The sequence below is a fragment of the Lagopus leucura genome, unplaced genomic scaffold (genome assembly GCF_019238085.1).
Source record: "Lagopus leucura isolate 7727_CA_CO unplaced genomic scaffold, USGS_WTPT01 Super-Scaffold_100018, whole genome shotgun sequence".
Classification (NCBI taxonomy): domain Eukaryota; kingdom Metazoa; phylum Chordata; class Aves; order Galliformes; family Phasianidae; genus Lagopus; species Lagopus leucura.
In genome coordinates, this window is record NW_024962272.1 from 14,237,828 (window position 1) to 14,382,006 (window position 144,179).

Here is a 144,179-nt window from a genome sequence, read left to right on the forward strand (position 1 = left end):
GAGCTCTGCAGAAGTGATGATAACATATATTCTTTTTGCTCAGTTGCAAAAATTTCCTGCTTTCCTCTACAGTATGTTAGAGCCCAGGAGATCAGATCCAATTACCAGAATTTTATATAGCTGTTTGTGAGCAGTCCTTCCTTAATTGCTGTTATTCCTACTGATGCAAACCTATTTATGATGTTCTGAATGAGGAAGAAGATATAGTGAGCACAGTCTAATAATCTAAGTTTTGTTCTGTGGCCAGTAGTATGGTGAGGAGACGTGCCTTGCATAAATGGATCCAGACGAAAGCTGTGAGTGAGGCACAAAGTCTTCAGGCCCTGGGCTAAGGCAGGACCTGTTTTGTTTCAGGAGGTACACCTAGGCCTCTCTAGAGACAGAGGGAGGTGGCAGACAGCTCTGAAGCATAGGCAGGGGCTTTCTTGGTTTTGAGGCCTTGTGCTAAGGACAAGATGAAGTTGAGAACAGATGGTGTATACAACAAAGTTATCAACATGCTTTCTAAAAACAGAGGAAGTGATCCATGAATACTGGAACAGAACATCCTCACAGAAATCACTGACTGTCCCTTTGCTGGCCATGGAGCCCTGAAGGCCATGCTGATAGCATTCATTGGATTGCTGTAGCTGACAAGGCAGTGCAGGGATGTTGGATCTGCACCTGCACAGATTGAATGTGTGTGCACCTGGGGTGGACAGGCATTGGGGCCTCCAGGAGCTGCTGGTATTAGTCATGGGCATCAGAGGTGATAAAGGCACTTGTAGCTCCCAGACAGCTCTGGCCCTGACCAATATTTCAGCTGTGGTTAATGGGACTATTTGCAGTAGTCTGTCAACTGTTCATGGGCTGATTTGGCCCTGTTGCATGACAAGTGGGGCGGAGGGACCTGCAGATCTGTGCCCTGGGAAGGGATAATGAAAAAGGATAGAGAGATAGGCCTAAAACAAAACAGCGGCAATGATCTGAGGAAAAACAAATTAATTTAAGAAATAAGATATTGGAATGCAAGATAACACACTGTAATACAATATAATACAATATAATTAGAATTGAAGCTAATAAATTAAAGAGAGTCCAGAAGCCAAAGGCCTTACTCTAATGCTGTGATGAGATGGCACCCACAACAGAGACAAGCAAGACGATTGAACGGGATGTCAGGTGACTTACCAAGCACTCCAAGTCAATCCTATGCCTGCTGCTGGGGAACACCCCATGTATCCTCTCTGTTTCCTCCCACTCTTCAACATCCTCAAAGCACAAAACACTGTTAGAAAGCAGTAAATAGTCTTTCACCCTCTCAAGCTACTCTGCATGGTGCACGCCTGCATTTCAGCCTCCTGACTCTGGGATGGGTAGCAGAAGAAACCCCCTGAGATTCCAGGTGGAGACAAGACAGTTACGAGACAGTTAAGTCTTCTACTCCCTCCAGACTGCCACAAGTCCTTGGGCTAGATAAGTTCCATTCAAGGATGCTGAGGGAGCTGGTGGAGGTGACTGCCAAGCTGTTTTCCACCATCTATCAGTGATTCTGGTCAACTGGAGAGGTCCCAGATGACTGGAGGCTTGCCAGTTTGACTCCCATTGCCAAGAAGGGTCATGAGGAGGATCTAGGGACCTACAGGCCTGTCAGTGTGACCCTGGTGCCAGGGAAGGTTGTGGAACAGATTGAATGTGTGTGCATGTGTGGGACAACCAGGGGACCAGGCCCAGCCAGCATGGCTTCATGAAAGGCAGGTCCTGCTCGACCAACATGTTCTCTTTCTATGACTGGGTAATCTGTCACCTGGTGGATGAGATAAAGGCTGTTGCTGATGACCTAGACTTCAGTAAAGTCTTTAATGCTGTCTTCTACAGCGTTCTCCTAGGAAAGCTGGCAGCTCACGGCTTGAACAGGTACACTCTTTTCTGGGTGGAGGGCTGGGCCCAGAGAGTGATGGTGAATGGAGTTATGTCCAGCTGGTTGCTGGTCGTGAGTGGTACTCCCGAGGGGTCGATATTGGTGTCCATCCTGTTTAATATCTTTATTGATGACCTGGATGAGGGTATTGAATGTACCATCAGTAGGTTTTCAGATGACACCAAGTTGAGTGGACATGTTCATCTGCCTGTGGATAGGAAGGCTCTACAGAGGGGGCTGGGCAAGTTGGATCAGTGTTGAGGACAATTGTATGAGGTTCAACAAGATCCAGTGCTGGATCCTGCACTTTGTCACAACAACCTCATGCAATGCTACAGGCTTGGGGCAGGGTGGCTGGAAAGCTGTGTAGAAGAAAAGGATTTGGGAGTGTCAGCTGATAGCTGGTTCAACAGCCAGCAGTGTGTCCAGGTAGTCAGTGGCTAGTGGCATCCTGGCTTGTTTCAGAAATAGTGCTGCCAGTAGGAGCAGGGAGGTGATCGTCCCTCTGTGCTCAGCTCTGGTAAGGCCACATCTTTATGCTGTGTTTTGGGCCACTCACAACATGACATTGAGGAGCTGGAGCTTGTCCAGAGAATAGCAAAACAGTGAAGGATTTGAAGCACAAGTCTTATGGGGAACAGCTGAGGGAACTGGGATTGCTGAGTCTAGAGAATAGGAGGCTCAGGTGAGACCTTATTACTGCCTACAAATACCTGAATGGTGGCTATGCTGCAGAGTTGGCCTCTTCTCCTGGTTAACAGTGATAGGACAAGAAGGAATGGCCTCAATTTTCTCCAAGGGAGGTTCAGATTGGATGTTAGAAAATGTTTTTTCTCTGAAAGAGCAGTAAGGTATCGGAAAAGACTAGCCAGGGAGGTGGTGGAGTCATTGTCCCTGGAGGTGTTCAAGAAACGTGTATGTATGGCACATAAATGTGTACACAAGGCACATGGTTTAGTGGGGAAATATTAATGACAGGAGGTAGGTTGGATTAGACCATCTCAAACATTTTTTCCCACCTTAATCATTCTAAGATTCATCCCTCGCACCGACTGGTCAGTGGGCAATTATTGGCTCTGCAGGGCGCTGCATTCTAATTGGCTGCAGCAGCAAAACAGGGCTGGACAAGGTTGCGCAGGGATTGGCTGATCATTGTCTAGGATTGGCCGTGGGCGGGGTCGGCAGTGCTGGTAGGAGATGGCTGCGGACAGCCGGCGGTTTGGGGTGTGATTGGCTGGAAAGGCTTGAAAGAGGGGCGTGCGGTGATGTGTGGCGCTGAGCCTGTGCGGTGCCTGTTCCCCGCCGCCTTCTGCTAAGACCCGCCGGCGGCCCGGCCCGGCCCGGCTCGGCCCGGCCCTGGGGCAGCAGGCAGGGTCCGTGGCCGTAGCAATGGCTATGATGAAGGGGGCGATGGGCTGCCCGGTGGCTAACATCATGGAGGAGACCTTCAGCTGCACTGTCGCCAACCGCTTCTACCAGCTGCTGGACGACGAGTCGGACCCTTTGGACAACCTCTGCGAGGCCGAGCGCCGCCAGCAGCAACGCAAGAACCTCAACAAAGTGGTGGCCCGGCGGGGCAGCCCCGGTGGCAGAGGGGGTACCGCCAAGAGGGAGCCCCAGAAGCAGCGCAAGCAGCTCGGGACGCCCGCGCCGCCGCCGCAGCTCGGTACGGGGCGCCGCGCCGCGGGGGAGTGGTGGCGTCTCAGCGGCGTGGGTGCGGGTTCGGGCGGCGCTGCCTCAGGTGGTGGCGGTGGGAGTGATGCGATCCAGGCCGAGTGCTGCGGGCAGCGGGAGTGTGGCGAGATCCGAGGGAGCTTCCGCGGAGCGAGAGGCGGTCGGACTGCTCCGATGTGAGTCCGGGCCTCTGTGCTGCAGACAGTAAGTGCCGAAACAGGAACTTAAGAAACGCGAGGGAGGAGCGGGAGGCAGCTGCCTGCCTCCGTTCATCTGCTCTAACACTGCTGTGGATGTCCCATCCCTGGAGGCATTCAAGGCCAGGCTGATGATGAGTGGCAGCCCTACCCACTGTGGTGAGTTGGAGCTGGGTGGGCTCTGAAATCCCTTCCAATCCAAGCCATTCTGTAAGTTTTAATACATATTTGGGGAAATACATATTAATTGCAACGGAACTATTATTGTTCCATCAAGTTGTTGTCAGTGCTACCACCTCTATTCCTGAAGTTTAATTTTATGCTACTCCAGCAGCAATCACTAGACTTTGTGGGGCCAAATACGTGCTAGTTGATATGCATCTTTGTAGAAGACAATTGTATAGGTTGTTGCTTTAGGCAGTTGTTTTGGACTGTTTTTTTGAGATACTTCTGAGATAGAAACATGACTGTGAAAAATCTCTGCCTGGAAGATGGACATTCATTTTAGCACCAGGTCTCCTTCATTTTCAGGGTTATTTGCTGTGGTTACCAGCAGAAAGCGGAGGAATCTGTTAGTGAACAGCAGGGCGAAGCTTTGATGAAAAAGTTGTTGCACAAGTGCTATTAGGTGTCCACCAGGACAGTGAAGTATGTGAAAGCCATCTTCACTTCCTACTTCTCCATTGATGTCTTGAGCATACAGGTTCTGAATGTAATCCTCTGTATTACCCCATGACCTGATTGACTGAATATTTTCTGCTACCTTGATAGTAAGGAAACCTTCTTTCTGCAGGTAAAGGCATCAGATACATGCCTTGTTTTACTTTACTGATAATTTAAGCAGGGAAAAATACTGCTGGCTTTGGTAGTAGACTTTAGGAAAGTGAATAAGCACCTACCTGAGGAATTATTTCTTATTAGGGAAATAAAAAGTACTTTCTCCTTTAAAAGTGGTTATCCTGAATTTTGAATGCTTATGTGTTTGTGTCTTGGGTTCCTTGAGAAATAAGATTGTGTGGTGGAGAGAGGTGAGACCTGGGCCTGCCTGTGTACCTCTGCTATATTCGTCTTCTTGCTTGAATTACATGAAGTTAATTTGTTGTGCATAATTCAGTTTGAAAACTTCTGGATACCAAAAAAGTTACAGGGGGACTGTTAACTTAATGGGTGAGAATGATTAACTACTGGAAAGGTTTATCTTAGCAGCTGAATTTGGCACAAATCTTCTAGTGATGGCTGCATTTCTAGGATATGCTCCTGTTAAATATGTAATAACAAATTACTAAATTCTGATATTAGTGATTAATCTTATTTTTTCCTCTAAAGTGTAATATCTTTAGTAATTATCAGATCTAGGGCCTGACTCTCTAATTTCATTTCACTGTTTCATAATTAAATACTACAAAGGACCATGTTTGTGTCTGATCAGCTGGATCAGGTTCTGGTATTATGATTCATTGTACCTTGCACAGGTTTATCTAATTACTTGATTGTGTTGCTTGTTTGGGTTTCAAAAAGTGTTCAGCTTCACAGTTTTTTATTATTGTATTTCTTGAATACAGTAAGTCTGAAAAAGTAGTCTTTACTGTTAAGCCTGCATCTTTTGTGTGACTTCAATTTGTAACCTGTAGAAAGAATTACAGTCATCTGAGAGACTGTTACAGGTGTTGTTTTGAGGTTAGAGTGTCTTCTGTTTGAGGACAACACAACAAGAGGAACTTTGGATGGGAGCTAGACACAACTGCAAAGGCAGTTTGTTTGGCTGAATTGTTTTAAAATCCTTCTGTTGATACACAGTGGCAGGGAGCTGAAAAGGTGTGTTCTTAAAAAAGTACAGTATGTGCTTTCCCAACTCAGATTTCTGTGAAACATGTTTATTAAAAACACTTTTTTAGAGAGTTGCCTTGCCTAAATGCTGTTTTATAAGCAACACTAATACTGATAGTAATGCACTGTGATGGCAAAGTGAAAATACACTTCAGTATGTTGGCTGTTCTATTTAACCAACAACTCATAAAAAACAAGCTTTTCCTTAGTGATGTCTGGGTATAGTGTCTGGTACTGTTTAGAGGTGTCTTTCTCAAGTAATAGCTCAGCTGTCTTTTCTTGGGGGAGGGGGGGGGGGGGAAGCTGGTTTTGAAACAGTTCATTCAGTTCATTACATTTTCAATTTGAATATATTGATTTAGAAGGTAAAGTGATAGGCAACTGAGCTGGTAGACTGGACAGGTGCAATAGCCTCCCATGGAGCTAGAAATGAAGTGAGTAATAGTGGATGTCTTCAGCTTAATGTAAATCTAGCTGTAGGAAACAAGAGAATCACCTTAAAGAGAGGCTAGATTTGACCTAGAAAAGATCAGTATTCAGGTTTTTCATTGCAAAGTTTGTGAGATTTCAAGTAAAAGATCCTCAAAACCCTACTGTGATTTTGCAGGAAAGTTGCGTACCAATACGTACATGCTCTAGCCAGTATATAAAATTGGAGTGTACTAACAGAAGTTGTTGATAAGCATTCAAAGCATAGCTCAGTTCATTGTAAGCGAAAGACATTGTGGCAACCCTACACAAGAGTACTTATGTGTTACTCTTTCCTGTCTGTCAACCGCAATTCCAATAAGGTTTGTTGGCCTTTGGAATCTTACATGGAAGTTTGAATTGGGACATATATGTAGCAGTAAATTTAAATAGGATAGCTTATGCTATCACAGCTGTCAGATTCTAATTTGGTTTGCTGTTGTAAGCTGAACTGAAAAATTGTGCCAGTAATCGATTCAAGGATTACACCATTTATTAGAAGTGTGGTTGCTGCAGCCATTTAGTTTTAATCCACTGCTGTGTGTCTGTCAAACCAGTTGAAGTATTTTTATATGATTTGTATCACAAGTAATCTTCTGCAGTATGTGTGGCCATTTATTAGAATCAAAGTGAATAAACTATGCTGAAGCAACAATCTATCTGCTTTATCTGCAGCGGTCAGTGCTAGTACTTTTAAGAGGTACTGGGAGTATAACAGAACCACTAGTCTCTTTTAAATGGCTGTTACCTCTTTGATGTTTCAAGGAGTTCTCTGAGTGTGTGTATGTGGAATAGATGTTAATGCTAAATATGTAGGGAAATTGGTCTTCGTGTTCTTGCAAAGTTATTCTAAATGCTTTTAATAGCTAATGAAAGGCTCAGAAATAAAAATGCACTCTTATGTTGCAATTGCTCATTCAGATCCAATCAAAATAAGTGGTCAAAAATTAAAAGTATTTTTGTTCCCCAAAACTAGGATTTCAGCTTAGAACCAATGCTTGCATAATTGGTGGTATAATTGGGATATACGTATAGCAGACAGTGTATACCATTCTGTATTCTTTACAATTTCAAGCTTTTCAAATTAGTATAATTTAATAAAAAGTTCTCAAACTAATTTCAGAAATTGCCATTTATCCAGATATTTCATCTTAGTTTTGGGAATGAAAAAACACCTTCTTCTGTAAGAATTGAGCTAAGCCAAACCTTGAGGAGGGAGAATGTATCATTTCAAGTGGTCTGTAGCTTAAAGAAAACCAGTTAAACTTCCTTCTGTGTACAGATATGATTATCCTTATTGCATAGCAAGAGGCTTCATCTATCACAATTTTATCTTATTCTCTGAGTGGATTGTTCTTTAGTTTACTTTTATAGATTATGTTGCAGACTTCATGCTTGCTAGCCAAGCTTTAAATCAGATCTTTATATGTGGACATTTTCTGTAGAACTAGGAATTCATTTGTATATTAATATTGTGTAATGGAATAGGTTTTTGTATATTCTTGCAGCTGAGGCACATTAACCAGGACTATAATTTGTACATTAACCTGTTGAGTTCAGTAACTTCCTCAGCAGCGCAGGTGCTTGTAGAAAAAAGAACACAGTTTCACTGGTCTGAGGCTTATGTTTCTGTAGTTCCTTGATTGTCTTAAATAGAGGACAATTTGGGGAAAACAGGGATGGATGAACTTAATGAATTCTGTTGTTATACAGGATGCATTTGGGTTAAATGGATAACCTCAACTTGTCATTTACAATACACAGTACCTTTGCAATCAGTTTTTTCAACCTCAACAGTGTCCAAAAAAAATCCCAGAAAGCTTTTGTCTTGGAATATATTGACATTTTAGGATTAGGTGTAGCCTCTGTATTTGCTGCTTGGGTATCTTTTGTTTAAACTTGATGTCTGGCAGTGTTAAATAGTTATCTTCTCTTTAGAGCTGCAATAGGTGATCCTTATTTTATTGTATGCCGTATTTGTGAGCTTAAAGGTTAAAGCCTGAGCTTACAGGCTCAGGCTTGAAAATTTAGCTCATCTATCAAGAAATGTGTTGATCAACAGCTGATAAATCTGAAATGATCTTTTCGTCATTTATTCTGCAACAGTCTTGGAATTAATGTCTTCCAAAGAAGCTTCTCTGTCTTGTTCTGTAGGACACCAGCAAGATCTTTGACATAAGAACATAAGAAACGATTTTTGTTCTTCATTTTTGTAACTTCATGTGAGAGGGAAAAAAAATGCAATTTCTCTAGCTTGTTGTGGTTTTGTTTTTTGTTGTTTTTTTTTTCGTTTTTTAGATGACCGAACTGTGTCAACAAGAGAGCTAGACTAACTAATCTGGAAGGGAAAGTATATATATTTAAAGACAGTGTCTGGTAAGACTAACTGTTGGGGCATTTAATAGTTGGGGTGGATTTGAGACTGGAGGGTTAAAGCTGAAGTCTGTAAGGTGTAGTTAGCTCACTTAAGTCAACAGTAACTATGATTCAGTTATTGTTAAACTCTTAGTAATGTGTGTATGTGTGTATGTGTGTATGTGTATGTAGGTCAGAAGCAAGCACCTAAACAAGAAGAGTGTGGAGGAAAAGACAATAGCAGAGCAGAGAAACAAGACAAAACTGAATGGAGGCCGTCATTCATGGAATACTCATCTTATGAAACAGAAAGTCAAGCAGAACTCACAGCTAAGAGGTATGTATCATGTAGAAGATCATAAGGTGCCTCATAAAAAGGAAAAGTGTATATAGGACGGGAAAGAGAGAGAAAGAGTTAAACTTCTTAAGCAGATATCACAGCCAAAAGTGACTTAAAGTGTTGTTAGTTTGTAGATTTGGTGCAGTACAAATTAGTTATGTCTGGCAGAGCTGCAATTTTGGCTTCCTTGCAGGTTGATATGGAACTGTTTTGTGAAGGCAAAACTAAGAATTGTTAAGATCTGAAAACTTAGCCCTTAGTCTGTAATGTAAATACATTTGGTTACCAAATTTTTTGGGACATCTGGTGCAGATTGAAAGTAGAATAAATTTTACAGTCCAAACTGAAACTATACCTTACTGTACTGCTTGCTACTTAGAGAGTGAACACGCAGATTTTGTTTTTGTTCTAAGTACTAGAATAATTCCACAAACTTTTAACAGTGAAGAGTATAGCTCTTCTTACTGTCTGTGAATGTAGTTGATATTTTAAAACTTATTTGCAGTTGCATATGAATCTGAATTTGAGAGTGGAGTTATTACTCAAATCACTGAAGACATGACAGCTTTATATTGTTTTATTAAACTTCTCTAATATTTCTGTTCATCAGTGGCTAAAGTTGCTATTCCTATTGTGTATAATAATTCTTACTTTAATGCTAAAACTAATACAATTGTACTGTATTATGTAAAGATGTGGATTTAAAAAATTTTACAGTAGCTCCTCTATACTGATATCACAGTTACACAAAGTAAACATAGGATTTTTTTCTCCTTGTACTCCGACTACAAGTCTTTTTAGACCTATTGAGAAATTAGACTATGAAAGGCCAAGATGTTGTGGAAGAGGAAGAGGTGAAATGCAAGGTAGAGGAAGAGGTGGTGGAATAAACAGAAGTTTGATGGCTTTGACCACAGAGGAAAATGGGAATTTGAAAGACAAAGTGGCAGTGATGAAATGTAAGTGTTGAGTGTGCTTATTCTCAGTGAACAATAGAGGTGACATTATGGTAGAATTTCTTGCATATTCTATGCCTTTCTCTGTAGACAAACTGGCTGCCAAAAAGACAGTTTTAATTTGGGACTCTGCTGGGGAAAAAAAAAGCTCTTAAAGAATGTTCTTTCCTCTTTCTAGCAGAATGAGAACAGATAACATAGAAAGTGGAAATGGAGCTTGCAACTGGGGAGCAGTTAAATATATGGTGTACAATATATAATTGTGTCCACCATCATCGTCTGGTTCTCACTGTAGGCAGTATTCTGTTCATCAAAGTCTGGATGTTTTTAGGCTAAAGTTGTGCTTTCTATTCATTGTTGTGATTAATGCTGTTCTATAGCTTATTGAACTTATCTCTATTGTTTATACTGAACAGCTGAACTTGTAGCAAAAGTGTGGTGAAAGTTCTTGAATAAAAGCCAGCCAAAATTCAGCTGAGTGGGGACAAAGTTGTCTTTTAACTGAAATAAGTTACGAATTTTTCTAATATTCAAGTAAGTGGGATTCTTGTATTTGATGTTGCTACAAAATACTAACTACCAGTGAAGCTTTGTCATTGGGCCTAAGATTTTATGTTGCAAAGCTGTAGTACAGTTTTGTGTGGTCCAGCGGTGCTTAGCTGGCTGCACCACTGAAGAATATTTCAGAGCATGCCAGGATCAGTGACAGAGTGTGACTTTCTATTTAGTGGTCAAAAAGATGAAAAAAGTTAGGAACTTCAGTTGTCTACTTCATTCATTGATATGTATTTGGATTACCAAAAACTTTGTTGGGAAAGTCTGCTTTTGTCTATTTGCAGTTGGTTAAGTATTCCAGCTTTTCAAAACAAGTGATCATCTGTGTAAATATGGTTTTATCTAATTGTGCAAAACTAGCTTGTCTAATATACTGAAGATGGAGTGAACTGTGCAAGGCTCAAGAAAGTGAAGTTCAGTTTTATTTTTGCCTTCAGTCTTCCCTGATAACTGCTTGCCTCCTTGAAGCTATGCTAAAGTATCTGGAAGGCAGGAAGGTGATCTGGGAGAACCAGTATGGCAAATCCTACTTGACCAACATAGTGGCCTTCTCTGATTGTGTCACTGCAGTGTTCATTGGACAAAGAACTGGCTGCAGGATTGAGTCCAAAGAGTGGTGGTCAGTGGCTCAGTGTCTGGATGGAGACTGGTAATGAGTGATGACCTCCCGGGGTCGGTGCTGGGACCAATGCTCTTTAGTATCTTCATCAGTGATATTGATAGTGGGGTTGAGTGCACCCTCAGCAAGTTTGCTGATGACACCAAGCTGTGGGGGGCTGTTGACTCACCAGAGGGATGGGATACCACCAAAAAGGACCTAAACAAGTTTGAGCTGTGAGCCCAGGAGAACATCATGAAGTTCAGTAAATCCAAATTCAAGATCCTGCACCTGGGTTGAAGCAACCCCCATTACCAATACAAGTCAAGGGATGAAATGATTGAGTGCAGTCCTGCTGAAATAGACCTGGGGGTACTGGTGGATGGGAAGCTGGACATGATCCAGCAGTGTGCCCTTGCAGCCCAGAAAGCAGAGCTGATAGTGGCCTTTCAGTATTTAAAGGGCAACTACAGGGAAGGAGACAGACTCTAGAAGGTCTGTGGAAACAGAACAGGGGAAATGGTTTCAAGCACAGAGAAGGCAGGTATAGGTTAGAGATAAGGAAAAAATCTTTTACAGTGAGGGTGGTTAGGTACTGGAACAGATTACCCATTGATGTGGTTGTTGCCCCGTTCCTGGAAACTCTAATGGCGAAGCTGGATAAGGCCCTGGGCAACCTTATCTAGCTGTGTTGTTGCTGTCCATTGCAGGGGAGTTGGACTACATGTCCCTTCCAACTCTGAGGATTCTGAGATCCTGCTTATTTCCCCTAGCTGTTTTTTTTTTTTTTTTTGTTCAGTAGTATTACTACTTAAGGTACAAGTGCAGATATCAAAGCTTTCTTGTGATGTGTCATGTATGGTGGAAGTGTGATTAAATTGGGATTGTCTAAACAATTCTAGAAGTGTATCTGTACCTTAATTGTTAATGATTCATTGAAGCTACAAGGTTTTTGTTGTTGTTATTTTTTTTTATGTTTTTAATACGCATACTTACCAGTGGAATGAAAATAAGTATGCTACTGGTTTTATTTGGCCAGTGAAGTGTTACAGAAAATGTAAACTTCTAAGATGAAATATGAACTCTACTGTTTCAATAGTGGAAAATAAAAACCGCAAGCATCAGAGATACACTGTTGTCAAGTACTGGTATTCATAATTGGGTTATTGTCTTCATGCATCTTTGAATAAAAGTACATGAAAATTGTTTTTTCCAGTTCTTTTCATTTTGTTAGTCCATGCAGTCACTTAGATGAACTTTTTTCTTATGATTCTGGGGTTTCGTTTCTTTTGTTTTTTTTTTCCCCTTTCCAACAAATTTTGCCAAATACATCATGTTTAGACCTGCAGGGTTTTTCCTAATATGACTTACAAAGAGTGTATGTTTTCTGTTTACTGTTCTAGTGAGGTGAAACTGCTCCAATGGAAGCAACTGCAAAAACAGCTAAGTCTCCAGAGATGTCTGAAGGAGAATCTCTAAACAAGTATAGCTGACTAAAATAATTATTTCTAAATGCAAAGGAAACAGTTTACTGTTACCGACATTCTTGACTTGTACTGGGAAACATACTTGAAATTTCAACTGTGAAGTTTTGCTACTGCAGATATTTTAAAAAAGAAACTTTCTCTATACTTTTGTCTAAAAAAGGAGTTCTTAAGTATTAGAAAAGCTTAATTATGCAGCTGCAGTTTTGAATGACCCACTGATGCTTACATTCCTAATGCGTGATGATGATTTAATGAGGGGCTGTGCATTGCATTACACTTTTGACTTGGGAAATGAATAAAAATTACTCTGCTTTATTGAAGTAGTAGAGTACTTCAGAAGTAATTTTTTTTTTTTTTTTAAAAAAAGGTATTCATGATACCTGTGCAGTCACACAAACACAATTGAAGAACACTTAAGATAAAATTCTCTAAGTTAGTTATTCATCAGTCACTAATAATGTACAGAGGACCTTTATAGAACCTGAAAAACTTGCAGGAAATGGTCTTGCAGTGAGCCCTAAAAGTAGACTTTGCCTTTTGCTTTCTGACTTTAAGACTTATGAGTCTTCATGGAAAATTTGTTTTAGATGAAATAAGTGCTTTAGCTTAAAGTAACTGGACAATCTTGTCCAAGAAAGAGAATTCAAAGAATGAGCAAATAGCACGTTGTGAATATCTCTTAAACTGTGGGAAGTGACAGAATATCAGTGCCCTCTTCTATTGTTATGAAGCCTTTTTTGTCCAACAGTGCAACTTGTTTTTAATTAAGTTGGTTCATTTTTTAACTTGAGTAGGCTGCAAATACTATTTTATATATTCAGTTTATATAAACCTGTTAGAAGCTGAGTTGGCACAACTTTTTTTTTTAATTTAAAACTCGAATATACAGATAAGCCTTTTTATATATGACAAAATCTAAGAAGCTGAGTGATGACAGGATTTCTAGAAAGGTTTTTTGAAGTGGTCTTAAGTCAGATGGCTAATGTAGATAAGTACAATGCAATTTTGACAGATTTATTTAGTTAAATAGGAGAGCAGCTCTTAAGCACTTTTTGTCAGTTACTGGCGCCTTTAGTTTTTTCAGGCTTGTACCAGTTTATCCATCATTGTAGCAGTAAACAAGCCCAGCAATTTAAGCTCTTTGTAGTTATGTCCTGACATTAGTTCCATGTAGAACATAAGACTTCAAGTTTATGTCTTGGCAAAGGCATCTGACAGAATCTGCCATTTGTTTTTTTACAGAAATCTCAGAAGCCAGTAGGGAGTCAAAAAGATTGAGTGCTTTTACTGCTTATCTTATTTTTAAACATTTAATTTGGAAAAATGCTGAATTCAGTAAAATGCAGAAAAGCAAGTAAAGTGCAAGAACAAAACTGCTTAACATAATCTTTTCAATGTAGTAAATATTATTCTGGAAACTCACAAATCTGTATGCAAAATGCATGTTATATATCATAGAATCATAGAATTTCTCAGGTTGGAAAAAACCTTAAAGATCATCAAACCCAACCACAACCTAACCATATTACCATAACTCTAACAACGTTGCTCTAAATCATATCCCTGAGCACCACATCCAAAAGGATTTTAAACACATCTGGGGATGGCAACTCAACCACCTCCTTAGAGAACCTATTCCAGTGCCTAACAACCCTTTCTGTAAAAAATTTTGTCCTGATATCCAACCTAAATCTATACCTCATTGCGAGTATCTTTGAAAGTAATGTCATTTTGGTGACTTCACATCTTTTAAGATAAGGTGTAAATAGTACATATGTAATTAGGGAAGGTTGTATTACTTAAGAAGGGATTTCTTAATGTGGAAAATATGTTATTTTTCAAATATTTAAAAGCAAAAGCTGTTGGGATATGGTTTTCTGGTGTGACGTGATTCAAAATTTACCTAAAGGATTTATCTGCTTAGGTTGCCTCTGCTTTACAGAGTTGCTGTCAACTGGCAGGTAGCATACACCAGTAGAAGATTTTAACCAGATTATATTCTGCTCTTCCTAGAGCCTCAGCCCTATTGGAGTAGGAGTGTGTGTCCGAGTTACTGCTAGGGTTTTTCTCATTTTGACTTATAAATACAGGAGTCACAGAATCACAGAATTGTAGTGGTTGGAAGGGACTTCTAGAGATTGAGTCCAGCCCCCCTGCCAAAGCAGGCTTCGCAGACCAGGCTGCACAAACAGGTCTTCTCTGGAGACTCCACAACCTCCCTGGGCAGCCTGTTCCAGTGCTCTGTCACTCTCACCATAAAGAAGTTCTTTTGCATATTGGTGTGGAACTTTCTGTGCTCCAGTTTATGGCCATTTCCCCTTATCTTGTCCCCACAGAGCACTGAAAAGAGGCTGGCCATGTCTCCCACACTTAAGATACTTACAGAGGGAGAGGATCACCTTCTTGTATTGAGACAGATTAAAAAACAAAAACAAAAACAAAAACAAAACAAAACAAAAAAAAAAAAAAAAAAAAAAAAACCCCAAACTTGATTTTGTTTCTTCTCTCATTCTCTTCCCTGGTGTGATTTACCAGTGATTTACCATTTTAGAAAGTAGTTACAGTCCTGGCAATTGTGAAAAATTTGTTCAAGTGGAGATACTGCATAGCTTTGTGGTTTGGTACTGGCTAACTTCACTGCATCTCTGGGAAGACTTCTACGAGCTTGTATAATCTAAAAGGTCTTTGCCTTTAGCTCTGTGTCTGTGTTGCTATTCTTAATTCCATTTGCAAAGTATTGCAGGACAAGAATGTATTTAATACTTGCATAATGTAAATTATTTCTTGCTATGTCTTCGTATTTCCTTTAAGTCTGAACAACATCAATATACGGTGCATATAGTATCACAAATTACATACTGGTAATTTCTTTTTGCTGCAGCTAACGTGTATAAAATATAAATACTATTGCTATATAAGCTGTCCTCACAGATACTTTCTGTTGAACTTGTCTTCACAGTCTGAACAATTGAACAAATGTGTGTTAGTTGGTAATTCAGATAAATGGATTTTTATTTTTGCTCAGTGCAGCACATAGTCATCTAACCAATTCCTGTGAAAGGTATTTGTGCAGTTAGTATTTATTCTGTGATGTTTTTTTCCATTTCTTCACACAAAACCCATCTCCCTTTTTGTTGGATACGTGTATCCATCTGATCTTTTAAGGAAAAATTCCAAATTTGTCCTCAAGTATACAGTCTTATTTAGTTCTCTTGTTTCTTAATTGTGACATAAAGCCAGTCCAAATCTTTATAAGTATTTTATGTAATGCTTTTCTTCTCTAGTTAACTTGTATAATGCAAATTGGTCTTATGTTATCTTTTGATGGTCTTTCTAATGCTTTGGAATTAACTGTTGTTTTTCTTTTATCTCCCAAGTATCTTGCCCTGCTCATCATGGCCACACAACAATCTATTCATTTTTAGCATTATGTAAGTTTCTTCCTCAGCCCATCTTTAAAGACTTTCCTGTAGATCATGTATTTTAGACTTCATATGTCTTACTGTTCTCTTCTGGACTCTTTAGACATTCCCACATGGAAGACACTCACTTCAGAGTTTGGTCCATCCTAGTAGCAGTACGTCTTTTCCAAACAAGGATTCAAGCGTGTTGTTCTAATATTTTGCTGGTAGGAAGTCAACAGGTGCTGTTGATTGGAGGTTGTTTGTCTGAGTTATCTGCAGTAATCTTGCACAGGTTAGGTAGGAGAGAGTTCATATTTCTGAGCTTTTTTCTTGCCAGTGTTTCTGTGTTTGGGGAGCTGACACTTTTGAAGCATTTTTGCTTCTTTGGAATTCCTAGTGTTTTGTTGAGGATTTTGTTTTTTTCTTTTGTTTGCTTTCGTATCACTTACTCTCTTTATTAAATGTCTCTTTAGGATCTTTAGGAAATGGGGTAAATGCATTACTTCTCACAGTGCAAACAGTATCACAGAGTTGACCTTAAAGCTCTGCTTGAATGCATGTGTTTCTTTTTCAGATTGAAAGACTGATAACTAATACTTAACTACTTGTTGCAGCTGTTTTTCTTCTATCTGCAGTTCTCATTGAGGACTGACACAGTGGAAAAAGGGAGAGAAGGACGAAATACTTCCTAGTGTTCAGAAACACAGTTCACTGATTCTGTTTTGACATACTGACTTAGGAATGACTTAATAGGCAACATTATTATAAGCTTTCTTTCTCTTTTTTTCTTTGTCTCTGGGTGTCTGCATGTTGTCAGAACACTCACAACAAATGTATATGCTTGCAGCATGCTTGTACAACATCAGAGATGAAATGTGCTGTTCGCTGTCACTTAATTATGCTTCTGTCCGTGATAAAGTGTAGAGGAGTGATTTTTTTACATGATCCTATAGTGATGAAATGAGGGAAAATGGATTTAAACTGAAAGAGAGGAGGTTTAGGTTAGATGTTAGGAAAATTAATTCTATTCAGAGGGCAGTGAGGCGCTGGAACAGGCTGCCTGGAGAAGCTGTGGATGCTCTGTCTCTGAGTTCAGGGCTAGACTGAATGGGGCCCTTTGAAGCCTGATCTGGTGGTGGCAGCCATGCCCATTGCAGGGAGTTTCGATCTCAGTGATCTCCAAGGTCTCTTCCAATCCAAGCCATTTTAAGAAAGTGAATTTCCAAATTGCACCTAAACAACTGCATTTTTATATTAAAAAAAATTTGCTCTTGGTAATCAGCATTTGATAGAAAAAATATGAAACCTGGGATCCAATGAAAGGAAGGAAAGCTGTATTTCTCCTATGAGAAGGGACCTAATGAAAAGGTTTCCTGGAATAATCAGTGTTAGGAAAATGCTTAACGAACATCAACTTCTGTTGCTATGTGTAATAGCTTTGGGTGGGAGAAGGATGGATCAGATTTTAAGGATCTGGGAATCAACAGATACACTGTAGTTTATAGTGTTTATTGTAGTTTACAGTGTCCTGTAGTTTATAGTGTTTGGTTATTTTAACAATTATGATTGAAGGAGTTGTACTTCCTGCATTTGTCTCTGTTTAGGAGGGAATAGTTTTCTGCTGATAACTTAAATGGTACATTCTGTGAGTGTACTGTAAGCAGCAGGTGGTTCTGTTTAAAACAGTTATAGCATTTTCCTGGTGCTGGCATAAAGAATAGTCAAACGATATGTTGAGAAGGTCTTAGTCTTAGACATTGTCTTCTGTTTTCACAGATCAAAAATAAGCAAAGCTGATTGATCTGCTTGCATTTTCCTTTAGCATATCAGCATTATTGTGCTTTGTGACAAATTGAAACTGTACTAGGTTTAATCTGTCTGTTTTAGGCAGGTGGTAGACACTGCCCCTGTGTAACCTGACAAATCAAAGAAGCAGTGTGTGAATATTAGACCTCACAACTGTGGCTGTATTTGCTAAAAGTAGATTCACTGTTGAAACAGAGTTGAGAATATCCTAGACCAAAAGGCAGAGTGATTTGTTGTAGAATCTGCAATGCTTCAACTTACAGTAAGACTGGATAAATACCAGAACTTAGTCCAATAGTTGGGAGGAAATTCTTGCTTGTAAGACTAATTTCATGCAGGCCATAGGTGTATTTTACAAGTTAGGTTAATGTAAAAGTCATACACCAAGTTACTACGGCTTGTAAGTAAAATTGAGGACTGTAATTTGGTGAGAAACATTCCATGTGTTCTGTTTACTATACTTACTTTAGAGATTAATGTTCTCTTTCATCCTGGCATGTTATAAGCTAATGGGTTTTACTTTACAACTACAAACCCTTAGAGTTGCTGAAGGAAAGCCAATGGAAGAAGTAGTTCAAGAAATGACGTTAGATGAGTGGAAAAATCTTCAGCAACAGAATCGACCGAAGCATGAATTCAACATCCGGAGGCCAGAATCCACTGTTCCTTCCAAAGCAGTGGTGATTCACAAGTCAAAATATAGCAATGATGTAAGCATTACCTGTGGAATTCTGTAAACTTTGCTTTATGCTGAGGAAACTCTCCTTGTTTTCCACTAGTTTTAGTATAATCTGAACCCAAAATAGTATCTGAACTTTGTTACTGTAATCATGTATGTGCCTTAAAGTTTGCCTGACACTTATTGTCTGTTCATTTTTCTCTCAGGTCAAAATAGGGGTATATTTTATATGCAGGCATGTAATATATTAAGTTGTTCTGTTTTAAAATGTATATTCTTAGCAATATAAAACTTGTTACCTTATTGCTGCCACACATGTAGATCTCCAGTAGTGCCACAAGAGAAACTTGTCTTATAAAGACTTCTTATCCTACCTTGGAACTGTATTTAGCTAAACTATCAGTACATGTTTGCACGGATATGGCATCTATTTTGGCATCTGTTAGTCTGGATGCTAAGTGTCAATTTTCTCATCTGTTCTGGACCCCATTGTGCACTTGGATTACATACTTTTTTCCAGTGTTATGGTCCTATTTCTTAAAAGAACTCTGGAGACCTTCTTCTATAGTGATATACTTTCTCCCCACTTTTCCCATTTTTTTTTCCATGGTGTCTGTTGGGCTACGTTTCAGGAAGTACTTCTGTTAATATGATTGGGAAGTGCTGAGGAGAAGCATGAGAATTTGCTTATATTCCTGCTAGCTTAGATTGTAGATTTTGAGGGTCGCAAAAGTATATGTATGTCCTTGTAACCTAGCATGATGAAACTGTGATCCTTGATTAAGGTCTGTGTGCATGTATACAATACACATTGTATTCTTTGTCTACTCATAACACTGAAACATGCAGCTTTTTTTTGTGAGTCATAATCACTGTAGGTCACTGAGTTCTTCTCGGTACAGACAAATACAGAAGCTGCTTGCATTTTTAGCATGGCTTTTGGTGCTCATGGATACCATTGCCCTTTCCTTTGGGATGAGAGGATGCACTGGGGAGAATAACTTTCACAAGTTATGAGAGAGTATGAGAAATGCATGCTGTTCTTATTGCTCCTAAACTTTCTTGGCTGGCAATACCAAGTGACCTTGTCAAAATGAATGTAAAAGAGATACAGAAACTGCATAACAAAGACAAAAGTGTTTTAAAATGAGAGATTCTTTACAGTATGGGATGAGTTTACAGATATGTTAACTTCAATGCATGTTAAAATTGTGGTGGGAAGCAATCTTAAATACACTAGGAACTAGGAATATTGAGAGTTAAAAGAGAATCTCATAGTTACAAATATATTAAATATATATATATTGGCTAGTAACCAAATGCTGTGGTTTCTGTCCTTTTAACCATTAGCTGAAGGTAATTGTAGGAGTAAGTAGGTTAGGCCTGATTCTCTGGTTCCTTAGGGAAGCCTTATAGATTATATTGCTGCATACTTCAATATTGTGGAGCTATACAGTATGGCAGACCTTGCTTCAAGGACTCTCTGAGCAAACAAAACTATCCCAGGTATCTGGGAGGCTGCAACTGTCTCACTTCTGTTCAAATGCTGTGCAAGTTGAGGCCTGTCTCCTATTCCAGATGTCATCTTAATTTTTTTTTGCTGCTTATTTTGTAATATGTGTGTATGTAAATGTGTCAGGGAGGGTAGAAGGCTGTATATGGAAATTACGAGCCTTAATCACATGTTTTTTCTAGATACAAAAGGGAGAGCTTGAAGATGATTATCAGATTTTTCGAAGGGCAGTGAATGATATAACATCTCAGCTTGATATCAACTTTGGGAGTCTTTCTCGCCCTGGCCGTGGATCAAGAGGAGCACGAGGTTGTGGCCGTGGCAGACAAGTTGAGGAGACACGATCTCAACCAGAAGTAATGGTAAAGTTTTCTGTAGGTTTTGTTTGCTTGGCAACATTTTTTGGTGGTAATTGTCCTTTCCCTCTTCCTCCTCTATTCTGGAGGGGTTTCTAGAGTAAGAGACTTGTTTCTGTTACCCACCTCACAGTATGTTGGCCTGGTTATTTTCAGTTCCTGACCCATACTAAGTTGCTTAAAGTGAAATATTGATTCTGGCTGAGGAGCTCTAACACATATATTTCTGATGGCTGGATTACCAGCTGCTGTGATGTTAACTAGAGGAAAGGGTGCAGTGAACATTTCTTTCCTCATTGAATGTTTGATATAAATTAGGAAGTTATTAACATGATGAAGACTTACTATATAGCAAGAAATTTCAGTTCTGTATAGAATCATAGAGTCCTCAGAGAGTTGAATGAAGCTCTGAAGGCCATGTAGTCCAACTCCCTTGCAATGAACAGGGACAACACATCTAGATCAGGTTGCCCAGGGCCTTATCCGGCTTTGTCTTTAGATTCTCCAGGCACAGGGCATCAACCATATCAATGCGCAACTTGTTCCAGTGCTTCACCATCCTCATGTAGATTTTATTCCTTATCTCTAACCTAAATCTACCTTCCCTGAGGGTAAAAGAGAAAAGAGATAGAGCTGTAACTTTATAGAAAAGTTTCATCAAGGTTAGGTTCTTTGTGGCTTAAATAGCGTGTAAACGGCTCAGACAATAATTTCAAAGATAAAGTTTTCATGCTTCCATTTATTTTTTGCCAGCACTAACTATTCATTTAAACACCTACTCTGTCAGAGGAGCTGATACTGACATTGTAGACTCTGTTTTTAAAACTGCCAGACCTTTAGTCTCTCTGTACCAGTGGGCATTCCAGTAGGTGAATGGGACATGTGCAAATAAACTCTAATTACAACAGCAGCTTTAATTCAGCCCAAATTTAATTACTTTCTAAAGTGTTGATCTAAAGAACTTCCACTGGCTTTTTAGGAAGAAAAAAAGAAAAATCTGCTTACCTAAAAAAAAAAATTATGCCTTTATTCTTCGTAATCACCAAAGTTGCAGTTAGTTGTACCTAAAGCAGTAAAACGGTTACATTAGGGAACTTACAAAGTGGTATGGAAAAGATTTTGTGTTTGCTTCATCTGAATGAAAAGGGCTTTTTGTATCACAAACTACAGACTATTCAGTAGCCTTAGAAAGTTTAAAAAAAAAAAAAAAAAAAAAAAAACAAACAATAATGTTTCTTCTAAAAAAAGTTGTGGATGAGATTGTTGCACTTTCCCTGTCCCACCTTAATACTACAAAATATGGTCCTACTCAGTATTATAAATATGTTCATGTTGTATCAATTATAGTAGTCATAATTTCTCAGATAAAATTAGTATTTCTGTGATAGAGATGGTTATGAAGCATTTACTTTAAATAAAACAATGGATTTTTTCAGGGTAAATACATACTTATATGTAGCTTTCAGATGCTTTAAAATCTATTCACTTCTGTAAAGCTTCCTTTCTCACTCCATAGGTGCAAATTGTTGCTCCAAATCCAGATGATCCTGAAGATTTTCCTGCTTTAACATGAAAGAAATATCATGAATGGTGTTATCAACGGAGCTTTGGTGCAGCTCCAAAGAAACCAGTTCTGTACTGGTGCGGAGGAAAAAAAAAGTCCAAGTCTACTGGAAAAGCTGTTCTGGTTGATGGGTTTTTGTTTTTTTTTCATGTGTGAAATGTTTGAACACATTAATGGAAGCGAGTTCTGGAGACAACAGTGGTCTGGAATTCTGTTATAGGGCCTAGTGCCTGCCTCCATTTGTGAAAGCTGTATGAAGGATTGCAGTACTCAAGTATAAGGCTTTGAATGAACATCAAGAGTACAGTGCTTAAAAATGTAGAGACTATGTCAAGTTCCTCCTGGCAGCTTAGTGAAACTGTATGACATGGTTTGCCATCAGGAGTCTGTTTCATTTTGAGATATGAAAGCTACTTTCTGTTTCCTTTGGTTGAAGTGTATTTTACACATTTACAAGTTGCAGTTCTTGAGAGTTTGGCAAATAAAACACAGTGCTTACTGGTTTGAGTTTGAGGTATTATTTTTATGAGTCAGAGACTGAAGCCTCTGCTGTTTAGCAACAAAGAGCTGATCTTACGTGCCTGAAAAATATCCCTGAACAGAAATGATTTTAAGACAGCAGCTTGGTTGCTTTTAACAGGTGACTTTAACAAGTGTTTGTTCAGTGAGAAAATGCTATTTGCAGCTATTGTCAGTGAAATAAAATAATTTTGAAGTAAAGACAGAACTAAGTCATTAAAGAAGAAATTTGTTTACTGCACGAGAAACTACAAACTAAAATAGTAAATATCTCAAGTTGGAAGGAGTCCACAGTGATCATTGAGTTCAGCTCCTGCCTCTACCCAGGACCACTCAGAATTCAAGCCCTGTGTCTGAGAGCAGTGTCCAAGCACCTTTTGAAATCCATCAACTTGGGCCCATGATGTTGGGGAACCTGTTCCAGTGCCTGATCACCCTCTCATGAAGAACCTTTTCCTAATACCCACTCTAACCCTTCACTGACATTGCTATGTTTCTTGCCTTAACAAATAGTTTGTGTGGCATTGAGGATGAGATGGCCTTGTCCTTTCCTTGCAGTCCTCCTGTTTCTGAACCTGAGCCAAATATCCTCAACTGCTACTTGAAACTTACTCCTTAACTCTGGCTATTCTTCTAGAATATTTTTTAGTAGTTCTGCCAAAAATGGCTATTTGATGTTTGTGAAACATAAATTATTCTTGATGAGAGACTTTGTGTCTCTCATTATACCTTTTCTACTCTTGTATCTTGACATAGATGGCTTCTCTTTCCATATTGTTAAAATCTTTGACAGTTGTTCCCTATTGTTCTGGAACATTGTATTGCAGCACTCCATGCCATGTTGAACTGCAGCATAAGGACACTTGGATGATGCTACTCCAATAAGTATTAAACTTAGAATTTCATTCAAGTTTTCCTTCAAATTTCTAGATTTCATACAAATATGAAGATGATATTCCACTGTGACCCACACACACAATCCTCCTTTTAATGTTAAATTTTTTATAATTGTGGAACTTCCTTTTGGAGGGCTCTGACTGCATCTGTGTTTTTGCTTGCAATTATTTCAATCATTACAGAAATATTTACTAATGTTTTTTATCCAATTTACTGACTCCTACCCCCAGGACAAACCATCTGGCAAACAGTGAAATGCAGTGCTACTTTTAGTTGGGGAATTATTTCTTTTGCTTCTTTTCAGGAAGGTTGTATTTGTTCCTCACTTTGCAGATTAATAGTTACTGTAGGGACCATAGTTGCTGGAGTGCAAATTTGGCAGTAGTACTTTTCTATGTCCACATATCCAATACTAGCTTCTTTTTGGGGGACCATCCAACTACTGTACTTCCTTCCTATAGCTGAGACATGCCTTGAATAATTTCCTACAAAAAAAAAAAAAAAAAAAAAAAAAAGGATAGTTTAAGCAATCTAGTTTATTTTGAATGTTTGGGAATTGCACCTTTGTATGCACATGTATTATTTTTCATTTAGTACTGGGGTATTTATTTCCCACTTGAGAATTTCTGATTTTTCATCTGTATCAAATGTTTTTTACCATTAAGTGTATCCAAAAGACATGAGAAGGAATAGGGGTGCTAGTTAAAGGCACTGTTTTCTCTGAGTGTTCTGGAAAGTGAGGAGTAACCATGCAACTGCTCTTAATGGCTCTTTTAGACATTAAGGCAATGTGATGTGTTTATTTTCTTCCCAAGACCAAAGCAGTCTCATATCAATAATTGACGTTGTGAAATTTGACAAAATCACAACTTCCTCCGCTTACCCAATTGACCCCTGGGGGATACCACTCATAGCCAGTCTGAATCTAGACAGATATAATCAATTGGATTCTTACAACATGCTTAAGCCATTCCTTTTTTAGTTTTGCATAGCTGTCACAGGAACATGTGTATATATAGGCACATTCATACAAGGAGTAATGTATTCACACGCACAAATGCAATGTTGATAATAATGTAATGTTGACCAACCACTGAACATGCTCCAAGGTTATCTGCAGAAAGTGTCCATTCATATATGTCACTGAGTGAACAGGCATAGAATTAGAGATCTTCTCTTTCAGTAACCAGCTGGGCAAGCATGGAACAATTTGTGGGGTGGGATCTTCAGTCTTTGGACTCAAGAAAGTAACAACTGCCACTCTTCAACTCTGCTACTCAGAATTACATAAAACCTTCAGGTGTTACCTGTCCACAAACACCTTTTTGAGGATATGATGCAACAAATGTTTCAGATGGCTGAATGTACAGAGCTGCTTTAGGTACTGCATCACTTTTAATGGCAGCATTCTGATTAACACCAGTTTAATAACTTCAATAAGGTTTTTGCTTGCCTGAGTAGCCAGTGTAAAAAAAAAGTTCTGCGTTCAGCTGTCTGTTTTATCTGTAGCTGACTGTGAGCCACTGTCAGCTCTAAACAAAGGTTTCTCTGTCTAGATTTGTACACTAGTAAGTACTTGACTATGAGATAACGAGTTAACACAATGAAATGTCAGGACAGCTTTTCTGTAGGTAAAGGAAGCAGACACAAGGTCTTGGATTACTCTCTTCTGACGAGAAAAAGTAAGTTGACACGCTACTCATATAATCCAGGAATTCTGGACTTGGTGGGAGCTTGTTGGTTGTATTTTTTGGTGGGTTTTTTTTTTTTTTTTTTTTTTTTTTATAGATCAAATCCTGTTTTCTGATGTTTTTCCTGACTCTAACAAAGGTTGTGTTCCTTGGGAAAAGATAACTTTCTGGTGGGCGTTTTCTATGAAGCTTTCAGTGAAATGAAGGAGTTCTTTAAGTATGGAAGCAACATTAAACATTTTATTTCAGAAACAAAGTAGAGTGGCAGAAATGGACAAAAAAAGCACCTAGAAGCATGACACCAGAAGTATTGCATGTTGTAAAGACACAGTCCTAGAAGCATGATGTTTTGGGAAGAACAAGGAATTGTGTTGACAGAACTCAAATGTGGGAGGAAAGCCAGGTGGGCCTAGTAGGAAACCTGATGAAGAAGGGGCGATAAGGAAGCTGAGCCCTTCCACTATGAAGAATACTGTGGATACAACCACTGTCTTTAATGGCAATCTTCCCGCTATTAGCAGCAGTCATTTTGGGTTTTCCTGCATTAACAGTATCTTCTGCCAAAGAGACATTTATGTCTGCTCCCTCTGTCCTGTTGGCATAAGAACGAGCTTTTTATTGTGTTGATGGCATAACTTGTGTGCAGCAGATGAGGGAGTTGGAGGAGCTGGGAATCAGGGATGGCTGTGAGACGGAAGTGGTGTGCGCCTGCTGGCATGCAGCCACTGCATGTACCTGCAGCTGGGTGACCAACAGCAACTGCTGCTTAGGCTGTCTGGGCAGTGCGGTCTTCGCCAGACTTGTAACAGCCTTGTATATTGGGAAGGACTATGAAGAGGGGAGGCAGTTACTTAAGGGATTGAATTTCTGAATTTCCTTCGCCCCATCCCTCATGCAAAAATAAATAAAAAACAAAGACCAAGCACCTTCCTCTTAACTATTTAGTTTTAAAACTCGCAGTGTTTCTGTTTTCAGTAAGCTCAGCCTTGAATATTTCTGAAGACAGCACATCAGTTTTGCTGCAGTGTTCTCTGCTCCTACATGGGCTGTGTAGAACCCATAAAGGAGGCTGGAAAGTGCCAAATTAAAGTAAGCTTCAGAAATACTGTACACAGGTTATTCTTGCGGTGCATAACGTTGCCAAAACCTTGGCCTGGTCACTGTTCAGCTGTTCTCTGTATTGTGCTTTGGTCCTTTGCCTTTCCCTGTCCAGTGCCTGTGCTGTGCTTGCATGTCTACATAGGGATTAGTGGTGTTTTGCTGTGGTGATCACATGCAAACACAGACGTATTCCAGGCAGAGCCTTTTGTTCACTCTTCAGCAGGCAACTAGCAAAGGAAGAAGTGGTTTAAACATTTACACAAGCACAGAAAGGGTAACCTTACAATTGATGAACACAAAGATTTTCCAAGCAAATACGAACATCCCTTTCTGGAGCAAGTGAGAGTTTACTCATCTGTCAAATAGGTTCTGCCCAAGGTGCACATGCTTTGCTTTTTCTTAAATATGTAAGGTAAGAATAAATATTGGAATAATTACGTACTTATCCTTCTCCTTCCCCTCCCATTTCCCCTGCCCCTTCTCCTTCTCCTTCTTCTCCTTCTCCTCCTTCTCCTTCTCCTCCCTTCCCTTTTCATGGACCCTCATAACTTAGGTAAAAGTAAATGATTCTAAAAATTTTTGTTTTGAGAAATCTTCACTTTCCATTTCCACTACCACCATTTACATGTGGTAAATGGTATTTCAAATTCTACCAATTTCAAAAAAAAATGAGTGCAACACTACCATACATACAGACAAATTAAGTTAGAAGCCAGTTTTTTACTGGCTAAGAGTGTCCCAACTATTTGAGTACAATTACTGTTATATTCTGAAGTCAGTCCCCTCAAACGCAGAGCCAAAAATTATATTTAAAATGCAATATTTTGAGATTTGTGCTTTTTAATTAAAAAACTTCCCTTTTTAGGCAAGTGAGATTCTTTCATTATTTCTATGAGCACAAAGTGGTCAGACCCATACAAATGTGGTCTTGTTCTGAGTTCCTTCAGAATGTTGGAAACAAAAGTGAACACACAAACTTCTGATTATTATTTTTAATTTTACGTAATTCATGTTTACAATTCTCACTATTCAATATTTTGTATAAAACCAAATACAATATGCACTACTTTCAAATGAGACACAAATGCATATTGAGCCATTTGATATTACAAGATAATATGAAGCTTTATCTTAAAAATACCTCCAGCAAAATAAATTCCCATTCTATCAATCCAAGTTAAAAAAATATGATTAGAAATATACAAGTTAAAAATAATCAAGATGAATAGTGCTCATTAGTCGAAGACTTCTAGATCTTGATAGTCTGTACACAAGTTTACACAAGACACAGTCTGCAAACTACTAATATAAAAACTGCAGTGCAACAAATCAGTGAATGTAACTTTTTCTTCGCCGCATTTTAATGCATGAGTACCTACTTTTTTTAAATTTTTTAGATTTTTTTTTAAAGCAGCACTTTTTCTATTGTCCTGGGGCAAAAGGACATGGTCTGATTTAGCTTCTATTACTATACTGATGCTGTAATGGAAGCTAGCAATTAGACCTAAGATAGACAACTATTGAATATGTTGCAGAGATCACAGAAGAATCCATCTTGCATGTTGAAAGAGTAGAAAGAATTTTTAAGTTTAACCAAAACTGCTAATTGGTAATAGCAGAAATAAGTTCCTTCAGCTGCTCTGTTGCACTGCTGTCATACATGTGCTCCTTTTTGGCACACAGTACTGCACATTTCAAAACAGACTTGGAAACCACAAACTCCCCCACCCATGGCTACTACTTCATAATTGTACTTAAGACAGCTTTGGTATGGCATAGTAAACACAGAAGACAAAATACTAAAAACTTGGACAGACAAAGCAATATAATTAAATGAGACACAATGAGCTAACAGATTAATTCACCATATAAGATTGCTTGGAGAATTTTCATGTTTATTTCTGATACTCTGACACTTCGGTGTTTCTCAGCATGATACTCATTTTTGGATGGGGTAGCCTCAAACATATTCACGACAAACAGTTTTGGTTTAACTTCAGTTGCCATGTGGTGTACAATTCATGCAAATTTGCTTCTGATTAACTTCTGAGTACTAACTGCTTTGCTGATTACTTTAAAAAATGGAAATTCCAACTCAGAATTTTGAAGGGCTGTGTAATATGCTGATAAATTTTAGATCAAGAAGTTCAGCTAAGAGAACAGTAAGGCCAAAACATTATCAATAGATCTTACTTGTTTTAACTCTCATCCTTACATCTCATTAGTTTCATCCTTTCCCTCCTGCCTTTTAAGATTTGCACGTAAGTTCACTCATAAAATTTTCAAGATGGAAATTTTCTTCAAAAATAAAGAGATTAGTTTTTGCACAACACACCATCTATTGCCATTTTGGTGAAGGAGGTCAAAAAAGTAAAAAAAAAAAAAAAAGGTAATGAAATTTTTATCACTATTGGGGTGAGTTCTGTCCCATTTTTTGGGTGGTTTTCATTTAGAAGAGAGTGAAAGAGATTGTGAAAATTAATTGGAAAACAAAACAAAAAAAAACAGGGTATAAGCCTCAGTGCTCCTTATCTTGCACCATACAAACCTATTTTGTGCTCATATTTGCAAATCTGAAGTATACATACATACATATACATATATATAAATTTACACTCACAGATGTCACCATACATTTTACATTCTGCATACTCTCCAACTCACAATGCTCTTCTTTAGCCAACAAAATGCATTCAAACCCATGTGTGGTTATTCATAGTGGCACTGAGAAACCACTGGTGTAACAGAACACTTTCTTTCATTTGAAAAGAATCCTTTCTTCATAGAAAGAAAATCCTCCCCCTTGCAAATATAATCTGGATCTTTTAAAAACTTAAGTTATTCTGTTGCTAAAATTCCCAGCCAAAAATGACCTGGAGGTACTGGTGGGTGGCAAGCTGAACATGAGACAACACTGTGCTCTTGAAGCCCAGAAGGCCAACCATACCCAACTGCATTGAAAGAGGCATGGCTGGCAGGGTGAAGGAGGCAATCTGGCCACTCTACTCTCTTCTGGAGAGACCTCACCTCATCCAGATGCAAAGTCCTCAGTATGGAAGAGACACAGACTTGTTGGAGCACATCCAGAAGAGAGCCACAAAAATGATCCAAAGGTCTGAACACCTTCCTTTCAGTGTCTAAACGGAAGCTACAACAAAGAAGGGGACTGACTTTTCAGCAGGCTCTGTGGTGACAGGACAAGAGGAAATGGTTTCAAACTTAAAGAAGGTAGATTTAGGTTGGATATAAGGAAAAAGTCTTTTTGTACAGTAAGGATGGTGAGGCACTGAACAGGTTGCAACAAAATGTGGTGCATGCCCCATCCCTGGAGACACTCAAGACTAGGCTGGACTAGGCTCTGAGCAACCACATTTAGCTGTGCATGTCCCTTTTCACTGCTGGGGAATTGGACTACATTGCCCTTAAAGGTCCCTTCCAACTCTAAGGATTCTATGATTCTATGATTCCAGATCTCCTTTTCTACTCCTCTCTTTTGTAAGAGTTACAAAACGAAGAGAGAACCGTATTCCATCTAAGTCTATGTGGCAGCAGTTCTCATTTGAGGGAAATGCAGCTATAAACTTCCAGGAAGTAAGGATGCCTCACTTCAAAGCAAGCTTTTCAGACATATTTCATAATGTGAATGCAGAAGGGAAAAAACACTGTGTTTGAAAATCTTGCAGTGGATGAAAATTTCAATCTCAGATTGCTAAAAAAATTTCATTGCTTTTAACTGAGAAGTAAGTAAGAGTTTTTTAATCATTGTAATTAGATGTTCCCAACTGTATCTGCTCCAGAGTTCCATTATCAATTTCAGTTGCACAGGAAGTGTATATTTCTTTTCTTTTTTCTTTTTTTTTAATGTGCTGCACTCATTAAGTACATTCAAGCAAAAAGCCAGTAACATTCGTAACTTATTAAATCTACCAATACGTCCTGCCAAAAACGTCTTATCTTTCAGATATGGTAATCTAAAGATTCATCTAAAAGATGTGATGATATGAAAAGAAAGAGTAATGACATTTCACTGCTTTAAATGTTTTTCCTCCTTCTTACAATCATACTGGATTTAAAGCAATTACAAATAGATAAAAGAGCCAGTGGTTGGGAACAACTGAAAATCTATCGCTATTAAAAACAAGATAATTGCTTTCAGTTGGCTTTTTTTTTTTTTTTTTTTTTTTTTTTTCCCCAAAATTAAAATTAAAAAAGAATCACAGTCTTTGAAAATAAAGCACTCTCTGGTGGACAATAGTTACTTTGTTCTCAACACCAGGACTTCATAAAAAAAAATTCATATAAAATAAGAAAGAATAGCCAGTTAACACAAGAGAGTACCAATCCTATAAGTAAAAAACCTCCGTGGTAGAGTTTCAGTCTCAAGTGGAGACCTAAGTCCGGTCTGAATGAACAACACAGATTTACATATTAAAAACTCCCACCATTTTCTCACTTCTGGTGGTCAGCAGCTGTAATTGCCATCACATTTTATGCACATGCATCATATATGGTAGGGAGCCCTCTTTACAATAGAGAGCTCAAGTATTTACACCTGAGTCTGAATTTACACTATTTTGTTGGTTTTGCTTGAGGAAGTATTAGTAATTAAGAAACTGTATGCCAAGCATGTTGCCAGTTTTATTTTACAAGTATGAATGAGTTTCTTCTGCTTAAGTGGAACCAAAGACATCTTCCTAGAACTGCAATCAAGTGTCTTCAAGTTGTATCCCCTTCATGCCTGGATATCCCCTTTCAACACTGCTTGCCAATTTGAAATTTTAACGCAATACTGTTCTAGTTCTTGTGGTGGACTGGCTGCTGAAATAAAACATATTTGAGGAAAAAAATTGAAATGTGTACCCAAAAAATTATTTGAAGCTAATATTGTTGGCAAGATAAAACAATTAAACTATATTTCAAAAAAGAGACATTGTAAAAGTCACAGCATTTAAAAACACAGCAATATCAGTTGTAAAGAAAGCACAGACCAGTGTGTTCGCAGAGAATATGAAGAAAGGCTCAGTTTCATACAAAAAAGCAACATAATTTCAATAAGTACAATTGCTGTAAAGTATTCATTTTTCTTCTCTCCCTCTGATGTATCAGACTGAAGGAAAAGTAGAAAGAGTAGCAGAGAAACATTAATATTTTTCAAGCTAGACCTAGATTACATAGATAAGCTCTGAAATGCTGCAGGCAATTTTCAATGTATGAGCAAGGGTACAGACGGCTCCTTTTACAATTTCCAATGAAGTAAAAGCACATGAGATTGTAAAAGCATAATCCTCTCTTGTTAAAAGAAGTAAAATAATCTATACCACATTTTCATGCATTTTCTCCTGTCCTCTCAAGTTTTTTTTTTCCGTAATAACTTGACCTCCATATTCTCTTCAGCAGCTCTAGCTACCAAAATTCTTTGATCATTCAAGATTTCACTTCTAACCAATTACTTGTTATGTACATAATTCTAAATCTCTAAGATGATAAAACAGAGAAAACTGCTTCATTTGGGCCTTACTACGTTTCATTTGGTCTGGGAATTTCTGAAGTATCAATTTGTTGGCCAAAATGCACAGGGTTCTTATCCTGCAGAGAACACAGGTTTGCTATGCATTTCTGCTAGTCCAGCTATCTGTCTAAGAAGAATGCTATTCCAGTCCTTCACGTACTTTGGGATCAAGTCTAGGCAATGATTATTTACGTTAAGAGTTAAGATTTTGAGAATCCTCTTCCATCTCACCTTTCAGCTGATATAGCACACTGTTCTACTAAAAGCGATTTGATAGCAAGAAAGTGAGGAGGGAAATAGGAGAGGAAAATGACCCATCTGTCCTAAAGATAATCTGCTATATGCATCCTGTTAAGATACAAACACAAACAGGCTTCATTCCCAGTAACTCAAAAATTTACATGGGATATTATCCTCAATGGAGAAAAAAGATTAGAATAAGGACACCCACAGAAAAAAAACTGTGGAGAATGCTTTAGTCATGCAGCGTCTTGCAGTTACACAACAACGTTATTTCAGTCACAACAGATAATGTGTTATGCCCACCAGTACTGTCTTTTGTAGATGGCAGCTGACATCTTGAGACATTCCACAACGGAAATATAATGAACATTGTGAGCAATATACTGAAATTCTCTAAGACCACTATGCAAAACCAGAACAAAATATTTTAACTGCAAATGACTACTTTGGCTGAAGTACCATTCTAGGGACATTTTATATGATAGTGTCCAAAAGTTTGAAGGATGAAATGGTAAATTCAGATCTGCTGATTATGCTGCGTAATGATGGGTCAAAAAAAAGTGATTAATCTGGAGTAAAAACTGACTAAAATGGCCTGGAGCATCAACAAAAAAGTTTTGTATAAAAACTGCAAGATTTTTCCACTGGAATACAACAAGTCAAGAGAAGAATAAAGGTCCACACTAATATCAGACATTCAGAGAAAGCAACAGATTCTTGACAAAGGTAGATGTTGGTTAGGACACAATCTCAGTTTTTTAACAGTAATTATTTCCCTATACATTGCATTCAATTTATCTGGAAAAGGTCAATCTATTTATGTACTGTGAGGTAATACAAACTTCACAGACTTCAACTGGGTTGTGGCAATACTTATCAGTACAAGCTGGGGTAATTAAGGATAGAGCACAGTCCTGCTGAAAAGGACTTGGCGATACTGGTGGATGGTACACATTGCTGGACACAAGCCAGCAATGTACTCCTGCAGCCCAGAAAGCCAAACATATCCTGGGCTACATCAAAAGAAACGTGGCCAGTAGGTTGAAGGGAGTGATCCTGCCCCTCTACTTTGCACTCGTGAGGCCTCACTTGGAGTACTGTGTCCAGATGTGGAGTCCTCAGCGCAGAACAGACATGGTGTCGTTGCAGAGCATCCAGAGGAGGGCTCACAAAAGCTATCCAAGGGATAGAACACCTCCCCTATGAGGACAGGTGGAAAGACCTGGGGCTGTTTGACATGGAGTGTTGGAGGCAGGTGCAGAGGAGGGCCACAGACATGATCAGAGGGCTGGAACAACTCCCCTGTGTGGACAGGCTGGGAAAGTTAGGGTTCTTCAGCCTGGAGAAGAAAAGTCTCTGAGGAGACCTTATAGCAGCCTTCCAGTACCTGGAGGGGGCCTACAGGAAAGCTGGGGGGGGGGGGAGGGGAGCTTTTTGTAAAGGCAGGTAGCAAGAGGAAAAGGGGAAATGGCCTTAAACTGGAAGAGGGTAGGTTTAGACTAGATATTAGGAAGAAATTCTTTACTGTGAAGGGTGGTGAGGCACTGGAACAGGTTGCCCATAGAGGCTGTGGATGCCCCCTCCCTCGAAGCATTCAAGACATGGCAGGACAGGACTTTGAAAAACCTGGTCTAGAGGGAGATATACCTGCCTATAGCAGTTGGGGTTAGAACTAGATGATCTTAAAGGTCCCTTTCAACCCAAATCACTTTTTTATTCTATTACTCTGTGATTCAACCTGGAGAAGAAGAGAAGGCGCCAGGGGGGCTTGACAGCAGCTTTACAATATCTAAAGCAGGACTAGAAGAAAGAAGGGACTTTTTAGCAGTGCCTGCTCTGACAGGACAAGGGGAAATGGCTGTAAAGTAAAGGAGAGAAAATTTAGATTGGATGTAAGGAATAAGTTTTTGACAATAAGGGTGGTGAGGCACTGGAACAGGCTGCCCAGAGAGGTTTTGCATGCTCCATCCTTAGAGATATTCAAGGCTAGGCTGAAACAGGCTCTGAGCAACAGGCTCTGAGTGGCCTAGCTGCAGATGTTCCTGAAAAAGCATGAAAAAAGAAAGCAAGGCTTAAAAAAATTGAGTAAGGTTTTGCCAAACACTCTAATAAAAGGACACCTACAGGATTAATAGCAAGGTACTAAGTGGAAATCTGGAATATAAACAGTCTTACTGAAATAGTCTTTAGAGGGATGAGTACCCAATTAATTCTCTAAGATGAAAAGATAATTAAGAACTCCAGAACTGTGAGAACAAATATTTAGGGCCACTGTGACTATGCAAATGTTAGAAGAAACAGTATATAGAATGAAATATTTGGGGTAGAAGTTTTAGAAAAGACATTAAAACAGGAAATGCTTTATCAAATGTGAGGTAATTTGAAACCTGATCCTTGGCCCTCTGAGTCATAAATCTGTCAACACATACATAGCATTTATTTCAACATAACTGAAATCTTCCTTGCTCTGGGGATGTTGTTTCCTCCTATGGATAGGTAGTCTGATCCCTCACAACACAACCATCTACTTAAAGGTGTGTTTTCCAGGAACTGAATATACGTGTTCAATCAAGTATACTACTATGAAGAGCTGCAAGTAGATTAAAACTTATGAAGAATAAAAACAGCTGTGGGAATCCCATCAGTCTATCTGGAACAAAACTGACATGGTGAAAACAATGTAGAATGGAGTTTCTCAGTAAAACTCCGAGAAAGACTTAAGATTTTTAGGAAAACAGATATTTCAGGAAAAATGAAGTATTTTTCTACATGTTATATGAATCAAAATACAATTCATAAAATTCATATAGCTGCTGATGAAAATTCTGACTAGCACATTCTTGCAGATTGCTATTACTTAGACTACTTCCTTAGCCCAATACAGTGGATTTTTCATAATGTCTGTCACCTTCAAAAGTGGGTGAGGTTGTGAAAACAAAAACTATGTAGGGAAGAAGAACTGCACAAAAACCTGGAATTTTCAGCAAAACTTATTAAGCAAGCCACATAAACTAGAGTCTGAGCTGTGGGTTTTTTTTGTTGTTGTTGCTGTTATTTGCCACCTTTTTTGCTTCCTAAGAAAAAAATATATCTTCAGCACCTGGTAGATCCATTCAAAAGTTGTTCCTTGTAAGCCCGAGGCAGATTCTGTTCATCTGTAGCTACTGAATATTACTTGAAAATTCTATCAAGTTATATTCTAAAGCTCATCTTTGATAACGTCTTGGAGAGCTACTGCAGAGAGGTATGAACACATGTGTGTGCAGTAGAAACATATTAATACTGGGGCCATATTCTTCTGCATCAAAAAACACTTTCACCCTCGTATACATTCATCCAAATTTAAAATTTCCTTAAGTTCTGTGGAACAAGTTCAGACCAGATAATCAGTGATGCTCCACTATGAAATCTCACACCACATATGCATTTTATACACTTCACCTACCCACTGCTGGATTTGCCCACAACTGCATTTCAGTTGTCCACAAGTTTACTTTGCATGCTAAATCTAACTCTGAATGCTGTGAACAACTTTTCCTCTCTTATTCCAGATTAGATTTGATAATTACAAGATTTTTTTGGATACTAGAATCACTTAACTCCAGTAGTTCTTACTCACTTTAGGAATAAGAATATAAAATTCTGAAACTCGAAGGACTCAGCAGTATAATCTGATTCATGTAAGATGTAAAGTTCTAGATATTCTCAGTATATAACATGAGACAAAAAACTGCTTCTTGCTTCTCATTTCTCATTTTCAGGAGGAGGAATTAAATTGTGGCAAAAGCCTCTAACAGCAGCGGATACACCAGCTCAAAAGTATTTGTCTACAGAACAGTTACTGGATCTTTAAAGAGGGTAGCTCTCACCTTTTTATACTTTTGTTTCTTGCTGCAGATCTGGTAGTTCTTTTAGTAATGTTTGTACTGTCAGAAATGCTAGGTTCAGAGGTTTTATTTTTCTGAACACTGGACTGCAGAATTACTCTGAAAAGAGTAGGAAAAAAAAAAAAAAAAGAGATTATATAACCTGAAAGTTTCTAGGAAAACACTGAAAAGAGGATATTACAATTTCAGCAAATCTAACAAGTAGTAGTGGGCCTTTCAATTTGAAAAGCAAACTGTTCCACCTAAAAATCAGCCAGCTCTTTATAATGTTCTTGTTATAATTATGGTTATGCAGGTCTGTTTTATTAGGAATGCAGGTACATTTTTGTGTAATTTTTTAAAAAATTATTTGCTAATTTTTTAACCAAGAAGAGAATAAATAATAATTTGGAGTTTTCTTTGAGATTTTTAGAGAACAACAAAAAAAACCTATTACATGTTGCTGTAACAACACAAAAAATGTAGAGCAAAACTGACATATGCAACAAAACCAAATATTATTTTCCAGTTTGACATAGAAGAAACTGGAAAACAAAACAAAACAAAAAAACAAACAAAAAGAACAAGTCATTCGATTTGTGAAGAAGTGACTCTCAGTGTTCTGCAGCAACCATGAAATATTCCCTTTAAATACAATTGCCTGGGTAAAAATACTGAATATGCCAGCATTCTGCTATTACAGGTAATAAGCACACCATTCTCAAATGCTGGTTGTGTTCAGCAGCTTCTCCTGAAGACTGAAACATTCTGGCATTTTCTTAACAGGAAGAAAAAACATAGAGTCACTTATAGTGTCAACACCCACAACAGAGTAACAGTAAAATGCAAATCATTATTTTTAGCTTTCATGCAGCTTGCTTATACGGAAATAACATTTTCAGTTTTCCTTAATACAGGCAGTAAAATTATGATCCTATGGAAAAAAAAAAGACAACTCATATATATCAGCGGTCTACAGATATATATTTAGTGCAACATTTAATTGGTCTATTTTCTAGTCTTCCCATTTGTGCAAGTTTCTAACTATAAAAATATGCATCACTGTAGAGATTAGCATAACTTCAGGATACATCCTTTTTTTCCTCTGGAGCTTATTAGCATTTCAGTTCTCAGTGGCTTCAGTGAGTTCATCTCTATTAGTAGACTGCATTAGATTCTCAAAGTTTCATTATATTAAATAAACTGCTGCATGGTTGTTTAATATTCCGAAAAAAACCCTGCTAAGAATCCTATACATAAACATAAAACATAGATTCTGGAGCAAAAGTGGACAGGCATTCATAGGAGAATATATATATGAGTATTTTTGTACTCACACAACATACTCACCTGTCAAAGGCAATTACTGAAAATATGAATAGAAAAAAAAAACCCTGCAAATTTACTGTTTTATATGGGGCTTGATACTAGAACTGGAATAAACAAACGTACTTGAAAGGACATAATTTCAACTAAAATCAATTCTGTAGTGTATTTCTCCATTTTACAGCAGTAAAAATTACCAACCAACTTGTTGTATCCAAAGTTACTGCTTCTATATTGTTTGGCAAATGATTAAATTAACACAATGTCCATGTATTTTAAATTTTTGTATGAACAAAACTCAAACTTGCAAAATCAAGAACCTTGATTTGCAGAAGTCCAAACCTGCAGTACTGCAGCAGCAAGGACTATTAAAATGCAATGCAAATTCCACTGTAAACACTACACATTTCAAGTCAGAGGAAGCAGTTATACGAGAAGCTGAAAATAAAACACAAGTACCTTCAAAATTATACCGCGCTGCAACAGACAACACAAGTTCTTCTACCAAAAATCTGTCTTTCTTGCATGTTTAAGGTGACAAGGTTCAAAACATTGAATTTCACTTTATAATTTCCATTGCTATGTTAAGGCAACTCTAGTAAGTTCTAATATTAAAAGTTACCATTCTCTTTTCAGTGTAGTTGTTGTACAACATGAACCAATTTGAACAATGCACTTTGAACTAAAATTTACAAATGATGCCAACAATGAAAAGAAGTCAGCATTACATCCTTCACCTGTGCCACCAGTGATTTCCAGGACTGAATTAACAGGTAAAAAACCTGCGTAGCCTCTTGACTCTTCATCACTTCAAGTACGACTCAATCATGGCACACGCTGGTTAATAACTTCTTATGCAGACAGACATACGTAAAAAACGTGTTTTCTCTTTAAATCTATGCATGCACCTCTTTGTATAGAATGCATGTAACACGTATTTAAAAGAAAGCAAAAGTTGTTGGAACATTATCTAATTATTACCTCTTTCATACAGTGTCCTTTTTTTTCCAGACACCAAAACCTCAGAAAAGAAGCCATTGCATATGACTTAAACCTATATACTCATCTCAATATGAACTAAAATGCTGTGAAGCAATAACGTAGTAATATTTCATGAGCACTTAAATGCTATTTTTTTTGACATATCATAAGTAAGTCCTTACATTCCGTGTAATTTTATGTGTTTGCAAGAAAGAAAAACTGGGACTATGAATTACAAAAATATGCACTATGTATGACTCAACTTAAAGACCAAGCCAACTATGGCATCCTCCTCATGAAACTACTATATTTAACAAAGGGTGGGGAGAGGAGTGATCCTATGGGATCAGCTGAGAGCCAGCTTTAAGCACAAAAGTTATGTCACTTACACATCCAAGTGATATAAAACATCACACAGCTAGCCCAAGAGAGTAAAGCCCAGTTGGAATCCCTATTAACAAAGCATTTGCTAAATGATCGGACAAACAGGTTAGAATTGGACTAAAACTTTAGTCTTCGAAGGCTTAGAGCATCTCAAGGAAAACGGACAAATTCCCATTTGTACCACTGTCTGATACGGCATTACTAAGCACTCACAGCTGTCTTGAGAGCCAGCTTTCAGCTTAGGAGCTGCATTACCTTTAATGTACAGAATTTTGATTTAATAGGTGATTAGACTGGCAGCCTCACTTGAGAACTGGTCTCATAGATATGTCTCATAAAGAACATGAAATGATTCTCAGGGCACCTATTTACTGCTTGGTAACTATTTGTGAATAATAGCATGTCATAATGTACAGCTGAGCAACTAACTTACAGAAATACCAGAAGAAAATGCATCTGATGTACAAAATATTCTTCATCTCAATGAAATACAATTTTAAAAAAAGAAAAATCACGAAGATATGCTACAAGATGCTTTAATAGCCATGCTATTAAAAGATGTATGCTATGAATTTTTCATTCCCATTAGCATCACTTGCTACTTTTGAGCCTAATACATCCTCCAGCATGACGCTAGTTGGCACACCACTTCTCGTTAAACTAATATACTGGCCTTCAAACAAATCAAAACCTGCTTTAGTGTAATAGTGTTGGGTCAGTAGCACCAACTTCTAAATATTTCATAATTTATTATTTAAATTGAAGGAGGGGACCACATCATAACAACATGCATAAAAGCCCAACCCCCAAACCCAGGCCAATCACCAGAAAACTTGAGAGAAATCAGTGCTCACAAAAAGCTTTTATAAAATATAATCCTAAGTATCCTATAATCCTAAGGTATCCTAAGGAGGGAGAAAGTGAAGAGAGGCTACACAGGAGCATATCTTCTCTGACCTCCTGATGGGAGTTTTACCAAGGTTATCTACTTTATGAGGTCCTGACTGTGTCTGGGATAAGAGTTAATTTTGTTCACAGTAGCTAGTAATGTGCTGTGTTATGGATATAGGAGGAAAATAATGCTGATAACACACTGATACTTTAGTTGTTGCTGAGCAGTGTTGCACAGAGCAAAGAACACTTCACCTCCTCACACTCTTCTGACAGCAGGGAGATGGAAGAGTATAAGGAGCTGGGAGGGCAGCTGACCCAAACAGGCAAAAGAAGTTTCCCATAACCTATCATATCACGCTCAACTGTAAAACTGGTTCAAAGGAGTAACTGGGACACATGGTGTGGCACTGTTTGCCTTTCCCACTAACAGCTATGTGCAATGAGCTCTGCTGTTCTGGAAGTGGCTGAATGCCTTGTCTGCTGATGGGACACAGTCTATGAATATGTTGCGTCTTGCCTTCACACAAAGCTTTTGCTTTATCTACAAAATTGTCCTTATTTCAACCCACAAGTTCTTGCACTTTTTTTTTACCTTTTCCATTCTCTTATCCTAGTGCTGCTAGGGGTGAGTGAGTCGGCAGCTGGGTAGTGTTGAGCTGGTTGCTGGGTTAAACCACTACACAGTCAAATAAAACACTGCTTTCTCACCACCTTCTTTTCAGGAAGGCTGGCATAAGATATATAACACTCCTGTAAGTCATAGATAATTAGCTCTTCAGTCTATAGGTAAACAGTCAACAGAACTGCCAGACTAGCTAAGAGTGATGACTGAATCATCTGGCTGATAATTTGGTCTCTTAAACCCAAGAGACACTAGCTGCAAAATGGAAAGAACATTTAATAAAAATTTAAGTCTTTTCAATTCTGAGACATAAAACAACACCCTATGATTGTCAATTCTGAGTATGAGGCAGTGGCACCTCAATTGTTAGCATAATAACACCTTTACTAACATCAAACAGTCTGTTCTCTTACCCCTCAGCTAAGGAGTTTTTACATAGAACATGGAAATGTTACAAGAAAGACAGTTTAGTGAAACTGATCTTACAGTAAAAGAAAACAAAGAATGGATTGCTTCTTTTCTTTAAAATGGTGTTCAAAATTTAGTCTTTCAGTTTGCCTTTAGAAATCTGAGTTTCTGTAAAACTGTAAAATGCTGAGACGAGAACTAATGCTACACTGAGAGCAAAATTTTCAAAACAAGTCTCATTTCAGTGTGTTCTCTGGCAAAGTTAGGTACCAATGGGAAGAAAAAAAAAGAAGATAATTTGATCTTAGGGTTCTTTTATTATTTATCTATCTATTTATTTATTTATTTCTGCAGAAGACTAGATTAAAATGACCTCAGCTAAGGCTAGCGGAATAACAAAATAGTTGACCATTCCCCCAGTTTTTGTTTTCAGACCGACTCCTTTACTTCAGCAAAATTATTTTTGTGCTTTTTATAAGTGTGGCTGCAAGGCTCCTGATCTTTCACTATAAGCACTGAATTTTCAAGCATTCACATGAAGTAAACATAGTGGAGGTAGTAGTAGTGGTAGAGCAGCCTCATGGAGACAGAGAAGCAAACAGAAAGAAGCTGTTACGGGTTTCCTGAAAGTTCTGTGTGCTGCTGAAATTTTATTTGGCCAAAAGATGAAAGTTGCCATTGATGACGATATTGCACCAAGTAAAAAATGGCTCCAACCAGTCTGACAAAAGTGGAGAAAAGAGTAAAAATTGTACACAAGTAATGAATGTATTTTTAATGATTTAACTTCTGAATTTAAGTAACAGAAAGAAAGTATTAAAATATTCCTATAACGCTCTATAAAAATACCTAAGAACAAAAGATGAAAACAGCTTGTTTAAGTAAACAAATGAGCTTTGACCTAATACTGCAATCTGTCTCATCTTCTGTTGTAAGGTCAAAAAAAAGTAAAATTTTACTGTCTCTTACTGCATAATGCTATAATGATTAAAAAAAAAACAAAAACAAAAACCTACTGCCACTTCTAATTCTAATTCCTGGTATTTAACATGAATAATACTACCATCATTTAGGAAATTAAGCACCTTTGCAAGTTTATAAATTTTGAAGTAAAACTGGAGCTAACATCTTCACTTGCAATATGCAAAGGAGAGGATTACATTATAAACCAGTTTTGTTTTTTTTTTCCTTTTTACAAATATAGTTTTACTTATTTGCAGGAGCACGCAAAGAAAGGCTTCAAAATTATAAATTACCCTAAATATAAAAGCTCTGCACCTTCTGTATTGCAAGCCAGCCATAAAAATCACTCAGTTATTTCAAATAATATATACAAAAATACAACAAGCGAGAGCAGTGAAATTTACTCTTGCAACAAAGTCAGTAAGGAACATGATATGAAAACATGCATTTATGAGACACACCAGACAGAAAGCATGAGTTATTAAAGAGAAATGGAATGGGACACTTACACAGTGGCTCTCTCTCAGGGGGTCCTGATGGTTACTATTTTCTTAAACCATCTAGACAGAATAGCAGGCTGGGAAGAAGGGAGCCACATACAATCCACCAGATGACAATGCTACACAGTGTAGACACCAGCATAGCTAGGAGCCATCTAAAAAAGGGGTTGGAGGGGGAGGAAAAGATGAACAAAAATTCGAAAGCAAAAGCTATTGCTGCATTTTAGCTTGTTTCTTTATAAAGCATACTGCTCCATAATCTTAGTCAAGCATTTTCTTACTTTCCATATGAACCCATGTAACTGTAACTTGTCAAATGTATCTATGTGTTACAGGAAGCAGAACAAAATTTCTTGAAATCCTCACTGAAGTAATCTCTTCCAAAGAAAATTGTTGTCAATATTTCAAAAATAAATGCACTCTAGACCATTTGTAGCCATCTCTTATGCAGTTTGAACAGCCTGTACCAATAGATCTTACTTCACAACCATATGTTTTGATACAAAAATACTCGCCCTGAGCCAGATCACTTTCTAGCAACTATTTATGTGAACACTCAAAACAGCAAGGCTGCATTACTTCCTGCATTCAAAACTGCCAAAGCTAATTGATATTCTCTTTGCCAAAGGTATACCACATTGCTTATTGGAACATACACAAAGCATCCATTCACAAAATCACATAACGGTCATACAATCATCTTCAAAATGCTATTACAGAAACCCCTTGTGACTCAAAGTAATGCTCCTAGCCTTCAAAAGACTGTAATCCTCTTGACTTCTGGTGCTCTTATTTTGCTTGTGTTTTTTGTTGTAGTAGTTCTTTTGTTTTCTCTCTGAAATAAAACTACATAGAGGATTTAGAAATTTCTTTTTGTTTGCTCATACAAAATCAATTTCTCAACAGAATTAACTACTTTTTAAGATTCTGAACTAAAACACAAAAAGGCTAAGAGCTGTTTAGGTATGACAACTAATCCTGGTAAGGCAGCTAAACATTCCTACTGGTATTTTGGTTTAATAACAGTAACACTGTCATCACGTTATCTCAGTATAAGCTGTACTCAGTCTCAGTACAAACCATAAAATCATTTCCTGCAAGAAACAGTAGAAAGGAAATTCCAATTCCTTGTTAGTAAACCACCTCCCTGTGCCAATATTCAAAACTATCAAAACATAAATTACCCAGTCAACATTCATTCTAAAGAACATGCTGTAACTGAGACTTTTCACAAACTTTATTATATACTTAAAGTACTACATGTGAAAAAAAATACTAGGAAGTACAAATGAAGGCAACACATGCCTCAGAAAATAATGTGCAAGGTAGCTATTTTTTACTTTACTATTCGAGTACGCTGAGGTGGGTTGTTTTTTTTTTTTTTTTTTTTTTTTTTTTTTTTGTTTTGTTTTGTTTTTTGTTTTTTTGTATTGTCTGATTTTTCTACTTTTTAAAAAAATTTCAGTTGGTACAGGCTTTGCTCTTCATATATTGTTGATTACATGATTGTCTGTGTAAATGATGACTGTGAACAACAGAGATTCTTTTAATTAAAACAAAAGTCAAATTCTTACACAGCAATGTGTGAGGCTATCCAAAGATAGTCTTGTAACTTTAGCATCTTCTTACTATGTACTTCTCACTTTCCTAAAAGTTTGATGGACCATAATTAGCTATGAATTATGCCTTATGATTCCTTCAGAAATATAGCATAAAAAAAGCCAAGTTGCCTTTGGTCTATAATTCCAGTAGTGTAATATTTGCAAAAATCTACCGCCCTTTCTTTCCTAGCAAACAAATGAGATATTGGATATATCTTTCACATCTTGCATTCCCTTGCAGTTTATGTATGGGGAGACAAAATTTTTTCCTTCTACAACAGATGCAAACAGCAGTTGCCTACAAACTTTATTTTACAGGTGATGTTTCATGCTTGTTTTAAATAAGGAGACTAACATACCAAGTTCCAAAATAGAACAGGCCTCCTTAGAATTTATTTATTGAAATAATACTACTACCTGCCTTCCTGAATGTCAGCCATTATCCCAAAGTCCAAAGGATTTAGGGTATGTCCTCCAAGGAGAAGGAAATAAAACAAAGCTAAAGATTTTTCTTTCAACTATTCTTAAGCAGCTGGCCCTACTGAAAACTATGAACATACCATATTTCAAGCAATCAAACACCACCAATCAGTCATATTCTTCCACTGCTATGCTACCACAGAAAGGAAGAAGAAATTACTAGCATATGGCATTCATAAATACTACAGGAATTTCCAGAGCACAGAGCACTGGAATCAAAGATTAACACAAAGAGAAAGAAAGTGAATAATGCAGGTCTTCAACCAAGTTCTCCTGCTTCCTTAATGCCTCCAGCAGAACTTTGAGGAAAAAGGTGAATCTCATGCTTGTTTTAAATGAGCAAAATCAGTCCTGCCAACAAATTTATAAGCGCTAAGGTAAAAATGCATGAAGAACAGAATAAAAGCATTTCTGGTATTTATGCATTCATAAACTGACTTACTTTTGTGGAGATGCAGTTGTAGATTTTGCCTGCCTTTTACTTTTCAAAGCACGAAGCTTATCACCTTGCGTTATACTGTCTGTTTCATCTTCATCACTGTACTGGATAAGAGGGAAAAAGCCAAAGTTTAAAAGTACACACTTAGAAAGAATTAACTATACTTTAAATCTTAAATTTAGAATTATCCCCAAAAGAAAGGCTGCCAGCATAAAACTGAAAGAAATTCACTTAAATAAATAAATTTCCTGTGATGTCACGTGATTTGCATGCATCAAAATGTTCAAACATTGGAAACACATCTCAAACCACTGTTCAGGTACAAGACAATACTCACTTGCCATTTCCAGCAATTATCCACCTCTTAAAGAAAGCAGACAGCTTCAAAAAGTTGTACAGAAGCTGTAATTTTTCAAAGCTAAATATAGTGAAAAACTTTTCATTCCTCCCCTCAAAACACAGAAAGTAATACAATAATTTAACTGGCAATCCAAAAAACACTTACAGAATTTTTGTCTGCAAATTTTAAGCTCTAATATTGTTTGTTCTAATATTTATCTAACTGCAAGGATCAACTACGATGATAATTCTCCTACCTCACCGATGTACTGCACTTCGTTTTTAAAATCATAATTCCTGTCCATAGCATTTTTATCCCCAAACCTCTTGATAGGAAAAAGGAAAATAGAAAAAGGAATTTAATATCACAGCTTTTTTGTACCCACATGTTTGTTTAGAATCTAAGAAATCCTCAACAGCATTTGCAATTTTCACAAAAGCAAGATATTCAGATGGTTACCAGCTCAGTGTCGTTTTGGATTGTCCTCCTGTTTCTAATACCATTAATTGAAATATGACCTACTCCTGACACGATTCTTGTTACACCCATTTTACAGTTCCGTCTCAACTTTTGATGGAAAAGATCTCCTTCTCTCCAAAGTTCTGGCTGTTTCCTATCACAGTACAGAAAAATAACCCAAAAACCAACAAATTAACAACACAAAATTTAAGGATAGAATAAAAAGAGAACATAAAGTTACGAATCTATTTTCAAAATTAGTAAGTCAATCTACTTACTTCATTAGGAAATGCTGTTGTGGTCCGATCACTGAACCTGGTCTGTTTATCCTAATCCAGGCAATCGTTTCAGCAGCTGTCATTCGATAATGCTTCATAATATAACAGGCAATAAGTGTGCCAGTTCGTCCAAGACCAGCTGTGTAAGATAAAAAGATGGTTTTTTTTATATGCTTGTTTTCATCTGAAAGCTGCTGCAGCTACAGACACTGTGACTCAGACAAAAAGTTAAGTGTCTGTTTTATTAGATAAAATTGTTGCTGGTAAAACTCTCTAAGTGCAACCTACCTTTTCAATTTTTTTCCCACATATATATAGTTAATAACAGATTGCTTAAGTGTTTTTAATATCTGCAACTATATATTTACATGCACACATACAAAAGCATATAGGATGTATACACAAACAGGCATCACAAGTTTTTAATGCAGCTATACAAGAGCTGCCTTTTCAGACAATTCACAAAGCACTTTAAGTACAAACTGATCACAAATTGCAGTAACATCAGTTGCTCTCTTTTTTTTTATTCCCAAGGAAAAGCTAAATTTTGCAATAAGGAAGTTTGTATACTTGCCACTATGAGGACTACTCTAGAAAACTTTCCTAAAGGCCCTAGAAATGGAACCATTTACCTTGATTAATGTGAAAAGGAAAAGAAGATAGCCAGCTTTGTGGCCTGCTTGATCACTTTCTATAAATGTCAAATCACATTATTTCATTTAATAATCTACTGAACATCTGTGTAAAAACCTTCAGTATAGTCCAACAGACAAGACAACCACACAGCACTTTCTGTGCTTTGTCCAGCTATAAGAACAGGCTAGAGCATTCCACTGTTTCTCAAGAGTTATAGGAGGCTGAGGACTGTAAGGTAGTCTTGACATCATCAGCATGATAAATATCAGAGACATCTTATTTTGAAGGAACACAAAGCATTTGTACCACTTTAAATATAATCAATTAAATGATATGCCTGGATTTCACATCCTGGTAGAGAATGTAAGCGTACAGTCAAGAAGCTGTTCTGGTCATGTCTACAGTATAATCCTATTAAACATATAGCAAGTGAAAATCCAGAGAAAAAAAAAAATGAAGCCTCTGAAGGTCCCAAGCAAATGTTTAAGAAAATACCTTTCTCCTCCAATCATTATCTGGTGTGAAAGGGAAAACAGTTGCTCTGGAACTGCAGAAATCTTTATGCCTCAGCAAGCTACATTCAAGCTATGCTGGGCATGTTCTCAACAGCCATTCCTTTTGAGTTACATTGCCAAGTAACAGGCATTCAGAGATACCCAGCACAGCTAGTACAGAGGGTTTCCGAGGGATGAAAACAGTTATGGTTCTGTAGGAACACTCCAATACTTCATGATTACTTTTCTAAAAAGCTCTACTGATATTTTTAAAAATTTATAACTTGGGTGTATTTATTCACGTTTTCAGAAATACCTATAAACCTTGCCAGTATTGTGAATTCCAAATCAAAAGAACCTTCTGAAAGTGCTAACGCTTTCTAGTAGAAAGAGATGCTAATAATGGCAAGTTTGCATCCAGCAATCTCATTCTTGAAATATTTGGAAAGACTACTATGGAACTTAAAAAACTAGAAGACAAAGAGCAAAACAAAAGCACATAAAGAATGTGCGCAGGAAAGCTGTTGCTTAGCAAAGTTGTCAGTAACTAGATGTAAAGGAATTACAGAATTGTAATGGGGCTGTAAAAGGGACCTTAGGGTGAGAAATATCCTAGGAACTATAACTTGAAATATAAATTGTTTATAACTGTACCTTTGCAATGAACGGCTATAACACCTTCAGCATTTTCACAAATACTTAGAAATGCTTTAACGATGGTATCATTAGGTATGCTTCCATCAGCAAAGAAGAGGTCAAAATGCTCAAATCCAGCATCCGTAAAACGTCTGGCATCATACATTTTTTTGTTGAGGCGTATTATAGTGGTGACCTTATGTTTCCTGAAATATGGGAAATAAGCTTCTGGAGCAAGATGGGGATAGCCTATTTGAAAAAAAAGAAAGTGGGGGAGAGGAAGAAGAATGAGACTCAAACTGTAAAATAAATGAAGACTGAAAACCAACAGAAGAAAACACTTTCAAAATAAAACTTATGACAAACATAAAGAAATAGTGTAACTGAAAATGGAATTTTAAAATAATCACCTAGATCAGATGCAATTAAACCAAGCATTACAATTTTACTACCAGGGTTCTTATAAAAGAAACAGAGCCAAGGAAAAAACACACTATTTGAGGAACAATTTTTAAAGCTTTTTCTTACTGGTAGCAACCAACTAAGTAAGCAGTGGGCTTGTGTCCCCCACCTCCTTTTTTAAGCATACCATTTTCAATTTTACTTCTTGAATGAGGTCCACTGAAGGCAATGAATTTGTTTGGTATTATCCAGTTAAAATCTCCATTTTCTGCTCTCTGTCAAGAGAAAATGCTTGGTTTATCATTATCCCTGTATTTTCAGGCTTTTCCTTATTGTTTCAAAATACATGCTAGATAGAAGTGATGTAAAATTTTTGTCAAAGAAAGTGTTAGTGACCTGCTTTTTGCTTCATCAGGAGGCTGTCACTTGTTTTTAATCTCACTCATCTTGCTTGTATTTTCCCTTTTCTAAATTACAGTTTTAGAACAATGCCGTTGGTAAGCTTCAGATGAAGAGCAATTTTCAATTCTGACATTTTTATAGGTTTCTAAACTATGATCTTCCTCTTTTTCATTATTTAAATCATGATTTTTTAGATTCTAAGAATACCTAATTTTCTCTTTACTGATAACTAGCAGTGTTGCATTTCTGAGACTTTATATATTCAGACACTGTAGTCCTTTAACTTCATATTAATTTCCTACACCTCAAACTTGTTGGAGGCTTTAAGTTTCCCAGTCCTGTCTTCTTCTTTAGTTTAAAGAATGGTATTATAATTTTGCTTTGTGTTAACAAATGCACACTTCAATTGGCTTTCAGAAATCAGTTAAGACTTGGACCTGTCTGCCCTCAAGCTGCCCACTGTAACTGCTCAGAAATATGCTACACTTTTTAAAGATTGCCAAGGAACAAATTCCTGCTCCCTCATCACCTTCCAAGACTTTAATAAAAACATGGGGAAAAAAGTATTTCAGTGCTGTTTTCTGCTTTTCTCCACTATGTTTGAGGCTGACTACGCTTAAATCTGACTCTGAATACTCTCTCTGATCACTCACCTATATTTAGTAATCACAGTTGAAAGAGGTAAAAAAGAAATGGAACATAATACTACAGACAAATAGCACATATTATAAACAATCATAATGGCATTAACAGCAAACTAATCAGAAGATTGATACACGTACCTCATAATGCTCATATTCATTTACATCAAATTCATCAAAATCCAGAAAACCATACTGCAAAGCCTAAAATCCAGAATACAACTTTTAACAAAAATAGCATATTTTCAGTGAGGACAGTTAATTTCTCTTTCAGGTTACTGAATGCCTCTTACTACTTGCTCTATCCTTTCAGAGGAATTTCTTAATTCATTTGAAAAAATACACAACAGTTGAGTCTTGGTACAAAACAGGAAAAACCGATTTGTAAATTATAATAGAAGTGAGGTTACATGAGGAAGTCTTTCTGTTTTCACCAAATTCATATTTTATAAGTGTACTGTCTTTTTATTACTGCTAGTAGTAAGATATGCCAAAGAGAAAAATAACCGGCAAACATTACCTATTTAAACTACGGGTATATTCTGAAATCTGTATTCAAAGATAAATATTTTTGTGTAAGGATCCTATTCTATTAAGATTCTTATATCTTCACTAATTAAGAACTGGCTGCAGATATACTAAGCCTACAGTTCTAAAGAGAAATCAGTGTGATCCTCGATGCTCCTTATTATCTACAGCCATTATATTTAATACAGTATAAAAAATGTAAACTTTCTGGTAACTGGCAGTTTATCACTTATTAAGTCAGAAAGAGCAAATGCAGACAATCTCATAACATCACATATTTTGAATATCAAATTCAAATCTCTTCTCATATTGCATAGCCCATTGTGGTTTTCCTTGCTGTTTACCAGTATTGAAAAGAATAGCAATTCACTGCTCTTGGCAAAGGAGCAGCCAATGTTGGAACACAGAAAAACACCTGAAAAATCTCAAAACTACAAGAAGTTGGCTTATGCAATAGAAAGAACAGTATTTGGCAGAGACACTCACAATGAAAAAAAAAACAGTAATGGAATGGAGAGCCACAGAATATTCATATATGCCTCTTCAATTTTCATATAGATGAAAAAGAATGCATTCAAGTTCTCCTTGCTCTAAAATGACACATTAGTCACCACTGTACTGCTGTAAGACAGTAGGTTGTAATAATTTGTGATTAAAAAAAAATCAGCTTGTAACATTGTTGCATTTATAATACTGAAGCAAAACTTCAAGTTACAATTACATACTGAAAATGCCTAAAAAGCACCAAAAAGCAATTCAAAAGCAAAATTCAAAGGCAAAAATGGGTCATCTGATAAAACTGTTAAGCAGCTCTTAGGGATCAGAGATACAAACGACTGTCCTGAAAAGATTAATTAAACAGAAGTCAACATTTCCCCTTTAGAAACTTTTCTAGTTGACTAAGCATGGCATAAGTTCACTTCTAGGGATGTTCCACCCAGTTTTGTTACAATGCATAATACATAATAAGCTGGTAACAATCAGAAAATTTGCTGTAATTGTAGCTGTAACAGACTAATTAGCTACTAGCTTTCAAAGGCTTCTTTTTCTGCTGGGCAGTAATTAGCTGATGTTTCACACTAAAAAAAATACTGTTTAACTTACCTTGTTTATTGCATGAAAACAATCCAGCAAAGTTAGATGAAAACTGCAAGTACCAAATGAAGCATCCCTGTAGTACAAGACGATCAAAACAGTTAAGTTTTCCCATTTAAATCTCTATTTCTCTATATTTCTCTAAAGCAACATTAAAAGATAAATAGAATTTCTAGTATTGCAAAATATTGTTGAACAATTACTTAATTTCCACCCTTGTATCTCATAATAACAACACAGAAAATACTCTAGTTATACCTTTTGTTAAATGTAACATGCTCAATGTACATGTCAACAAAGAACAGAAATACATGAAAAATAACAGAAACTCCCTATGGCAAAAACTGATGCATAAAGAATAATCACACTGTAACATACAATCTTAAAACATTTCTATCTGAAGTTCACTTCCAAAAACATCAAACTGTAATACACTGCAATTTTCTTCTTCAAATTCCATTTAAAGAAAAAAGACACTTCACAAATGCATTTTTTAATATATGTGAACAGTATCTTCTTGGAAAAACTGTCAAGATACACATTTGTATGGATATGCTAAAAGATTTATAAGACGCACAGAATAGTTAATGCTTAAACTTGAGAAATTGGTTCTCATCAAAACTCTTTCATCTACTTTTTTCCTAAATCTTCTTGATGCAAAAATAGCATGTTCTCGGTATATAACCATTACTAGACTCCATAAGCACAGTCAAATAAGCATTCTTCAGGAATACTTCAGTCAGGTAAAAAATAAACAATCAATATCAGATGATATTTTATCTTGTCAGAACAGCTACTTTTGAAAACCTGCAGCTCTTATCAGAATACAGGGAATCATTACGGCTACATTAAAGTAAAAAACAGACCATCTTCAAACTCAAACTAAAAGGAGGAAGAAGTTCTGAAGAACCTGAACATCTGCCTCTACACATTATTTCTATTCTTTTCTTCCTAATGAGTGTGAAGGTGAAAAAAAAAATCTGCAGGTGACAGTGATAACAGAACACAGTTCAAGTAAGTGGAAAGCATTCTCTGCATGCTGTTAACAAGTTTTCCTGTTGGTAATGATCAGAAGTATCAACTACCTTTCTGTTATTCTTCTGAAAGGCAAAGCTTTTTGCAGAGATGAAGATGAGAGAGCAATCTGAATTCAATAGCAAGTTCTGCTGAATTCAAGAAAATAGAAAAATTCCCAGATAGTTCAGCATATTGTATGTATTATACTGGAGACTAAACACGTTTTCAGAAGTCAGCTATCAGTAATTCTTGTTATATAAAATATATTTGCATTTTTTTTCAGTAGAGCTGTCAAAATGATCATCTGAGGATTTGGGCATGGTGTGTGATCTGAGTGAACAACTGCTATCTTAGCTATCCACATACATCTTTAGAATTTTTAGAAACACAGAGGTCTTTAAATAGGCCTTTTTATTTCTGGGAATATCCAAAAAGGAATTAAAAAGAGAAATGGAATGATGGAAGTATGAAAGTAAAGACAGGTACTACTACACACTTTTACTATGAAGAAGTAAAGGAAATTCAAATCATCAAAAGCCCAGCTCTTGGACAGGAGCTAGAAAACACAAACAAGCAAGGACTGAATTAATCATCAGCAACCAGATAGCAAACTTGCATTCTAAAAAGTTTTTTGGCCATTCTTTTCTGCATACTGAGGCAGCCAATGGAATGTTAGTTTGATCCAACTTTTAGGAACACTTCTTTGAAGAATTTATGAAGTTTTTTCTACACATGGTGGATCAACCTTATTTGGTAAATTAAGCTGTACAGCATACACCACAAAGAAAAAGCTAGGATTATATTCCCTCAGGGTCAAGCAATGACAAACCAGTGGTTTTATATATTTCCTCATTGGTAAAAATAAATACTTCAAAGTTATGCTAAATCACAAGAGGCTAGGTAGCATTCTTTAGGCACAAAACAGTATTTTTAGTTTACTTCATACATTTGCTAAGTGAAATAAAAATGAGTGTGAGAAGTATTGTAAGTCTTGTGTGATTACTGGAAGATATTTTGACTTTTAACTGTCAACTACTAGCATAAGAGCAATGTCAAGTAGAAAGCAATGTAGATCAAAAAGCTCAACAAAGAGTATATAGTATACAGTGTGGCTTCTTCACCTTTCGCATACACTTCAGAACCAGATGCCAAGCCCCCTGTTAAGTTTGCACTTAAAATCAAGCTGTGCCCTTTTAAACTATAGCAACAACAACAACAGAACAACAAAGCGAAACAGAAAAAAAAGTAGTATTGCTAAATGCTATATTCTTCTTCAAAATATCAAGCTACAGAAAGTTATAACACTACTATTTACCTGAAAGGAAGATATGAAACACTGCCAGCCAAAACAAGCTTGTATGCATCTTCTGGTGATTCTTTCAGATATATTATCTGTTTTTATGGAAAAAGAGGGAAAAACTATCTTAAGATTCACAGAAATAACTTAAAGTTACTTCTTTACTGCAGAAGACATAAGTATCACAGAGTTCAAAAACACTGTGAAAGACTGTTGTGAAGAGCAAAAGAATACAAATGTGCAACAATAAAATCAAGCAAAACAATAAAAAATATTCGTAAACCATGAACATATATTCTTAAGCAAAATGTATAGATTTGTCAAATTTCATTTATTTTAGACTAATGTGAAGATACTGGCAAACATATGAATTGTCTGTTCTACAAAAGAGTACATGTGCTCAGAAGATAAGATTAAAATAATAACTTGTAAATGTTTTGATTTTCCTATAGCAGTACATTTGCATTATTCTAAATCCTGGACTTCCTCCTTCATACTGGTGAAGCAGTGTTCAGTAATTAAATCCAGATGTCATAAAGGAAAAGTAATAATCCATAGTTCCAGAAGCAAAGTCCTAAGAATAAAATGAATACACTTGAAACACTGCAAATCAAACTTTTAGCTGTCAAAACCTCTCAAAAAAAAGATAAAAATCATGAATACCACCTAATGACATGAATATCGATGGCCTTCCCCCATGAAATACCTGATCACTCTTGTATATCCTCTAACAGTAAGGCCTACTTAGGAAATATTGCATAACTCTTTCATTATGCAAATCATGTCTTCCAGTAATCAAGAAATATCCCCTACGTGGCCAGGACAAAAGAACTGTTAATAACAAAGCAGTCATTATCAGGTTCAATAATTTCATGTTAATACTTCTTATTTAGAACTGCATTAACTAAGCATTAAAACACTTCAGGAAGTTACTGTTTCATTAAAGTTCCATAAATTTATTTACACCTCCTATATAAGTAAGCTTTTTTGTTACAGTTTATCTTTTATGTAGAAATCATCATGAGTACTAATTAAATACGTTATCTATGACTGGGATACAGGACTTGAAAATATTCCAAATAAGCTTGCAGATGACATTGAAGTGGAAGGAGCTGCTGAATCCCTCAAGGGTAGAGGGGCACCTTGCAGAGAGATTTTGCTAAATCTGAGGGCTGGACAATCACCAGCTGTAAGAAGTTTAAGAAGAGCAGGCGCTGGCTTCTGCAGCTGGGATAAGGAAATCTTAGATGTATGTTCAGACTGGAATGAGAAGTTGGAGAGCAGTCCCACATGAAAGGACCTGAAGGCTACGCCTGACGGCAAGTTGTACATGAGGCAGCAATGTGCCCTGGCAGCCTAAAGGTCCAAATGTACCTGGGGTGCACCAGGCCCAGTACTGCCAGCTGGCAAGGGGAGGGGCTGTCTGCTCTGTGCTGCACAGCCTCATCTCCAGCACTGGTGCCACAAAACAAGAAGCACACAAAAGTATTAGTGAATGTTCAGAGGAGGGCTATGAAGATGGCAAAGGGTTTCAGGGCAAGTGGTACAAGGAACCAGCTGAGGTCTCTGGGTGCGTTCAGCCCAGAGCTGGGCAGGCTGAGGGGAGGCCTGATGGCAGCTGCAGCCCCTCACAGGGAGCGCAGAGGCAGCATTGAGTTCTGTTCTCTGTGACAGAGACAGGGCCCGAGGGAACATGGAGCTGTGTGAGGGGAGGGCAGCTGGGAGTTAGGAACAGTTCTGCATCTGCATGGAACAGGCTGCCCAGGACAGTGGGCACAGCCCCTGGCTGCTAGAGTTCAAGGAGCGTTTGGACATCGGCCCCATATGTAGGGCTTAGATTTTGGGTACTGCTGGGATGAGCCATGGGCTGGACTCAGTAGTCCTCATGGGTTCTTTCCAATTCAGGAAGGATATCCTATGACGTTATTATTTGAATTACTCACAAAAACGTACATTATTTTCACTCTCATTTGGCTTTTTTTTTTTTTTTTTTTTTTTTTTAAAGTTGGCATCGCCATACAGATTTCATTCTTTTTGCTGCTGCAAAATCAGTTTGAACAAATGGTCTAATTTGTGTTGGTAATATCTTCTCCACACACACACACACGCACATACACAAGCATTCCTGAGAGTTGGAATGGGAGGTAGAAGCGATATTGAAAAAAAAAAAAAAAAAAAAAAAAAAAAAAAAAAAAACCAAACAAACTTGAAACATATCTTCAACAGACAGCTAAAATACAAATGGCAACAGGTGACCTTTCTTGTTTCTCCTCTGATTAGATAATGCTAAGTATTTTCTGGGCATTCTTCCTATGCAATTAGCAAAACCAAAGGAAAGAAAACAAAAAAAACAAACAAAAAAAACCCACACAAGTGTTTTGTTTAAATAATCTACTGTAGTAACGAAAACTGCATTTTTTCTGTGTTTTCACTGAAGTGGTGTAAGTGAAATTTATATTTCAACTTGCAAGCATATACCTAGAATTAAAAAAAGACTTAAAAATTTAGATAGGTAGGTAGATCACTTAAGACTTAAAACTCCTCAGTTGCTTTCTATTCTGCAGGCATACGTTATACATAATTCACTGCCTGAAATAGATACAATGATCATGTTAAAAAGAATTCCAAGTTGTATGTTTTGATACAGTCATATTTAATGTCTTGGAGCAAAATGAAAACAGAGTTCCAGCTTCTATATGAACAAAGCACCGCTGGCTTATCAGAGAAAAAGTGCTGCCCCAGAAAAACTAATAAACCAGAGACATAACATGGCACTAACAGAAAGAACTGTAATTAAACAGCAGTTTGTACCCAGAAATGCATCACTCTGCAAAAAGCAGTGATTCAGTGCTGCCAGGCTGGATAATAGAGAGCAATACTTGTACAATAGGCAAACAGAAAGGCAGCTAACTTTAGCTAATCCTTTAAGCACCTGTAGCTCACAAAGGAAAAGGATTCCTCTCACATTTCAGTCAAGCTTTTACCGTCTTCTTGAATAATACAGGCTTCAGCACAAAAGCATGTTTGCAAATGTAACAGCAGCAAAAGGAAGTTTTTATTGCCCTAATGGATATGTTACAATAAATTAAGCCTAGATAACACCACATGATATTGAAACAGGTTAGTTCTTAATTCTGAAATGACATTACTAATGAAGAAACACATCCAAATGGATATTCCTTGACATAATTACATGAACATTCACCACAGACAAGCACATTTAAGAAAGCCAATGTGATTTTCTAATGAAAAATTCTGAGTACTAGAATATCTACCATCACTCAGTACATATAGAAAAAAAAAAAAAAACCACACACACTGCAAGGAGATGGGTTTTTTTAGTGTGCATATGAAACAATATATAGTACATTCACTGAAGGAAGCCCTTTGATAGAGTCAGATCTCTTAAAATTTCTGGAACAAAAGCAGATTGTGGTACATTCTGGCTGTGATAGCACACGTAAGACGTGATGCGTGGAACAGTTTCAGAAACAACAGTGGATGAAACTGCTGGATGGAATTCTTGGTGAAAAGCAGTTTACAAAAACTTCAGGTTAGTAGGAGGATATCTGGGCAGGTGCAATAAAATGGCGTATTTCAAAACAAAGAATGGCAATTCAATCTTTACTGTAAATGGGAAATACTACAAATTGAAACTTCATTCATAAGGAAAGTATCCCAGCAGTAAGACAACACAAGAAGCAGAAGAACAACAGAAGCAGAAACAAGATTTTTACTGGCAGTTTAAGACCACAAAAGAATCCCAGCAGGAAATCTTGGATGCGTGGAAGTCCGGATCAAAGATGAATCTCTGACTGGATTCAGGTTGCTAGTGGACAAGGTTCCCAACATATGTAGGTTCTTCTGAAAGCAATGTTTTCTATTATTTCCATGGAAATTATAACAGATCCAAAGAGCACAATAACACAATTTGATACAGCAAATTCTCATCTACAGAACTCCTTTTTTCAACAGTCACTACCATTAGTGATGCATTTTCATCAGCAGTGAACAAGAACTGCATTCCACACCTGCAGAAATCTATATCAGTACTATCACTTATTGTCATTACTGAAACACACCACCCATTGTCTCACTGTGCTCACATCCACTGTTTGGTCTTCTTGTTCAACAAGCATCAATGAATGTCAATAGGTGCTATTTTTATAGCATGGGGAAATTCAATGGCACCCCTTTGCTTCACATGCACTTCCACATCAGATGCCATTCTGTCAGATTGCCCCTCTGCTGCCATCTGTCACATGGCAATGAAACGTAATGAAATGGTGGGAAAGTTAAACTTCTACTGCCATAATATTAACATTCACCTCCGACACTGTGAGCCAACATAATCAAACAGGAAACATTAATTTTGGAGCAGTCTTCATAGAAAGTGACTATAGGTAGGACTAAAGAAGTGAGAGATGGAGCTACCAAGCACAGGGAAGCAGCAGACATCAAAGCAGCAGAAGCCACATCTGTGTTAGGATGTGCGTGAACTAGCATAAATGCATCTGTAGACTGACAGCTGGCAACAAAGTGCTGACATTTGTACTGCAGACTTCCGGAATTTTATTCATTTATTTATTTTAACTTCATGCTAGTCCTACTCTGATCCTATGGACTGGACATTCATTAGCTGTTGGGATTGCTCATAGACTGCTCTATGAAGTGAACCAAAATGCACTTACCAAGGGTTTAAGGATACACTTCAAACCACACATTCCTTATACAAACCTAAACTTTACTAGACACGCTGAGAAATACCTCATAGTTCAAGGTCAGTGACAGCTACTTTTTCTGACTGGGAGGAGGTCACTAAAACCTTAAAGGCGAATTATTTCACTGGAATTATGTCAAAGGCAGTAAATTAGAGAAGAATTAGAAGTAATTAGAGTGACCTTGAGCAGACAGGATTGTTTGAAGTCAGAAGAGTTTTAGAAGGCACTTAGCAGAACTGAAGTTTCAGAAAAAGATGAAAATGTGAATGTTGAACTGACAAATACGAGAACAAAGATATTTATTGATACGTTTGTAAACTGATGAAGTGTGTACAAGGGGGAGGACATGAAATGGGAAAAGACATGCCTCTAGAAATATACAACACTTAAAACCAGTTTGACTACATGCTGGATCTAAACTTGGCTACATACATTTCCGCAGGATTACAGAAATTTTCATACACAAAGCTGTTTTTTGAAGCTAATGCCTATAAAGCAACCACCATATTCAAGAGAAAGATGTGCGAGTATAAATTTTAAGCAATTAAATTACCTGTTGTATAGTAGAAACTAATGTTTTCTGGATACTTTCATGTATTATTGTACATACAAACAGAGAAAAGCTTATTCAAAGTTTACAATCATATCTCAAGGGGCTCTCTTGTTTAGGCCAAACATTCAAAAAAAGCAGCTTTTTAAAAGAAACTTGAAAATTATGCTTGGTGAAGATCAGAAAGAAAGCATGCAAAAGTACAGTTGCATTGGTTTTAACATTTTCCTACAATCTCATGCAAGTGCAGACGCATGTACATACATGCCTACATACACGCACACACAAAGACTTAAAGCCTTTACAAATCCTCTTCTTAAATATATTCAAGAAAATTATTATAATAAAGAACTGACATCTTTCACAATAACGTTTTTTCATTCATAATCATTTATGTACTACTACTTTAGAAATTCATTTTCTTATGCACACAAAAAATTAAATCCTACAGAACCTCAAAATACAGCCAGAAATTTGCCATTGAGCTTGAACCATTAACATTGCTCTAATCATCCTTTTCATTTAGGACATCTGTTTCTAATTAAAGGACTGGTTGTAGCTCTGTGAATGGTCAAGAACCATCCGAGCATTGCATACTCTCAAGCACTGCTCCTGCCAATTCTGCTATGTAGTCCAACAGCCATTAGAATGTTCGTTCAATGAAATGAAAAAGCTCGTAGGACTAGGCTACTGAACACACAAGATTCGATTACTGTGAGAACTCTTATCTGATTTATACTACTATTTTCAAACCAGTTCTATTTTAAACAGGCCTTCTAGATCAGTGTTGCACCTACAGAAACACTATTCACATTAGGATGAAAAGTACTGCCAGTAGAAAAGAGGCTTCTTAATCCCCAGAACACCAAATTTTGGTATTCTAAACATGAGTTACCATGTGAAAGAGTAATACTGCACCCAAGGCAGAATACATTTGGTAATAGATACCTGATATACTTTGTTGCTTTTTAGGGAAAATAAAGCTATTTAAATAAGCTACACTATTAGAAATCCTATTAACTCAAGTCTGCAAACAGCCTTTTAAATTATGTTCATGATGTGCTTAATAACCAACTTTATCCTCCTGATCAGCCCTTAAGTGAAATACCTACTTAAGTTTGCTGCCCTCACCACACATTTTACCCCACTGACTTAAAAAGGAAGACAACAATGATAAGATTCAAATTCAACTCCTTACAAGTGTATTTTATGTGATACAACGTCACATAAAACATCACTCACTTAATATAATCTGAACCACTGTAAACTACAAAAAAATACAAATCACCCAATTCATAACAAACACTGTTACTGCTGTGTGACCGAACATAACCGAAAGCTGGCACACATGCATAATTTTACTATAAAAGTATCAAATATGTTATTAAAACCTAAACTGAACATACTAGACAGTTAATACATTAAACTTTCTAGCAATATTTCATAGAAGAAAAGGTTACACACAAATTAAAAAATAAATACATTAGAATACTCCTGTATGAAGGTGTACTGTACTAAAAAAATGCCCATGTAGCCAACTACCCTTTTATTAGCATAAACACAGCTGTCAAGTAGATAGAAACCTCCAATCATTTTTAAAACAGGCTGAGAGGGGCACATAAAGCCCTTCTAGCTGGAAACATCAGTACTTCACACCAGCTAAGAAAGTAAGCCAATACTACTATAGCAATGAATCCCCTGAGAGCAACACTATGCAGAAATGCAGTCTGGAAAGAACACAGTAAGGAAGAACCTACTAGAAAAATCAAGAAAAACTGTTATTACAAAAACTCATCATGATTTCCAAAATATTATTCAGATGAGGTAAGTTTTTAGAGATCTTGAACACAGAAAAAGACTTGAGGCAACTTTTGCTTGTCTCAAATACCAGTACTTCTTTGTTCATCTTCTCTCTGCCTTTCAATTGACAAACATAAGCTTTCTTCACCAAAATGTAGCTGAGAGTGAACACAGTTTACCCACCTATAATTTGAGCACTGTATTTGTTACCCATTTACTACCACTCAGCTGGGACCACTAAACAGATTTACCTCCTTTTCCATGTCTTAGCCAGAGATAATTTTTCAAGTTTCACAGTAAAAGCACAACACCTCAACATTATGTAGGCTGGTGTTAACTGCTTCTACAACTTCCATTTCTTACCCCATGTTAGGCCCACAGTTAGGAAGACCACCATCAAACCGGAAAGGCAAAAACAGTACTATGGATCAGAATGGATGAAGGAAACACTGCTTACCCTGAAGAAAGAAGATCAGAAAATAGACAAAGCACAGAGATGAGTCCTGGAGAAGGTGACCTGAATTACAGCAGTTCATGGGGCAGTACCCCCAGAGGGTCGCCCTCCAAGTACATAATTAGTGCCAGGCCTGAGAAAAGAAAGACTGTTACTAAGTTAACGCAGTTAAGGGGACAGGGGGGAATTGGGTGATCAGTGCACAGAGTAGTACATTTTCTTTCTTAATATAGAAGGGGCAATGGTGGAAGAAGCAGACTTTCCTCACCCACAGCCAAGTCCTGGCGAAAATCAAGAGAAGCCACTGTAGATATCAACTCAGAAGATCACTGCTGCTTTGGTAGAGTGGTAAGGCCTGAACAGCGCAGACAGCTTACAAGGAAAAGCAGTTTTTCTTTAGAAGGTGAAGAACAAATGTTTTTTCCCCCTCCCATCTTTCCCCTCATCCTATCCACCCCAAATAATTTGTGGCCATTCAACTCCAACTAACCAAATGTGGCTATGCTTTGTGTGGCTGAATGTATACATGGAATATTATTCCCATTATGCAACATATCATACATAAAAATTAAACAAAATACAAAAATATGAAGGCTACTCCAAAAGTAATGCCTCCAATTGGATTATGTTGGCCCACAATGTTGGAGGCAGATGGTGGTACGGCAGTAGAGGCTGAAGCTTTCACCAATTTTTCATTACATTTTGTCACCAGGCAGCAGAGGCAAGTCTGGCAAAATGGCACGTGACACAGAAATGCATATGAAGCAAAGGGGTGTCACTGAATTCCTCCAGGGAGAAAAAAATAATACCCACTGACATTCACTGACACTTGCTGAATGTTTAAGGAGACCAAACAGTGGATGTGAGCACAGAGAGCTGGTAGGTGGTATGTCCCAGCAGTGGCAACAGCCACAGTCTAGACAGCCATGCACAGATGTGCTCATCCATGCAAATCAGCAGGTTACAACCAAGGAACTGTGTAAGGAGCTGAATATTAAGCTTCAATACACTGGAAATAATGGTGACAGAGTTGAAATACTGCCAAGTTTGGACCAGGTGGTTCCCACGAATGCTCACACAGGAACAGAAATAATACTGTATGCAAGTCTCTCAGGACCTATTTAACCAATACGAGACTGAAAGTGACAGTTTCCAGGACTGGCATCATTACTGGTGACAAGAAGTAGTATCCCCACTGCAAGCTACAGTGAAAACAGCAGCCCATACAGTAATGCAGTGGCTTTCCAGGGAATGAATTTCCCACTCAAGAAAAGGTTCAAGATGAAGTCCTCAGCAGACAAAGTGATGTGCACTATCCTTTGGGATATAGGAAGGGGCCATCCTTCTGGATTTCCTGGAACCTGGACAAACCAGTAACTCTGAGACACCGACTAAGCTGAAGGCTCAAAATTCCACAGAAGAAGACACGATCATGCTAGGCCCATATTGGTATGAAGACCATGGAGCACACTGCTAGTCTTGACTAGACTGCCCTAACATATACTCAGTGGATGTTCCTGATTTGGCACCTTCTGATTTCCATCTGTTTGGGACAATGAAAGTTGGACTGTATAGGCAACTATATTGAAAAAATACGTTTTGTAGCTGAGAATTTGTGCTATCAAATAGTGTTGTGCTCTTTCAATCTGTTGTAGTTTCCACAGAAAGAAATAGGAGGCATTACTTTTAGAGTGACCTACATAGATGAAAGATGAACAATATGAACTAAGGTGAACTAAGATCTAAACTGTTAATATTTACACTGAAATATCCTAGAAGCTACATATATAACAGTGTACTGGAAACTCTGTTCTTCGTCTGTAAGTCCTTGTTACATTGAAGAGCCCTGTAGCTTGAGTTAGGCTGTGCTGTCACATCGAAGTACACCTGGAAAGAAGCAGCAGATACAGGAGGGAAAAGAAATAAGCATGTAGTCTGGATGACCCCTTCAGAAACTATTTCCACTAAAGGAAAGAAAGACAAGTTAGATGAAGATGGGAGATGTGGGAACATTATAAAACACCAACTATGAGGAAGAGACTGGGAACAGACTTTGCTTGTGAACTGGAACACTAACAACTGCCCTTTCACTTCACCACAGTTAATGAAGATCTTTGTCATTGCAATATTTGTCAAAATGAGCACATATCTGCACAGTTAATATACACATACATACGTATTTAAACAAAAGATGCTGAATGGTAAATCATGCCAACATACTGCAATTCCTATAAACAGAAGTTAAATAACTCTGTTTAAGAATTCTAACTTCAGGTTGATGAGCCTTTAAAAGACAGACTTTCAAGTTGCTAGTATAAAAATACTGAAAGCTTATGAAGACATGCAAGTAGACACAGCTACATACAGTTCATTATAGCTTTAATGCACTTATGTGTTTAAAAATAAAAATAAATAAAAAAAAAAAAGAGTATAAAAGACAAACAAACTTACTCCATCTGTGCTTTTCTTAAGTGCTCGCAGACAGTTATTCCAAACAAGTAGGAATTCCTGAAGAACTTCTATCCAAAACTATGCATAGGCCATCAAAGGCCTTATAACACACACAGTTTTCATGACTCACTATGCGCTCACTATTTCCCCATTCTATTTCCTTGCTCTTCCCACCCAGACTCCCCCAGTATGACGCAAGGCCACACAGCTCCTTGATCTAAGGAGATCAGCTGAAGCGGAACCCACCATTAAGCTTTTTTTTTTTTTAAAAAAAAAAAAAGAGATTGAACTTGAAAAAATATTCAAACCATAGAAGACAAAATATGGAATGGCAATCTATCTATCAATCTATCACTTCTACAATATGGGATAAGAAATAAAATGATCCAATTCAGCATTACCACACGGTATATATCCTTCTTCGTCAAAAAGCTATGCACTCTGAATTGAAGTAGTAGCTGGATGCTTAAGCCTATGTTTAAAATAAATATGACCTTAATATGCTTCCTCCCAGTCAGGAATTACACTTATGCACATACATTCATTAGACATTCTGTGCAGATCTTAAGCCATTGGATGCTTCACAGAAAGCAAGAACATGGAATATGTATGTCTGAACACTTCAGCACTGTTTGTTGTAATTAAGCCTGCCTCTTCATGAAAGATCATCAAAGTGTACCAGGGAAAAAAAGTAAGCCTCAGGGGCACGGTTTGTGATCTTCCTTCATGGGAATCCCTCCCACACCAATCTGGGTAGACATTATATCTCACTTATAGAAAAAGTGACACAGGATCCAGCTAGAGTTACCTCACCATCTCTGATTCATAATTATCCAAACAACAAGCCTACCTACCCGCAAGGAAAGGATTCCTTCTGACTGCACACTGTTAATGTGACATGGCAAGCCTTATGGATGACGACCTCACAGAAGATACTTGTTAGGACTGTTTTGATTTTTTTTTTGTAAACTTTTTAATAGTCAATAAATTTTCTATATAGCAGATTCTGCTCAAAATGTCAAGTGCTGGGCTGCACATATCACACATATTCAGAATGAAATTTTAGGAAAAAACAAATACATTCCAGCTAACAGCTGATAGATGAAATCATTCCACTCATGCTTTCTAGACCTGTAATGCAATTAGAAGAAGTTTTCCTAAAATTGGAAGAAGCTTTACTAGCTCTTCACCTAGTGTAACATCTTAACAGCAAACAAGTTCAGTAACTCACGTTGCCAGTTTCTTAAGAATACAAAGAGCAGCAGTAACATCCGTAAGGCTCCTGTTTTTCAGATAGCAGAAGTGGCAGACTTTCAAGTTAAGTTCTTTATTCATAATGATTACTGTAGAAAACAGATAATAAAGAAAACCTGGGAAGCAACAAAATAGGACTTGCAATGAAGTAGGGAAGCAGCAAGAAGAAGACTGTCAGCATGGTTTAATACCGTATACCTGCAGAGCTGGTAAACCAGAATGACCTAAGGCTAGATGAGCTCTGATCCTTCAAATTTTCAACATCAAAAACACATTCACCACTTTGTCTCAAAAGCAAATAAACAAGAAGGAGAGAGTGTTACAATCAAGCCATATTACAAATCAAAACAGAACAGAACAAAGTTCATCACATATTTCGTAATTAAGCTGTTTGTGCTTTATTCCTCAGCAACAGTTTCGTGCAGCAAGTACTGATTCTTTCAGATGTCGCTGCAATGGAAAGCCAGCAATGTTTTCCCATTTTTGCAGCCAAGGACCTGACTCAGCACATCTGCAGCCACTTGCTACATTCCCAGTCTTTTATACTGGCTCTACTACACAGTCTTATGCCTTCTAATAGGTTAACCAAAAGGATCATCTCATGGTAAAAAAAGAAGAAAGTGGGAAGAAAAGACATATTTAAATGTGTTTGCAAAAGGAATTGATATACTGTACTTTGTCCAAGACAATATTTGTGGAAAAAAAGGAAAAAAAAAAATCAGTCTTTTTTTTCTAAATGAAAAGATGCGTACATTTTCTGAAATTCAAAATGCTATGACAAATAACGAAACTCAAAATTTTTTTTCAGAGGTGACTTGTTGCTTTCTTTTCCTTATAGGAGCACAGATCGTATTGTAAGAAAAACAAAACAAAACAAAACAAATCCATCAGTACACCTGCTGGACTTTAAAAATTCTAATAGAAGGCAGCACCTTACTGTAAGATACATTAGTAACAATATTGTCCAAGAGAAAACAAGTATTTTTATCTTGCTGTTTTAAAAAGTGAGTATGAAAGAACGAACACATTTAACTTCTTATGCAATAGTAAAAATTTTAATACTTACTGCGTAGGAGCCTATGAGAAACGCAGCATTTGCTTGCTTTTTTCGATCAAAGCCAGTATAATGAATTATTTTCTTCTTTATCAATGAAAATGACTGTATCAAGAAATGAAGAATATTATAATTCTGCTGTTTAAATGTTTCATGTCTCCTCTTCTAAAATTAGAAGAATGCAAGGCTCAGTTCATTTACTTTCAACCATTTGTATTGACAAGACAGAATACATTGAAGACAAATCCCTCAGAAGCTTCAGAAGAGTCTACTGTATCTCCACCTAGATTATTCCAAGATTTTTCACGGTATCTAACCTAAATAATTTTACAAAATTACACTAACTTACACAGATTACATGATTTTTTCTTTTTCTCCTTGAATGTGTTTAATATTTCTGACTTCAAGTCCCATGCAATAGATATCTATCTATGTGAAGTAAATACATAACATGGCAGTAAATATATTACATTCTCAAAACCATCACAGATAAGTTAAAGTCCCAACAGCACTAAAAACATAGTTGAGGTGTTTTTTGAAAAAAAATCTTGATACTAAGATTTCTACTAATAGTTGCTTCTAAAATATCTCTGGATCTGGAAAATATAGGCTTAAATAAAAAAATTTTGAAAACCTTTTTAATTCTTATGAGTTACAACGTCTTAAAATTTCATCTAAGTGCTTTGCATATTGTTTATCTGATTATCTTAGGAAGAAGGTGGAATAGCAATGCCAATAGGAAGGACACTTATCTCTATAATGGCAGCAAAAACTACCCCCTACACTATAAAGGCAGCAACTCTTCACCGCAGTGGCCCCGGGCAAGCACCCAGTCCTCAGCAACAACCAAACCATCAGTGCACTGTTAACACTGTGTAGGCTGAAAGCAAGGCATAAGTGTTGACTCAAGTGATAGCAAATAACCGCATATATTTTGACACACCGGATGAACACGGTGCTCTGAACGGACAGTAATACGCAGGTGTGCTTTCCAGTTCAATATAGGAATTTGAAAATAGGTTTCAAGATTGAAAAAAAAAAAATTGGTTTATGTTTGCAACATAATTTTCAGCTGATATAAACACCCCACCTGCAAATTTTCAGATTGAATGCATAGAGTTGCAATCAGATATTCAGCTAAAAAATCTGATCACATCTCTTTGCCAGACTTTTATACGCTTTCCTTTATAAGAAGAATATCCTTTGCTTCACAACCATACCTTCATACCTCATATCATCACTTTTTGGCAGTGCACATATTTGTGAACAATTGTGAATGATTACTGAATTATTACCAGAAGAGCAAAATTTAATCAAAAATCTCTGATGAACACCTCGTGAGCTCACTAAGAATTGCAACCACTGTCATCAAACCAGACTGATCCAACAATCACAATAAGGGTCACACATCCCATCAGTTTTATTATTTTGTTCCACTGCTTTTTTGATGTTTTAAGAAAAAAATTAAAAATTAAAATTTTTGTTACTTATAAATAAACGATACTGTAGGCATTACTTTCAGAGCAAGTTATTTATATGCAGCCCAAGACAATTTCTCTGTACTTAATGCAGTCCAGGCAAGCCAAAGTCTAAGACATCCATGCTGTGAACAGAAGAGAATCTTGTCTCAGGTAAACCTTATCTCTATAGTGACAATATGAAATGGATTTATGAAAACTGATGCCAGTGACAGACACTAATACCCTCTGCAAAACAAAATAAAACAAAAACAAACAAACAAAAAAGAACAAAACCACACTTCAACTTTCTTAAACTACTATGCTCTGCATGCTTTCCAATTTTCATAGTTCAATAGTCACAGCTTTTAAGATCTAAGCAGTTTTGAAAAGGCAAACTGTGTTCACATTAACGCTAATGAGATTTTTATCTGCCTAACAGGTTTTATAGTTCAACTTCTTGAGTTAGAGGTCAACTAACTTGAAGTCATTGATTTCATCAATACAGGAACTCACTATTTTAAAGACACTGTTTTCTATAAAGAATTATCTGAATTACTAAGCACCCCATGACAACAGCGTGTGCATGACAACTCTTCTCTAGGCCACAAATCAAATATCAAAAATCAAATACTGTTTCTTACAGAAGAGGTGTCAGTACCAGTAGAGGAATATAAATTTAAAAAAAAATCCACCATTACAAATCTAACTGAGTCTGTACTCATTCAGCAACTCATCTTCTAGGAGCTTAATATTAGTCACTGCCACGAGAGCAAATTTTAAAGGCAAGTGGCTTTTCTCCTTCCTAAATGCAAGTAAAGGAACTTTGCATACATTTTCAAAACTTAGCCTTATTAGGAATACATGAAAGCACCTTAACAAAAGAAACTTCTGGCCCATTTGCTTCTGTTCTTTACAAAGACGTGAAAATTGAATACTAAAACAAGCATTACCTTTAATTTCTTGTTTAGTTTGCAGCAGTATTTGTAGACCATTGCCAGATTTAGTGGTCCAAAATCTCTATAGAAGCTAGTAAGAGAAAGGGTAAAAACATTTATTTATTTATTTTAATTCAGATAGTTTAAGCTAGATGCACAAAGTAAGAAGTAGTAATATACATATGAATCATTCTGAGCACGTAAAAGTCTTCTTACATATGTACTATTTTAACTGGAACAATAGCTGTTTCATGTTTTCCACACACCATCACACAAGGTAGAATACTCAAGATTTGAAAAATTCAATCACTCCGTGACACCAGTCTAGAAACCCTGTTTTAAAAGCAACCCAAATGCCTGGCTTCAAAAGAAGGCAATGAAAAGTAATTTAAATATTTTGGGAATATGTTTGTCTAGATATACCTATTGTTCTTGTACATTTTATGGTAAATTACCTCAATTAATTGAAGATACAGTATGCACTACTGCTAAAGAAAAGCAAACACAGAGAATAAATATTCATCAGCCCTTTTAAAAACAGTATGTTTTTGGTTAAAAACACTTCAAGAATTAATAGCATTCCAGATTGCATACAAAGACATATGCTGCTCACTACCCAGCTCATAAAAGCTTGAGTCAGTTTTGTCAGCTTTTTCACTAATTCCAGGAAGTTTAGACTCTCCACTTAATACTTTGGTGACTAAAGACATCCCTTTCTGCTCAATGGCTGAATGTAGATTTAGGAGTATACGTTGCTGCAACATGTTCCAGTGTCTTCTAACAACCTGGGGTATAATGAAAGCTCTGAAAAGATTTTTAAGAAATCCTGATGGGAAGCAAAGAAACCATTCTAAGCCTTATAAATAATTATGGCGAGTAAGTCTGAGTCTGACAGACACATATTATTAGCTCTGTAATGGGAATAGTATGTTTCCCTCAGCTACATTTAAACACAGGACATCAATTAGACTGGTTTCTCATTTTTGTCATTCTGACTGATTTATGGTAATAATTGTAAAAAAAAAAAGAGAAAAAAGAGAAAGAGAAAAAGGAAAGAAAAAAGAAACATAAAAAGGAAACAAAAAAGGAAGAAACAAAAAAAAAAAGGAAGAAACAAAAAAGGAAGAAAAAAAAGGAAAAAGAAAGTCTATACTTACTTTGCATACACAAGTTCATTGTCTACGCAGAAATAATGGGTATCTGCAGCTCCACTCTTTGGTTTTTGGCAGAGAATTGCGAAAAAAAGGCGATCTGAAAGGCAGGAAAACACAGCTTTCACAAACACCCTATTTTTCTGCAGCACGCCCGCCGGCAGTACAACAGCTTCCTCCTGCCTCGTCAGGTGGCAGCGACACGGCTCCGAGCTCGCAGCCCTCCATAGACCGCCAGTGCCGGACACGGACAGCAGGGCTGGACCGGCTCCTCTTCCAGGTAACGCAGGCCAGGCCGCACCGGGGCCCTCTGAGCATGGCAGCCGCCAGCTGCAGCCTAAGCGCGCGGCACCGACGTTAAACCGAGCCGCAAAATGTCTCGAACCGAGCTGGGGCGCGGCGTTTCCAAGAGGAGCGCCAGAGCCTAGCCGGCCCCCGCCATTCATCCTGCTGGGGACACCCGGAGCCTACGCTGTTTTGGTGCTCCTTGCTGAACTAGTTAAGGCCACTCTCGGTATTCACATTGAAATAAAACAAAACACCAAAACAAAACTCTCTCGAAGGGCAGCTGCAGCCGCAGTGAACTTTAAACACGAACTGTGCTGTGGCAGTAAATTGCTGCACCTTTAGTTACTGATGAATAAAAACAGGCCTTGCAACAGCACAGCCATACTTCTGTTTTTGCTGCTGGGGAGGAAAAAGGAAAAAAAATGCATATATTTATTTATTATATATATTAATACATATGGGAAGCAAAATTCAAAACCTAAAAGATTGTTTTGCACTAGTCTCCTAGAATGAATACATTTACTTAAATATCTGAACATCACCTATGGATAAGCACAGAAGCATATGTAAAGATCAATATCTCCTCTTCCTGAGAGCAGAAAAAAATCACTTCTGTTTCAAACGAAAATGATTAGCACTTAGGAGTCATTACTTGCACGTTACAGAGGAAAAGACAGGGAGCCCCAGAAAAGCATTTGGGACAAAACATCAGGGAGGAGGGAGCCATAGCTCCGTGTCCCTCTCCCCGCCACAGATTTCCTTCTCTTGCTCTGTGCAGCTAGGTCTATCATCATCAGAGGCTGCAGAAGGTATACTTGCTCATTCAAAGGAGAAGGGGGAAAAAAAAGGGGGGGGGGGGGGGAAGGGGGGAGGACAGGCTGCTTTGCTAGTTTACTCCCCTCTTCCCTGAAAACGAGCACTAATGTCCATACAGAAAAGGACTGACCACATACAAAGAAGCAAAACTGAGAATGGATAAGATATAATATCTAGGGATTGTGTTTAAACTGGTGTTGCTAGATGAAATCCATGTCAAACTACAGCCCTGAGCTATGATTTCACACTGCTTCTAAAGTGATGTAACAGCTAGCTACCACGAAGTTTATTATAAGGCAAAGTTTCCTGTTGGGTTAGATGGCTGGACACGCCCACAGTGGGCTAGCAGTGTCCAAACACATCCAGTATTCCCACCCCCAGTGGCACCTACTCTTTACACTCACTGTTTTTGACTAGGACTGAGCCCTCAGTGCACTCAAACAACACACACACCAAGGTCTAGACAAAATGGCTGCAGTGCTTAGGCTGGCATGCCACCTTCTTGCATGCCAACTTGTTCACATAAATTGTACATCACTTTTGAAAATATGAAAGCTCTACAGAAGAAGTAATCCCAAATCCTTAAATACTAGAGAAGGAGCCAAAAAAAAAAAAAAAAACCAAAAAAAAAAAAAAAACCAAAGAAATACATTTTCATAGGTCCAAAAACTAAAAATAATGTAGCATTTTATTCAAAGAAATGACTTGGGAGTATATGAATCACTTGCTTCCTCAGTGCACCAGCTTTTACTGAAAATTTTCTGCAGCTTTGCAAAAAGGTCCAACAAAAATAAGAATTCATCTCCTGAGTGAATAGAGAACATGTGGCCTTTTGAATAGCTGTTGGCATTCAATTCCACATTGGTATCTTTAGATTGCATTAATTGATGCCATTCTAAAACACCTGAAAGAATTTAGCAAGGAGCTCAAGCTTAATAACTGTAGAATCACCTCACAGTAAGAGCTGCATATGTCAAATGCCAACATCCTGACAAGCTGTCCTTTCCAGCACCCTACTAACAATTGCTCTCCATTATGTGAACAGCAGGCTCCATCTTTTTGAAAATGTTTCCTACGAAGAGATTTTAGTAATAAGCTGTGCAGAGCAGTCTTTTCCCATAAGCCTATCTGCCTTTCTGGCAGCCTGATAGGATACAAATGGTAACCGCTCACTACATCTATTTTTTATATTTTTTTTTTACAAATGTATTTCCAGTTCTGTTTACAGCTACAGCGTTACCAAAGATTAGAGTGTTAATTTTTGAACATGAGTAACCAACGCTGTGAAACAAGGATTCCTCCACTACGGATCCAACTGCAGGACTGGTGTCTACACATGAAATACACTGGAACACTGATAAATGCACTTCAGTAGGACTCCACAACAGCTTGGGCTACAGAAGCAAAACTTCCACTGCACTCTTTGTTAACTTTAGCTTTTTAGTACTTCATTTACATATAATCTAATTTAGTACTTCCAGATTCTCACAAATTTCTGATAAAAGGTAATCATAAAATTATCATAAACTAGAGCAGATCCTTCTAATCATCTCTCAGAAGAATAAGAGCAGAGCTTACTGCCTTGCAGTCTGCATCTGCACTGCAATTAGAACATATGACTGCAGTACATTAGACGTACTTCAGTTATGCTTAATTTTGTTTGCTTCAAATAACAAATCAGTTAAAATACAGAAACATGGACAGTTGCTGGGAATTAATTTTAGTAAGCTACTGATGTACAACAAAATAAGTCCGCAGACCCCACCTGAGAGTTGTGATCTCACAGCTTTGCTACTACAAGTACTGAACTAGTGAGATTAAAGCTACAACAAACATCTTTGTTTACAAAAGCCATAATAATCACACATCTGATTCTGTATGATATGCACACAGAAAGAAAAACATTTTGCTTATTTTTCTGCTCTACAGTGCTCCATGGAAGCCTAGGTATAGAACACTAAGAGCTATCATTTCACAATTGTGTTCACTGGAAAACAGAGACAACAAAATCTCCTTGCTTTACCTCAGTGAGCCTGATGCTTCTATGGGTCCACTGTGAAGGCCTTGAAGAAAGCAATTTCAATAACTCAGGAGGCATCTAAACACCAATCAGGCACTCGCTACAGGTAGGACAAGTCTGCATACAAGCAGCAAAGATTATTTCACCGAAAGAAAAACTCAGCACTGCTATTGTTAACCAGATGCCTCAGATGAGAAATTCGAGTAGACTGACAGTATTACAAAATACAGTGTCAGCTTGTTTTGAATTATAAGGAATGAAAATAGAGACTTATTTACTATTCTAACAGAACTGCATTTCTAAAGCCAGGGTTAATGCATGGTATTTTGTTACATTAAGAACTCCAAAATAGGAGAAAGACACAAGAGAGAACAAAAAGATAAATTGTGTTGCAATATTAAGATGAGAAGTAAAATTGTATGGTATTTTCCTGTTAGTCATCTTATCCTTGAAAACATTCATTCACTCATCTTTACAAATACGATTCGTATTTAAGTGATAATACAGTTGACAATAACAACAATAGCTTGGCCTTCTGAAAGAGGAAATGAAGGCACACTAAAAAGTTAAGGAAATTTTTATTTACCATGAAAAAAATATTTTCAGGGCACATCATGATTGATGATTGATGTGTTACTTTACTTAAACAAAGTCCTTGATCTTAGCTGTTCTCGTCCAGTTTATAAGACTACATTACAAGTGTTCACATGACGTCAGCACTGGCTTAGATATTAAAAGTTTTACACTTGGCTTTAAAAATCTTTATTTTGAGACAGACCGATGAAGTCATATTGACAAAAGATTAAATACAACTTTTGTACTGAGATGTAGCTGAATAATAGAACTAATTGAGAGTCAGTCAAAATTTCCCTAAATTTTGTTTTTGTAATAAAAAAAAGAACAAATTTGGTTTCTTCATAACATACAAAATCTATAATGTCAAACCAACAATATGGGAAAAACAAAACAAAATATTTAGTCTCCATAGTCTCCAACAAAAACACACAAGTAAGAGAACAAAAAAAGCCCTCAACCTATCTATCAATTAGCATATTGAACCGGATGCTCTTTTTAAAAATTTCCAAGTGACTGAGGACATTTTTTCTGGAGTTAGTTCCACACTGCAACCAACTGGATACCCACTGAACAGGAGGACAAACAAACATCTGTGAAGATTCCCTGTGGTGTTCTATCAGTTAAGATTTAATTCCTTGTTTCATTATTGTAGTTACTTCATTTTGGAATTAACTGCTGGAGGGAAGCGAGAGAAAAACATGCACCTTTTGTGCAAAGTTTATGCCTTATTATTGTACACTTTCATTAAAATGTTATTTACAAAATCAGAGCAATGACAACCTGACAATGAAGGGAAGTAATGAGTTTTTAAGCTTCTCACACAAAACAGTTACATTTCCTTTAGATCATATAAATTATTTCTTTCAGAGATCTGAAGAATATGAGAATATGCTTCCAGTAAACAGAAGAAATGTATTCAGTACCAGAAAATTGAATTCATACCATCCAGACTCACGCATTAGTTGACAAAGTGGTAAGATTTATTGTGCAGCTTAACAGACGAAAATAAACAGTTTTCCAGAAGCAGAGATTCCCTGAACTACACTTAATAGCAAACAAAAATATTTAGATTGATAAGTGCAATTCAATAAGAAATAAAGAAACACAATAATTGTGTTGAGTATGATATCTATGCATAACAAAGCATTACCAACTCTGTTACGTATCAATGTAACGTCAGGCAAGACAAAATCTATACATTTTTATAGCTATTTGGGATGGTTTGTGCTGTTGTCTTCTTCCACAAAGATGAAAATGAGAGTAGCCTGAAATGTTCTTGATGAGTTCAGGGCTATTTTGTAAGCAGAGAAGGTAATGCTAGTATTCAGTCTCCATGGTCACTAGAATATTCTCCATTATGTCCAAGTGCAAGAGTGAGGCCTGATACTTTAATCTGCTTCCAGTCCAGAACTACTAATTCACTTCTTGGAACTGCATTATGAGAAGGCAGAACTGACAGTCCAAAACCTGAAATAACTTTTAAAGCAGTCAAAGGAAAAGGTGAGCCTGTAGGCTCATTCTCTCTCAGGGTTTCTTTATTGGGAAAAAAAAAAAAAAAAAACAAATGTCATACCAATGCAATGAAGATTAGGCTGTAACTGTTCCATTATTAGAAGCTTGTAAACAGCAGCCATGACGAGCAGTATGAAAATAAGGGAACATGAATTGTTGTTGAATACAAGAACCTAGTGCATTTTAATTGAGTTTGTTATGCTGTGTACTGATGTACATGCTGAGCTCCCATTGAAAAACACAAGTCAAATCCTAGGTGATGTGCTGCACTATTCAAACAAGCGAGCATTTCCTCGGAAGAGAAAACTCAGTAATGTGAGAGGCCTGGTCGGTGCAGGAGGTGTGCCTTGGCCCCAGACAGATGCTGCCCATGACTGGTCATAACGCTGTCTGTGGGGCTGGGCAGGGCTATACAGCATTCTAGTGTAGGGATGTACTCTGATACCAAAGAGCAACACCTGCCTAATCAGAGGTTTCTACACTGAACCCTAAAATTGTGCTGTACCTGTACAGATAGTTACAGCTAAGAAGATATGGAAAAATAAAGACTTACAGAATTACAGCTCTGCAAATAAACATGCCATTATGTCCCTGTGTAGACTAGACTCCCCAAAAATATAGTTTAGGCTGGAGTATTCCAGTTTTATTCCATAGGTCTATTAGAGCATTTTAAAATGAGGATTCTGTTACACTTTGGGAATTTACATTCTTCCTACATCACTATGCCCGGTTTCCAAAACACTGACAGAATCTTAGGATTTTCTAAACACACTGCTATTTAGGACACATGGCCGTTTAAATACTGTTGCTTCTCAGCAAGGATGAGATCTGTGCTTTTGTCCACGATTGTTCTCAGTATTCTTGCTGCTCTCTTTACATGCAGTTTACCATTTGTCTTTTATAGAAAAGAGATGAGGCTTATTTCTTTTTTTTTTTTTTTTTAAAAAAAGGAAGTTGTAAATAATGCCATTTCCAAATGTGATACAGCACACAGAAAGTCCCTTTCTGTGTTTGTTCCTATATGAACTAAACCCAGACTCGTCTCTTGGACGTGGAACTGAGGGAATTGCTTCAGCCGCACCTCCGCGGCTGCCACACGAACATCGGCTGCTGTCGCAATGCCACCACGGGCAACGCATGGGCACCGCGCGGGGCCAAGACAGAACACATCAAGACGGCCGGTACGAGTATTACGTCCACCAGCTGGCACGGAGGGACACCAGCCCCCCAAGCACGCAAAACTAGACTGCTGGGCTGTTTCGCAGATACGCATTTTGTCGGTTTAATTACTCTTTCTCTCCGCTCTGTTCCAAGCCAAGCCCCAGCGTGAGGCACTACTCGGCGCTGCCAAACAAAGTTACTCAGTGCACATTACGTTAATTGTTCCGAAACGCGCCCAGCACCGCCGAACCCGGCACAACCCCGCTCCAGCGCCATCCACCCGAGGACGTCGCGCCCCACTCCCCACCGCCACCAACTTTCTCCCGGACCAGCCGAGATCGCCTGGCGGGAACACCGGCGCGGCGCTGCAGGAAGCGGCGGGAAAGGGGGGCGTCGCCCTGCTTCACTGTCCCGGCCCCGACTTGCGGCGCCCTGCAGGGCAGCCCGCCCAGCCCCGGCACGCCCCCTCACCGGTGATCTGCACGCAGGTCTCGGGCGCGGCGGTGGAGGGCGTCTGCCGCCGCTCCTCGTCCTGCTCCTCACCCCCCGCCGCCCTCGACGCTGCGCTCCGAGTTCTCTTCAGAGCCGGCGGCGGGCTGGCGCGGCGCCGAGCTTCGGCCCAGCTCTTCCGCTTCATGGCGGAGGCGGCTGCGCCGCTACCGTGGGTGCAAAACGACCCGCTTCGTCCCCGCCGCGTCCCTCCCCGCGGGCCTCGGGTTGCCAGGGGAGGGACCGGCAGCGAAGGCTGACGCGTCTCCGTGGACACCGCCCACTCCCGCCGCTTCATGCACCTTCGCCCCCCCGCCCCCGCCGCCTCTGATTGGGTCGGGGCGGTGTGGCGTCACCGGCGCGGAGCGGTGGAGACAGTGATGTCATAGCAGCCTCGGTAACAGGTGGGCTGGCCCGGGCTTGCCGCGGGGCGCTAGGCGGGGCCGCCGACAACCGCCACCATTGGTGCGTATGAGGCGAGTCTGGTAACGTTCCGCCTGCCCGACCCCAGAGCTCCGAACAGGAGAGGTGTCCTAGGCGGAATCTCGCAGTTTGCGCACTCTGCTTAGGATTTGGAAAGTTGGAAGAGCTGCGTTTATATCTAACACACAGCAGTGTGTTCCACTACAGCACGTTTCAATACACTGAAATAAGTGGAGCACTGCCAGTCCTCCACTGCAATCCGCAGCCCAGATCATGCCTTGTACAGGGTGAGCAGCCAGCGGCTGTCGCCCATGTTTTGCTGCACAACTTTTTAAAGACATTGTTTTTAAATAACAGTAAGGGCCGTAGCTGCCCGTGGCCATTCACTGTGTATGTGGGGCTGGACTCACATGGGCTCTGGCATGCAGTGGGTGCTTGATATATGCAGGGCTGATGTTTTCCTTAAAGCTGTGTTTCTGCTGAGCCTCGTATGGTGTTCTTCCTCTCCTTGGCCCTCATCTTGTGATTCTATCTGAAGGTTTTGCTGGTATAATCAAAAATCACATGGCCTACTAGCACTGAAATGCTGGGATGAGTGGCTTCATGAGCACTGGCAAACAGCAGCTCCAATTGAGCCCTTAGGAGTGCACAGTTGTGTTCAGTTCCTCTATTGAGTTAAAACACCACAACAGAGCTGTTCCACCATGTACTTTTTAAGTTCCACTGAAAGCAAAAAAGTTCAAGAAATGACAAGACAAGCACTTCCTTTAGAGTGGAAAGCACTGGGCAAATGAATGTGAAATGACTGGAAAACCAAAGTGGAACTGGAAGTAGCATCATGGCTCGTATGGCTGATTGCATGTATCAGCATGGAAGTGCTATGGTGCACGGGTACCCTGCATCCCTTCACTTCCAAGTTTCCACTCTATCCCACTGCCCCATTGTGCTTGTGGCAGTGCTGGGTCTGTGGGAAGCTGCTGTGAGCTCAGGTTGGGTGCTGCTGGCTTGGGCTCAGGGTCACATGGTACTTTCACATTAACAGCATCCTTCTCTTAAACATGTGCTACCAAAATGTGTGGGTAATTAATACGGCTAATGGATAGTACCTCCTCATGTAATTACATTACTCAACATCATTATTTTTCTTAAACCTTTTATTTTTCATCAAGGAGCATTGCATCAATTTCACTTGAGCTTAGTGGTGTAGAGCTCCCAAAAGTTTGTGCTGGGCATGACAATGGCCCAAATGGACACAGGGACAAGCCTTTTAATTTTACATAGGCTTTATCCTTGTGGTACTCCTCAGGCTGAAGACTGGTCAGATTCTGCAGAAGAGCTGTGCATTAATAACAGCAACTTATAGGAATGGTCAAAGATCAGCAGCTTCAGAGGGGCCACATTCCTCAATAAATCCTGGAAAATCTAATTTTGAAAGTGGCTCATGCCTCAAAAGAGAGCAAAGTCTGCTCTATTTTAAATTTAAAAAATTATTGAAAGCAATAGACTCTGAACATAAACTCTTATAGAAAAAGTTGCTACAAAATCTAACAACCACAATCTACGATGTCCTCACCTCAGCTGTCTATGACAGAAACAACTAAGGATGTTTTTTTCAGATATACATAAGGTATTTTCTGCTGCAAAAATTAACAGGAAAACAGGTAAGCAGCTGTGGCCTATTCCAAAACCAACTATCTGTTCACAACTACATTTCAGACACAACCCTCCCTGTTTCAACAGATCCACCTTTTTGTATGACTTTTGTATGACACAAAGTAATTTCAAACAGCAGCTGATAATTTTAAAACATCTTATTCAAAAATAGAAAATAAACATCTCTGCTCTTGCCAGATGCAAAAGTACATGACAGCTTAAGTCCCATTGTTTAGAACCATGATTTTTTGAAGCTTATTTTTTTATACAACATTGACACACAATGCTGGAGGTTTTAAAGCCTCTGAAAAGTTTTGGATTTAAATGCAATTTGGTTTACTGAAAGGCAAGAAACTGAAGTTCTTCCTGAGCAAAAGCATTTTAGTTCAGTGCATTCTGAACAAAGATTTAAAATGTGCTAGCAAGATTGTTATATGAGAAAGCAGTAAGGCACAAAGATTTTTTGCAATAGGTCTCAGTTGTATTTTAGTTTTTATTATCTTATATACAACGGAAGCAGTATTTTAGTCCGTCTTCAGTGTCATGTAGTTTATTCTGTGCTCTGGTCTTCCAGACATAGTTTCAGATATGCTATAACGATGAAGAGTACTGAAGCTGTTGGGAATTCATTGGAGTGTAATTCTTGTGGAGCATCAAAAAAAAATGACACACTGCCTCAGTGTCATATGTCAATAATCTGGGGTTTGTTTGTGAAATTTACTGTTTTAACTCCTGCCAGTTGCAAAACTGAATTAATGGGAACATGATCCAATCTGTTTCTATCATGATGCAAAAAATGAACTTCATTACCTGAAAGGAAATGAGAATAAACAGGCAATTAGTTGAATACAGTACTTATTAAAAAGTATAAGTGAATGAAAGAAGCATTGTGATTTCCTACAAGCTCTTACGTATCTTGTAGACTGCACAGTAAATCCTATTTTAAATTATGACATGGATTTTTTCTTTTTAATTAAGTTGTAGAAACAAGGGGCATTGAAGCATCTAAATGAATTAAATCTGCTGAAGAATAGCAAGTCCTAATGACATGAGATGGCTTTGTCATGTGGTAGCCACTGTACAAACACACTAAATGCCTCAAATCAAATTGAAAGCAGAATGAGTTAATATCACTCAGAATTACCTTCTGAACTTCAAGCCATCAGCAGCACTACTGATTTTTATAGCACAGAGGTCAGCTTTGTGCTGACCCTGCCAAAGGTGAGGCTGCACAATGACACCTCCATGGGTTCACTGTGCTAGCAGAACTGCAGAGACAGCACAGGATTGTTCTCCTCACATCTCCACACGGACAGCAGCAGAGATGGTAGCACTAAAGCAAACAACAAAAGGAGTAGCCTGTCACTTTTAGACAACAAGAATGGGATTACCTGGGCCTAAAATCAGAGTTCCTCCCTGTTGTGCAGGGTCTCCTTGGAAGTCAAAAGCTGGGCTAGTCATTGCTCTCCACATACTTCTAATACTGCCCAAGAGCATGCCTGATTTTACATGAGGGCTCTGCACTAAACAAAACAGCAAGGAACTTGTCACGTAGACGTACAAAAGTACATAACAACAAAATCAAATGGTTGCTATGATTATTGAAGAAACCAGTGCTTTGACAAGATGCAGCCTACCAGAGATAGTCTGATGGTTAAGCTTCCTATGCCCATTGTGATCATGCTATTATTTTCTAAGCATTCTTGTTCTTTAAGTCATATCAGTGAGAAAATTATTCTTACCTGATACGTCATTACCTTCACCTCTTTTCATGCCAAGCATTTTATAAATTTCCCTTTGTGGATCTACATACATTTCATGTGTATACCCAGTTAAACTGCAAAAGGGCTGCAAAATATGTACATAAAAGAAAGTGATATTTTTAAGGTCAAGAAAGTAATTTAGTTAGAAAAAAAAAAAAAAAGGAAATACACCTCAATTTTAAAACTGTGACTTTGTAATGCTAAATGAAAGTAAAGGCCAAAAAATTTTAGCCCTACAGCTTTTACTAAAACAAAGTTTCCATTGAAATCAGGAAAAGATCTTCCCTTAACAAGTCTCAGTGGATTTTAAACTGAAAGCTTTAGTAATTTGCCTTATTCAAGCATTACTATTAGAATTGCTTCATCAGAAAGAATACTGGCCTGGTTTTCTGTGGCTGCTAATGACTGTCTTTTCACTCTGAGGAAAATCTCTCAATGTAGATCATTAAGACACTATAAAGCGTACAGTTTATTTAATGACTACCTTATTTACCTTGATGTGATGATAAGATGACTGTCCAATAACTATGAGCCTCACATTTGCTTCCTAGAACAAATCACAGGTATTGATACTGAAAAGGAGGAACTCTGTGCTTCTGCATAGCTGCAACACATTAGCATTTTGATGTTGTAAGATAATGATCATGGTGTACTGCATTAAAATTATTCAAAATTAATGTCACTGGCATCATACTTGGAGCAAAATGCTTTTATCTGTCATCCACAATTAGTAGCTACATTAACTTATTAAGCAGTAAATTACTTTTATAAGGTAATTTAAGTTACAGGTATGTGAACAATACGCTTTCGGTAGCATTAATAGCATCATCTTTCCTACTGAATGCAACCTGTTCACGATTTTGGAAACGCAAAATTTCACCACAGTTGCACCTGCATATATGGACGGAGCATGCAAATATTGGCACACAAGCAAGTTTATCTGTGATTTCCATATACTAATGGCCCTTAGTATATATAAACTTCAATCAGTGTGTTGTGCTGTCTTTTGCAGTTGCACCTTTAGGCCTGAGTATAAAACACAAGCCTTGTTTGTTTAAATGTCAGGAGAAATAATGCTGCTGCTACAAGGTATGTCATGCAATAACTCCCTTCATAAGTCTCCTTGGCAGATTCATTGTGGCAACTGTAGAAACCAAGCAAACATTAAGTTTACTGTGAGCCTTCCTTTGATTCCTGGAAGGTTTAAGTCTGCAGCAGGAGATAATGGAGCTGACTGTAAAGCACATACAGGGGTGTGGCACCTACTTGTAAGTAACTCCTGGGGACTTTTGCCAGGTCTTCTACATACTCCTTACAGGTATAACACAAGAAATTCTGCAACAGATGAACTTATAAGAAACAGACATTACTGCACAGCAGTGAAGAAACATTTTGACTTCAGGCATGAACTAGTTTGGAGGTGACTGGGAAATGGGCATGGGAAAGAATGAAGTTCACTGCAGTCACAAAATTTGGGTTAGGAACCTGATTTAATTACTCCGAGCCTGAGTACATACTCCGGGTCGGGGGCCATGCTAGCCATCTATCTACAAGAGCTGGCTTGTCAGCTGGGACATGGGGCAGCAGTACACTTGAACTGAACACACAGCTGAAGACTTGTTTTATCTGCTACGTATTTGTCTTTGCTCACCCAGCCGAACGCGGGGGGGGGGGGCCCCACTCCCACCTTTACAGCTCAGAACTCTCCAAGTACGAGCGTAACTCTGCTCAGCCCGTGGCAGCCCGCCCAACCCCTTGCCGCCCTCCTCACCCGCACGAACACCACGACGACCTTCTGCCGCCTGTACAAGGTCCCGAAGGGGATCCTCCTCCCGTCAGCGTCCACTACCAAGCAGTGGGCGGCTTCCCGCATCTCCGCGGGCTCAAGGCGCGGCGCAGCGGACACGGGACGGACCTGCTGCACGACCGGGCACAGAGGCGCTCCAGACATGGCTGCGGCTCCGCCGTTCCGCCCGACCTTCCCGAGAGAGTAAGGCGGAGCCGGTCGGTGAAGCGCGAGGCCTGCGAGGAGGCGCCGAGGCAGGGTGGGAGGGCAACGTCCTGTGCCGGCAGCTGGAGTCAGTCCACTGCCAGTGGCTGGCGCTGTAGGGGGAATAGGCCTGTGAAGGCCTTTGAAAAAGCAGGGAGGGAGATGCGCTGCCAAAAGCGCTGCCTATCATACGGAGCCGGAATGCAGTTACTTGCAGTGGAGCCAAACGGAAGATCCCAGAAATGATGTGTGAGCAGAAGTAGCGGTACCGTCACCCAGCCCCCGGTCAGGACTGCCTTTGCAATGTGCCGCAATCGAGCCAGAAAGTGATGTTTTCTAGGAAGTGCTGAGTTGCTGCATCACCCATCCCTCACAGGAGTAAAAGAACTGCACAGGACTTGGGCAGGTGACAAGCAGTGGATGCCTAGCAGTGCAGAAGTGTGTGATTGCAGGGAGTGCGCACAGCAGTAGAAGAGCTCAATAGCTCCCCTGAAGTAGGAGCACCAGACACGAGCAGAATTTTAGTCTGCTTTGGGTTAAACCCATTGGTTTCATACTACTGTGAAAGACTGCATAGAACATTCCTGACCCACTACTTCGACTTTCTGACTAGATACAGAGTATGTGCGCTCAATCTTGTTTTCTCATTTGATCAATCCTTTTTTTTTTTTTTTTTTTTTTTAACCTTTCCCCCCTCAACATAATTTACACCCCAGCTGAGATATTCCCTAACTAATTTCCTAAAACTTGTTAAATAATTTTCAGGGCACATCAAGTGCTGTATGCCAGGTTAACAGTGCAGGCAAGTCAGCTCAAGTCAGCTCTACATAGTAAACAACAACACCAGGGAAGGGGATCCCTGGCTGATAAAGTGCTTATGGGGAATCAGATTTCCAGGGCATACCTGGAGGTGGAACTGGTATATCCCTCTTGTTTCAGCAATAGCACTTTATTTCATTATGTGAATCTGTCTTTTGGCTTTGTCAGATTAAATGTGGTCCTCATCGTAACAGTTTGCTGAGAGAGCAAATCAGTGTTCAAATGTTAGTAAAGAATTTATATATTTGCTTATAGCTGTTTGCTTGAAAGACTAATCTTGTAGTCCAGTATGCTCCCACACTGACCTCAAATTTGTACAGAATTTCTGAAAATTGCGAGACTTGCTCTCTGTTAGATAAGAGTCTGGGCAGTATTAATTCCGTGTTGCAATTGTCAGACTTCTTTGTACAGGTAACAGTTATACCTAGTTTCTGTGGTCAGCTGGATCCCTTCAACCAGCAGCCTAGGAGCAAAATTTGGTTTGTGCAACAGAGAGGGAATGGCCTGCCTACCCTGAACTACCACAAGATGTAGAAAAGCAGGGAGAAGTGGTGACCTTTGATATGCTTTACTCTTTATGAGGTTGAAGTTGGCAGACTGGTCACATAACCTATCCATTCTATTGGCTGCAGTAAAGCCTCTGGGTAGCACAGGCCTCAGTATGCAGAGCACAAGGGCATAGCAGAACTGGGAGAAGACTGTCATCTCTGCAGCTGGAAATCAGAGCCTACAGCTGAACTGTTGTGTTCCTGCAGTGGATATGCAGCCAGGTGCTCTTTGGGATGCAGGTATGGTTGGGTCTACTGATGAGGTGTTGGACAGGGGTTGTCATAAATTTGCAGGACACTGTCCCAGCTCAGTATAGCTTCTTGTGCCTAGATTACAGAGAAGTCAATCTCTCTTGATTGGAAGTTTCTGAGGAGCCCACCACATCTGTTAGAGCTGATACACATTCCTGCCTAAAAGTCTGCCTGCAAACTTAGCTCTTTTATGCTGTTCAGAATGCCTTAGCTGGTGTCAACAGTGTATCCTGATAAGTAGCATCTTTTCCCAAGGATATCTTCCAAAACATTCTCTGAAGCTCCTCGAAAAATATGGTCCCCATTTTTGGTAGTGTTCCATGAAATTGTAAGTAGCACACAAATGCTACTTATAGTGGAGCACTACCATGTTCCCTGAAATAGAAGGCACTCAAAATTAGCAGTCGCTTTTGAAAGTGGAAATATAAAGTCATTCATTTAGGTACACTTAACAGAAATTTGTTTACAAATTTCACATATTTAGATGGAAAGAAAGACTCCACATCTGCTGACTTCAGATATTCTGGTTAATACAAACTTTCTACAGGAATCAAAACCATAAGGTCCATTCGTATGAGTTATCTTTGGGGAGATCATCCTTTGTTGGTTGTTTTTTTGTTTGTTTGTTTGTTTTCTTTTTCCCCTGCTCTTTTCTTTACATTTCTTAAATAATGAGATGTTGATAACATGGACAATGTAGTCATCAGAGCATTGCCTTTGTTTCAGTGACTTAAGGAGAATTAATTATATATTGTCATATTAATCATGATGTAGCATTCAGGATGCAAGTTACTTTCTACACAGAGGTGCAGTTTACAGTTGCGAAGGGAAACTTAGCCAAATATTTAAACAACTAAGAGCTAGTTTACTTTTTGTTGTGGATAGGAAATTGGGATTCCTACCATTTCAAGGAGAAGAAAACAAGCACAGATGTGACATAATTTATTTCCTCTGTATTGGCCAGTGAAACAAAATGCCAGTCATAATTATGCAACCTGAAGCCTTTTATTTAGAAGAAATGAATAAAATACCTGACAGGAGTGATGTGGCTTATGTAAGTAGTGTGCCACAACAGTTTAGAGTATGTAGTATGTACTTGTGAAACACCATATTATTATCTATTTACTGCAAGATGTACTTTTTTTTTTTTTTTTTTTCCTTATTTATGTAAGTATTATTTAGCTAGAGGCATTGTGGTTATTAGTTGTCAACTGAAATAAATGTTTATAATTCTAGAGTAAAAGTATTTTGTTAAGTGTTAACCAAGAATGAGTTGTTTTTAAATTGTTGTAATTAAAAAGCAGTAAAATGTATACTGTCCTTTAGATAAGAGGCTTTTACCCTTATGGCTGTTTTTCACTGTTCTGATAGTGTAATTTTGACTAGTTTATACTAGACTTCATGTCATAGAGTTGTGGAAATATTTATTTTAATCAGCCAGGAAAATCACTTGCAGTTTTGAAGTCGTATTTCAAATACTAGCGTTATCATCTAATCTTTTTTTATTTTTTTTTTCTACTTGGAGTATATTCACTATCTCATGATGTCATTTCTCTTTATTTATCTTTCATTCCCTCATTTTTTTTTCCTTCCCCCTTCCTTTTTTTTTTCTTTTTTTTTTTTTTTTGTGTGTGTGTGTGTGTGTGTCTGTGTGTCTGTGTGTGTGTCTGTGTGTGTGATTTTCTTCCCCCTACCTTCCCCCTATGGGAGATATATAATCGTTTCAGAACTTGCCAAAGTTTTTCATTTTGATTTTTCACTCCTTTTTGAAGCTGTTCAAAATTATTTACAAGACTAAGCATATCTTAAGTCTGCTTTAAGTGTGTACTGATTAGCTGCTGCCTTATAAAACAAATAGCTTAAACACTCTAAGAAATCTACTGTAGTAGGTTAGCAATAATATGTACCCATGGAGAGAAAAATTTTTTGCTATTAAATTGGGCAGACTTAGTTTGGTAGCACTAATCCTAAAGGGAGTGCTGCAACGGGTAACCTTACTACAAAACGAACTATAACAATTTTAAGTGAAGTGCATGATACTTTGATTAATACAACTTCAAGGCATAAAAAGCCTTTGATGCTTTTATTCAGAGCTTTTCATATTTGATCTTTTCCTATTTTGCATCTATCTACTTTGTGTGCTGTAGTTGAAAACTAGAGAATACCAACTCCATGTCAAGAATGTAAATTATATTATGAAGAAGCTGTCTTGTGGCTCAGTGCCATGAGTTTAAATACTTCTTTAAAGAACTGAGAGGGAGCAAGTCTCTCACCTGAAGAACTCATTACTTACATAGGTTATTTACAGGCAAAGAAACAAGTAAAAAATAAGGTTCTTAGAAAGTAAGCTAATTATTTTTAGTGTTGAAATTACAGTGTAAATTAGATGTGAGGATTGTGGGGCAAAGAATGAAAAGTGGATCACATGGGGTGTTCATGCCAGATTAAACCTTGTTATTTGAGACTTATACTTGTCATACAAGGTGAACAAAGACTTTCTTGAAAACCCTATATAGTGTTTTGTTGGGTTTTTTGTTTGTTTTTTTTTAATTCAGAAAACATTTATTTTCAGCAGAGAAGTCTAAAATTGTTTCTTTTACCCTTGCCTCTCCTCCTCTGCCTTCTCTTTTTCTCTTTTGCCCACAGTCTTCTCTTTTTGCTTATGCAGAGTAAGCATACCACAAGAAGGCTGTATTTCTCAGGTCCTGTTCCTGTTTTCTGTGTTCATGGTGAGCTGGGTGTCTACTTCAGCAGTATATTCAGTTCATGTGACTCTTACATATGATGTTTGATATTTTTCTAAAGTGAGAAATTTTCTTCTTGAGGAAACTTAATAGTATATTATACTTGTTGAAGGCTAATAGCTTAGTCTAATTTTAACATGATTGAAACAGATCTCATTCATTTTTGGTACATAATCATAAGTAATAACTTCTGATATCTCTTCTGTGCTTCAAGGATTAGTTAGGAGCTCAGATCTGTTCTCCTATAGCACCAGATTTTTAGGTACTTATTTTTATTTTGCTAACATTTGATCTTGATTGACTGCCTGCATCCTGTAGAGTACAAATCCATGGCTTGTGCTTACCCTCCTTCCTTACAAAATGACTAAGATTTGTTGCCTGTCTCTGGTTACAGTGTGCCTGACTGAGATGATTCATGTACCAGACTTGGAGAAAGTAAGCACATTTTGTTTAGAAGGGCCCTCCTAAAGAAATGATTTAAACAAGGAAAAGCAGTTCAGGGTAAAATGTCAAATGGTCATAACGTGCATCCTCTGTAAGGAATCCTAAATATCACAGCTTTTCAGCTGGATCTCTTTAGAGCGCCTTTAAAAATGTCTCTAATGGAAATCTTGTGTTTGGTGAAACTCCCACCATAGGCAGAACAGTGCATGCCAAAGCTGGGTGCAAGCTATGCAAGGCTGAGGTGCAGCCTTGGACATCTGGGGCCTGACTTTCAAGGTGGTGTCAGTGAGAGTCCCGTGCTTGGTGCCCTGGAGAGTGATTCTCGGCTGAGAAATATGGTTCCTCTTGTATGGGACTGCGTTTAAACAAGAAAACTGTTTTTCTTTCTGCTGTTTGCATCATAATTACTTGCTTCAACAAAGAGACTGCTTAATTTGCTTGAGAATAATTTTACTTCTTCATGAAGCTATCTATTGTCTTTCCTTATTTTTCATTTGCATGTATGACTCTCTTCTCTACATACTTGCATTTCTATTGTGGTTGTTTGTTTATGCACAAAAAAAGAAATTTAAAGTACAAAATAACACCAAAGTAGACATGAAGAACAGAATGAAAGGAAGGAATACAAGTATGTTCAATTTGCTTTAGTTATAGAGAACCATGAATAAAAACATATTAAGGTATCGGCTCTAACAAAAACATCTGCAAGTGTTCTAGCGTTATATATATATATATTTTTTTTTTGCAAATTTCTGAAAGGTCGCTTAAATTAGTTCCATTTAATGTACTATTGTTCCATTACACCATTGTCTTTCATGTTCTGAGTTAGCATATGTAACACCCTTCTGTCTGCAACCAACGGTTTCACACAGAAGAGCTGAAGAATAAAATACGAATAATAAAAAAGAGAAAAGAGAATGGTAAGGGATTACATTATTAAGGACAGTTCCTGTCCTTAATACCCGATTAACTTTTTTTTTTTTCCCAATTTCCACATTGTTCTTCTATAAAATGTCTAAAACAATCTGCTCTTAGTTTATTATCATGCATCATCAACTTGTAAAAAGCAGCTTTTGCCCTATCTGCATGACAATGCATTATTCTCATATCAGATGAATTTCTCAGATTGAAACGACTATTCTCTTGGTTCAGGAAAGAGTGATCAAAAGTCATTGCTTAAGAAGTCTCATTAGGTACTCAGACATTCATGATGTGGCTCTGCCATGGTCTCCTATGTTCTGACACGTAACTCTAATGGCTTCAATATCATTTTGATCATAGAGATAAATTAACTGGGGTTGTAACAGTCACTCAGTGAAACTTATTTTTATGTTGTTTTATGTTATCTCCTAACTTTACAAAGGAAAATTCTGTAAAAAAAACAGTATTCATTTCCTTTCAGTATCCAGATCAAAGATGAAATCTGGCTAGCAGACCAAATAGGATTATTCACACTTGAAAGTTAACTTTGATTAAAGTAGACATAAATTCAATTTCTATGGCTATTGTTGAGTAACTCCACTTATTGATGTGCTTATTTGAATTCTGCTTATCTGAAATAACTTCCAAATAATGAGGCTTAATAAGAATAAGGGATAATTGCTCAGGCATGTAAAATGTGAAGTTGTTCAGAGTACTTAGACCTGGTACTGTAGGACAAGCTATGGGTGTTCTAGTATTGCACTATTTTGGCTTACTACAGGCATTTCAGATAATAACAATATATTTTCATTGTTCTCTCATGAATTTATAATTGAACTAAATGGACTACTCGATTTGAATAAAATTGATGGTAATCTTCTGGAGTAAGCTGTTTACTGGAGTCCAGTTGTAGAAAGAAACCGCATGAAGATCATCATGAAGAACAAAATGTCAGCAGTTAGATTCTTGTGCCAAAAAATTTAGTCTTGCATCCTCAGAAAGTTTGCAGATGACACCAAGTTGGGGGGGGGAGTGTTGATCTGTCTGAGGGGAGAAGGGCACTGCAGAGGGACCTGGATAGACTGGATCAATAGGACAAGGCAAACTGCATGAGATTCAATAGAGCAAACTGTCAGGTCCTGCATTTTGGTCACACAACCCCGGGCAACCCTACAGACTTGGGGAGGAGTGGCTGGAAAGGTGTCTGACAGGGACCTAGGTACTGATGGATGGTCGGCTGAATACGAGCCAGCAATGTGCCCAAGTAGGCCTATGGCCTTCTTGCTTGTATCAGAAATGGTGTGGTAGGCAACACTAGGGAAGTCATCCTACCCCTGTACTCAGCACTGGTAAGGCCCACCTTGAGTACTGTGTTCAGTTTTTGGCACCTCAATACAGAAAGGACATTGAGGTGCTGGAGCAGGTCCAAAGAAAGGCAGCAAGGCTGATGAAGGACTTGGAGAATGTGCCCTACAAGGAGCGACTGAAGGAACTGGGGCTGTTTAGTCTGGGGAAGAGAAGGCTGAGGGGAGACCTTATTGCACTCTTCAAATACCTGAAAGGTGATTGCAGTGAGAGTAAGGATGGTCTCTTGTCACTGGTTACAAGTGACCAAATGAGGGGAAATGGCCTCAAGTTGCACCTGGTGAGGTCTTAGGTTGAATAATAAGAAAAACTTCTTCATAGAAAGGGCCATTAAGCACTGGAATAGGCTCCCCAGGGAGGTGGTTGAGTCACCACACCTGAATGTATTTAAAAATTATCTGAAGGTGCTCAGGGACATGATTTAGTGGTGGCTTGTCAAAGTTAGGGTAGTATGGTTTAGACAAGGTTGTACTTGATGATCTTTAATGTCTCTTCCAACCTGAGCAATTCTATGATTCTATGATATTCACAGCATACGCTAAAACTGCACTGAGATATTTCTGAAGGATGAAGGAAATGGGAAAGTAGCATATAATGGCTGACAAGCGTCAGCTTTAAGTCCTAAGCTTTTACTAGAAAGTTGTTAGCTTTGCTTCTTAATCAAGGAGAGTTGAAGATTGAAACCAGGTACCTACAAATTCAAGTTCAGCTTAAAAAGAACCCCAGATATGCCACCCTTGGAAAGATTCTGGGTCAAGAGCTATCTTTATTTGGAGCTGGCAGTATTGAAGTTACTGCTGATCACCTCTTTCTAGTGATTTCTGCAAATACTTGAATTCTGCAAATACTTGGCATACCTCCCTTTGGATTACCCAAGGACTTGAATGGGGGAATGTGGTCTACTATTCTTCTCCACTCTTAGATGAAATAAAAGGAACAAAAGCACCTTTCATTTTTAAGATAGTACATGACCTTAATTTTATACTCCAAATACTGATCAACGTGTGTGCTTCTTGCAGTATGCACAAATAATACATGGTAATTCAAGACAAGAGGAAAAGGAGAACATAGTGCTTAATCAAAAGTGCAGTGAAAATTTGGAGATAATGCAAATACAAAATGTAATTAAGTTGAAAGCTCATGGACAACTCTGCTCACACTGCAATGGAGACTGCGAGTCTGCAAACACTTGAGATACAGAGTTCATGCCACATATTAAAGATTGTGCGGCCAGCAGTTCAACTTACTCAAACACTGTACTGTCACATTAGTGTAATACAATTTGTGGGTATGAACACCAGCTATGAAGTCAGTAGTACAATATCTACTATCTAATATCTGCTATCTACCCTGAAGGTGCTATTTGGCAGCTATGTGCTGCCTTAAAAAGAGTAAACTATTCAGCATATATTCTATATATGTTAATAGTCTTTCAGAGTTAATTGCCTTTTGAAGGATTAGAACTGCAGAGAAAACAATTAGTAAAATACTAGAGCCGTGATTGAGACATGTCTGGCTGAAGTATTTGCTCAAGGTTGAAGCTCTGCTTTAAGTTCCAGGTGTCCTGTTTATCTAGGATAAGCAACCCTCCCAGGTGGGATGTTTCTCTTTAAAGATCCAAGGCTGCTATAACTAAGAAACAAGGACAGACAGCCTTGAGATGAGGGACCAAGTCCAAAGCAGTGGCCAATCAAAATAGACTAAATGTCCTTGTGCCCAAGTTTGGATAAAGTGAGGAGTAGGATATCCCTCCAAACAACCAGCAAAGATCATAAGAGGTACCCATGCAAGCACAGAAGATTCGAACATGTTATGTAACCTTGTACTTACATAATCCTATGCACGTGTAAGAGGTAGGTGTAACTTAAGTAGATAAATAGTGAAAAATTTGACTATAAATAGAAGCAGGTGTAAAAACCTGGCACACTTGAGCTGTGGGAATATTCCACTCCGCATAATAAATCAGTTTCCTCCCTAAACTCTTGTCTTTTTCACAGAATCACAGATTTTAGGGGTTGGAAGGGACCTCCAGAGATCATCGAGTCCAACCCCCCTGCCAAAGCAGGTTCCCTACACCAGGTCACACAGGTAGGCATCCAGGCAGGTCTTGAACATCTCCAGAGAAGGAGACTCCACCACCTCCCTGGGCAGCCTGTTCCAGTGCTCTGTCACCCTCACTGTAAAGAAGTTCCTTTGCACATTTGTGCAGAACTTCCTATGCTGCAGTTTCCAGCTGTTTCCCCTTGTCCTGTCTCCACTCACCACTGAAAAGAGTCCGGCCTCGCCATTCTGCCCCCCACACCTTAGATATTTCTAGACCTGGATCAGGTCCCCTCTCAGTCTTCTTTTCTCAAGGCTGAACAGACCCAGTTCACTCAGCCTTTCCTCATAGCAGAGATGCTCCAGGCCCCTCACAATCTTTGTGGCCCTCCACTGGACTCTTTCCAAGAGATCCCTGTCTTTTTTGTACTGGGGAGCCCAGAACTGGACGCAGTACTCCAGATGAGGCCTTACCAGGGCAGAGTAGAGGGGGAAGATCACCTCCCTCAATCTGCTGGACTTGCTCTTTTTAATGCACCCCAGTATGCCATTGGCCCTCTTGGCCACCAGGGCACACTGCTGACTCATGGCCAACCTGTTGTCCACCAGGACACCGAGGTCCCTCTCCGCAGAGCTCCTCTCCAGCAGGTCATCCCCCAACCTGTACTGGTGCATGCAATTATTCCTCCCCAGATGCAAGACTCTACACTTGCTTCTGTTAAATCTCATCCGGTTTTTTTCTGCCCAGCTCTCCAGCCTGTCCAGGTGTCGCTGAATGGCAGCACGGCCTTCAGGTGTGTCAGCCAATCCTCCCAACTTCGTATCATCAGCAAACTTGCTAAGGGTGGCCACTATCCCCTCATCAAGGTCATTGATGAAGATGTTGAACAAGACTGGACCCAGCACCGACCCCTAAGGAACACCGCTGGTTACAGGCCTCCAACCAGACTACACCGCCAACAGCAACCCTCTGCACTCTGCCAGTCAGCCAGTTTTCAACCCACCTCACTGTCCACTCATCTATCCCACACTTCCTCAGCTTTGTTATATTTTGAATGTGTCCTGGGAGATATGAGTGCTGCCATCTCCAGATGTGTCTTCAGCCATGTCCCCTTCCATATGTCTCCTCTGTTCCTTCTCTCCTGTGACTGTCACAAGGCAACAAGTTAATTCCTCCTATGCAGGACATTCTTGAGGGCCCTGTAAAGATGCCATTTGTACCCAATTTAGTGAATGCAACCTCTTGACATAGCATACTGTATCCCTGCAAACCAAACTGTAATTGAGGGGTCTCCCAAAACATCTGAAGGTAGTTCAGAGCCTTCCTAAATAGCAACTTTTTTGCACTGCCTTTTGATTTGTTTATTCTGTGGTCTTGTGTTATAACTTTACGTCCATGAAAAGCTTAATATTGAAATGTGAATCAACAAAAAATATCAAATCCTTTCAAAAATGGTTTTTGTCTTTCAAGATACCTCACTGTACACAAAAATAGTTTAAAAACAGAGAAGAAAGCAATAACGCAAATGAAATTGGAAGTGAGTGTATTCAGAAATGAAACGCAGTAAGGATTTATCACAAGATGGACCTTCTTCAAAGGTATCTGCTTTTGATTACTAAAGTGTACCTAGCAAAGCTGAGTTAGTATGAAATCTGAGTGATGCTTTCTTCACATCTAACTTGCTAGGCAAATATTGTTATTCTTTGTCAAGAAAATACTGGCATTAATCCTTCTCCACTATCACCATCTCAGTTAAGACTACTGCAATTAATTATATCTGAACTTGTGGTAGGCAAAATCAATTTTCTTCATACAAAAAGTATACCACCAGCGAGTTGCTATAGTTCCCAGGATTTTCTAGTCTCATTTGACTCCTAGTACCCATTCAAAACCCCTTACTCTATTTTTCTTTATTTTTAGTGTAATAGTAAAGCTATGTGCTCAGAAACCCAGTGTTTAAAAGGCTTAGGACAGATAAGAAAGGTTCTTGGTTGAAGGTCACTTTTGCCTGTGGTTGAAGCTAATGGATTGGAGAAGAAAAAAAAGAATTTTAACTGCAATTTTAAAAGTTTACCTCCTAGGAAAACCTCTTCTGTGTTACTGCAGACAGAATTATATTAACAGAAATGTCAGGAATGAAAGAAATGAGTAAGCAAGTGAAAATTTGGACATATTTAGCTTAACAATCAAACAGGGAGATATGGAGCATAGGGTCCACTCCGAAGAATTTATTAACTCAAAATGGGCAGGAATTGTTGAGGACAGCCACACAGGAAGCACAAATAAATGTGATTGTATTAATTTCAATTGTTCATTAGGCATGGAAATCCAAAGGAAAATGGGATTTTTTCTCCCCGAATGCTGATCGCACTCAGTGAATAGGACCAGACTTCTTACTGTTGAGAGAGTCCAAAGGTATGAGTGTCAATAATCATTAACTTTGAAAGGCAATTGTTCTGAACCAAATGACAATTGTGTTGGTGCACTTATTAAAATTATTTTTCTTTGCTAATACATTTTATTTTCTGACTTCTGTAATAGCAGTATGGGAGGAGATATTTGCCCAATGTCAAGCTCAGTTTCAGGCTCTATTGTCTGTGAGTTCCTTTTAAAATATACTGCATAGGTATTTATTGACTTCTACAGAATGTGGATTCTGCTCCTGTTACAGAATAATAGAAGTTGGGATACTTTAAAATACTTTATCTGGCTTCTAGATTCAGCAACATTTTTAGTATGAATAAATGGAAATTTCTTTGAAAAATGAAGATGACAGAATGAAACAAAAAATTAGTTAACATGTGACATTCTTATGAAACACCATATTAGAACCTGTAACTTAATCAAGAGTGGGGTGAGGAGAATTGTCTTTATAAGAACCTTTAATTATAACCCCCCTTCTAGCAGCCTTTTGAATGTGAAGCGTTTGAGAGCAACAGAGTGCACCTTTGCAGTTTAACCACTTGGTGTCAGGAAAGCACAGCCTGGCATTGCTCAGACGTTGGGATGCAAATACGGTTTGTTTTGAAGATGTGACTACAGCAAAAGGCTCGCTCTTCTTTTTGTTATTATTATTTATTATTATTAATTTTATTTCATCTATTTCATTTTTCTACATTTGGATCATTAGTGCTTTTTCTAAAAAAAAAAAAAAAGCTTTTTTTCCCCCCCTCAGTCTTATTCTTTGGTCACAAATTTTTGCTTTGCTAGGACGCTAGTAAGAAAAAAAATCCTCCTGGAAAACTGGCAGAAGTTGTGTTCTATAGATGTAAGCCTTTCCTGGGGTTGTATTCTCTGCTTAGAATTTGATTCCAGAATTGCATCTTGAAATAATGTGCCTTTAAAAGAAGATTTTTGACTTAAAATTATTTATACAGAGAAGTTTAGAAATAGTTTGTCATCTACTAAAACACTGACAAAACTCCCCACTGTTCTAATTAGGTGAAAGGATGCAACAACATGAGCAGAGAGAACAAGGACAGTCTGATGCTCCCAATAAAGATTTTAATGATTTTTTTTTTTTATCCTATACTGGATTCTTTCTAACCTTTGCATGAGCATGCAGCAGGATAGCAAACTGTGTCTCCATCCTTTATGAACATTTTGCAAAGCTGCAGTAGAAGCAGCTTTGCTAGCTCTGTCATGGGAAAAGATGCTCATGGTACAGCCACAGCTTCCCTGCCACTGTACTTCTCTGGGACATGCTGAACACAGAAGGATGAAAAAAAGATAAAGGAACAGACCTGATCTGCTAAGCGGGGAGTATAATATAGGAGTATGGAGCAGTAGACATAATTCCATCAAAGATCTTCCTCTGGGGACAAATATAGGGTGCTGTATTTCATATATCTCATGAAAAGCAAGCATGTGAGAAATATGCTCAAGATCAAAAGCTTCCAAGCAGGCAAAGCTCTATGTGAAAAGCAGTTTATTTATTATTGCAATAAGGGGCAAACATCCCCTACTGACAAGGGAAAAATTGTGCAAATAGTAAAATCCATCCCATTATATACCCTGGGTCTGACACAGGTAAAACCTCTCCTGGCACTCACTGGTTGAGCATCTCAGGCTTACGATCTTCTGATGCCATGGCCATGCCTATTACTAACCATATAGTCAATGAATATATAGATATTATAATTATGAAATAAATAAGAGAGTTTGGCAGAGCAGATTGTGATAACAAGAACAGAATAGATAGAAAGCTTTCCTGTATCCTGGGCTCACAGCAAACTCCAGAGAAGGGATCTCCAGAAGAGATGCTTTCCCACTGGTAGTCAGCTCTTAAATGGGTCTAGGAGAGGTGGAGCCAGGCTCCACCCTTTCTGGCAGCACAGGTGAATTACCTTCACCTGTGCTCCTGTGGATGACTCATTGCTCATCTCAAGTAATCAGTCAGAGGCTCAGACCATGATTCAGCAGTTCCCATACACCAACCCATTGTCTTTGGGTATGCTTTGAACTTTTTATAGTGATAGGAGGACAGTATTTTCACTCATTCTGTCTCTCCTTTGCCCTAGTGCCTGTGCCCATTCTACCTAGGTTGGAATGCCTCCGTCTCAACTTCACTCTGTTCAGTTTTCTTTGTAAAAGGTCACCTATTCTTTGCTATATACAGAAACGAATGGAAGCTTCCACTGCAAAAACATGATCTACCTCTCACAAGTTTCATATCTAACAGCACGGTGCCAAGGTATTTTAGAGTGCTCAAAATCTAGGTCCATGCCTAGGCTTTACAATCTGTGTTCTCTTTGAACTGTTACAGTTTCTTAGAACTGTTGTCTTCTCTTTCGTATAGCACAGAACTTAATCTGATAACCAGTTGCTGCCTGCTCACCTGTCTAATTGTAATTCAGGTGCTCATGCTTTTGTGCCAAGATATTCATCAGAGAATCCACTGTTAATGTTCCAGTTCACTTCAGCATGTGCAAGTTCTCTTAGCATCAGAAATGAAATTCATGTCGTGATCATCTTTCCAGAGAGGCACTCCTCAGAAGATATGTTCATCTGGTAACATGCTAAATTTAGATGGGGACTTACTGAAGTGATGATCTGGGATGGGGGGGTACGCTCTGAGAGCATACATGCACAAAACCAGAACACAGCAGATCCTATTAGTTTTGCTGTAGCCTAAGGCATACACTATTTGGATGCTGCTTCCTCCATGCCACAAAAAAAAAAAAAAAAAAAAAAAAAAAAAAAAAAAAAAAAAAAAAAAAGACAGCTACTTTCTAGTTAATAATCAGAAGCTGCAGTGTACTCCAGAAAGCAAAGTCCTCCTATCATGTTGCTAGTTGAGGCATTAGCAGTGTTACATTTCAGAAAACAGAAGAAATTAAGATACTGTAACTCTTAAGTAACACAGGATTGTATATTGTGCATAAATGCTTTCTGGTTATGTACATAATCGGCTGTCACATCACCTGCTTGCTATCTTCCGACTAAACACATGCATTTAATCTTCCTGCTTTTTTAGCACTGTAGTTCTTTGAAATCTAGTGCAAGAATATTTAAGCAAATACAGAAGTATTGTGGCTTACAGGGAGATTCCACTTTTCAAAAGGCTCTGCATCCATTTCCTCTGTGACTCATCTGGCAGTTCAGCCTCTGACATGATGTTCTGGTATGTGGCAGCTTTTTCATTTTTCTAAATCTTTTTAAAAATGCCTGTGGGTATGTTAGCCACTCGGATAATAACATTTTATGTCTTCTGAGTGTTTCAGAAATCATCCAATTTGGAAACAAAATGTCTGGCCTGCTCGAAACAAAGAAGAAAGAAAAAGCACAGAAAAATCTTGTACTTATTTTGTGCCATATCCTTGTCACTGCCCTGTCTCTTTACACATCTGCTCTAAATTAGTTTAAATAGTCATTAGCATTCCAAAGACGGCTTGTATAATAGAGATGGCATTGCTGATTCCAGGCAAGTGGCAACAGGAACTTCAGGGGGTTGTTTAATATTCATTGTGCACACTTTAGAAAAAGGCAGAGCATGTTTTTCAGACTTTGTTGCACATCTGTGCATCCTTGCATGTGTATTGTAGGCCCTCGTGGCCATTGAACAAGCTGAGCCAAATCTGCCTTCAGCTGTGTAGATAAAAATTTGGATGAACACAATTCTTTAGAAAATGGAGACACCCTATTTACTCCACTGTGGGGAAGGCAGATTAAGCCTGCTGCTTGCCCCTGGCTGCTGTGGTTGCTTGATAGCCTACAGGGGTGTTTGTATTGCAGACTCAATTCAGTTTGCTAGTTTTAAATAAACACATTGCGCTGTGATCCTTGTTAGGAAGAAATAAAATAGGAAAAAGGAGGCATGCCAGCATCCTCAGATTTCAGAAAAGTCTCTTGGTATTGCCTGTTCTTGCTGTTCTTGAACCTTCCCTACTCCTCTTCAGGCAGCTGCCCCTCAGAGAGCTGCTCCTCCTTGGAGTGATAGGATTATGACTTTGTGGATTTTCTGGGCTATAGTGCTGTCTTTATAGCCAAAGGCGTGGAATTCCCTCATTGTCCTTAGATAAATTCATCTTTTATCTCCTGTTACCAAATGTGTTTGTTGTTGTGCTGGGTGCTAGAGCTAAGCATGCTAGTCTCATGCATCAGGACACGCCAGTGCCAGCAGAAAGACAAGTCAAACAGTCTTGACTACTGTCAAGCAGTCCAGTACGCTGATTCTGCTCTAAATTTGTCCTGAGTTATGTGATTCTATTCTCTCTCCTCCAGTTTGCTTAGTATTTGGCACCACCCCTTCACACAATTCTTGCTGCACCCATGAAAGTGCCAGGGTTAACACTGAGCAGAGCTGCACTTCAGGGAAACAGAGACACATAAGCATGTTAATGGGATGAGGTTTAACAAGGCCAAGTGTCGGGTTCTGCACTTTGGCCACAACAACCCCATGAGCGTTACAGGCTTGGGGATGAGTGGTTGGATGATTGTGAAGAGGAAAGGGACCTTGGGGTGTTGGTTGATGCTCGGCTGAACATGAGCCGACAGTGTGCCCAGGTGGCCAAGAGGGCCAACGGCATCCTGGCCTGCATTAGAAATAGTGTGGCCAGAAGGAGCAGGGAGGTGATCATCCCCCTGTACTCAACACTGGTGAGGCCGCACCTCGAGTACTGTGTTCAGTTTTGGGCCCCTCACTACAAGAAAGACATTGAGGCCCTGGAGCGTGTCCAGAGAAGGGCAACAAAACTGGTGAGGGGTCTGGAGCACAAGTCTTATGAGAAGCGGCTGAAGGAGCTGGGATTGTTCAGTCTGGAGAAGAGGAGGCTCAGGGGAGACCTCATTGCACTCTACAACTTCCTGAAGGGAGGTTGTGGTGCAAAAGGGTCTGGCCTCTTCTCCCAGGCAAATAGTAGGACCCGAGGAAATGGCAAGAAGTTATACCAGAGGAGGTTTAGGTTGGATATTAGGAGAAACTTTTTCTCTCAGAGGGTAGTCAGGCACTGGAATGGCCTGCCCAGAGAGGTGGTGGAGTCGCCGTCCCTGGCAGTGTTCAAGAGGCGCCTGGATGAGGAGCTACGAGAGATGGTTTAGTAGCTTGTGGCACTGATAGGAATGGGAGGGTGGTTGGACTAGATGATCTTGCAGGTCGTTTCCAACCTTGTGATTCTGTGATTCTGTGATTCTGTTACTAGGATCAATGATTTCTGTTTGTTATTGTATGTCCTGCCAATAGAAAAGATGCTGGTAAAGCACATATGAGATAAGATTCTTGACTTCATGGTCCTTCGTCCTTGGAGACAGAACATTTCTGATCTGGCTGTAAATAAGAAAAATCTTTTATGCCAACTGCCATCAATAACTATTTCACTGTGTTAGTGTAATGTATGGTGGCTGTAAGAGATGCTCTGCGAGTATGGTTAAGATGCATTATTTTTAGATGCCACTTTTGGAATTAGAGGAATATATTGAATCATCTTTACATAGTGGCTGAGAAAATTAAGATATTTTTCTGACCTCTGCCACCACAGTTTATAAGAATTGGCATTTATAGCGCTTCATTCTCAGTCACTGACTTTAAGTGATAGAATATTTATTCTTTCAACACTGCTGGTAACAAATTTGCCCCATAATTATGTTATTTCTTCTCCCCTCCACACCCCCCTTTACCCCTCACTCCCTTTTTTTTTTTTTTCTCTTCCCTCTGGCTGCCAGCCCCACTTGAGATCTGAATCCTGATCATTCTTTCCTAACTTCATTCATTGTATTTCTGACTGGTAGCAATGATAATGTTAGTGAAAGTGCATGAGATAAAAATTTTATACAGCTCTCTCCTTGGAACAGAGGTTAAGGGAAAGGACTGTAGTACAAGTTTGAATGCAAAACATTAGACTTATAAAGATGTGTAAAGAAAGATGTTATTGATTTGTGCAGAATTGCAATCAGTGGGCGTAGTTTAGTCTGAGTTTGATGAAATTTAGGTATGTTTGTCATGTTTTCCACTAGAAACTCTCACCATGAGCATATATTTCTGTTGTTTCAATTTTTGGTCTCATTCCTTTTATTTACATGAAAGCAGCTGAATAAGTAAGTACTCAGCAAGAACTTATTTGGCTATTTCTGGCATGGGATGCAACCTACAATCTCCCCTTCTAGCCATTGCTCAAATAAAACTCCACATGACTGCAAATATGTGGTTCTGCTTCTGCTAGATGGACAGCAATAGTATGATTATTTCTGCCATCATACTGCTGTACATATCTGTGATGTCCCTCCCTGATGCCTCTGACAAGCTCTTGCAGTGCAGAGTGACTGTCATCCTCTGCTCTGTTGGTAATCTATAAAGGAGATCAGTTCCACCAGTGAATCTGTTTACTACAGTAGGCTGAGTAGCACATACTTTTGTTTTTGCACTGATTTTGGGTGGATCTTTAGCTTTACTCAAACTTTAAGATGTCACTGAGTGACCTTGAAGCCAACTGTCATGTGCAATAGATTTATCTTTGTTCCTTTCTGCAGCCATGTCTACCTGCTCAGCCAAATGACTACAGTTTGCTGGGAAGTCATTTGCCTCATTTCCATGTGGCGACTTTCATCCTTTCTCATTAGTCTTCTTGACCACATCCCAACTGCTCATCAGATTTGTTCTTGCTGTGATTCTGCTTCTGCCAGCTCTCCATCTAAGTGTAGATTTAAGTCAAGTACTATGAAGCTTGTATGAGAGCAGCCTTTTTCTTGTAAAAAAAAATTGCAGAAGGTGTAATCTCTGATGCTACTGCTATCACTGACACAACTCTGATATACCTGCTATCCTGGCTGACACACTTGAGGAGTGATAATGCTGCAGTGGTCTGAACTTCTGTTACTTCATAGTGAAAAGGCTTTAGAACTAACACTAGATGACTCAGGAGAAGAAAAACATTAGGAAATTGGAATTTAGAGGTTGCTTATTACCATATCAGGAGGACAAATCCTTCATCTATGAGTCAGCTCTATAGAAAATTGACATTAAAGAAACTAAAATTGAAGTGTAATAGCTGAAAATTACTCTGAATGATGAGGAAACAAACAAATAAGCAAAAACAGAACAAGTAAAGAAAAAGCCAAAAGAAATAAGAACTGGAAAGGCTATGTCTGTTATTTCTTTGGTGTTATGGTGATATGACTCATCTCTCTGTGGCCTTTCTTTATCTGTCATTCATTAATGAATCCCCAAATAACTTCCTGACTCATCTGAGCTTGAGGCTAAAAGTTTCAAGTAATTTTCATGTCTAGCGAGTTGCCAGCCTAACAAAATTAAACAAGATCTATGTCTGTGAACTGCTGGATCTATAGGAATGTCTCAGATTTTCCAACTCTGCCCACTGTTCTTTAAATCTGCACTAAAGCATACATCTCTGTGGGCATGAGAAGTCTCCTTGCTTGTGGAGAGGGTTCTATAATGTAAAACAAATACTTTAGCAGTCATACAGGTCTCATAAAAAGGGAACAAAGAATTGTATTCATTTTACTTCTGATTCAGAGCACTTCTTCAAGGCTCCCAGTTAAGATATTCCAACCAAGACCAGCTAGTAAAAATTGTAAAATCATTTCCGTCTGTGCTACCTGTGTAAAGACTCACTCTTCTTATCTATATTAGAAAACTTTTTCTGTAAAGTACGAGCTTTAATTGCTCTTGAGTAAAATCGTGAAGCTGCAGCATATTCTGCCGCATAGGGCTGCACTACATGGCAGTGTTTATCCAGATTCTATTTCTTTCAGCTGCGATAGGCTATCTTTAAAATGCATCAGATTTTGCCAGTGGAATAAAAGGTGTAGAAGTTCCGTGTGACACAAAAACAAAAGCAAAACAAAAGCCACAAAAAGCTCAACAACCTTTTTTGATTAAATAATGTTGATATTTTTCTGTTGTTTAAGTTAAACCAATCACATTTTGCTTTAATATGGCCAGATTAATGCATAAGAAAATATTTTTTGTACAAGTTATTCTCTTTTCCTCCTCTGTTCCATAGCATAACATACATCTTTGTTCATACAGTATTTTGTTATTGAGACACATTATTCTACATTGCAAATACAAATGATAATTTATCATTCAAGTAATACATTTTTTAGCAAAGGAAATACTGCAAGTTAATTGTTTTTGTATCGCTTCTCAGCTCTGCTCTAGCTTAGCTGAAGATTGGTTTTGAGAACATCCTGACTCATACACATAAATTGTAAACCACCAGTCGGCTCCCACAGATGAAGGAGGTCTTTGTGGGGCAGCAAGATGAGCAGGCTGAAAGTTCTCTTGTCAAAAGACATAGATAGGAATTATTTTCCCAGTGACGAAAGATTGGAATAAGTCCTCTGTTGAGCCTGTAAAAGATATCTTACTAATCTACTATGTCTATACTAACATCTTACAGTTTTTTACTGTTAGGCTCTGGTGCTGATAGTTTTCTTCCTGGATTTCGAATGACAGCACCTTTCTTCTTTACATGAAAAAACTGGAAACTAGAGGCCTTAGGAATTAATACATGGGGAACAGAGGTGCTCATGAGACTGCATTTCATCACATAAGCAAAACAGATCCAGGGTGTTACTAATGGAGGCTATTTTAGCTGTTCATCATGCACAGAAAATGAAGCAGTGCTGTGGGAGAAAGAAAAAACTGTTGCTCTATGAATCAGAAGCATTTAGATCTGATTCCTAGTGGAAGTCTGTACATTATAGGTTATAATAAGTATGAGCTCCCAACTAATTTTTCTAGAATATTCAGAGATTGTTGAGAAACATCAAGTTTCCATTTCACAGAGTATCTCAAGTGCCTGATAATGTCTGAATGCATGCTTTGTCCCTGCATCTTTGGTAATATTTCTATATTACCACTTCTATAATATTTCATTACTTGTCTACTCTACTCTACTTTCTTTGAGATTTTTTTTTTTTTTTTGTGATTGATAGTTGCCTGAATTGGATTACTTGGGATAAATGGAAAAGAAATTTAATAACTTTAATGCATTGATGGGCTGCTTGTCTCTCCTTTTACTCTTCTTAAGGATTCCTGAACTGACAAGACTCTGCTTGTTTTCAATACTGGAGCATTTTGCTGCTTCTTACCAGACACATTCAGCAGCTTTCTAGTAACAAAGGCAACTGTGTAGAATTGCACATTGCTGAGGGAATTTGGAAGAACTGAATCTGTGAACTGTGAGCAAGCATCTAGAAATATTTCATTCTGTCGTATCTTAGGGTTTGTTTTAATATCTCTATCAGGGCAATAAACTTTTCAAGCAGTGTTGTTGGTCTATCTAGTAGTCGTCTGCTGAGATTATCTAGAAATTTTGCAATAGGTTGGAGCATCTGTTTTCAATTTCTTAATACTGAGCATTTTTACAAGAGCGTTTCAATTGTCTGCTTTTTGGTAACATACATGTGAAAGCTGGCATGTGGCCTTAAGTATATGAGGAACCAGATAAAAATACCTCTTTATGCATGCTTCTGTTTGACCTGTGGCAAAATTGACTGAAATCTGCTCAAACAAAAGTAGACATATCATAAAGCTATGTATAATTATTTATGAGTCTGGAGGTGTGTATCTGCAATGCAAAATAGGTAAGCAAATCTCTTCAAAAAGCAATGGCTGATATGGAAAGGTAAGTTGCAGTTATAAAAAAAAAAGTCTGATTGTAGTGTTAGACTAAACAGGATTCTTGAAAGCCTGCCTGTACTTCCTACATATGTACCTTCAATAACTCTAGTCCTATTTGAATTGTTTCATGGCACCTTGAATGATGGGTCTTGACATTACCAGCGAACTTCGTTTTTCCAAGCATTGCAATTGTACAGTGAAATATCTCATTCAGGATAGATACCTTATGCGAAATATAGCCTTGTGATCCTGGTAATTTGAAAAGATATGAATGACATATCCTTTCTGCAGTGGCCCTACAAGAAGATAACTGCTATTGCTGCAAAAAAGAATATGTGAATTAAAATCATACCCTGAAATGACTTTGGGAAAAACAGAACCCAGCATGATCCCAGGAAGCAGCACAATCCCTCTAATCTGCCACCTGGTGCCCCATGACTTGTTCTGTGATTTATTCATCAACACAAACCAACCACCTTGAGCACACTGAATGTTCCTGCCAAGCAAAATGCAACCCAGACCTGAAACAGCTACTTAAAATTGGAGATGTGGTAGACTACAACATCAGCAACATATGTTGCATGGCATATGAATAAATCAAACTCCATCCACTGCTAATGAAAGGCTTTTTGATACTCTTATCACTAAATTATTTTTGATTAAAAAGTTTATTGGAGAGACAAATGTAAACTATTGCTAGGTGCACTCACATTAGACAGTAGTATGCTGAATCTAATTTGAAATGGATAAGAGCTAACATTTAATCTCCTGCATACTCAGTGAGACAATGTTCACGTTCTAAAAAAGTAATTTCAAGTCAGTCCTTCAAAGTGCTTGAGTCGGCAGCACAGAAGGAGTGTTTGGAAAGATGATCATGCAAAAGGAACTGCAAGTGATTTAATATGCTCACAATAGCAGGCAGGTTGCTTCATCTATGGCATACTTAGAATGATGGAAGAAACTGTGTGCACCAATGGCATATTTGAAGTTGTTATTCTTAGCAAATAATGTTTAATATGGGTTTATTTAAACTTAACAGGAAATGTAATAAATAGAAAATTATGGAAACAACTATGTGAGAGGTTTTATCTGGATGTGATTGCAGAAATGGCAGAAAGTAAGCTGAATGGGCAGCATCATAACTGCTTTCAAATCTCTTGTGCAACACTGTATGAGAATGGTGATTTCTTGTTAGTATTCCTCAGACTGCAGTTGAGCAATAGAAGATGAATAACATGTAGAGACAGTCATTACATGAAGGAAAGTCTTCAGCTGGGGAAAAAAATGAAACACCAAGATCATAATCAAAGAGGACAAACAAGTACCTGGATTGTATCTGTGGTAATGGAAGATGTGGAAATTGGTACCAGAAAAATCCACGTGTCAAACACCTTGAGGTGAAAGGTATTTTTTTGTCTTTACCAAAAGTTTATTGCTGCAGATTATTTGTTCCAATCATTTTCTTGCACATAGTGACCTGGATTAGGCTATCCAAAACCCCCTCAAACAGAGTTATAGAATGGGCCTGCTCATGAACTGAACTCACTCCAGTATCTTCAGCTCTCTTGAACTGGGTGACCCTGAACTGAACACAAATCTCCAGGTGCAGTCTTACCAGTGCTGAGAAGAGGGGAAGGATCACCTCTCATGACCTGCTGGTAGTAGTTTGCACAGTGTAGCCAAGAATGCCACTGGTCTTCTCAGTGACAAGGGCACATTGTTTGCTCGTGTTCAGCTTAGCATTCTCCCGTACTCCTAGGCTCTTTTTTGCAGAGTTGCTTTCCAGCTAGGTGGCTCCCAGCATGTTCTGGTACTTGAGATTGTTCCTTCTTTTATATAGGACTCTGCACTTCTTGTTGAGCCTTAGAAGGGTCTTGCCAGCCCACTTCTCTGGCCTGTCCAAGTCCCTCTGGATGGCTGCACTGCCTTCTGGTGAATCAGTAACTCCCTCTAGTTTTGTGTCATCCACCAGTTTTCCAAACACCCTGGAAATCTGAACTCCATTCTAATAAAAATACAAGGCAGAAGTTACCATTTAAAGAGGAAAATTTACATATGATACCTATTGCACAAACATATTGTAATAATTTAAGTTATCTGAAATAAAATGTAGAAGAGATGACAAAATTTTAAGAGAGGCTGAGGTTTATCAGATCAACCTCTTTTATACAGCTGGGTGTAAAATCTGACATAACTAGAAAAAAGTTTAAGATAGAAGTCAAGATAACTTTCAATAAGAAGTCTTTGGGTACCTCAGGAAATAAGCACTGGTCAACAGCTGATCATTTTTTCAGAGTGATTTGTGTGCTGTCAACATATGATGTCATCCTTCCATAGTAGTTCACTTTTCCCACTACTTGCAGCTGTGGAGGTGGGTCAGCGTGCATCCTGCATGGCACACAGCTCTCACCAGTCATTTCTTCATTTTTTGCAGGACTTGCTCAACTCATCTCTTAGGCTGCAGCAGTTAGTGAGGACAAAGGTATATGTACCCTCATTTGAAATCTGTCCACACAAAGCTAACACTGCCTTCTTAGTTTCCTGGCAACAGCTGTGCTTGTGAGGCTTAATAATGCAGAAGACATAGAAAATGAGATTCTGAAAGACAGAGTGTGTGGAGCCTTGTGAGACAAGTCTGACACAGGAGCAAGAGCAGAGATTTAGATTACAGTTTAGTTACTATAGTGTTGAAGGGGAGTGTATATTGAAGCTGACAGTATCCTTTTCATCACTTGACATAATACATATTGTTTCTGAAATAACAATATGATTTACAACAGCTAAAAAATAAAAATAAAAAATAAAATAAAAGTAAACTCTGTGTACTGCTTTCTGTATATGCATACTTTCAGTTTGCAAAGTAATGACAACAAAAAAGCAGTGCGAACATATATATATATATATCTCAAGCCTAATAACATAAAAGCCCTACTCACAGGTTTAGATTGTTTTTTACATCAGTGAATTAGTGACCATGCTAATTCTTGCATGTAGGTTCTTTGGTTATGTGGCAATATGTGGAATGTTGTCTAATCAGGAAAAAATAGTCCTGTTTTTGAAATCATCTCTCTGTTTCTCTTTTTGTAAACACCTCCTATTAGCCTCCTGTGTGACACAGCTCCACAGCATGCATAAAAAACTGCAGTATCAATTATTTGCATTGCTGCAGAGACTTGCTTCAGGGCAGATAAGACTGCACTGGGCAAGGGATCTGAAGTGAAAAGGGTGATAAAAAAGCTCTTTCTACGTTTTTTGAAGGCAGCAAAACTGCTGTGCCTGTACTGGGGGTAGGGCAGTTTGTGGGTAGGCTACTGAGGTAGCAGGGATGGATGGAATCAGCACAGCCCACCCTTGACCATGACCAGGCTGCTAGGCTAGGAGCATCAGGGAGGGCAGGAGCTACCTACCCACTGAGAATAGGGAAGTGAAATCGGTGTGCGAGCATGGCCTGCACTGCCCATACTGCACTGCAGCAGCAGGTGCGAAAAGTGGGTTGAGCAGCAGGGTGTGTAAGTGCTGTTCCTCTTTGCTCAGGAGACCAGTTCTCCTATTGGCAGTCTCTGAGACCACAGGTATAAACATGGTCTCCACCTGACAGTAGGCTTGCTCCAAGATCACAGAATCACAGAATCACAGAATCACCCGGGTTGGAAGGGACCCCAAGGATCATGTAGTTCCAACCCCCCTGCCTAGCAGGGCCACCAAACATACACATTCAGATCAGGTTGCCCAGGACCCCGTCCAACCTGGCCTTAAACACGTCCAAGGACGGGGCATCCACAACCTCCCTGGGCAGCCCGTTCCAGGGCCTAACCACTCTCCTAGTAAAGAACTTCCCCCTAACATCCAACCTAAATCTTCCCTCCTTCAACTTAAAACCATTTCCCCTAGTCCTGCTATTATCAGCCCTTTTGAAGAATTTACTCCCCTCCTGGGTGTAGGTTCCCTTCAGGTATTGATAGGCTGCAATGAGGTCACCCCGCAGCCTTCTCTTCTCCAGGCTGAACAAGCCCAACTCCCTCAGCCTGTCCTCATAGGGGAGGTGCTCCAGCCCCCTGATCATCTTAGTCGCCCTCCTCTGGACCCTTTCCAAAATCTCTACGTTTTTCTTGTACTGAGGGCTCCACACCTGGACACAGTACTCCAGATGGGGCCTCACAAGAGCCGAGTAGAGAGGGACAATCACCTCCCTGTCCCTGCTGGCCACCCCTCTCCTGATGGAGCCCAGGATCCCATTTGCCTTTCGAGCTGCCAGAGCGCACTGCTGGCTCATATTCAGTCTCTCGTCCATCAGGACCCCCAGGTCCTTCTCTGCCGAGCTGCTCTCAAGGACCGCTCCTCCCAGCCTGTACAGGTGCCTGGGGTTCTTCCAGCCCAAATGCAAAACCTTGCACTTTGCCGTGTTGAACCTCATCAGGTTCACCCGAGCCCAGCCCTCCAGCCTGTCGAGGTCCCTCTGAATGGCATCCCTTCCTTCCACCGTATCAACCGCACCACTCAGCTTGGTGTCGTCAGCAAACTTGCTGAGGGTGCACTCAATTCCCTCATCGATGTCATTAATAAAGATGTTAAAGAGCACGTTAAAGAGCATGTTAAGAGACGTTAAAGAGCACATTAAAGATGGCTGTGGCAACCTAGACAGAGAGCCTGCCCAGAAATGTGGCTGTTCAGGCCTCTGGCTGCAGAGAGTGCCTGAGCCTGCTGCTGCCAGGGAAAGGTGGCAGGGATTTCACCTGCATGAGGTGTGAGCAGGTGGATGAGTTGCTCAGCGTGGTGGTGGAACTCAAAGAGGAGGTGGAGAGATTAAGGACCATCAAGGAGTGTGAGTAGGAGATAGACTGGTGGAGTAATTCTTTGTGAGAAAGACACTGGGAAGACACACCCTAAACACTGGTGGACTCTCACCCTGCTATAGTTGAGCAGAGGGAGCCAATTTGAGAGAAGAGTGGAAACAGATCCTGGCTCAGCAACACAAGCAACCCCCATCCTGACCTACCTCAGGTCCCCAGGTGCCTCTGTGCAATAAGTTTGAAGCCCTGGAACCTGAAGGAGAAATAAGCAAGGATGACGTGGGAGGTCTGCCTGCAAAGCTGTCTAGGGTGAGGTGGTCAATTCCACACCTCAAGACTACCTCTGCCAGGAAGGAAAGGTGGGTGATTGTCATAGTTGACTCCCTACTGAGAGGAATGGAGGGTTCTATATGTTAGCCTGACCATACCCATAAGGAGGTGTGCTGCCTCCCTGGGACCTCGGTCAGGGATGTTTCTAGGAAACTCCCTAGTCTGATCTGCCCTTCTGATTATTATCCTTTATTGATAGTTGAAGAGGCAGTGATGAAATTGCTGAAAGAAGCCTGAAGATTATTGAAAATGAGTTCAGGGGACTGGGGCACTTAGTTGATGGAGTAGGTGTACAGATTTTTCTCTATTCCTTCGTTGTCAGGGAAGAGCACTTAGAGAAGCATAAAAACCCATCTTATAAACACATGGCTGAGAGACTGGTGCAAATGCAAGAATTTTGCATTCCTTGATCATGGGGCAGTTTACTAACCACCTGGTCTGAAGTCTGCTGATAGGTTTCATCTAGTTTCAAAGGGGGAAACAGATCCTTGCCTAGGAGCTGGCGGGGCTTGTAGAGAGCGCTTTAAACTGGGTATGAAGAGGGAAGGGAATGAAACTCAGGCCTGCTAGAGATGAGCCTAGAGGAGCAATAATGGGATTAGGAGTGAGGCAAAGAGCTCAGCTGAAGTGCAGACAGCACGAGCAACAGACAGGAGGAGCTGGAAGCTATTGTACAGCAGGCCAACTGTGACTTAGTTGCCTTTACTGAAACATTGTGGGATTGCTCCCATGACTGAAGTGCTGCAGTGGATGACTACAAGCTCATCAGAAAGGATGGGCAAGGAAGGTGGGATGGTGGTGTAGCTTTCTGTGTTAGAGAGTTTGATGTTATTGTGTTTGTGGGCTGGGATGGTAAGGTTGAATCTCTATGGATAAGGGTCAGGGGAAGAGCTGACAAGGAAGACGTCCTTGTGGGGAGTCTGTTAAAGACAGCCTAACCTGGATGAAGAGACAGAATAAGTGTTCTGTGAACAGCTGGCAGAAGTTTTGTGATAGCCAGCCCTTGCCCTCACGGGGGACTTCAACTTCCCTGATATATGCTGGGAATACAACATGGCATAGAAGAAGCAGTCTGGGAGGTTTCTAGAGTGTATGGAAGATAATTTTCTTTTGCAGCTGGTGAGAGACCCTAGAGGGGAAGTGCACTGCTAGATCTGCTGTTTACAAATAGAGAAGGTCTGGTGGGAGATGTGGAGGTGAGGAGCTATCTTGGACAGAGTGATCATGAAATGGTAAAGTTCTCTATCTTGATGGAGCCAGAAGAGGGGACATCAAAACTGCTACCTTGGACTGTGGGGGACAGATTTTGAATTGTTCAGTAGACTAGTAAGTAAGGTCCCTTGGGATTCAGTCTTGGAGGATAAACAAGTCCAGGAAGGCTGATAGTTCCTCAAGAAGGAAGTCTTAAAGGTGCAGGAATAGACTATCTTCCTAAGCCACAAAGTGGCCAGCAGGGAAGGAACAAGTGTGTATGAACAGGGAGTTCTTTATAAGGCTCCAGGAGAAGAAGTGAATCTACTTCCTGTGGAAGAAGGGATGGGCAACTTGGAGAGAGTACAGAGAAGTTATTAGGATTTGCAGGGAGAAAATTAGAAAGGCAAAAGGCCTGCTTGAACTCCGTGGTCACTGTGATAAAAGGAAACATGAAACTCTTTTACAAATGTATTAACAGTAAGAGGAGGAAAAAGGAGAATCTGTTATTTACTGGACGTCGCTGTGAATGTGACCACTGAGGATAAGGAAAAGGCTGAGGATTCCAATGCCTTCTTGCAGTCTGTCTTTAAAAGTCAGACCAGTTATCCTCAGGGTACTCTACTCTCTGACCTGGTAGTCTTGGATGAGGTGTTGAGTAAACCCTCCACAGTTCAGGAGGGAACAGTCAGAGACCTCCTATTCCACCTGGACTGCCACAAGTCCATGGGGCCAGATGAGATCCATCCAAGAGTGTTGAGGGAACTGGCAGAGGTGATAGCCAAACCACTTTTCATCTTCTGTTGGCTTTCCTGGTCAACTGGAGAGGTCCTAGAAGACTAGAGTCTTGCCAGTGTGATTCCCATCTACTAGAGTCATAAGGCCTGTCACCCTGACCTCTGTGCCAGGGAAGGTTATGGAGCAGATTGTCCTGATAGAGATCACATGGCATGTGTGGGACAACCAGGGGATCAGGCATAGGCAGCATGGGTTCATGAAGGGCAGGTCCTGCTTGACCAACCTGATCTCCTTCTATGATCTAGTGACCCATCTGTAGATGAGGTAAAGGCTGCTGATGTAGTCTACTTAGACTTCAGCAAGGTCTTTGACAGTGTCTCCCACAGTATTCTCCTGCAGAAGCTGGCAGCCTGTGGCTTGGACAGGCACATTCTTGGCTGGGTAAGGAGGTGGCTGGAGGGCTGGGCCCAGGGAGTAGTGGTTAAAGGAGTTAAATCCACTGGCAACTGGTCACAAGTGGTGTTCCCCAGGGGTTGGTGCTGGGGCTTGTCCTCTTCGATATCTTTATTGATGACCTGAAGGAGGTCTCTGAGTGCACCTTCAGTAAGTTTGCAGATGACACCAAGTTGGCAGGAAGTGTTGATCTGCCTGGGTGTAGGAAGGCCCTACAGAGAGATCTGGACAGGCTGGATTGCTGGGCGGAAGCCAGTAAGATGAGGTTTAACAAGGCCAAATGCCAGGTCCTACACTTGGGCCGCGACAACCCCAGGCAATACTACAGGCTTGGGGCAGAGTGACTAGAAGACTGTGTAGAGGAAACAGACATGGGGGTATTGGTCTATGCTCAGCTGAACATGAGCCGGCAGTGTGTCCAAGTGGCCAAGAAGGCCAATGGCATCCCGACTTGTATCAGAAATGGTGCTGCCAGCAGGAGCTGGAAAGTAACTGTCCCTCTATACTCAGCTCTGGTGAGGCCACACTTTGAACTGTGTTAAGTTTTGGGCCCCTCACTGCAAGAGAGACATTGAGACCCTGGAGCATGACCAGAGAAGGACAATTAAGCTGGTGAGAGATCTGGAGTGCAGGCCTTATGAGGAGTGGCTGAGGGAGCTGGGATTATTTAGTCTAGAGAAGAGGAGGCTCAGGAGGAGATCTGATCGCTCTCTGTGACTACCTGAAGTGAGGCTGTAGTGAGCTGGGGGTTGGCCTCTTCTCTCGTGTAACTGATGATAGGACTAAAGGGAATGGCTTCAAGTCACACCAAGGCAGATTTAGGCTGGATATTAGGAAATGCTACTTTTCTGAAAGAGTTATCAGGCACTGAAATGGACTGACCAGGGTGGTGGTAGAGTCACCGACCCTGGAGATGTTCAAGGACCATATAGCTGTTGTGTTGACGGACGTGGCTTAGTGAGAACTGTTGGTAATAGCTGGAAGGTTGGACAGAATGATCTTAGAGGTCTTTTCCAACATTGATTCTATTATTCTATGATTTTGCCCACCTTCATTTCCCAGTTGTGTATCAGTGTCACATTAAACATTAAAATATCTGTCTTCTTAAATTTTCCAGTAGGAAATACAAACAGGAACAATTGTTTTTGAAGCCTAACTGAGAACAAATAATCAAGATGCACAGTATTTCACTAGTGCAAAGACAACACTTACGTGTTGTATTGATTAGAAATTGCTTCTGTTAAAAATTAGGAGAAGTCTCCCAGATAATTTTTTCTTAGAGGCTTTTAAATATATTTTTTCTCAGGCCTTTGGTGTACTCTGTTACAATGTGTGCCTTAATATTGTTATTTAATTCATTTCTACTTCAAGATACTGTTTCAAAGAGAGTTAAATTGCTGTAATGCTGTTGTATTTTCTTCAGCTTTCATAAAATGATTATATCTTTTAATGTTGTCTCATTGTGACACTACATGATGAATTCCACATTCTTCTTCTGGGGAGGATTTACTATGCTTCTACCAAGTTTGAATCTTCACTTCAGAAAAAAAGAGTTGTTGCTATGTAAAGACATACCATCCTGTGTGGATCATTAATACAGACATTAAACTTATCTGTCTAGTAGGGTGAATGTGTATGAAGGAAGAGTTGGGAGGAGCTGATGTAGTGTTAGTTCAAAATAGCTATAAATGATTGTCTGAGGAGAGCCGTTGGCACTGCTGACTCAGTCAGCAGTCTGGGGGAGTGACTTCTGCAATGTGTAATCTCATGGATATACAATCATTTAACCTCTGATGACTCTCTGTTATTACTGGCAGAATGGCAAATATGAGCCATTTGCAGTTACCTTGTTCTGGTGCACAAAACTTCTGTAGGATCTGGGCTAAGAAGGCTGACTCATTTTATATAGATTACCCCACAACCTTCTGATGCATCAGGATTGGTTGTTACTGACCTTGGTGAGATTCAAACTGGAAGTGGAAATGTGAAAAGCTCCATATGTCAGTATTTCCCCTGAGCTACTAGGTGACATGATTTCATTCTGAGAAAAATAATGTTCAGTTGATCTAAAATTACATTTGCTAAGGTTGAAGATGTCTTTTGCCATGCCTTGTGCGAGCTTTTTACAGCTATTTCCATCACAGAGGAGAAATCCATAGTGAGAAGATTATAAATTCTTTCATTCATATTAACATTAAATTGAATGATAGGTGGTATCCTAAAGTGACTGGAGCAGGCTTCAGGCATTAGTTTTTTGTTGTTGTTGTTTTGGTGAAGGTTTTTTTTTTTTTGTGGAGAGTAAGGGTAAAGAAAGATATGTACTAATCTGTTCTATTTTCATCCAGCTACATTAATTGCTTATAAAAAATAAAGCTATTAATTTGATTTCCATGTTCAGTTGCCATCTCATCTGATTGGAGTTATTGTATAGCCTGGCCAGCTGCTACAGCTGATTACTATTTCTATATGGGAGGCACAGAAAAGCTCCTATGTCTTTACAACTCTTCAAAATATATTCTGGAAAATTTGGGGGAAAAACTTAGGAGGTGATTGAAATAAGCTATTTACAACTGGACATTGTAACTCTAATTTCATCCAGGCTGTGAATGAAAACAAAATAATTAAATTTTCCTTTCCTGTTTGACCGAGGTCTGATATCTAACCAACAATACAGAGATTGCCTTGACCTAATTTGCATTTCACACAGTCCAGCAGACTACATTTCCCTCTCAAATTCTCAGGAAAGCCACTAAAATGTAGCCTTAAAATATGTGAATTTTTAGAATGCCAAGAAGGAGGTCTGTGATCATAGAATCCTCAGAGTTGGAAGAGTACTCTGAAAGTCATCTGGTCCAACTCCCCTGCAATTAGCAGGGACATCTACAGCAAGATCAGGTTGTGCAAAGCCTGGTTCAGCCTGGTCTTGCATGTCTCAAAGGGTGGACCCATATCTCTGAGAAACCTGTTCCAGTGCCTCACCACTCATGCTGTAAAAACCTTCTTCCTTATATCCAGTTCAAATCTTCACTCTTCTAGTTTGAAACCGTTTCTCTGTCCTATTATCACAGATCCTGCAGAATGGTCTATCCCCTTGTTTCTCATGGCTGCCCTTCAGACACTGAAAGGCCTCTCAGTTCTCCCTGGAGCCTTTTCTCCTCTGATCTGAACAGCCCCAGCTCTCTCAACCTGTCCTTATAGGAGAGTATTCCATCCCTTGAATCACTTTTGTGGCCTTCTTCTGTGTTGACGGTTTATGGGTTGGTCCTGCCTGGTTCTGTGACTAGCAGGGCAGAGGGACCCACAGATCCACGTCTCTGGAAAAGGGAAACAGGGGACCCTGAATAATTAAAAACAGTGGCAATGAGCTGAGGAGAAACAAACTAATTTACTAAATACAGTATTGGATTGCAACGTAACATAATATAATACAATATAATTAGAATTGAAGATAATAAATCAAATATAATGAGAGAAAAGAGTGTCTGAGAACTGAACCTCACTGTACGCTGAGGTGAGACATGCAGTTGGGGCAACCATCAGGGAGGAGAGCTGAAGAAAGAAAGGGACATCAGGTGACCTTGCCAGGGGCTTTATCTCCTCTCTGCGCACAAAGGGGGATGTAGTTTTCTTCCAGACAGGTGCCTGGAACTGGACCATTAACTCTTTAACTCTCAGTGTACTACATGATGTTATGATGTCGAATACCAATAACCAAAAATCATAATGCCATGACATGGATGCATGCCAGCAGGTCCACATCTCTTCTGTACTGAGGACTCCATATCTGGATGCGGTACTTCAGGTGAGGCCTTGAAGACACAGGGTAGGAGAATGGTCCCAGGTTTGTTTTCAGCTTCTATTGGAATTGTCCGCAAGTTTCAGCTGAAAAAAGAAAAAAAAAGGTGAACCTAGGCCTGGAGTCACAGAAATATGATCAGAAGTACATCTTGCGAAAGTTTTGCCAACTGCTGTACTTATCTATACTAGAAAACACTTAAAAAGCTAATGACAGAGGCATTGACTTCACAGAGAATTGTGTTGTAGGTATTCTTATTCTGCTCACATTTCCTTCTCCTTAGTACATGATGAAGGTGCAGACACTAAGTGAGGTTAGGAATCATGTCATTATTCTCAGACATGGGTCTCCAATGGTTCCACTACAGAAATGTTTCTTCTGATTCCCCTGAACTTTTGTTGTCAATACGTCCCCAGAGTAAGAAAATATGCTTGTTAGGGGATAAAATAGTATGTGAGAGTATGCCCCAAGAGTAAGTAGAGAATGATTGAAGTTTCAAGAGAAAGCCATAAGAGAAAATGTCTTTTTATAAAACATGGAGAAGCCTGGAGCATTCTCTGTGGGATACAGAGATGGAGAGATAAAACTAAGGAAAAAGTGTGCACTGATAGAACGATGTAAACGAAGAGGAGAAAGAGGAAGTGGTTACGAAGAATGAAAATATAGGTCTCTCTGCTGGGGATATACGTGACAGACTGGGGAAAGGTTTAGAAAGTGATCCTGCTTCTAACTCAGAACTTGGTAGCTATCAACAGAATCACTTTTCAAATCAGGTGATAAGTGGAAAAGGTGGTTTTAGACTTTACAGTAAGTAATTCAGTAATTAGGTAATTCACATATACGTGTCCATTTTGCAAACAAATTATAAAATATTGCTAAGCCAAATAAATTGAGAAAGGAATTTCAGACAACTGAGGATAAGTAATAGGATTCTGAGAGTAAACAGAATAATTCAGAGGGTTGAAAATATAAGATATTTTATGTATGGAATCCCACACAATGTATTTTGCTTCACACTGTTTCTGTGCCATGTTAGTCTTTTTATTTCTTTTTCTGCACCATGGTATCAGATATAATTAACTGCGGGTTTCTTCTATTTTTTTCATAGAACCATCTACAAAAACACCTGCTTGATGTGTCTGTGCAGCTCTTCTTAGCAGAACATGAAAAGAACTGTCAAAAAGCTGTCATGAGCTGGGCAGGGGTCAGTGCTAATTAACAGAAGGACTTGGAAGAGGAATATAGTTTGATTCTGAGATCAAGCCTGGAAGCTCTGGGCAGAAAAAAAGATAGGCAACACAACTGTTTGTTTTAGTGTGAGAGCTTGCAAAGGAATAGAGGGGGAGTCTGCAAAAGTAAATATGAGGAGATGAAATGAATGTATGTGGATTTCAACAGTGGTGTGCTTCTGGTAGTGACTCTCCCAAACTGCTATTTGCAGGGCAGTGAGAAAGAAAAGACAACAGACAGTTCGAGGATCAAATTCAAGGCTCAACAAAATTGGGTAAGATTTTCTCTTGCTTTACATTTTTTTGTATTTTAATTCAATTTTAAGGGAAAACAAGTACATTTTTGTTTAATGGAGGTTAGAAGGCCTGAAGGCATAGTTGAAGAGGGAGTGAGGAAAAAAGCAGTGAATTTTTTCGTGGGAGATAGAGAAGAAAGAGAAGTCAGCATGTGACTGTACCAAAGCATCTTCTAAACAACAATTGTAGTTGAAGATTATATGTCCCTACTTACAGTGGAGGATTGGAACTAGATGATTGATCTTAAAGTTCCTTTCCAACTCAAACGATTGTATGATTCTATGATTGTTGTTATTAAAAAAAAAACTGGTTATACTTTCCCAAGACTGAATTCAGACTTAATTTTTAAGCTTTCCATAAGAGGACAGGGTTGTTTTATCTCAAGATATCTTCCTTCTGCAGGGACTATTACCCACATTCAGATTCTAAAATATTTTTCTCATTCTGAAAGCAATGCCTCCTCTTTATTTCATTGGAAACTATCACAGTCAGAAAGAACACAGTAATACTATTTAGTAGAGAAAATTTTCTTCAACAGAACACTATTTTTTTCAACTTAGTCACAACCGTTATGCATTTTGACCAGTGATGAACTTATTTCTTCATTTCATAGTGCAACAGCGCTGCATGGCTGTTTGGAACTTGGCTTGTCTTTCCCATTGCTGTCATTTCTGCTGAAACACACCACCCATTGCCCCACTGTGCTACATCTGCTGTTTGGTATCCACAAAATTCAGAAAGCATCAGTGAATATCAGTGGGTAACATTTTTTTGTCCTTCACGTGGAGGAATTTAGTGACACACCCTTATTTAATAGGTACTTCTGTGTCAGACATAATTTTCTCTGAATGCCCCTCTGCTGCCATCTGTTGCACAACAGCAAAACGTAAAAGTTATTGACTGAAAAGTTCAGCCTCTTCTGCCATGATACCTCCAGCTGCCTGGTCTGTATAGGCCAACGTAATTAGATTACATTACTTTCAGAATATTGTATATTTATCTGCAGAATGCAAACTAGGATCTGATAGGAAATTAATCCAGCAGTGGGCATTGATCTTATTAATAAGACTTAGATTTTAAACAGGTGACACTTCTAGTAGGCTTGCCCTGATTTTTAAAGATTTACACCCCAGGGCAATAAATCTTTACTACTTTCCAGTGTTTTACCCCTTAAATAGGCTCATTTTTTAATTATACACAAATCTAAATTTTAGCATAATTACAAAACATAAAACATCCATTTAAAAACTTTAAACTTTATGCAGCTAGAACAACGCTTTAGTAATAAATGATTATTTTACACAGATTAACAAAAGCCTTTTCGTTTTGTATCGCTATTACCAGTAGGTGGCACTCTAACAATTTTTGTAAATGTTAGCTGTCTGAGTCTGAAGCAAGAACAGAGAACCCCGGGCAGATAATAAAAAATTGATTTCTAATTCTTTTATTTTAGACACCACACAAACATTTTATGGATTAATGAATTATATGTTCAATGCAGTAAACTGGGGAAATAACCAAGGAGGAGAAGAAAGAAAGTTGTGGAAAGTTGAGGAGAAGAAAGAAAGTTGTTGGTTTATAAAGTGCTGTGAAATGCACTATGGTAATTTGATCTAGTATCCTACAGTCATCTCTTAAAAGACTACTACAATTCTTGCCTGGCAAGTCTGGAGTGCCTGACATGACACCTCCTCTGTATGGGATGCTCTGTCATTTTATTCAATGGCACAGGGATTCTTCTGGCTCTCAGAAGAGCTGCTGCCAGGAAGAAAGGAAAGAATAAAGTAAAAAGAGAGATCAGATCACTTAAGAACAAAAGAAAAAGTATAAAGCTGGATTTACCTAAATTCATTGTAATATTAAGAGATCCTGCGTAGGTCACTCTTCTTGCTTCTGAAGATGAGCTGACTCCAAATGCCTCTGAATCCTTTTACTCATGAACAAAGCCGGGGTGACTCAATGACAGAACTCCACTAAGTTGATTTTCCCTCATGGCACTCATTCTCCATCACTTTGTAGCCATCACCTGTGGTATGAAGAATACCAAAGTGATAAAAAATATGTTAACTTGTTCTGAACATCAGATAAATATGCTTTAACTTACACCAAGAAGAATTTGTGTGGTGATTCAGTGAGGGCACTCTGCATGCCAAACCAAGGAAGGTCATACAATTTAATGTACTGGGGCATCAAGAAGAGCTCAATCTGCCAACCAGTGGTGGTGTTATACTGCCGGTATTTTGTATGTTTCCCATGGATATTTATTTTTTTTCTTCAGCATACTTGGTCTTCATAATGAAACTCTGAAGAAGTTAAAAATAATGTCTTAGTGAATAGTTTGTGGGTGCTGTTTTAGACATTCAGCCTGTCATTCTGGGTAACAGTTTATGCCTCAACAAAATAAGCAAACATGAAGGGAAAATATGTTTCTGAGTTTGTACAGAGAATTATCAGCTGATTGCTCAGATTCCTAAGAGGTGATTTGGCGTGGTTATTGGAAATGGCAATTAGAATTCCTGAAAGGTTAGAAGGTAAGAATGTTTTTAGCTCAATTTGCTGAAATCTGGCTAACACAAAGTAGAAGTAATGTTGATATAGAAGTTTTGCTATTGTTTAGATTTTTTTTTTTTTTTTTTTTTTTTCCTCAGTAAAGTTCTTTACAGAGAGTGTGGTGAGGTGAGGTTCTGGAACAAGCTGCCCAGAGAGTTTGTGGATGCCCTGTCCCTGGAAGTGTTCAAGGCCAGATTGGATGGGGTCTTGGGCAGCCTGGTCTAGTACTGAATGTGGAGGTTGGTAACCTTGCATGTGGCAGGGGGGCTGGAGATTCATGATCCTTGAGGTCCCTTCCAACCCTGGCCATTCTGTGATTCTGTAAAAGGAATGGGGCTACGGGACTTGTCCTCACTGCGGGTTTACTTGGAACACAGAGTTTTTGTCAATATCAAATATATTATTTTTTGTTTTCATGGGATGAGTGAGCATCAGTATGTGAAAACAATAAATCAACATGCATTGTCTCATTGAAAATAACTGTTTATAGGCACATAATAGGGAACTTTTTGGAACATTGAGAGTGTTGTAGAAAGTCAATGCTTTTGACAGCTCCTTTAATTGCTCCTTTGCCGTGCCCTTCAAATCAGTGGTTAAAACACCACTGTCATTTTCTGTTGCCTGTATTTGTGTTTATCAGTCTGTCATATCAAGTTAAACAACACTGCAACTGGAGTATGCAATATACTTTATTTTTAGGTTTGTGGAAAAGATTTGTGTTGTGTGTGAGAGCTGTGGAAGAAAGACATCATTATGGAGGAATCCTAATTGTAAACTGAACCACCTCCACCCCCAAATTAGCAATATAAGAGAGGTTGAATTTCAAAAGTCTTGGCATTCATTCCTCTGTTCCTGTTTACTTGTCCTTGATTCATTGTGCTAGAAAGCAACCATGTTAAAAGGCAGTATAAGCCAGATAACTTCCATGAGCAAAGAAGCATAATTCAGCATTACATGAGCTTGAAATTCTCAGATATTTATCATGTTACATCCTTGCTCATTGCCTAGTTTCAGATATCAAGACAATATGCTCATACGTATCAGGCAGAGGAGTGAATTTCTCATTGTGCCTTCCTAGTGAATGGTTTAATATCTCAGCTTCTCCTTTTCCTCTTTTGTTCATCTCTACCATTATGTTCTTAAAATGTCTACGATTTGGTTCTTTGCTTTCACTTGTTTTAGTAAATCAGAAAATATGATTGGACTGCATAAACTGCTCTCTCACACGCATATGCACACACACACACACACACACACACACACAAAACCCTCACATGAAATTTTAGGAATACTTTTAGGGCTCCCTTGAAAAAGCAATGCCTCATGTGCTCTTGGAGATTTGTGTTATGTCACAACAAAAGTTTTCTTCAGGGAGTAGGTAAAATGATGTCCGTATATTACCTGGCAGTGGTAGAGATGCATTTAAAAATGCTAATTAAGCATGAATTCTATTACCTAAGAATGTTAATCTGTCTAACTAGCAAGGCAAAAACTCCCTGAGTTTTGAACTGAACTGTGTTGTGTTAAATATTTTCCCCTGTGAGAACTGTTAAGATGCATCTTTTAATGATGCTTCTTCTCTTTGGAGACAAAGAAATATTAAGTGTTGTCAGTACTCTGCTTCCTAGTTTCTCTTTTAGCTCTGTTTAAATAACTTTCTGCTTTTACATATTCCCTTGATGTAAATTTTATTGAAATCTCTATTTTCTCTAGAGGAAATATAAAGCTGGTTAGAATGACTGCTATTTGTTTGTCTCTCTCCATGAACTATCACTACTTCCAGAGACAGTGAATTTTGCTAATTGTATGGCATTTTTGCTCAGCTAGCTCTCTAAGATATTTATGTGTAGTGATGTGCCTTGAAGGTTGTTAATACTGGACTCAGAGAAACTGTCAATGAAGACAGATTTAACCTCTTAGCCAGTTCTCCTCTCTGATGAATAAAGCTTACTTTATTGATAAGGATTTAGTGTGAATTCATTGGTTTTTTTCTGCTCTTAGAAGTAGCTGGAATTAGAGTTTTGAATATCCCAAGAAGAAGGGCTTCCCAGTCAACCCTCAAAGCCAGAAATGCAGTGGGAAAAAGTATGCCACAAGATGACTGCTCATTCCTCAGTCATAGGAATAATGAAATCCTCCCCTTGGACAAAGCAAAGGGGTTGGCATGCCATGGGTATATGTTCAGATTACTGCTGTTAAGCTGGAAGCAGGAAACTATACTCTGCAATTATTCCAGGAGAGCTTACTGAGTACCTGGGCATTCTCTATGCAGTTCTCTAGGCTGAAGACAGAAAAGATGTAGGTGAACCTGCTTATATACATAGCTAGATGTTGAAGACCTGTAAGTCCACATGACTGTTTTGTACATACATTTATTACATAAATTTTATAAAATTACATAACTCAACGTTATATTTCCCAGGTATATTAACATGCTGCACTCACAACACACAATGTTGCACATGTAATAAATGTATATTTTATAAAATAAATTTGTATAAATTTTAGTGGGAGCTACTGGGAATAGGTGAACGGTTGGACTGGATGATCTTGAAGGTCTTTTCCAACCTTGGTGATTCTATGATTCTATGATTCTATGAATGAGAAGATGTGCTGTGTAACTCTTCACTACAGATTGTCTCCCTGTTTCACTTCAGTGACATTATGTCATGCTGAGTGCTCTGCTCATTGGACCTTTTGGTGCGCATGAGTCCGGCCAAGGTCTTACCAGCATAGGGTTTTTGAGGCAGAGCTGGGCATGTGCAGGGCAGGAAGGGAATATGGCCCTTCTGCCAGCACTGAATTGCCGTGCTAGCTCTCTCTTTCTGCGTAACATTGCCCTAGAAGTGAGCTCATGGGGATGGAATCAGAGCAAGCCTCTCTGTTAAAAGCAGTCCTAACACACCACATTGCTGCTGAATTGTCATTTCTTTTGTCATTATTTGCAGTGTGAATTTTTGCCTATTTTAACTTACAATCAGCACGGACAACTCTTGAGATTGTATCTCAGGCATCAGGATGTTTGCATCTCTTGCAGTGAAAGCTGTTAGAGCTTGAAAGACTGCAGATATATTGAAAGTAATGTTTTAAGGCTGTCTAGCGACTGAAGATGCAAGACACGATTGAATCCTGCAGAGCTATAGGAAAAGGCTCAACAGCTTGGAACTCCATAACAATAGGAACTCAGTATTTTTAATGACTGATCGCTTGATGTTTTTGAAACTATTTTGAGTTTTGGAAAGGTTTTTTTGTAAAGTTTGACTGCTAAAGACTGACAGTACCTCATAATGGCTGTGGGTGTTTTGTGTTTGTTGTTGCTGTTGTTGTTCTATTCGGGTTAAAAATTAGTATAAGTTTAATGAGAACTCTGCAGTAAATTCTGAGAAATCCTAATGTAGGAAAAAGGCCACCTGAGAAAGCCAACTTCAAAGTGTGCATTCAAAACCTTCATTTGAAGACTTCTGTTTGCCAAGATAAATGTACAAAAGAAGTTTAAAAGATTTTTAATCGATTTTTCATTATTTTTAATTTTTTTTCTACCTGCCTCCTGAGCATCTGTTAGTCTGCTTAGCACTTGGTCCTGACTCTATTGCCACCTCTTTATTTCCCATTTCCCCTTTTATCTCTTGCTTACTCTTCTTGCCACAGAGGTGTGTGGGAATTGTGGAGAGGGATTTTGTGCAGTGAACATTATCTGGAGTTTATGCTATGACTGCTCTGCTGCTGCAGTTGGTTGCACCAGGGACTTTATGAGAGCAGCTTGCAAGTTTCTAGGAGCTTCCATCACATGTAGTTTCAGGGTATTTGTACATACAGATGCATACATACATACAGAAAATCACGTTATATCTGGATCCTTGTTCTCAGAGCACCACATCACATTGTCTCTCACAACTCTACCAGGCTGTTGCTGCTACTGCAGTTGAAATGCAGTCTTAATAAGCTGGTGAAGACTGTGACAAGTGGGGTGTAACAGGAGCCCAAGAGTTTTGGTGGGGTTTTTTTTTTTTTTTTTGGTGGGATGGCAACTGAGATGGCAATTGCCTTGATTGAACACCCTTCCATCATGACCTTGCACAGATCTGTATGTCTTTTTCATGGAGAAAATGGTGGAGATCATTTCAATGACACACATACAGATTTGTTGGACACATTGTGGAGGAAAGGGAAAGATGGTTCCAAACTGAGAGAGCAGCTCAGCTAATCATGGGCACTTGAATGTCCCTTCTTGGACCTTGCTACTCTGGCAAAAATAAAACCTGAAAGAGCAAATGAAACAAAGCAAAATAAAATGGAAAATCAATGCACTGCCACATATGGAATAAACTAATCAAGAACAGTGACAAAATTCTTTTGCTATGGAAGTAGCTTGTTTAAAGATTCCAATAACCTGTGTGCCTGTGGCTGCTGAGGAGATGTGCTGGGTCAGTGTTTTACAGTACAATATGGTCTGCTGTTCTCATGCATTGCTTCTGTGGCTGGCAAATAGCCAGGTGAAATTGTGCAGAACACCAAATACTAAGTTAAAGAGAGACAGAGCAGTGTGTCTGTGGTACATTTAGACTGAAAATGGGGGATTAACTGATATGTTCCTGAACATGAAGGTGAAATTGCTGAAGAATTTTAGATATTGTGTCTCTGCGTGCCATGCTTTGGAGAAAAAATATGTTTTTAAACTGTAAGGCTTTTATTGCTTTTGTTATACCCCATTAAATGCGCTATGTTTTGTGATGTTGCTAGGAAAACTGTATTTCACACAGGAAAAATTCACATTTGTTTAGTTTGATTTACTTTTTAATTTACTTGCTAATCCAGAGTAATTTGAAGCACAAGATGGCATAACTGATTGCTTTTACTTACGTTTGTTTTCAATGATTACAAACTAATTTTCTGAGACAAAGCTTTCAAGAGCCGTTTTCTTGTTACAAAATATATGTGTGCAAATCCCTTTGACACTTAGGGATACAACTTGCTGTTCAGGGATACATAGTAATTAAATGCCTGATAAGAGCAAAACTCTTGATGAGAATTTAGGCTTGTAAGCCACATTTTTTCCCAATTTGTATTTTGCTCTAATGTCTATCTCTTGATGACTAGGAAAAAAAAAAAAAAAAAAAGAAGAAGAAGAAGAAAAAGCAGCTTTCTATTCAAAAATTCTGTAACCTAGCTGTGAATTCTTGCTTCCTACATGCTGACGGGAATAGCAGACCTCACTAATGCATGTTGAAGACTGGCAGCCAGGAGAATTTGCACTTGAATGGGAGCTTCTACAGATGCATGCCAGAAATTCCAGGTAAAAGGGTACCTGAAAGTGAAAGTAGTACTAATGGAACCAGACAGAGTACATGCTGAAATTTACTGTCTTTTGTTGAAAAAAAAAAAAAAAACCTGCTCAAATCTAGCAGGTGCAAAATAGTCATACTATGTTTTTCAAAATTAGCTTTCTGAAGAGATGCTGGTTTCTAAGTCTAGATTTTCTTTTTTCCCCTTATTGTTTTTAGAGTATGCACTTGCAGAGTCCAAATGAAACTACAAATACAGCAGCTAATGCAAGTATAGCTATGCTTGTTTTCTGCATTTTTAGTATTTGTAGTGGTATATTAACTGAGTCCTCTTAAGATCCCCACAATAAAGCTGCAAGGTACATCCTTATGTGCATTGAAACCTTCCTCAGAAGTGACTTATGATAAAAAATGTTTTGGTTTTGGAAGAGTGTATCCACCAACTAAAGCAATAAAGCATTCCATTAAACACTGGCATTTTGTCAAAATACAATGAGGTGTTACATATGAATAACTTTCATATATTGCTTCTAATTATCTGTAATAGCCAAGTTAACAGAACTGAAATGCAGAAACTCTCTTGACCAAATACATGCTGTGGAATTGCAGCATGGCTCCAGAGGGTTTTGTTATGCGTAGGAATCACTGAAATTTGCTTATGTTTTAGTAAAACTTTTCAGACATGGCTGCACTCTGTTAGCTTGTTGTCGGACTCATTCTACACAATTATCAGGTTCCTTGTACATATTACAGAGTTGTCATTAGTCCTGGGAAAAAGCAATTTTTGTCATCACTGCAGCAGAAATGTGTCCGTATCACAAATGGAGCCTGAAGGGATCTAATTCCAGGTTATTAAGTGCTCATTTGAGATAGTGGATAATAACTGTTGTTTCTGATGTATTAGATTAGATCGCCCTTACTGCTTGCAGGTCTTATTTTCACTGGATGTTAGTCATGCTATTAGAAATATTTATTTAATCAGTAATATCATGTACTGTCCAAAAGCTGATATCACTGCATTAGTTAACACTTTATGATTAACTAAGTTCTAACGTTAACGCTGCTGCATCAATATCCAGTAATTACTGAGAAAACAAATTTTCAAAAGGTTTCTCTGAAATACCCCTATTGGTCACTGTGGAAATTTTAGTACTTTTGCCTAACTTATAGCCTGTAATGCAGCCTCATACCCTTGAAAATAGCATTTCAGTTGTTAATCAGAATAAGATCTTGGAGTGTGAAAAATAACATTAATTTTAGCAAAAACTCTTTGAAAACATAGTTTTCTACCTCATATCTGCAAATTTATACAAATTGAGGTTTATTTTAATCAGTATTTTGTGTGATTTCTCCGTTATTTGGTAAAGCTAATAGAATTGAGAACTATTCATTACTAGGCTTGGTTTTTTTTTTGACTGGTTGAAAAGTCAAGACAATAAGTAACGGACAGTTGAAATTCTGATCAAATGGCAACAGTGTTCAGGCTGCTATGTAATGTGAGTGCAGTAAAACAAACAAACCCACATAAGTCTTTAAAGAATTGGCCAATTTGTGAAGATAACTAGACTGTATATTATCTTTCAGCTTTCCTACAGCTACTTTTTTTTTTTCTGTTGTTGTTACTGACAAATGACTATTTTATTATTACAGTTGGTTGAAATCATAATTCTCACTGCTACTGCTGCTTATTAGGATGGAAAAATAAAAATCCTGACTGTGAACCTTCAAGGTCATATAGCTGTAAGCAGACCCAATTGAGGCTGAACACCAGTCATAGACTGGGACAGTAGCCTCCCACATTTCAGTGATCACTGGTAGGAAACTGTTATTTCAATTAAACAATAACATTTGAAACATGTACCCTAGCTGTGGTAGCTATTGTTGCTTTTGTCCTCTCTGGTAATTTAATCTATCTCAGACTGCTCATTGGACTGTAATTTTTTTGGGGCTGGATTTTACCTGATTTCTATCTACATTAGTTTAAACTGTTTGAAACTCTGGCCACTAAACAGTAAGAAAAAGATGTATTTGAGAGCACATGGAATAAATATACTCAGCTGTCATAGATGAGAAGTATGAAAATTGAATAGAATTTTGTATTGTCATTCCTGACTACTGAATATTTATGTGCAGTTTTGTAACAGTTATATAATACCATGAATATCTCCTGTACTTCTCTGCAGGAAATAAATAACATAGTAATGCTTAGTTAAGGAAGAAAAGCATTCTCAAGAAGTAAAAGATTTTCTGGAACTAATCTTTGTTTCATCCTTATTTATCTACAGATGTGTCATAGTTTTGGCTTGGATAAAATTAACTTAGTTTATATTTAATAGAGTTATTAGAGTTTTGTTTGAAGCTGTGGATTTTTTTTTGTCAAAATAGCAGTGATAATACACCAGCATTTTCAGTTGCTAAATATTGCTGCATGGAACCAGTAACATTGTCCTCATAGTGCCCTTTCAGCAAGGAGCTGGGGGTGCACAAGGAGCTGGGAGGGAACAGAATCAGGGCAGCTGACCCAAACTGACCAAAACGGTATCACTTAACATGAGGCATCATACTAAACAACAGAACAGGGAGAAAGTAAGAGAAAGGGGATTCTTCTGCACTGATGGTACTTGTCTTTACAATAAGTCATTATGCATGACAGGCCCTGCTTTCCTGGAAGTGGCTGAACATCTGCCTGCCAATGGAAAACAGCAAATTAGTTGCTTATTTTGATTTATTGGATGAGAGGCTTTTGCTTTACTTAGCAAACCATCTTTATCTCAACTCAATTTCCACTGATTTACCTTTCCAATTCTCTCCCCTCTTCCACCTGTGGAGTGCAAATGAGCTAAAGTACCCAGGGAGTTAAAACACAACAAGATGCCCTTTTCAATCTGGAAGTATTTTAATATATTATTTTTATGTGCTTTACTAGTGCTTATTCACACTGTGGCAGTGAAGCCCCAGTCAAGCGTTATTTAATGGGCAAGGTAAAGAACAACATCCCCCAAGACACGGACATTTTGTAGTTAGGAAGAACATTTGAGCTAGGAAATTGGTAATTATTCATTTATTCCTATCAATTAACTGTAGAACTGAGCCACACATAGCTATTTTCTGGTTCTGGAACTGTTCTGTGATTCTTGGGTGTCTCAAAACTGAAGAAGTAATGCTTGTCTCAGATTCCCCAGAGGGTAGGGTGTACTTGGGCCAAGGCTTCTGGTCTAGCTTAGTTTTCTTTGGAATAAATGTAGTTTGCATGCCTTGTATTTGTTCTGTAATCCAAGCCATATATAGCAAACAAAACAAAACAAAACAAAAAAAAAAAAAAAAAAAAAAACAAAAAAAAAAGAAAAAAAAAAAGAAAAAAAAGAACCACTCCTGCTTAAGAAAGGCTCTGAATTTGAGTACTAATTAGAGTGTAGCAGTTGACAAGGGTTGAGGTGCTGTTTCTTCAGCACATTTTTGACTGATTATTTGAGTTCTTCTGCGTAGTTTTCAGATGTAATGAGAGTAGCTGAATTTAGTTTCAATTCGCCTTTTTGACTTGAATGAATTTGAGCATGGCAGACTTGTCGCAGTTCAGAGGCAATTTACAAAACACTCCTTGTCAGCTATTGACTATTAGTCACCGGTTCCTGGGTCAGACACAACCCTTACGAGTAAGCTTGTGAATGAGTGCAGTATGTACTCCGTAATCTGCTGTTCATGTAAATCTGGGCATACAACCTGGTGTTCTACAGCTGGCATCAGTACTTCATCTCTGGGGCATTTATTCATTGATGTGATCCACACCGATTGCATCATCAGTCATATGATTTAAGTCTCATGACTAAAAAACATTATCCTCTGACAAATACTGTGCAATTTTAATTGTTCCATACTGGCTTATATAAGTGCTGGACTGGACACAGCAATGCCTTGCTGGTGCGGGTTGATGGTGGAACTGGTTGTGCAGACTGACACTCACTTCCAGTTCTGTTTCTATTAGGCAAATTAATACTCCTCAATGAAAAAATATCTTGATAATTAGTTTTTCCTCTCAAATAGCTAGTCCAATTTTCTTATCTAATGTAATTTAAATTTTAATTTTTATCTCTTTTTTTTGTTTGTTTTTTTTCTTGTTAGGAAGGAGGAGGAACTGGGGGCCAGGAAGGAAAATTGCTTTCAGCTAAAGGGTTCTGCTTTCTCCAGAGTTTATGCTCACAAGATATCCTTTTTTATCAAAGAAAACTCTGTTCATGAGTGAAATGGGTGTTCTATTTCATATGATGATTCAAATGAAACTGTTTTGTCTGCTTGTTCTTATAATCAAGAGAAGGTTTCACATTTTCAGGCATTCCTGAAGTGCCTAAGTTCAGGAATTAATTTTCACAGTTAGTAACTAAAGCAAAAGGACAAAATACTGCCATTCGCCTTACCATCTGCATTCAGCTTTCCAATTTGCAAATAATGTATCTGGCTACAACCAGCTGCTGGATTTTATTATTTCTAGTACTCAATTATTTTTTCATTCTGTGCTGTAGCAGTGAAAATGAATGAATATCATTTGTTTTGGGGAAAAGAGAGCATCAGATATTCATTATCATAGAGTCATGCCAGGACTCCACCGCTGTTAAAATATGTCTGAAAACTGTTAAGCATGACGAATGCAAATGCACTTAAAGAATACACAAAAAACTGTTCCTTGGCAAATGTGGATAAAATTTCATCTTTCCCACTTATCACACTCTGCCTTGCAGTGGGAGCATCAGAAGCACACCCGCAACTGAAATAGTTTTCTTGCTCTTGCTGAGATGAACAATGCCCATTACAGTTTTCTGGTGTGTTGTCACGTTGTGCCACAGGCTTGCAGTGGGAGTGATTTCATACCTCCTTCAACCCCTCAGAGATGTGGATGGAAAAGGAACTAAGAGAGAGAGTTATTGTCTGGAACTTATCTGCTCTTTCTTATGTCTTGTTCAAAATTATTGATCATTTCATACACAACAGGATATGTTGTCATAAAAGTGTTCCTAACAGTTAAAAAATTTGATTTGAATGCAGAAGAACAACAAAAGCTATTTGGACCTGCCTCTTGTAGATCATCTGACACTCTGGTGTAATGTGGAGATAAACTGCACTGTTGCAGGTGGCATCACAGTGCTGTGAGGCAGTGGTTAGGTTGGTAAATGAAGTTGATCTAGTTTTATGACACTTTTCAGTTTCAGCAGACATTATGTATGCTCTTTAGTGACCACCAGCAAGCAATGGAATATTGCCGATATAGAGCAATGAAGTGTTGAGTGCTTGATGTACATAGAAGCAGGTTCAAGTCCTGCCTGGTTTTCTTCACCAAAGATAATGCTTTGGCTCATGTCACAGCAAAAGAACTTTTAAAAGAGTTTGTGGGAAATAAGTGAACATAGAGAATGAGTTGAGACTGCAAAGGCAAAATCAGATATATGTTTATTACTGTTCAGCATTGCTTTTCAAGAGAAAAAAAAACAAACACTGAAAGAAACTACTTTTTGGGTTAGGTTGCATGAAAAGAGTGATTCTTCATCCCCCCAGCTTCCAGTAAACAAAGAATAAAACCTTGCAGAAGTTTAAAATAGATTTCATCTTTCGTAAAATGCATAAATTTCCCTCCCCTCCCCTTCCCTCTGCTCTCCTCCTCTCCCCTCCTTTCTCTCAAAAAAAAATTAAAATAAAAACCACAATACCTTTCTATGATATCCAAGGGATGTTCTGGCATTTACATACATAGACTTATAGGTAAATAAAATGCAGTATTATTTTCCTGTGCTTAGTTAGTTCTTTGTTTATGTCACCTGACTTAGAAAAAGTAATGCAGCAAGTATTTGGATAAGTGCAAACTGTGTACGGCAAGCAGTACATTGCAGACCATTCTGGCACTATTATGATGAACTGATTTGCTGCCATCTACTTCAGACTTTCTTTCCTATTAGTCATATGCCTCTCAAACTAGTTCAAAGACTGTTTCAGTAGACTTTTTTCTTACCTATCCCGCCAAAGAAAAACCTTTCCCTCTGTTCATTTAGTCATTTGGATCTGAAACCTTTCCTGATCTTGACCAAAAAATCCTTCTCTTCTTTTTGCTTTTGATTCCACTAGAAAATACATTTTTTCTGTCCAGCTCTTCAGAGTAATTCTCAACCCCTGTCAACCATAGCTTATCAAGATAGGCAGCATGGCTTATGTCTGCTTTAAGTTAGAATCTGAGAGCTCTGTAAATGGAAATGTGCAATTTCACACACAGACATCTGAATGTATTATGCCTATTAACCAAAAGATTCTCTTTCTGAGAAATATGTAACTATCATTTGAAAATGGTGTTACATAAGAAGACTGCTAAATCAGGGTAATAATACATCATGCAGAATTAGAAGTGCCTATTTCTGACCTCTCCATCTGCATTTTCAAGTGACTATATATTGTGGCCTAATTCTTGCAGTGAATTTCAGTGGAGCTTTACTAGTAGCTCTAGTAGCTGGTCTGGAAAAGGGCAAGAGTCTGACTTCTTGGTTGTTTGTTCTGCAGTGTAACTTCTTCGTAGAGTGTGAGGGAGGTCAGCATCAAGTCCATTGCTTTCTGTATTTTCACAGTAAGTTTAAGCTACAGTTTTATCTGGCAAATGATGAATTTCTATGGACAACAGTACCATCTGCTCCTTCTGCTTTTTTAAGTGTGCCTGGACTAGCTTTGCCCTGCTTTCCAGCTTCTGAGTCCACTCATGGCGAAACCTGCAAAGGGAGCACAAATACTTAGCAAGCACAGAGCCAAATCCTTCAAATACATCCAGGGCTTTTCAGTAGGATTGAAGCTTTCCTCTCTTTCATCACCACAGCACTTGTCCTGTATTTGTTTACCATCTACACATCTCTCCAGCTTGCTAGACAGGGAATGCAGGGAAGAAAAGGATAGTGCTGATGTTATCAGTGGGTGACATTGCTAGATTCCTAATGAGTCAAACAACTGCTGAAACTGTCACTGGCTCCACTCTGTTTTTTCCTCTGGGGTATTCTCAAAGCCACAGAGAAGCACACTGCCTTTGTGGAAAGGTCATTCAAGGTGGAAAGTGAAATTGCAATTAATGTATTCTCCATGACTTTACTCTAAAATGCTTCGGAGAAAAGCAAGCAGGACCTTACACATCTTTATTGTTTTGTTTTTTTTTCTTTTTTCTTTTTTTTTTTTTACTTTAAATGATAATAATAAAAAAAGATGGTGAAGATGTAGTCATTTGGGATCCAAAATGTCGTTAGATCTTGCATGCATTTTATGAGAGGAATTGGTGTCACATGCAAGTAGAACCTCACGCAAGAGTATTAGTGCAGACAGAAGAGATGACTAGGGACCAGTACAAGATAATTGTTGCTTGGGTAATTTTCCAAAGGAAATGTTATAATGAAGCACCTGATACAGCAATGCTATAGGATTACATTTCGTATAGTAGTGCCAAATATGTCATGCAATATATGGGCTTTTATTTTACATTTAGTGTAGTAAAAAGAACAGTAGCTAATAATTTCATCTGAGAATAACTTAGCAGTAGCAGTTTCAAACCAATGCTTATGTTCATTTGGCTCCTGAGTTTGAATGCAGAGTGTGTTCTAAACTTCTCTCACTTGGTCTGCTCTCTCTTGACTTTGCTATTCTCTCGTTAGTATAGTTAAGCCTCAAAAAGCCTCCATTTTTTAGTAAATATTTGCCATTCATAGTGTTGCTGCTCCTTGTTAACTAGTAATCTAGGAGTCCCAGAAGTGTCTGGAGTTCCTGGCTACACTTAGAGCCGTTTAATTTTTCCAGGTGCTACTTATATGAGGTAGTGAACCTGCACATTTTGTAATGACAGTATCTATTTTCTCCTGAAAGTCCTTTAAAAAAAAAAAGGAATATTCTGTGATCAACACTGTATTTGTTGAGTGACCTTGAAGGTGCTTGCTTAAGTCTATTTCAGTTTTAACTTGTAGTAATTAAGACCCATTCAAAAATCTTTTGGTTCCTTTTTTTTTTTTTTTATTCCTTATTCAGACAAAATTTTGAAAATGCTTTTCACATTTTAACTCTGAGAATTAAATATATTATTGACACACTTAACTGCAATTGCTTGTGATACATTTTTGTATCAGTTTTTATGAAGCTAGAAGACAAAACTTTACACCCAAAAACTTTCCTGGCTTTTCTCTTCAAAATCTGGATGATCTTGGTTTGAGAAATTTACTGGCTAGCTGGAATATCATACTATCATAGATACACAAAATATCCAAAGTTGAAAGGGACCCAAGGGTCATTGAGTCCAACTCTTGTCTCCACACAGGATAAACCCAAATGTCTGACAGTGTTGTCTGCATAGTCCTTGGACTCTGACACCTTGCAGCTGTGACAGCTGCCCCAGGGAGACTGTTCCATGCCCATTAACCACTGGTGAAGTGTATTATAATAGCCAGTCTGCACTACCAACCTCTGATGCTTCTGGGACATACAGCTTAAATAGATACTGATTTCCTTGCATTTAAGGTGACAACAGTACTTCCTTCTTGGGTGTCAAGGTTGGAGTATTTTGATATTTTTTTTAAAGACACAGTCCTTTACCTATACATTCCAATTTGGTGGAATCAAGTTAATTTATATGGATGTACCAGTTCTTAGGAAACTATGTGGAAAACCTTTCCAACTTCAAGAAGAAAGTCCACCAGAAAAGCACAATAGAGACATGACCTTCCCATCTTGTTGCACTGACTGTTAAGGAATTCATTTAATTTGTGCGAGTTGTTGATTCAAACTTCTAAGGTGCAGCAGTATCAAGTAGTTGAGGCATCAACCATAGTTGACTGAAGTATTTACATTACAGTCACAACTCTTTCTAGGTAGTGAATGCTGTTTTATGTAGTTTTGGCAAAATAAAAAATAACAAAAATAATTGAATAATTTTATTTATCTATTTATAGATTTGTTTTCTTTTGTATACCAGGAATGATACTGAAATATGTTTCATCAGATAGGTAGACATTATTGTAACATTTCTAACCTTGTGGTTTATATGATGTAAAACATAATTAAAATGATAAAGATGCTATGGATTTATTTATACTATTCATTAAATGGGTGTTTTGTTATTCCTTTAATTCAATGTAGTTTTATTTATTTGCTGTAGCTGCATTAGTAAAATTTTGGATACTGTCTATCTGTCACAAGATCTTGTGCCAAGGTATTTTTTTTTTTTTTTTGGGCATGCTCCTAGGTCTTTGAAGAATGTTCATGAGATTCAAAAGTGAGACGTATCTGAGTTTCCATGCAGAAGTGCCATGGAAATTTGAGACAAGCAGCTGTGAGAGAAAAAGTGCCAAGGACCCAGAGCACAATCTATGAATAAAATAGTACAATAGGGGTTATCTTATTTTAAAGCATGTGATGACAGACCTAATCTCTTGGATAAAAGAAAATACACCACTTACTTGTTGAGAGCACTTTTTCTAAACCTAGACTCCTCAATTTCTTGTTGCCTTGTTTGCTCTTGGATGGCTTTTTCCCAGAAGTTCTTCAACTCTACTGCTCCATGACCATACATCTTGGTCATGGTGGTATACTTGCTCATTTTCTGAAAGGCAATTTGGAGGTCAGAGAAGTCAGGAGATTTACTTGAGGCAGACAATACGTTGCTTAGCTCCTTGCAATTTCTTTTCCATGAAGTGCTATTAAAATAAAATATTTTACCCAAAGAAAAAAGGAAACTAATGCTTACTCTACTTTGAAGCTAAATATCGGGCACTGAAACATGCCTGTGCTGAGAGTTAAATGCTATACCTATATTTTTGGTATGGAGTTATGATTATGCATAGCAGAGTTTCTCTGAAAAACCAAGTAAGCCCCAGTATGTGAGAGATTTTTTGTTTTTTGCAAGAATTTAGGAAAAATACTTTCAAATTTAGCACTAAAATCGGTGATGTCTAGATGAACTGTAGTGAAGGGTTTGCCCTTTTTCTCACTTCTGAAGTTTTAAAAGAGATTAGAGATGGATGTTATCCAAGGGAAATGCATTGCTATTACATGATTCCTATTACTGCTCAAAATGTTATCAGGCACAAAATATGCAGAGGAATTATGAATCTAAAGTTGCACACAAAGTACAAAGCCCTCAGGAGCTTGTTATCTCCTTGTTCTTTAATTTATCAAAATTAAGAGTTAAATACTACTAAAAGTAGAGCTTGTTAAAGTATAGACATCAGTTCCAATAAATGAGAAAAAGAAGTGAGGGAAATGTGTAGTATTCAAAAGTAGATGGTTTTATAATGCTCAGATATCTAAGACACTTTCTGATATGACCAAATATGTATTAATGTTCAAAACTTAATGGTACTATGAAAAGTTAAGTTCTGTTATTTATTTCCAAAGGAAATCACATTTGCATCATATTCTGTAATTGCTGCTAGCCAAAATTGCTTTACTATGAAATTAAATGTGTTGTGGTTTTTATGATTTTTGTTAAGCATTTCATGCTTACCATGGTGGAGGCAACCACTGGGTGACTCGAAAAATATGCAGTACCCCATGCTATCACCTGAAACACCATATTAGATCTCAAGGAAAAAATCATGTGGAGAAAAGGCACTCGAAAAAGAACTGAGTCAGATAATGGGACTCATTTCAAAAATTCTTTGCAAATACTTGCGCTAAAGACCATGGCACTGAGTGGATTTACCATATCTCCTATTATGCACCAGCTTTTGGTAATATCAAACAATACAACAGATTGTTAAAAACTGTGTTGAAAGCAATGGGTCACAAAACACTGAGAGAAGCATTTGGCAGAAGCCACCTGATTGGTCACTACTTGAGGCTCTATCGAATGAGGTGGTCCTGCCCAATCCAGCTCCCTTCATACTATGTCCCTGTAGTACATGTAAAAAGCACAATGGAAAAGTGGTTTGGAAAGGGCAAACCACTCCTTGGAACAGTTTTTTCCACTTACACAGAAAAAATTGGGATGTTCAATGTGTGCCACAAGGGAATTTGATGCTGGGGGAGTGCAGTCACTAAATCCATGTATATATATGTGTGTGTGTGTTTAATGCGTTACTGTTAATTATTGTTCGTATACATATTAATTATGGTATAGTGAAGTAGAGTAAGATGTGGAATGTCATGGTTTTATGATTTCTCTTATTGGTATTCCATATCGTAACCTCATATAGTGCAGTGGAAATTAACTGGGTATAACAATCATTTCCATTGTTGGTAGTTGCCTTTCTCAGAAGAGAACAAGAACTGAACTGAGCCAGGAGCATCTGACAATAGGATAATAACAACTCATTATGTTTCTATCCCAAACATGAAGCACTATTTCCTCCTTCTCTCTCCTACAGTAGCTTTCTCTAGCAAGAGGGATGATGAAAGAAAGAAACAAAACACACTCCTGAGTTTTCTATAACTAGATCTCTACATAATTTGGGAAAAAGAAAATTTTGAAAATTCACCCTATGAAAATTTGGTTGCATAAAAACAAGTTCAACAGGAGTAGTAAGGACTGATAAATACATGCAATTTAACCTCCTAAAGAAAGGGATGGAGTATCAGACATGCCTGGGTGGTTATGAATGGTTAGGATAGTGATCCATCTTGCTGACCATTACAAGGTCAGCAAGAGCTGCAATATCACCAAAATAGTCAGATGTTTTCCTCTAAGGTAAAAGGCAGGTTTTTTTGTCTTCCTCAGGCTGCAGACTGGGAATAATGTAGCACAATGGAATAGAGCAAGAGTTACTACCTTGCTAGGGGTGCTGCCGTTCTACTGCTATCTTTTCCTAAAAGTACTTTCCATATCAGTGATGCAGCAATGCAGGAAATCCTTTAATGATTTTTGGTATCACTCTGAGGAAGTAAAATAGCTGTTTCATTTATAGCTTCATCTTGCAAAAAGATGTGAACATCATGAGCACATTGGAACATGGCCTGTCCATATCTTCAGGCTCTCACAATACCTTGTTGCAGTGAGTGGTGGAAGCTGATTATTTCATCATTCCTGGACTGGCAGGTCACATAGGCCGTTGTACCATTTGAAGGCTGTTCTGTCAGCAGCAGTTGCCCACTTGACACTCTACAGATAATTATCTTGTTGGCCAATTGCAAGCTCCTGATAAATGATCTGAGTAGATTTGCCCTCCAAACACTGCTATACTTTGCCTCACATAAGAATCTGCATCAACACATTAACCTTTCATTAGATTTCATGGTTACTGAACTTCTGCAATTAGTTCATCACACAGTGCAAAGAGTACCTCCATTCTTTATTTGAGATCTAAACTGGGTATATTTTTAGATTCAGGAAGACTTTGGCTGCCTCAGATCCTGGCTTTTCCACTCAGAGGCTCAAACTGTGGTCAGGCAAGTATCCCAGAGAGGGAGGAACTTCTGCAAACGTTAGTCTGACATGTTTCTTGGAGTCTTTGGAAGCCAATGACATTTGGCGTGGTGATAATTCCTAGGAATGTCAGTAACAGTGAATATTTCATCTGGGATGACTGTGATCCTTGGTAAGACAAGCACTTGATGTAAGAATTCTGAAGGTCATAACATCTAGCATTATTAGTCTGCATCTCACACATTGTAAAATGTCAATGACTGTTTTTGGAGAACCCCACGTTAGAGTGTTTACATATAGAAAGTTTGGATTCGATGTTCCATAATACTTTTTTTCTAATTGAAGTGTTCTACTTAGAGATTGCTTTCTGAGTTCTTATTACAGCTCTAGTGAACTTAAATTAGTATTATTATTTTTGTTCAGCGTATTTCTGTTCCCTTTCTAATGTCCCAATAAAATAGAATTGAATTACACAGATATATTTATTTAATTCTGGAAAACTAGCTTGTTCTTGATTCTTTCCCTCAGATATTACAGTGTTCAGAATAAAAAATCAGAACTGATATTTACTTTTTTGCCAGTCAAAAATGCTATTTCCCTCTGATATCTCAGCATTCAGATAAAAAAAGCAGGACTCAAAAACACCGTTTTTTCGAGTCACTGTACTTGACTTGCCTGAGTGGAAAGTGAACAAGAAAAAGGGATTTTTTTCTTATCTTTATTTACATTCAACTAGCGAGAAACCATCACAGAGAAATTAGAAGAAAATTGAGGAGGCATTTTCCTTCTTACCAGTGGTGGGGTGATTTAACATACTTTTCCACTGATGCAAAAGTAAAATAAGTAACAACATCTCCAGGTGTTCATAATGATTAATTTTGATGACTTGTATTGGCTCAAATGTCCCTTATAGACAAAAAAAGTTATATTATATAAAACATTCTGTGATACATTTCTTATGAAGGACCACTAATGAGAGCATATAGGTTATATGAATTGTAGAGGTTTGTTTTGGTTGTGGAGTTCAATTTGCTAATATGAAGTATATTTGGCTGATATTTTTGTGAGCCAAGCTTGTAAAGCAATTTTTAAAAAAGGTTTTATATCTTGTCAAAAAGAACTTACATTTTATGCAGCTCTGAAACTCATCATTCAGAAATGTGTGTATGTGTTTAACAAAGGATTTGTTACACCATTGGTCATTTACAGGAATTATTTTTCTGTTCCTGATTTGTTAGTTAATAGAGAATGGCCATGAAGCAATCTGTAAGATAGTTATCATTTATCAAGGTACATAGATAGCATCTTCAGACAATGCATTGATTTAAATTCTTTGACCTGCTGCATATTGAAGGAAATTCAAAATGTAAGTAATGAGAGGATTTCCCCCAGCAGACCTCTCTTGTGCCTTGGGGAAGAAACTGCTTCAAGCTGGGTGGTAGTATATACAAAGCTTTTATTCACTGCCACAAAATTAATATAGAAACATCCAGTGTTATAACTTTCTGTCTTTTACATTTGTTTTCAGATTGAATGTGCTTTAGAAAGTTGTTAAAGTAGTATATTTCCTTTTCTGGTCTGTACATTTTGGATTATCATAATCTCATACAACTTCCACTGAGGTATCAAGAAGGGATTGAAAAAATATTTAGAGCAAGGAAATTCTCTTCTTCATCCTTAATAGCTGTGTCTCTGCTTCAGAATCTCACCAGCGACATTTTTAGAGCTAGAAATTACTCTTGTTTTGAACAGAAGTGCTGCTGTCAGTGAATTTCTGTAAAACGAACAAGGAAAACGAAAGAATCTTGTCTGAAATATCAGAAGCCATTTTTTACTCTATTTCCATCTTTCCATTTTATATCTGTCATAAGCCATCCATCATCATCAAAGTTCAATATTTTGTACAGAGAAACAATACTTGAGCATACAATGAGAACCTTTGAAAACCTTTCAAGAGAGAAATATTTTAATGCATTAACAAGGCTTTTACCTAAATAAATTTTGAGAAAAATATTCAAAATAATTTTTAATTCAAATGATTCATAGTAATCAAAACCAGTTTTTTTAGATATAAAAAAATAGTACTTTCTTTCTTATACCAAAATATTTTAGCTATCAAGATTAAAAAATATTAAATCATTTCTAAACTTCATTTCCAAAATGTTTGCTGAGACAACATAATCTTTAACTATGATTTTTTAGAAATGTATTTTCTAAAGTTCTTCCTTTCTAAAAGTTGGATGTTGGACTAATTTTAAAACTTGCAGTAAACTTATAAATTCTTCCAATTATGACATTGGGAATGAACTTTTTTGTTTCTGAAAGATATTTTCCACTCACTTCAGAGCTTTCTGAAGTTCCCTGTAAACAATGGAAAGACTATATTTGACTACAAGTGGAATGAGTCCCTGGGGTCATATCATGAACAGCAGACATTTTATCTCTGTCAGACCACTAATTAATCTCTTATTCCTTTTGCCCTTCTGTGAGAATTGTTTGCTTAAACATACATTATTTTTCAGTACTATAAAATTGTTGCTATATTATAATTAATGTGTTCATTAATGAGCCTGATTTTTAATGAAAATATTTATTTTCTTAAAAGTTTTAAATTAGTCTGCAACGTTAGGATGCTTATTAGGGTGCTTATATGTTTTTTTTGAATGATTACTGAATACTATCACTTTTACCTCTGGGTTCCCCTTTTCAAGAGGACTCCAAGTGCCAGGAATAGCTGATAAAATCTTTTCATCTGTCACTCATTTGTATTTGGGAGTGATGACATCTGCTATTATGAATTGGTTTAACGACAGTGGCAAAAAACCAAACCCATAGCCTTACTTTGTGAAGACTGTACCACAATAAGTGGAGTGGCCAGACGTGGCACAAACTTTGAATATGACATTTTATCTATGCTATAATTTTTGGCAAGTGCTACTGATGTCATAACTTGGCTCTTGAAAAACGGCTGTTCTTTGACAAGTGCAGATCACTGGAACATGAATTCGATATGACTTGAAAAAACTCAGTACTGTCCCCTCCGAGAAAATGAATTGATCTGGAAAAATCATGTTGAATAACACAGCCTGTCTCAGATAGAGACACTGAGTGACTGACAGACAAATAGATTCTCCCCACCACTTCTTCTGAAGTACTGCTTTGTAGGAAGCTCCTGGTAGGTTACATGACAGGATTCCACAAAGATCTGAATAGCACAGGAATCTGAACTCAGTCAGCTGCTAGCTGGAATAATAATGTGTATCATTTTTTACAGAATTTTGCACTTTGATTTTCTTGGAGAGATTCTTCTTCCCTCCACTCGTACCACTGGATGAACAGAAAAGCACTGTGGATTAAGGTGTTGCTTACTCCAGCAAAGGAAGAAAAGATTGAAAGGGTAATCCTCATTTCATCTTCTATTAGCAACCTGACTGCACAATCCTATTAACTTACCAAGTCTAAATGAGTTACGTTTTTGGCTCCTGATATTTCCATTCAAAGATTGATCCAGTACTTTTCTGCTCTAAGTAATTCACATTTTCATCCAATTTATAATCTAAATTTATTTGAGACACCATCAACTTGGATCCTTGGTATGTATTAAAGAAATTCTCTCTCTTGTTTTGAGAATAGATCAGGTGAGTCTATTAGATTCTTCTGGTAGCTGTTATCTTGATACATCTCTTGTCCTCTGTCTATACCTGTTCCAACTTAAACTCAGTCTCACTGAACACAGCTAATGAAAACTGTACATAACATTCCAGCACATACTAGTATGTTATACATGGCACAAACAGCTCATTATTCCATCTGACTTCTTCTAGAACCATATTTATTTTTCCATAGAGGTATCATGCTCATAGGCAGTCATCTAATTTCCTTATTTTTCCAACAGGTAAGCTCCAGTTTATAACAGAAATTTTAATTAGATAGTAAGTTCATGGCCTGTCTTTTATGAAACTTCTTCTATTTCAGTCCCTTAGAACATCTGTTTCTTTTGTCTTTGATATTCAGTGCTCTGTGTGGATGACACCATTCATGTTCTCTGGAAAATTTCTTCAACTCACTGTTTCATTTTGTAGCATATATTACTGCTCAAAACAGTAGTAAGACTTCTAAAAGGACTTCAGTATAATTCCGCTTTTAACATTCTTGCAACTGAGGCGGTTTCACTAAAAGATGTTGTTTGATTTTGATCACTTCAGCTGCTAAATCGTCTTGTATAAGACTTTTTATTTTTTTAAATGGTATATTTCACAGGTATCTGCTGGGTAAGCAATACAGTCAGACACGTGCAGTCCAGACAGTTCCTGCAGTGCACTGAAGATAATTTTCTGACATAGGTGAAGGAGGAGCCAAGAAGGCAGGGGGTGCTTCTGGACCTTATTCTTTCCAACAGGTATGGGCTTGTTAGGGTTGTGAAAGTTGAGGGCAGCTTGAGATGAGATCATGACATGTGGAGCTCAAGATCTTGAGTGGAAGAAGTAAAGGCAAAGAGTAGGATTGCTACCCTGGACTTTCAGAGATCCAACTTCAACCTTTTCCAGGACCTAGTTGGAGGTATCTCATGGTCTAGAGTGCTAGAAGTTAAGGGGGTCTGTGAGAGCTGAGCAACATTTAAACAGCACTTCTTCCAAGCTCAAGATTGGTGCATTCCCTAAGAGGGAAGGTAGGCAGGAGATCTGTGTAGATGAGCAAGGAGCTCATGGATAGCTTCACAAAGTCAGTGAAAAGTTACCCCAGAGTAAAACAGAAAAAATGTATCCCCTTTTATCTAAGCAGACACAAAGTTTGTTTCAAGCATTAAGTAGGAAATATATGATTTCTTCACTTAGATATAGAAGAGTTAGGCCAGATATCTCCTGACAGTGAAAGAGATTGTTTTTCTCTTCTGTTTCTGTAGTAGTAAAATCAAACAGGATCATCCAATTTCTCAGCAGTTGTATTGATTCCAGTCAAGTTAACTCTTCAAAATGTTTCACGCAGGGAGATGGATGTCAGTTTCTGAAACCTACAGATAACGACTTCTTGAGCAGAAAAAAAGTCTGTGCTTCCATGAGAAAAGCACTGGACTTCTTTGTGCTTGTTAACAAGAGTACATGATGGGGCATGTACTTCTTTTATTGAAAACTAGTAGTTATTCATTTTAGGTGAAATACTTGGCACTAATAGAATGCTAGCTGTCATTTGATTCCACAGACCAGTTAAAAAATTGCAAGCTGTACTTGAACTAATTCACCCAAATCCTCACAGTACATTGCCAGTGTAGAACATAAAATGTTGAGGTCATATAAACAGCTGACCTGCAAACCACAGTGCTGTACATCTTTTTGTTCACATCTCAAGCACTCTAAACGCTGGAAAAAAGCCACCAAGGAAGTGATAATGAAGATGTAATTTATTTTTTTCCCAGAAATTTGGAGAAAGGAATGAAGGTGCAGTAATCAGTGCTAGAAGAATAAGGAAAATGATCTCATATGCATGAATTTTTCCTTATAAGTTATGTCCTAATGTTTCCATTTTATAGTTGGGAAGATTGAAACTTTGAAGAGTAAAGTTGTTCAGAGCAATTCCATAGAAGATTCTATCCTGTACTTGAACTGAGGATGGAGACATGAAGTTTGCTGAATTATTAACTTTCTCTGCAACTCATTTCTCATCTTCATGTGCTTTCTTAGGATCATTCTTGGGCATGAAGAAATGCTGGGATAAAATGTGTTACTGTGATATTTCTAATGTAGGTAAATTCAGAAGCGTTAGGAATCTTTCATATTCTTATTTTTTTGATATTATTATTTTTTCCTATTGAAGCTCAATAGCCCTAAAAATAAAGCTGATGTGGCAATGCCACTAGTGAGTAATTAACTTCCTCTCTGTTTCTTCTGTTTTCTTTTTCCTTTTGTTCATCTCACTATCTTCTAAATTGTCACAATTAGAATTTGATAGCCTGTTTTAGAGAGACAAAAAAAAAGCCTTTCAACCTAATACCTGACTGCCTTCACAGCCTTTATTGTGTATTTTAGAGAACCTGTGTGTTATGAAAACTACATTATTACTGTTCTAGGGTGGGAAGCCAGAGCATAGATGACTGATATATTATTACCACTATGTTTTGTCTATGAACTTACCAAAATAAGTTACTGGCATGACATGATCAGTATTTTTTTCTTAGCATATCACACATTCTCACTCTTGTAGGCTGTTTTTTTTTTTCTCATTTTTGTTTGTTTGTTTGTTTGTTTGTTTTTGTTATCATCTTTTATTTCCAGATAGTGTTCAAGATCTTTAATTTAAATAATTCAAAGAAACACATTCAATTAGTCCGTAAAAATTCCTGATGGGATATGTTTTGATTATATCCAGGACTTGCACATTTCACCATTTATTTTGTGACAGCTTATCTGTCTGTTGTTTCCAGGTTTGCAGTTCATCGTGTCTATATATTATCCTTTTTTGTTTTTTTCTCAGTTTTATGTGTAAATACATCTCCATCAGACCTCTCCCAGGCATAAAATGTCCAGATTCAATCTGGAGGAAGAGCTGAATCCAATGGTATGTTTTATTATGATTGAAATTTCTCCTTCAGTCCAGATTTGATAGCGTGTTATGACTTGTACAAAGTTGTTAATTAAAATTGAATATTAGTTAAGAATAAAACTATTTCTAATGGCTTTTCTTAATCAGTCCTAATCCTATACCACTTCCTACCAGGGAGAGGAAGTACTCATCCTGTTCACTGGAAGAGGAGATTCCAGATTTAGAAACCAGGGTAGAGATATATATTGAGACCCTATACTTGCTGTAGGTTTCATGTGTTGTGACAAGTGAATGGGTAAAAATCTGAACAAGCGAGTGGGAAGAGGATGGAAGAAAATGAAACGATGAAAATGGAAAAAGTGAAGTGAGTGTTTTATTTATATACCCTGAGTAATGAATGTGTCTTGGGAAGGCTGCATTCCCTGCTTCTCTGTTTCGAGCTGGGTTTTTAGCCTTACTATAAATGACCTAACATGCAGCTTTAATTATAGTAAAACATGACAACAGATATGCATCCCCATATTTAACAGGTCATAAGACTGCATTGCAGTCCTGAAGCACTGAGATGATGAAGACTCAAATGATTGCAGATAGTGCAGGTGCTGAAAACCAATATGAGGTTATATAATTTCTTGACCAGAGAAATGCCAACACACATCTTGTGTGGTGTGTGACAGTATTTTTTCTGGTGACAGTTTGCAGTTAGGGAAAAAGATCTTTGATGTCATTGTAGTTGGCAACCTTTACATGTCGTATTCGGTCATCACCATCTCAGGATGTACTAGCTTTCAGTTAGAAGGTAAAAGACTAAGAAATAATTCAAAGCATCTAGTTGTGCTGCTAGATTTTAAAGAATGAATGCAAAGGTTATGTGAATAAATATTAGCCCATTATGTATGAAATATTACTGTTATTAGTTTATATTTGTTAATTATTTTGGTGTGACAGGAGATCTAAGATCTGCAATTCAGTAACTATTGCTTAAGTGAGTGATAGAAGATGGACAGGAGAGCAGAAAAAGTGATGGATAGGTCATGTTGAATATCAGTTGAAGTTGATCAGTTGAAGATAATTGATATAAAACATAGTGATCCAGCAATAATCTTTTTCAATAATCAATTGAGTACACAAGATGGATGTGAAAAAATCGAATATCAGTGACACAGGTACCATTTAACTATACCATTTAACCATTTAACCAGTTCCATTTAACTGAACAGATTTTATACTACATTTTGTGATTTTTTGTTCACTGCTGGCCTCCAGGCATAAAGCTGAATTTGTTCTCTCTTGTCTGGTCAAACTTGCCATAGGACTCAAGTAAGCATCAGAAAAATCAGATTTTAAAGGGTGTTTGACAAGATATGCAATACTCTTAGGGCAACATTTTCAGGAACATTTACCTGTGTTTGTTTGAATTTATTTTTCTGAAAGAACTTGTATTTCTCTAATACTACAAAAACATTACTTCTATAACTGCTTACTCAAGCTTTGAAAATGTTGCAACAGTGTAATTTCAGGTCAAATGGTACACTATTTCATTTTAAACTGTTGCTGTGAACTGTAGTAAGGATCCTCTGTAATCTAGATTCATTGCTCTTCTATTTCTCTGCAAGCATGAACATGAAGAAGTTTTCTGCAATTTTGTAAAAAAGAAATATAATGTTTCAAAACCTCCTATGAGATGGTAAGGTCAGTCCTATATTACTGAATAATTTAGTGAGCATACACTTACTCTGGCTATTGTAGTGTAGAACAATACAAGTATGTTATAAATTATAACAGTGGTACTCTTTTCTGGAGTCTAAGCCAGCAAACATACATTCTGCAAAAGTTCTGCTGAAGGTCATGGGGTTTTGAACATGGAAATTTTGTGGGGCTTGGCTATGACTTCAGATTGATCATAAAAATCAGTATGCTGCTTGATCTTCACTGAAGTGAATGTAAGAGCAGCCTGAAATCACAAATGTAGCTACATAAAGAGAATAACGAGTGAGTATGTCCCAGCACAGGGAAATATCTGTCCTCTTCATAATTGGACTCTGCAGAAGACAGGAGTTTGGAATGTGATGGCCTGCAACCGTTGGCATCTCTGATTGGCACATGATAAAAATCTGGTAAGAGACCTCACTCCTAATTGGCTTTTCAAATGACTAATGCAGGTTGCTTTTAATGTTAAGATCATCAAATACATCAAGAAACTAGCTTACAACTCCTTTTCACAGAAGGAACAATTAAAAATTCTATCTTATAATTACACACTTCTTGCTGGAACTTCTGCTGTTTCATAGAATCATAGAATCACCATGGTTGGAAAAAACCTCCAAGATCATCCTGTCCAACTGCCTGTCTACCACTAATATTTCTGAACCATGAACTGAACCATGTCTCTTACTACAACATCTAAACATTTATAAACACCTCCAGGGATGGTGACTCCATTATCTCCCTGGGCAGCCTGTTCCAGTGCCTGACCACGGTTTCGGAGAATGAATTTTTCCTAATGCCCAACCTGAATCTCCCCTGCAGCAACTTGAGGAAGTTCCCTCTAGTCCTATAGTTAGTT

At 38.4% G+C, this 144,179-nt stretch overlaps 3 protein-coding genes and 1 long non-coding RNA gene across 8 annotated transcripts; 1 reads left to right on the forward strand and 3 right to left on the reverse strand.

Annotated features, from left to right (window-relative positions):
- Positions 1-3,238: 3,238 nt before the first annotated feature.
- On the forward strand, positions 3,239-22,342 carry HABP4 (hyaluronan binding protein 4). The gene is given in 8 exon segments (XM_042877357.1): positions 3,239-3,566; positions 8,614-8,758; positions 9,554-9,654; positions 9,657-9,724; positions 12,274-12,353; positions 18,109-18,277; positions 19,942-20,121; positions 21,632-22,342. Coding segments are annotated over 8 exon segments (1,077 nt in total). The 5' UTR covers positions 3,239-3,289; the 3' UTR covers positions 21,689-22,342.
- Positions 22,343-29,150: 6,808 nt separating this feature from the next.
- Positions 29,151-75,168, reverse strand: CDC14B (cell division cycle 14B). Of its 4 annotated transcripts, none has more exons than XM_042877353.1 (14): positions 75,003-75,168; positions 68,165-68,258; positions 67,023-67,098; positions 64,625-64,717; positions 52,347-52,423; positions 50,024-50,090; positions 48,533-48,595; positions 47,536-47,623; positions 46,965-47,195; positions 45,181-45,319; positions 44,903-45,056; positions 44,107-44,207; positions 35,509-35,625; positions 29,151-30,702 (listed from the first exon to the last, which is right to left on the reverse strand). In XM_042877353.1, exons 1-14 carry the CDS (start codon positions 75,166-75,168, stop codon positions 30,666-30,668), a joined length of 1,503 nt encoding a protein of 500 aa, XP_042733287.1. In that variant the 3' UTR covers positions 29,151-30,665. The 4 variants fall into 4 exon arrangements, with proteins under 4 accessions (XP_042733287.1, XP_042733286.1, XP_042733289.1 ...); XM_042877352.1 differs by having other exon boundaries at positions 29,151-30,705; XM_042877355.1 differs by lacking the exon at positions 35,509-35,625 and adding an exon at positions 41,593-41,738 and having other exon boundaries at positions 29,151-30,705.
- On the reverse strand, positions 55,637-60,485 carry LOC122183441. The gene is made up of 3 exons (XR_006180261.1): positions 60,122-60,485; positions 59,857-59,986; positions 55,637-56,192 (listed from the first exon to the last, which is right to left on the reverse strand). It is a non-coding gene; the product is annotated as an uncharacterized LOC122183441 (long non-coding RNA).
- Positions 75,169-77,569: 2,401 nt separating the features above from the next.
- PRXL2C (peroxiredoxin like 2C) lies at positions 77,570-80,892 on the reverse strand. Of its 2 annotated transcripts, XM_042877556.1 has the most exons (6): positions 80,631-80,887; positions 80,126-80,194; positions 79,353-79,406; positions 78,839-78,944; positions 78,488-78,619; positions 77,570-77,906 (listed from the first exon to the last, which is right to left on the reverse strand). In XM_042877556.1, the coding sequence occupies exons 1-6, from the start codon at positions 80,808-80,810 to the stop codon at positions 77,779-77,781; spliced, it is 669 nt and encodes a 222-aa protein (XP_042733490.1). In that variant the 5' UTR covers positions 80,811-80,887; the 3' UTR covers positions 77,570-77,778. The 2 variants fall into 2 exon arrangements, with proteins under 2 accessions (XP_042733490.1, XP_042733491.1); XM_042877557.1 differs by lacking the exon at positions 80,126-80,194 and having other exon boundaries at positions 80,631-80,892.
- Positions 80,893-144,179: the final 63,287 nt, after the last annotated feature.

Bases quoted from the DNA above. Each gene is read 5' to 3' on its own strand.
- CDC14B (XM_042877352.1), bottom strand. From the start codon at position 75,168: ATGAAGCGGAAGAGCTGGGCCGAAGCTCGGCGCCGCGCCAGCCCGCCG. The intron at 68,259-75,002 runs GTGAGGGGGCGT...CCTGCCTTTCAG, and splicing joins GACCTGCGTGCAGATCACCG to ATCGCCTTTTTTTCGCAATT. The intron at 50,091-52,346 runs GTAAATAGTAGT...CTTGTACTACAG, and splicing joins GTTTCATATCTTCCTTTCAG to GGATGCTTCATTTGGTACTT.
- PRXL2C (XM_042877556.1), bottom strand. From the start codon at position 80,810: ATGTCTGGAGCGCCTCTGTGCCCGGTCGTGCAGCAGGTCCGTCCCGTG. The intron at 78,945-79,352 runs GTAAATAAGGTA...CATATTTTGCAG, and splicing joins CATCTTATCATCACATCAAG to CCCTTTTGCAGTTTAACTGG. The intron at 78,620-78,838 runs GTAAGAATAATT...TGTTTTGTTTAG, and splicing joins TGAAGGTAATGACGTATCAG to TGCAGAGCCCTCATGTAAAA.